Source organism: Crassostrea angulata, chromosome 9 (assembly GCF_025612915.1).
Source record: "Crassostrea angulata isolate pt1a10 chromosome 9, ASM2561291v2, whole genome shotgun sequence".
NCBI lineage: Eukaryota > Metazoa > Mollusca > Bivalvia > Ostreida > Ostreidae > Magallana > Magallana angulata.
In genome coordinates, this window is record NC_069119.1 from 31,762,533 (window position 1) to 31,881,778 (window position 119,246).

Sequence of the window (119,246 nt, forward strand, 5' to 3'; positions counted from 1 at the left end):
TACAGATGAACAAGATGGGCAGTTCCGGAATAACTCTAGAAAAGTTAATTCAAAGACAATGAATTTCCTTTCATTCCTACACTTGGACTGAAATAGTTTATTTATTAATCTGTTATTTTATAAATATTAAAAAATAATATTAGAATATATATTTCATTTTAAGTTCATATAATTAATATACCCATCATCTATGGAAAGGTTATCTGACTGTGAGTCGTCCGAAAAGTTTGGCTCGTAATATGCGTCTTTGCTTGGCTCATCCATATGATGGAGATCAGCTTGGTCAATATCAATATTTTAATATACATTTACTTTATTCTTCAATTTCGGGTATTTTGGCCGCCTCGAGAAATCAAACTCTTCCAAATCCCTGTTGCATTGAGTACCAATATTGGATGTCTTTGGTCTCTGTGAGATGTCAACTTGAACAGCTGATGGAAAATACTATATATATATATATATATATATATATATATATATATATATATATATATATATATATATATATATATATATGAAACAGCCCAATAATGTCAGGTTTTTTGTTTTGTTTTGAACAATTAAAAATGTATTGCTTGGAATTTTAAATTAACAACTTTGTTCTAACCACATAAAGGTAGTTCACCAAATAAAATACATTTTTAACATTAAAGCCAATTTTATTTGAAGTTTTTCTATAAATATACTTACTAAGATTATTCCATTTAGGTTTCCACATTTTCATTACAAAACACAGACATCATATGAAATAACACTAATCTTTTTTAAATAATGATTTGTTGGAAGAATTCTGTGAAGAATTCTATATTGTAACCATTGAATTGAAGTTTCAGTAGATGTCTTAAAACAAACTTTAAAAAATCTTTAACACAATTATTTATATATGTATCCAAGTGAAGTGGTAGTTCAGTGTTCCATTTTTGATTTGCCTTGGGAACAATATCTTTACTATTAATGAGTTGATACAAAACTTTGGAACGTTTTTCATTCAACAATATATATATTCAGAATAAAAAGGAATAATGGTGTACAATGTTTTATCACATCAGATCTATAAACTGACATAGTTATAAGGGTTGTTTTTAATTTTTCTTCGCAGATTATAAAGCGTGGTTGCCTCAAAACAGGTTATAACGGATAATTTGGACAAAAATTAAAAACCTTCCTTAAAATAAATATATAATGATAATATTCCAACACTATAACTTTAACAAGTGAAAAGCTGTCAATGTGACAGCAAACCGGGTTTTCTTTTATGTAAACTGTATCCATAATCCATGTCAACCCTTATTCAGTGAAATGGAGTACCCTACATGTATATGCAACATTTTGCCAAAAAATGACTAAGTTCAAAAGCTAGTATTTTTTTCTTCAATTATCGGAAATCAAAATCCTAGCAATATGCACACCTCTGATATATGTACAATTGATCTGCAAAAGAACAACTTCCTATCTTGAGAATTGTAGGGGGAGTTATCCGTACAATGAGGGTACCCTATATGCAATATTTTGCCAAAAAATGACTAAGTTCAAAAGCTGGTATTTTTTTCATAAATTAACGGAAATCAAAATCCTAGCAATATGCACACCTCTGATATATGTACAATTGATCTGCAAAAGAACAACTTCCTATCTTGAAAACTGTAGGAGGAGTTATCCGCACAATGAGGGTACCCTTTTGGCAGCCGCCCGCCCGCAATTTTCACCATTTTAATAACCGGATTTTTCCGTTGGAAAACCCGGTTAAAAAGTAAACATTGATATCAGAGTGTTTTAAAATACAATGTTTATTTGTATTTCTATATATACAATTAGTAACTATTATTTAGCTTATTGTATTTAATATAGGCACTGTATACCAGGAAATTAACTCGCGGAGTTAATTTTTGCTATAATCGCTGAAAAAAAATAAAGAATTAAAGATGGACTAAATCATTTATCTTATGAAAACACACAACACAAAATGTTTCCGTTTTAATGGCATACATGTACCAGTAATGCTGAGTCCGCTTAATATAATAGTCATTTTGTCAGGAAAAAATAATGGTATTAAGCGGTCTATCATTATAACCAACCATGGCAATTGCTAAAATTAAGTATTACCAGCAGTATAAAAAGCATAATTCACCAAAAGACTTCCAAATAGCTGACATGCTTTCATATTGGGGTTTTTCCTCTACTTCCGATTTTGACTAAATCTAACAAGGCATACATGAGACAAATCGTTTTGTTTTTTTTCAAAAAAGTTCTTTAAATAGAATAATCAAACTACCCACAGGAATTGTGAAAATCCGTGAACATTATTAAGCACATTCTTCCTATTGCATAAACTAAATTTAAAAATGAACTGCAGTAACCAAACATGGCACTTAACAGGTACCCAAGCCACATGCGGTGATGCGTGACTAATTCTGTCGGCCAGGGTAATCTTTCCATTATAGAAGTGGGGTGCACTTAAAGAAACTGTTACATTAACCGAACAATAATTATGAAAAAGTATTACACAAGCCGATGTTTTTATCGAAAAACTTTACATTAGATAAATTGTTTTTCAATAGAAAATAAGTAGTATAAGGTCCCTAGATAGGGGGCTCAACTGAGTGCACTTGACAGGCGGCTACATAGGGGGGTCAGAGGTCAATATTGAGGTCAAAAAGACTAGCTCGGCATTATGACGTCATAGAAGGCCGTGTTGACAGTTTGATCATTTTCTCGGAACAAGAACAGAAAGTGAAAATAGGAGGTGGGTGACATTTTTTTTTAGTCTTTAGGATTATACCAGTCTGTAATATGTAATGGTTGATAGTCTCTTTACAGCTTTCCTGTGTCTGACTGTGGACTGATAGGCCATACCAGTCTGTAGTATGTACTGTACAGGTTCCCCGTGTCTGACTGTACTGTTGATTGAGAGATCAAAGAGGGAATATATGCGGTGTTGTATTCATTTTATCTCACTATTCTTATGTAGATATACACTGTACTATTAGGGTACCTGAGTCAGTCAGGAGACCCATTGCTATCAAGTCTTTTGTTTGTCGTTGTGAGTCATTCATAGACATTATAAAATCTCTTATCGCTTTACATGTTTTCCTGTGTCTGACTGTACTGTTGATTGAGAGATCGAAGAGGGAATATAGGCGGAATAGTATTCATTTTATCTCACTATTCTTATGTAGCTATACACTGTACTATTAGGGTACCTGAGTCTGTCAGGAGACCCATTACTATCAAGTCTTTGTTTGTCGTTGTGTGTCATTCATACCAGTCTGTAAAATGTAATAGTTGATAGTCTCTTTACAGGTTCCCTGTGTCTGACTGTGGACTGATAGGCCATACCAGTCTGTAGTATGTACTGTACAGGTTCCCTGTGTCTGACTGTACTGTTGATTGAGAGATCAAAGAGGGAATCCTATATGCGGTATAGTATTCATTTTATCTCACTATTCTTATGTAGATATACTCTGTACTATTAGGGCACCTGAGTCTGTCAGGAGGCCCATTGCTATCAAGTCTTTTGTTTGTCGTTGTGTGTCATTCATAGACACTATACATCTCTTTAAATGGGTATGAGGGCAGTAGTCATTGTGTGAGTTCTGGGGTAACAACTGTTGCCCGAGAGCATAGGGCGAGGTCAACATCAATTTCTTACCAAGGAACTGACAATATGACTATTGCCCACCTTCCTATTTGATGATTGACTTATTAAAATTTGACATTTTCATAATTTTATTGGAACAAGAACACAAATAGGAAATGAACAAATTGAACAATTTTTTTTTTGGAGAAAAAAGTCTTTAAAGAAACATATTTACACATCCGCAGTCCTATTTCTGAATTTCACAATTTTTCTGGGCTTCGTCGGTGAAAAAGATGGAGAAATAATCTTTTTCGTTGAATTTGGCGGCCATGAACCATTTCTCTGTGGCTTCTTCTTTCGGTCCTCCGTTAAGGTAGATATTGGGGCCGAGGAGATCTCTCAGTTCATCGAAGTTGAGGGCTTTTTTAAGCTGGATTTCCCCGCTGATATTGTTTGTTTTTCCGTTTTTGACAAAGCAGAATTTCTTGCAGTGTTCTGTGAATAGTTCTTTTAAGCTTCTGAATCTGGCATCCGTGGCTTCGTTGGGTTCAATGTAGATACTCCAGGATTCTCTTGTTTTATCGGATTCCATCCAGGCTGCACAAGGATTTTTTTCGCTGAAATCCTTTAACACTTCCCCCAGGATTTCTCCGAAGATGTTGGTATTTTCTTTTCCGTCTTCTTTGAGATTTTTGAGTTCGTTTTCCATCAGACTCATTTTTTCTTTGGCTTCTTTTAGATCGTCTTCCAGTGCCCGTTTTTCTAAGTTTTGTTGTTCATTTTCTTTTTCTATCAGTTGATTTTCCAGTTCCTCCTTTCTGTCTTCGATTGTTTCCAATTCTGTTTCCATTTGCTCCATTTTGTCTTTGACTTCTTGTAGTTCCTCCTGTAATAGCCATTTCTCGCAGCTCAGTTTCTTATAATCTTCGCCTGAAACATAGAGGTTTTCATGTTCCGGCATTGTTGCTTCTTGGTATGCTTTTCTCGCTCGCTCTGCTTCGTCGTTTATTTCGTTCATCTGGACTGTGATTTCGTCTTTTTCTTTCTTCAGGGCCGCTATTTCTTTTTCGGCTTTTTGTAGTTCCTCTTTGGCCTCCTGTAGCTCGCAGCTCACTCTCCTGTAATCTTCGCCTGAAACGTAGAGTTTTTCATATTCCGGCATTTGTGAATCCAGTATTTCTTTTTCCAGCAGGGCTACTTGTCTAGCCAATTCGTTTGTTATGGTTATGGCTTGGTTCTCTTTTTCTTTCATGCCTGCTATTACTGTTTCGGCTTTTTGTAGTTCCTCTTGGGCCTCCTCTAGTTGTTTCTCCGCCAAAATAACGTCTAATTTCAGTCTGTTGAACTCGTTTTCTGGGTAATAGTAATCCTTGAGCAGGTCTTGTATTTTTAGATAGAGGGATTTTATGCCCGTTCCGGGTCCAAAGGTTCCTGTAACTAAGTGAGGGTTCTTAGCTAGTCTTCTTTTTTCCTGGAGGACGACCATTTTGTAGAATTCTTTGTCTTCTTCCTTTTCTCTTTTTAGCATGTCTAATACCGTTTCTTGATTCTCTGGAGGGGGGTAAAAGAGAAATCCTAAAGCAGGTTTCTTTTCCTCCTCCTCCTCCTCCTCCTCCTCCTTCATTTCTGCTGTCTCTGAAAATCCGAACTTCTTTGAGGGTTCGATCTCTGTCATTTCGTCCTCTGGTTCTTCTTTGATTTTCACCAGGAGTTGATTTTCCGTGGCCATCTTTCGACAAGGTATAATCTGTTGTAGAGTTTCTGAAATATGCTCATTCACTCTGTGTGATGATCTGAAGAAAAGTGCTCTATTATATAGCCTCTGGGGGGCATTGCGCAATACCCGCACCTGCTAGAAGGGTCCCCTTTTAAAGCACGTGACTCATGATGAGTCATTGTAAACACCTGCGACATACCCGCAGCTGTGAAAACGGCCTTTTAAAGCACGTGACTCATGATGAGTCATTGTAAACACCTGCGACATACCCGCAGCTGTGAAAACGGCCTTTTAAAGCACGTGACTCATGATGAGTCATTGTAAAACACCTGTTATGGGGGGGGGGGGTAATATATAACTGTACTCTATTTGATCATATTCTTTCATTTGATCGCTCGCTTTCAAGGCAAGATGAATTTAGAAGAACGTATTTGGACGAATAAATCAAGGTTGTTACAATATAAAAGAAAGCGATTGATTGAACGAAATTTAAAACTTTTAAAGAAAAAACCTGTCAATAAAACGGTTAAGAAAAAAGTCGTTTCTGACTTTTACAATGTTAGATTAGACAGGGGGCGACAATCTCGCAAATTTAAAGTGAAACAAAATGTATATACGGTCAGTTTTCGTCCTTTTCCAAAGAAATCAGAGAGCGGTTTCGTGAAACGTTTATTAAGTGACATGTTGAAACAAGTGAAAAAACGCATGCAGTGTAATCCTAACGATTATTTACGATTGAACTTACGTCACCCCTCTTTAGATTCTGAGATTTGGTACGAATTTACTCAATGTAAGAATCTGAACGAAGCTACCATTTTAGATAAAGTTCAGGCAGTGCAACAATCGAAAAAAGAATTTACTATCACGGACGGATCTGCGGAATTTGAATTGTTTCATGTCAAATATCCTCAGGGGAGCGGGGGTCAATCTGTAAAACACTTACATTCCAACAAAGAAAAGTTTAAGAAAGGAAAAAGATCTGTATTGAAAATTGAAAATCTAGGTGATCATCTCTGTCTCCCTCGAGCTATTGTCGTAGCTCGATTACACAGTCAGCGCCCCACGGATCCCTTGGAATTACCCGGTTGGAAGAAACAGTGGGATCGTATCAAAAGGAAGGACATTCTTTCCCCGCAGCAGAAAAAACAAGCTTTAGAGTTGATGAAACAGGCTCAATGTGATCCTCATTTACCCTGTGGCCCCGAGGAATGGAACAAGTTACAAGAGGTATTGGCTCCTAAATTTCGATTGAAAATATTTCAATTTAAAACGGGGTCTACCCGTCTGAAATTAGAACCGATTTACAAAGGAAAGGGAAATGGAATCTGTTTGAATGTTTTGTTCGATGACCAACATTACGACACTATTTTATCTATGCCTGGAGTGACCGAAAACAAATATTATTGCGATTATTGTGATGTAGGTTATAATCACATCGAAGATCATAGAGTCAAATGTCCTCACCTTTGTTCTTTTTGTTTAGGGGACACGCCTTGCCCCCCAGATGGTAGTAGCATTTATTGTTCTGATTGTAAAGGTTATTTTAAAAGCAAGATTTGTCACGACAGACATTTACAACCCTGCAGTGGAAAGAAAACGGTTTGTAATTTAATGGATCGATGTTCTCACTGTCAAAAATGGATGAGTAAGAAATTACTGCCTATTCACAAATGTGGGGATCGAAAATGGTGTAAGATTTGTAGAAAAGTAGTCGAGAAAGATCACCAATGTTTTGTGCAATTGAAACCTACTCTTAAAGAGAGAAAAAAACTTCAATTGTACATTTATTTTGATTTTGAATGTACTCAAGAAAATGGCATTCATGTTACTAATTTATGTGTGGCTCATCGTGTTTGTCAGCATTGTGATCATTTGACGGTAGATCAGACCTGTTCTCATTGTGAACATTTAGGCCCCCGACGCCATTTGTTCCGCGGTCCCGAAACATTAAAACAATTTATGGAATGGCTTTTTCAAGCCCAACCTCATACCACTCAAAAAAGTCAATCTCAGCTTTTGCATCAAGAGGCTATTGTCATAGCTCACAATTTCAAAGGCTACGACGGGCAATTTATTTTGAATTATTTGGTACATACCGCTTGCATTACTCCCACAGTGATCATGAACGGAACTAAGATTTTATCCATGCAAGCCCTTGGTTTGAAATTTATAGATTCTTATAATTATTTACCTTTTGCTTTATCAAAAATGCCTTCGTCTTTTGGATTTCAAGAAATGAAAAAAGGATATTTTCCCCATTTTTTTAATACCGAACAAAATCAGAATTATGTGGGTCCCTATCCCCCCGCGACTTACTACAATCCTGACGACATGACCAGTTCGGGGCGAAAAGCCTTTTATGAATGGTATCAGCAACAGAAAGGAAAAATATTTGATTTTCAAAAGGAATTCATAGATTACTGTATATCTGATGTAGATATTTTACAACGTTGTTGTGCTCAATTCAGAAAGACTATACAGAATTTGGTACAAGTCAATCCATTTCAAGAAGCCATTACTTTTGCCAGTACCGCTAATTTAGCCTACCGGAGAGGATTCATGCCCCAAGACAGTGTTGCCATCATTCCTAATTTGGGATACGACCCAGCTCGACAATTTTCAATGAAAGCTTGTCGTTGGCTAGCTTGGATGAGTCGCGACGGTCCAGTTATTCGGCATGCTAAAAATGGTGGAGAAATAAACTTAGGCCCTTATACCGTAGACGGATACGACCCAGAATCCAATACCGTGTACGAATTCTATGGCTGTTATTGGCACGGATGCCCTAAATGTCATCCTGAATTAGAAAATGAAAATCATCCTCATCGAATAGATTGTACCTACGGTACTTTGTACGAAGAGACCTTAATTAGAGAACATCATTTGAGAGAACAGGGATACCAGGTAGTTTCTATTTGGGAACACGATTTTGATATGGAAATGAAAAAGAATTCCGATCTGCGAGGGTTTGTGGACTATTTAAATTTTCAAGATCCTTTGAATCCTCGGGAAGCTTTGTATGGGGGGCGCACTAATGCCACTCGATTGTTTTGTACCGAGGGAGACATGAGATATGTAGATGTTTGTTCTTTATACCCTTTTGTTTTAAAATATAAACCTTTTCCCATGGGTCATCCAGAAATCATCGCGGAGAACTTTGAGGAGATTTCTAATTATTTTGGTTTGATTCAATGTCAGGTCTTACCCCCGCGGGGTCTCTATCACCCCGTTTTACCCTATCGCAATGGAGGAAAATTACTGTTTCCTTTATGTCGCACTTGTGCCCAAGAACTTTGTCAAGATCCTCATTATCGCTGTCAGCATTCAGAGGCTGAACGCTGTATAACGGGAACCTGGGTGACTGTCGAACTTCAAAAAGCTATAGAATGTGGATACGAGTTAAAGAAAATTTACGAAGTGTGGCATTTTCCTCAAAAGAGTCAAGATTTATTTCGTAGTTACATCGATACCTTTTTGAAAATCAAACAGGAAGCCTCTGGATATCCCCCCGATTGTGAGACCGAGGAACAACAGAGTGCTTACATCCACGATATTTTTGAGAGAGAGAGATTGATGCTGAATCCTTTAGAAATTGAGAAAAATCCCGTGAAACGAACTATTGCCAAGTTATTTTTGAATTGTTTGTGGGGAAAATTTGCTCAGCGACTTCAATTACCTAAAATTGAATATTTGAGCGAAGAAGAACAATTGACGAAAATGTTACAGGACAGTACCCTGGAAGTCAAAGGAATTGAATTATTAAACAACGTGAATAAACCCGAATGCGACCTGATCTTGATTAATTACTTGGAAAAACAGGATTTCATCGAAGACTGCCCCTTTGGAAACGTTGTATTAGCTGCGTTTACTACCGCTCATGCTCGTTTACATTTATACGACACCTTAGAAAAATTAGGAGATCGTGCTCTTTATTTTGATACCGACAGTATTATTTATCAACACGTGGAAGGGGAATATAATCCTACTATTGTCAATAGTTTAGGAGGATGGACCGACGAACTAGAGGGGAGCCACATTACCAAATTCATGTCGGGAGGGCCTAAGAATTATGCGTTTGAAACCGATACTGGAAAGTCCGTGCAAAAAGTCAAAGGCATCACTTTAAATCATCGAGCCTCTCAAATCGTGACGATGAAAGCTTTGGAGAAAATGATTTTTAAAGAATTGGATGAAGTCACCGTGACTTATCCTCATAAAATTCAGAGAACCAAGAGACATGAATTATTGACTAAACGTTTTACTAAGAAATATCAAATTGTATATGATAAACGGCAGATCATTAATGATTTTAAAACACTTCCTTTTGGTTATTAACTTTGTTGTTGCTTCAATAACATCATATAAAAACATTTTTTTTTTTGGTTTTACTTTATAAGGACCAGAGTCCTATTGTTGTGTGTGAAATAAAAAAAAACTATCAATTATGAAATGCAAACAAAATTTATTGAACAAGAACTCTTTTTTTTAATAATACAAGTGAAAGACTATATTGGGTAATGATCATTCAAACATATTTACAATTCAACAGTTCAAAAGTAGTCAAATTATAAAGTTTCAGTCTACGGGGTAGTTCACATCTTCTTAATTTTCTCCATGACTTGACACACTTGGAGTAATTTCAATAGCTCAGCGTTGTCCTCTTCGATCATTTTCAATTTTAGGTAGGACTCCCACAGTAATTCTCGTTTCGCTAGCTTCAGTTTTTTCCTACTCTGTTCTTCTTCTTCTTTTTCCTCATCTCTTTTTCTTTTGTTCTCTCTCAGTCTTTTAATTGCTTTACTGTAAGTTTCGCAGGTCAGCCATAGCCCAGTTAATTGCTCTTTTGTTTTCTCGTACTCTTGGCAAATGGTGTAAACTCCACTTACTTTATCTGCTCTTGCTCCCTGGATTTCCTTTTTTTCTTCCTTGTTCATTTTCTTTTTCATTTCCTGTATTTCATACGCTTCGTGGGCGTCATAATCCCAGTCCGGATCCATGTTAGAAGTAGTATATTGAGAAAATTCTGCCAATTCTTGTGCGGCCTCTTCCATTTGTGTTTTTATTCTCCCTTCCTCCATTTTCTCACTCACCACGAAATATTCCCCGTAAGCCCCTTCTTCTTCTTCTTCTTCTTCTTCTTCTTCTTCTTCTTCTTCTTCTTCTTCTTCTTTCTCTCCTTCTTCTTCCTCAGAATTATTTTCTTCCTCAGCATAAATGTCAGATGCTATTTCTTCTTCTTCTATTGCCTCTCTTCTCTTTTCTTCTCCCTCCCCCTCCTCTTCTCTTTTCTCTCTCTCTTCATCTTCTTCTTCCATCGGCTCAAACAAGGGGGGATATTCCATCGTTCCCTGCCACCCGTAAGGTTGATCCGGAACATCATTGTTTTTCTGTTGGATCTTTGATATTACGCTCCCGTCGGCTAAGGGTAATTCGGATATAGCATCTTTCTTTTCCATCTTGTTATGATTTAGTTTACTGTAGCTTTTACCCATGAAAAGTGACGGTGAAATGTCCAGATACCTCCTTTTTATATATATAATCCATAGCGCAATCGTAAAGCGATAGTAAGACTCATTGTGGGGTTTTTCCCCTTGACTGGAGTACGTGACAAGTTTCACACAGCTGTTTCTGCCAGCTGTGTATGCCAGCTGTTCAAGCACGCGCTGCTTCAACTCTTTGACCTTTCATTATGACGTCATCCTCTCGCACCAATACTGATCGAAACTCTTACAACATTGACCTTTGCCAGTTTTAGGTTTTCTATAATTTTCTTTGAACCATTGTCTCACATAACGATCTGTTTGTTTTTTTGTCCAGTGTTTAGGAAATAATTGTTTTAATACTTTAGGCCCTCTTCTATGTCGATGATGTAAAAAATATACACAATATTGTCCGCACACATTACTATCCAATTCTTGATAATGATTTTCATTATATTTCATAGTCTTTGCATTTTTATGAATAAACTCGTTGATTTCAGAGTACAAGGGGGGAAATCCATAAGAATCGAAATATTCGGCTGTATCTCCGTCTAAATATAAACAGACCCAATGAGTTCCTGGTTTATCGTGAGGATCTGTGTTAATCACCATGGCTTTTTCTTTAAAATTTAAATGATCAGGAATTAAATCTCGAGGATATACACCACTAAAAGAAGTTCCTAAATCTCTCGATAAGACTTTTTTCAATTGATAGGTATCCATTTTTTTTTTTTAAATTAAAAGTCGATGCTGACTTCTCTTTGTTTGTTGATTTCTAGCAAGTTATCAAATTCAGCATACACTAAACAATTCAGAGTTTCTGTCGTATTTACTGCAAATTGAATTTCGATTCTCAAATTTCCAGTTTCAATCAGATGAAATTTGTCTAGCTGTGCTTCCTGATCTTTGGTGAAATCTATACACCATAGGGTGTAACCGTCTTTATACTCGTCGAAAGTGATGTCGGGAGCCCAATCCGCACCGAATTTTCCCAGTCCTTGATATAGACTCAAGTAAGATCTGAGATACAAGTCGTTAGTAAAATCCGGTTCAAAGGGTCGGGTACTGATAGTTTCTCCGTTGATGCTGACTTCTAACTTTTTGACTTTAGCATTTTTAAAATGGAATGGATTTTTATCAGCAGTTCCATTGAAAGCATCATTACCTACTAATCCCAAAACTATTCGTTTTGGCATTTGACCTTGATACAGATGATCGCTGATTTTAGATTGAGTTCCAGTAGGAATGGTGAAAGTCTTGACATCTACTCGTCTAAGAGGATATTTGGCTGTCTGTAGGTTCAATCTCTCGTTGATGGCATTTAACACAGTAAGAGTAGGTCTGACTTTTCTGACCCACAGTAACACGCTCAAAAGTTTTATTTTTCCTGTGCTATTTGCAGCGGTCATCATGTAGAAATCAGATTTCGTTCGATTAAATCTCAAACGAATATCTACTCCATTAGGAATGAATCTGTCCTGTTGAAACAGATCCAGATAGAGTCGATCTATTAAAGTAATTTTTTCACCGTTTGACACGGCACTATGGCGATTTCTCAAACCCGTATTTTTGCCACCGTCAGGTAAATTCATAACCAGATCCGATTCCCTGACTGTCACTGATTTTACACCATTTGCCTCAGCGACATCAAACTTAGACTTGACTTGTGTCGGATCCCCGTTTTTACAATCATCCATGTGTCCTGCCGTGTCTTTTTCCCATAGACTACAGGCTTTCATTTGAGCTCCCAAAGTTTCGGGTCTATAGGAAAGTAATTTTTCTAAATAAGCTTTGTAAGGGTAGGTGTCTGTTCCTGGGCTAATGATTTTACCATTCAGAGTGACATCGATTTCTGTGAACAAGGAATGTAAGATGTTATTCACCGGAGTAGAATCCGTGTTGGCTCCCGTTAAATTACCGCCATCGGCTTTCGTGAATTTACAAATCACTTGTATATAAGTTTGTGAGAGATCTATGTATTCGTCTCCCTGTCCTTGAATATCGAATTCGATGGGGGCTGTATCGGATTCAAGGGTACTGGAAATGGGATAATATTCCATCCATTTCGATTCTGCTATAGCTATATTAGTGGGGGGTACTTGAAATAATTCCAAGTTTTCCATCCCACACATACAAGATTCTCTGTGCATCATTTTTTTTTTCAAAAGGTGTGTGACTTTTGAATTATTAAGTGAAACTGCCTGGGGTGAGGGGACTGACTCCCTTTTTATAGGGGACTGGTCAGTCAAAGATGTCTACGATTCTTGCTTTTTTACCTTTTCCTATTTTTACTTTTCTTCTTCTTTTTCTTTTTTGAGGACCTCCTTTAGCTAAAAGGACTCTGGTTTCTTCTGCAGGTAGATATTTCTGTTCCATAGTTTTTCCCGTTTTCTGTAAACCTTCCAACCCTCGATCAAGAACGGCTTTTTTTAAAGATTTATTTCCTCCAAGGGCATCTAAACCGGCTTGGGCAGCACTCTGTATGGCTTGTCTGGTTCCTTCTTTGACTAAGTCTTGAGCCCCTTTTTTTAACCCTGTTTTTACCCCTTCTTTAACTCCTGATCTAATGAGACCCCTTGTACCTTGTTTCAGTAACTGCGGTAATTGTTTAATTCCTCCTTTCATTCCTCCTTTAATCAGGTCTTTCACGGCTTTACTTCCTTTAATTCCTCCTTTAAGCAGGTCTGTCACCACTCCTCTACCTCTTTGTTTTTTTCTTTTTTTTCTCCTTCCTTTTCCTGTCTGACCTCCCAAGAATTTGTCGACATTGGTGTCAATAAGGTTGGCTACTTTATTTTTGACCAAAGGCAATACCTTTTTTCTAAGTAAATCACCAACGAATGGGGCTCTTATACCTGGGACATTTCTCATTAATTGTCTATCTACTAAAGGAATGGCAAACCTTTTCAGTTTATTTTTAGTTCGTGTTCTCACACCTTCCATAAAGGGTACTTTATTTTTAAATCTGTCAATGATAGCATTTTTTGTGACTTCATAACCTCCTTTAAGGACATCACCAATGATTCCTTTTCCTGTTTGTTTTTTTCTAACTAGACCTCCTAAGACTTCTCCGATAACTGGTCCTAAAGCACCGGTCACTAAGGGTCCTCCTATTTTGAGGAGACTACCAACAAGACCAAATCCTTTTTGACGTATTAATCCCCGATGATAATCCCCAAATCCCCTTTGACGTAATAATCCTTGGTGATAAGCCATCATGAAACTGAGAAAAACTTTGAATGAGTTCTGCTTTTATATCATTTTTTTTTTACATCAAGGTCTGTTTCTATATCTTCTCTTCCTTCTAGCTCTTATTCTACCTCTCCCCCCTTGAACCAGTCCAGAGGCTAGGGGTCCTATTACTGCAGGGGCAAGAGCACTTATTAAGGGTAACAGAGGTAAAATTCCCCCTTTCTGTCCCCTTCTTCGTCGTCGACGTCTGTGAGTGTAAGCCATGTTAATCAATAATGATGAAATAGTTTAGTTTCTAGGGTATTTATAGACTTTTTTTTTTCAATATTTTTTTAGACATTCCATGCACCAGGAAAACAAGAAAATGACCCCTAAGACAGCAGCACACACTATGAGGAAAGTTTCCATTTATTTCAATAGACTTTTCTGAAATGAAGTTTTAAGAGGCTTTTTCCACTTATAAAGGGGAACAAGGTCCCTAATGAAGTTCTGACTTGAATCTCAATGGTATCGAAATGTTTTTTACTCAATTTCAAATATTCGGCTCTCACGGGTTCCCATTTTGCCTGCGTTTGATCCTGAGTGCCAGAAGTCACGGGGACGACTCTTAACAATTTTAAGGCATTCGATCCTACCATCTGAGGTTCTATGATGTCACAGTACACGTACATCTGTTTCAAATTCTCGAACAAATCAATGTTATTAGGAGCCAAATATTTCACATTAATCCACTTAGTCATATCCTCCTCCTCCTGTGGTAAAAGAAAAGCTTTTGTCCCAAACCCCATTTTTAAGGCTAGGGGTACGGGAAAACGAATGCAAAAAGGGTGGTTTTGACGCATTGTATTTCCGTTGTATTGATATTCGATTCGATCGAATTTATCATGGTACACTAATTGCATGTTATTCTTCTCATTGGAATTAGTACTCAAGACTGTCCACAGATCATACAGGGTTCTTCGGAGACCCTCGTTGATTTCAGAGATTAGGGCCTTGGGATGAATGTAAGGACCCGGTTGAAATTGAATTCGAATAATATCCATTTCTAAAGTAGGCGGGACTTGTATTTTAGATTTCTCTTCTGGTTGTCTATAGTTATAACCAAAGTAAGAATATTTCCAGTCTACCAAAGTTTCACAATCAGAGAGAAATGTGCTTCCTACTTTTCTCATTTGAAAACGATTGGTATTAAAAAGGTTAGGATTTCCTAATTGATTGGTATATGGTTTAGTGATTAAAAGATCAAAATAAGCTTCGTTTTCTGAAATGTTCTCAATAGAAGTCCCATACATCATTTCAGTAAGAGCCACTTCCCATTCTCCATCGGTTAAGTCAATAGTTTGGGGTAACAAGGTTTTAAACTGAGAGATCAAATTATTGGGAAAGGTTTGCATTGAACCATCACTAGGTAAGGTCAAGTAAAACCCCTCGCTCTGTGCCATGGTTAAATACGAAATGACTCTGATTGAAATAAAAATCAAGTTTTATATATATATATAGAGTGAACAATTTTTTTTAATTTTAAGAAACAAGCAAACACAAAAACATACAATTTTTTTTAAAGTCAATTGAAAAAAAATTTTCACATCTGGCCGACTTCTTCCACTTTCTTTTTCTCTCTTTCTTTTTCCTCTCCTTCTTTCTCTTCTTTTCTTTCTTTCACATCGATCACTCCCTGATCCATGGGGGCGTGTTCAATTTCTTTGACGGGTACGACTATGGATTTCGCATCAAAAGGAGGAAGATTCTGCATCGGAAAGGGTTTTCTCATGTACAGGTATTCAACGGGATCACAACAATCTACGTAACTATATCCCGCTTTTCTAAATTTCTTTAATTCGGCTAGAGTTTTACCCAGTCTTCTTCCCCACTTTGATTCGTACATGGTCCAGAGAGGTTCCTCCCGATAAAAAGCAGCTTTGATTTTATACTTGTACTGGTGATACTTGGTTTTTCCGAAGACCAGAAAATGTTCAGGTAGAACGATTCTCTTGTACAGGTAAGCCAGGTGATCTCCATCAAGTGCATCAGTCTTCTTGAAAAAATCTTTGTAACATTCTGTCTTGGAAGTCACCCATTCCCCCTTCAGTGAAGGCCGTGCGTCTGTTCTTTGGTGGTAGGCACGTTCAATTTTCCAGCGATATTCATATCTTGGGCTCATTGTTGAATTGAATGTCAAACAACGCCTGAAACGTCTCTTTTTATGTGTTTTGGCTCAAGGTCAAAAAATTGTGCAATACTATATTTACGAAAACATCTGGCAAAACATCTGTTATAACGTCATACTCACAGTCTAGACTCTGATGAGTCATCGCTATGAGTCATAGCTTTTACCAGTCATTCGCTAGAAAAACAAAAATATTAGCCAGCCCCCTTATTTTTTATGACCTTAGGATAATTCGGGGTGGGCATGATGTAACCTACTAAAGAACTGAGAGTCACCATCCAAAAATCTCGATTCTCATCGTGTAATCCTAACATTACAATAGAAGCAATTATTAAAGTAATGCAAATCAGTAATTGAGCAAAAAAAATAATTTCGGCTCTGGGGAATTTTCCACCACATACATTCCAATGATCTATTTTGTAGGAGGAAGAATGAGATCCGCTTGGGGAATCCATGAATCAAAACTGGAAGGATATCCCTTCCAGCGCACTTTGACTTCAGAAATGACTTTTTTCCCGACACGCCGCTTTTTATATCCTAAAATTTCCTCCACTTCATAGACATCGTCTTTTTTAATCACTTTCTGTAATTCAGACTCATAAAAAGTTCCTTCTAATTCTTCCCCGTTATAATCTTCTACCTTATATCGATAAGGTACAGATCCCTGTATTATACGAGATACGGTAAATATCTCTCTAGTCCAATTCGGTAAATATCCTTTTTCAAAAGTGCGTTTCGCTTTACTGATTCTCACTCGATCTCCTTTTTTAAACTTTGATCTTTTAAGACTTATTTTCTTTTCATACAGAGTTTTCCACACTTCTAACACATTGGAGGAATTCACGTCAGCAGGAGCTCTCCTGATACTTCGATGGTAGCTGTGATTATAAGCATACACCAAATCAGGTAAAATATCTACATAGCGCCGAGTTTTATGACGAGTGAAATACCGCCACATCCTTCCTTTGAGGGTACGTTGAAATCGTTCTACGATACTCGCTTTGGTTTCTGCATTACGAGTAGTAAAAAAATGAATAGATTTAAAAGCACTTTTAAATTCCTTGTTCGTAAATTCCCGCCCTTGATCCGATTGAATCCGAAGGGGTTGTCTCCCGTCTTGTTTAATAATTTCCTTTAAACCTCTAATCATTTCTTTTCCCGATTTCTGTTTTAAGGGTACTACCCAAGCATATTTAGATAGGACGTCGATAGCACACAGTAAAAAAGTATAGCCATTATTGTCTTTTTTCAATTGAGACACATCAGCTAAATCTAATTGCCATTGTTCGTCGATACCGGTCACTCTCGTTTGCTCTCTTATGAATTTTCTTTTTATGGGTTTATGCAGAGTATAAGCTTCTTGTTCTTTGAGCCATTTTCTAATTTGAGAAACAGAAATTGAATATCCTTTGGCCCGTAATTGACGATATAAAGACTGTACTCCTCCATATCCTGTTTTAGGATTGTAATAAATGTCTGCTAAAATCTCTGGTAACACCTTTTTCTTCATCTCTTTAATATAGACCAATCTAGAATAGCGTTTTTAGTCCTTTTGGTTGTCTTTGGAGTTAAAGCAAAAGAAGAACCTTGAGGTGTGCTAAAACTTGAAGCCTCCTGAAACCCGGTATCGTCGTAGTCATCATCATATTCAGTCAACATAGGTCTAGGAGTACTGATTTTTCCTGGCTTTTCCATAGCTTTTATAATGTTTGGATTCTGTATATAATCTTTAGGAACTTTGGTTTCTTTTAAAGCTTGTGCAAATTCGTCTGTCCCTTTAGGAGAAGCAAACCCTTTACGGGATTTAGTTTTCATGGTATTCGTGACTAGATCCACAATGTTGGATTCAGGAATCATTTTACCTCGATAACTGATTTCTCCCTCGTCATTCCATTTTAAGACATTAGTTTTTTTAAGATGTTCTAGGAGAAGCCCTGCTTTCTTTTGCATTTTATTACTAACACTTTTAATGACTTGCTCTTCTAATTCTGAAGAACTGGGTTCAGCCTCAGCCTCAGCAGCAGCACCAGCAGCAGCACTAGCACCAGCACCAGCAGCACCAGCATCTCCTTCCTCTTGGACGGTAACAGGCTTGGGTATGGTCTTTTCCTTTCCTTCGCTACGAGCTTGACGTAAATAATTTCGATACCTGAATAATTGATGGCCATACAGAGCTGCTTTTTCTTCAGGGGTCAAATCCGCTCTCGTTTCAATCTGATCTAATTGATGTCCTAATCCAATGGCCGCTTGAAATTCGGGAGATTTAGGTAATTTACCTTTTAATTCCAATAACATGGTCTCGGGAACTAATACCATTTTACGACTCATTTTGACAAGATTTTTCTTAAAACTAAAGTAAGAAGAGAGCCTCCTTTTTGTTTCAACAATAAATGTCTTCTTTTTTTATTACTCTGGGGTTTAACCAGTTTTCTCAAGATGTGTTTCTTAGTAGAGAGTTCTTGCTTCTGAGAAGGGGAGAGAGGAATGTTACCTTTTAATAAGTTATAAACAATCTCACAAATCTTATGAATGCAATCATTACTGCAATGTTTTAAAACTTGATTTTTTAATTCACCTGAACTTTCAGGAGACATTAACACTTGAAACACAGGCATATGAGGTTTCAATCTACATTCACAAGAATTATTTTTACTCGCTTTTTTGACTGCTTTCTTGGTCTTCTTCTTATTATCTGAAGCCATGATCAAAAACTGAGAGAAAAATCTCTTTTAATTGTCTTTTATAGCATAATCATAACATCCCTATGGGGGCATAGAGACCATCACTATCATTTCTTTTACTTTTTTTTAATTTTAGAGAGGGTCTACGCTTAGAAGTGGGGGATGCTCGTAAAGGGGAAAAAGGAAGAATATCCTCAAACAGAGAGGGAGCTTGAGTGGCTTTGATTGGGGTAGAAGTCATGACATTATCTGAAGTTCTGGCGACTCCTATGGGTCCTTGCATGGCCCTATCCATTTTCTGAACAGCTTTATCATCGATGTAGGGAATAGTTTCATCTAAATCTGTTTGATTTTTATGATAGGAACTCACTTGATCTTGAATCCAATCCGGTAACTGTTTTTTCATTGCTAGGGTTCTAGGTGCTCGATCTTGATGATATCGATCTGTTTGATCTTGAGGATATAAATCTACTTGCTCTTTTCTAAAAGGAGGGGGCTTTACAAAATCTTTTTTCTTTAATTTCTTTTTCTCTCTAGTCATCCACCCTGGATTAAGATTGACTCCCACAACACTCTTTAATTTACGTTTTTTAGGTTTAGCAATTCCCTCTTTATTCAAATTCCATTTTAATAAATTACGAATGATGACCCCTCCTAAGAATCCCGCTCCTCCTCGTTTTAATATAGCTTTCAATCTATGATCTTCATTCGCTTTTTTGTCAGCAATGGTTTTCAAATCCTCCCGATGTTTCTCGATAAAACGTTGAGTCTGTTTATCAACAGGAATAGACCCTCTCAGTAAATTCTTAGCCCCAATCAAAAACCATTTCAATAAAGTCTTACGACTCAATTCGATGATTTCTTGTCTTTTTTGAGGATCTCTTTCTCCTTGTAAAAGTTTCAGGAGTCTCAAAATTTTATTTTGTCTTGCCATGATGTCCTATATCGTAATGATGGTCATCCTCTTATGCTTCCATTATTTATATTCCTCTGGGCATGTAAACGACTAAATCCTCAAACATTCGACTTCTCAATCTCAATTCGTCGGGAGTTTGTGGACTTAAATCCACCAACAAATACCCGTGAGGGATGCGAGTAGCATCTAAATAAGCAGACATTAAATTCGGCATATCTATTTGGCGACTCAATACCGTGATTTGAGATTTATCTCTAGGATTTTTAAACAACACCATGTAATGAGTATTCAAACTAATCGTGCGGTGTTGAACGGCTCGATCAAACACATTTTGAGTAATGTAAATCACACTAGTATTGCGATGGTGAGCTTTGCGAGTAAACCAGTCTACAATAGATTCGATGGCTTTCCCTCCCATCATATCATCAAAAATCAAAAGGTGACGGACACTAAAATCAGCTACTAACTCCTCGTCGTCTTCTGGAATATTACGAATAAACTTAACTTGATCTTGTAAAGATTCGTAAGCGGGTTGCCATTCTCGATAACACCAAACAATTTTTTCGGGGGGAGGGGAAATCCAATGTTTATTTAATATTAACTTTTTAACAAATTCTGTTTTCCCCGATTTTGAAGGACCCGCTACGACCATAGTAAATTCGTGTTTTAATTGAAAAGGAGAGAGTGACTCGTAAGAATACATGTTCGTGTATGAGGGAAGTGAGACTGGTGTTCATATTTTTATTTCTATTTGCAATGTAATAGAAAGCAACTTTTCGTAAAATATGGATGGCCCTTAAAAGGGCCGTTGGTTTTTTTCTTTTCTCTTCTCTTCTCTCAATATTCTCCTCTAAACCGGCAAGTGGGGCATGAATTTATGGACTGATATACCCCCACGACGCATGTACAACATACTTTCATGCCTTTGCAATTCCGGCATTTGATCTGCAGATGTCTCCCATCCTGGTAACAAATGATGCATTCTCCATGCTTTTCTTCGCTCTTCATTGCCCAGCTAGGTACTATTGTCAAATGCGTTCTTAAATCAAGGGGATGTCTACTGTGCTGATACAGCTCCTGCATCAGGTCAGGAGAAGGGGTCCTCCTTGAAGCAGGTGGTTCAGCAGCTGGCACAGGAAAAGGTCTCGGGAGAGTAGTGAGGAAATCTTCAAACAAATTTCTCGCTCTTCCTCTTGGAGAAGTACGTGCTGGTGACTGCTGCTGCTGAGTAGGAGACACATCATAAGGTAATACCCTAGGGCTACTTCTTATTCTAAGATTTCTATGATGGGGGCTGGATCTGGGAGGTGATGGAGCACGTCTCCTCTGTCTTTCACTCGATGGGCTCCTCTGGCTCTCAGGCGATGGTCTCCTCTGAGGCGATGGTCTCCTCTGGCTCTCAGGCTGATTTGTTCGGGGCCAAACATCGGCGCTCATCCCTAACGATGGATCATCATATGGATCATTATTGGTACACTCGGGCAATTGGTAATCATGATCCTGCAGAGCAATGTAAACCGGAGATTGGCATTTTACTCTGGAGGGAGACACGGGTGGTGGGGATGGCTCTTGTCTCTTTGTTGGCGTGTCTACCGGGGAGGTCGACGGCGAAGGGTCAGGGCTGGCAGGGGAGTCCAGTACAATAGCATTATCCCTGTCAGCTCCAGTTAATGCTGCTACGGCTCTCATCCCAAAGTTTGGTGGCGGTGGTCTGGGCGGTGGCACTCTTCTTTGGCTCTCTTCCCTATACGGAGCACGATTCATCAAACGTTGAACCTCTAAGTCCATATCCTCCACACGAATATTCTGTGCCGGGAATAACTCATAGCCCTCGATGTTCTCGGTCGGATTGCCTTCAGACTCAGCTATCTGGATAGGACGAAAACAAATCCTTTCATAAGTCTGTCGACCGGCATGCCATTGATATTCCCACATCTCAAGTACGTGTCTGGTGTACGGCCGTGGGTGAATTACAGGAACGGGGAAAAAACTCATCTTTTGGCGATTGTGATAAATCTAGCAGATGAATGAGGTGCGGGGACTGAGAACCTCGGTATTTACGACGAGAAGGAGGAGCTAAGGAAAAAGGGGAGGGGTTTAACCAAAATCCCCGCGAAATTAGCAAAAAAGAGTGACAGTTACCGAGCTAGCCAGAGTTCAATGTACCCAGACTCGACACCCCAAGGTCTTTCAGCGCGTGCTATGACGTCATATTTTATTTGCCGATCTCTGAACTCTTATGTCCTCAATATTGACTTGTCTCTGTCTTTCATTTATGATATAACAAAAACATCAGATATTCAGACAATGAAACAAAATTTTATTCTGGTTTGCTTTGACGATTTGCCGACATTATAAGCGTGAGAGAGAGAGAGAGAGAGAGAGAGAGAGAGAGAGAGAGAGAGAGATTTTTTTTGACAACAGTAAATATTATTTTAAGACAAATAATTATACAACTTTAAACGTCTTTTTAAAATAGGTTCAATGAGGCACCCAGTCTCTTGAATCCGTCGCTCAAATCGGCTCCGATCTACCGCAGCAGTCATCCATTCACTTGTCCGATCTTCGTTAGGCACTTCAAAAAATTCCAATTTCGGGTTAAATCTTACACGCTGGTCCCTTGGCTTAAGGTGACTCCCGGTTTCTCCAGATCTTTTTTCAGTTTCATGAACGCAAATTCCAACGAGGCAATCTTCATGTTGTCTATCTGTTTGATTATGTGTAAACACTCTCTCCCTTTTTGGCTGAACATTCTCCTCAAACAATTCCAATTTTGAAATTCTTTCAATGAAACTCCGGTCATTTTCTCCAGTAAATGAAGTTTGGCTCCCTCTCCAACCCAATAAATCGTAAGTAGTCTTCCGGGAGTGGGTCTTTCGGCTATATGCACCAGTATTTTCTGAAGAACTTCCAGACTCTCGATTCTTGAAGTCACGTCTGTAATCTCTAATAATTTCTTTTGTTTCTCCTCGTCTATCGTTGTGTTCCATCTGGTCACGAACAAATACCCTTCAAATGAGTAGGAAGACAAATCACCCATCATTGTTTTAATTTCAAAATGAACAAAACACTCTATTATATACCCCTCTGATTACATCACTTTTTTATGATTTTTAGAAATGACAGTCAGACAGACAGTCAGCGATGTTTACAATGACTCATAGGGTTTCAGCACCTGACACCTGCAGGTATTACGCAATGACCCTAGCTACATTTTGTCATCACTCTCAGAGAGTATATAATAGAGCGTTTTTCTTTAACAAAATTCATAAATCAAAATATTATGGACTACGATTCATCTCTCTTGACAGAAACACAGGATCCCATGGCCTTAGAAATGGCAGCATACAGAGACGATTCTCCGCCCATGAGCAAGGAAGACTTCGGGATTATTACTACCACTCAAGAAGGAATCCTGAATACCCTGCAAATCATGAGCAATGAAATTGCTAACCATACAGATATCATTCTGAAGAAAATTAAAGACCTGCAACCTCCGCAACCTGACAAAGATAAAGAGGAATATAAAAAGAAAAAAGAAACTACTGCCAAGGACGAAGAAAAAAAACCAAAATATGTCTGCTATACCTGCGGAGAACCGGGACACTGTTCTCCTAACTGCCCTCAAAAAGCCCCAAAACAGGAAAACAAAAAACCGGCCATCAAAAGTAATGAATGCTTCAATTGCGGGGAAGAAGGACACTGGGCCAATAAGTGTCCCAACAAACTAAAAAGAGGTTATTGCTACACATGTCACGAAGAAGGACATTTTACCAAAGACTGTCCTCATTACGACTCTGGCTCGGAAGAAAAACAAAAAGCCCAAAGAATTAAAAATAGTGCCTGCTATACCTGCGGAGATACTGGCCATTGGACTAAAGACTGTCCAAAATTGGGAGAACTGATCCAATATTCAGATATAGAAGAGGATGAACCTCCAAAAAAGGTAATAAAAATCACTAAAGAAAGAAAAAGAGGGGCAAGGAAACCGAAAAAAGAAGATTGGGACAAAGAATTGAAAAAACAGCAGAAAATACCGGGCAGAATGAAAAGAATTAATAACGAAAACGTCTTTGTTGAGGAACCTGATCTGGATTAAAAACCCCAGGACTCATTGAAAAAAAAGGAACTATTTTCACTGTAAATACGTTCGGACTTTAACTGGTTTTTCATTCATTAATTTCTTATTTTTGTTCGTTCCATTTTTTGTTTATTCAATAAAATTATAAAAAATGTCCTTTGCCTTTTTTTCTCTTTTCGTTCATCATGCGGGGCTTGATCCTAATGTCCTCAATATTGACCTCTTATGTCTAGCCGACTATGACGTCATAATGCTTGGCTAGTCTTTTTGACCTCAATATTGACCTCTGACCCCCCTATGTAGCCGCCTGTCAAGTGCACTCAGTTGAGCCCCCTATCTAGGGACCTTATACTACTAATATATTTTGCAAATTAAACCCATATATTTTTTCCCTTGTGAGTTAATATGCATGTACCATATAGAGATAATCATGATCGGTATTTTGTAAAAGTCAATCGGGTATGAATTTTATTTTTGTTTTTCGCGAATTCCCTCAACCGGGGTTTGCTGCAAAAAAGACAAAATCGGGATCTTCTCCGACCGCGATTTTAATCTGCTATACAGTAATACATTAACCAATATCATTTCATGATTTGGATGGATATATGTATATCTGTATGTTTCAAGTAAATGAGTTGAATTTGGCAATTTAAAAAAAAGTAATACAGCTATAGTACGTATTGGACACCAAGCCTTAGCCTGTCTTAAAAGTGAGTCAAACATATATATATATATATATATATATATATATATATATATATATATATATATATATATATATATATGTGTAGCAATTATATTCAAGGGTATCAATTTTCGTGGATAAAGTGAAAATCACAGTTTCAAGGATACGTAAATTCATGGTCAATGAACTTATCAATACAAAATTTTAATAGAAATTGCACTTCAATGTACATTAAATTTTAACAACAAAATCTACGAAATTGATATTCAACGAATATTGATGAAACAGTATTGATTTGTACATACAAATGAAATGTGTTCTTTGTCGAAATCGGGAAAAACGGAAAAGTCCGTAGACAATTGGGTGATTAATTATGGTCTAACAATTAGTATGAAAAAAGTCAGTCAGCATGCGACCCAGTGGAACATTGTCTTTGCAGACAAGGTTTTTCCCGATTACGACAAAGAGCACACGGCGGGTGTGACCGGTCAGCAGAGGATGCTCACTCCTCCATGGCACCTGATCCTACGTCTATCTTGGAGGTCCGTGTTGCTCTGATTTGAATTTGTATTTCGTTTTATGGATTTTTGAGATTGTTGACGGTTTGTTATTGTAATTTTTTTTACTAAAAAGAGAATAGGGGTAAGGCGGATAGAACGCCGACTGTATATTAGGATGTACATTGTATAAGAAACTGGAAAATAATTTCCAAATGAACGATTTTTCGATAGAATCGTCAAACTTGCCGATTGAAGTTATACAAAAGTCACCACGTATTGTGTTAAACTGGTGGCATTTACGTCATCTTATTCCTCCATCTTGTTTGATTTTTCCGGAGGAATTAATAATTTAATTTTCTTTTCTTATATTTTTAAGCAAAAATTTATATAAGGTTAGATTCTTAGCAGCTCTGAGCTAAAGATTATTTTCGTCAAATCATAACTTGATGACAACTTGTCATGTTGAACTAATAATTCAATGTATAACATTGTATTAATTATTTTCGAATAAGATAATCTTCTTGTCAATTTCTTGAGTAAGATCAAACATTTTCGAACACCCCCACAAATTACATAAAAATGCGTGCGCGCACACACACACACACCAGTACAATGTATATTTGGACCCAATTCGAGAATTATTTTCATTGATAAGAAAGTTAACAAACCTGGTAAAGTCTTAATCAGGTCAGCCAATGGTGGGAAGATAGGACCTGTCCCTTATGTAACGTGTGTAAATGTGCATGTCATGCTAATCAAACATCAGTGTTTAAAGATACTGGGAAGTGTAAAAAAATAAGTCATTTATATATTTTTCTTGTTGGCCACTTATGCATAGTTGCCAGTGTTTATTCAACAATCAACATGTGATATTAAGCTTATGATTGACAAATGACTATACTTTTAATTAATAAATTGACAACAAATTAATTGCTGGTTCAAACATTAACTTTAATTAAGCTAAAGTACATTAGAATTGTACTTAAATTAAGCTAAAGTACAATACTAATGTTAACCTTTCAATTTATGGCTGGAGTTATGTACATAAAAATGTGAGTCAAACCATTTTTTTCTTAGTATGTGTAATTCAGTTTCATAGAGAAATATATCAAAGGGTAGATTTACTGTTTTGTTTCCTAGCCAGAAATTTTGAAGCATGATGCAGGGAACACATACTGATTTTTATTCTATTGCAAAATTTAAACAGGGAGAAAACTTTAATATTCTCCTCTTTTTTTACTTTAAAAGGTTGATTAACTCCCCTTTTTTAATGTGACAATAAAATAAATTAACATGGCAGCATTTTACACAATGCCTGAAGAGATATTTTCATTTTTTACAGTCATTTCAAGCACTGGCTTATAGGAATGAAAGTTTATCCATTCAAAGCAAAAATGTCTATGTTGAAATACGATAATGCTGACCTTATTATTCATTTATCGTATAGAAAATTTTCATTGTAATTATCAAACATTTTCTTCCATTGTTGTTTTACATAACCCAACAGTGTTAATTTCATTAAGACACACTTGTATTGGTCCTTTCTTCTCTCAAAGCCATTCATGCAGATCAAGAATTACACACTTTAAAAGCTCATACTGGTCTTAAGAATTTCACGGAACAACAGTGGTAGCTCGTCTAAGAGCGAGACAGCCTGAGACAACATCACTAGTCATGACTCGGATGCGAGAGAATTCTTCTGCTGTAGCATATCTCAGTTTAGTCTCGGGGTCAGTATAATAGGCCTGAAAGCCAAAAAATAACATTTTTATAAAGACCCTTCAAAATTTAGCAAAATAAACTTTCAATACCTGTCTGGAGAAATTAATTTTCTTTCCTGTTGTTAAATTATAATACATTTGTATTATATAGCATAATATCTTTCATTATTCACTCAATTAAATTAGTCATATTAGCAATGAAACATATATCATTAATAGTTAATTAACAAACTGTATGAGAAAAACAGCTAAAAACATTTAAAAATCAATATACATATAAGACAGCACTTACTGGTAGACCTGAAATATCAGAATATTTTTTTGCCGGCTTAAATGAAGGGGGCGCATCTATAGAACCATCTGCCAAAAAAAAAATCAACATACTTGTAGTTTTTTACTTCAATTACACTGTTGATTTTCTATTGAATTTTGCAGATCAATTAATAAAAAGATTTGTTTTTATCATTTGCAATTATCTTAGCAACTTACATGTGACATCATCAGGTTTCCATGGCAATAGTTTTTCAGCTGCTACAATCTGTTTAAGGTTTTTCCAAACTCTCGTCTTTTTGCTTCCAGCATTACCTTTAGTTGAGTGCTTATTAAAGGAAATTTGTTTATTCTGTTAACCATACTGTATCATAAGGTACAAGTTTAATATGTACATTTATCTACACAATTTTTGGTGACCAATATAATATATATGATATTGTAATATATCTTTTTACTTCAACAAAACTAGAAAAAATCAATTTGAAGGTGCGCAGTTTCTAAAGCACTTGCTAACTCCAAATTATTTACAAACAACAACCAATAAGAGAAAAAGCAAGCCATATAAAGGGAGCAAAATGCTTCAAATTTCACCAATAAATTCAATTTTATTAACAATAATTTAAGCTTAGTTCATAATTAAATTATTTGACACAAGACTAAATACTTACAACAAAAGTGGGATTTTTGAATATGGGTATTTTATCCTGGGTCTCTGTTGACAGTTTGTCTTGACTGTCTGTGGTGACCACGACTTCCTCTGTTTCAATCACTGGTTCTACTTTCACTTCCGTTTTCACCTGGATTGGAGCTTCTGGGGGCTTCTGCTGTAAGAGATACATGTACAAGTTACACACAATATTGATAGTTTTTCATCTTTAAAAGTGCACATCTCTTGTTATCACAAGTGAGTTGAAGTGACATGATTAAAGTTTATGATATAATTTTAAGAGACTGTTCCAAAATTTGGTGAAGATACATGTATATACATAGGTAGTAAGCAAAATTTAGCATTTTATACTCTGTTCAATGATACACTGTATCCTAAATTCATATTTTGCTTAATTACTTGATACTCACAAATGTCTCATAGTTTAAATGATGCTCATTCAAAAGAATGGAGAAAAGATGTCAACATTTTCCATATTAAATAAATATCTGTAAGAAAACCTTTTCGTTCCTGGAGGGGGGGGGGGGGGGTGTGAGTAAAAATTGATTTTCAATGAAGATACCTTAAACATTTTTCCTTTCATTTATTTCAGTTGCACTTCTTTTGCAGATAACAGTCATAAGTATTCTTATTAAAAATCATCCAAATATGTTGCATAAATATTTTGACACAGACTTAAGCAAACTGACTGGTTTATTTTCAGCTATCAGGCTATAGACAGCTTAACAAACAATTAAATGAATATAAAACAAATTTAGTGCATCTTTCAAAATGTATCCTGGGATATTTAAGTATCATCTTAAAAACCCCAGGACCGTTATCGTACAGGAATAAAAACCGTGGGCCAATACTTGGGAGGCATTATTCTCTTTTGAGAAGTGAACAGCATAGCCTACATCCACTTCTCTTCGCAAGCCCTCATATTTTGATTCTGGAAAATGTGTAAATGTCGGAAAGGTTCCAAAGTGGATGTAGGCTATGCCTGTCCACTTCTCAAGATAGAATTGGGAGGCATGAAAACAGGAGGCGACATCGACATATAAATTGGCAAGAACAAAAACCTTTCACAGCCCTACCTTTGGTGAGGGCTCACTAGTGACCGAAGCTCTTTTCCTTTTCGTTGGCGTGGTCTCTGGACTGATTGTCCTCGGAGGTTTAATGATTCTCTTACTTCGATTAGCACTCATTTTCTCTCAGTTTATGTCACAGGATATTAACATTGCTATGTAAATGTTAAAATTTTTACGATGAACGAATTGATTCCGGAAAAGCGGTATCCCATTCTTTCGCATCCATTGCAATTTGCACACCCACCAATGAGAGAAGGGAAAGACACAATGTCATAACGGGATAATTTCTGACAAAATTACTGAACGGAAAAAAGAAATATAAGAATGAGGAGATAGATCCTCCATATACATGTAATATCATATGTGATCGGGATTCTCAGTTTCCGCAATTGTTAATATTTTATCAAAGTAGTCAACACATATGATTTATAAAATCATAACTTGTCCAATTGGTTTACAGTGACTTATTTGAGTGCAATAGAATACAACATGCTTATAGTGAAATAAGTCATTAGAACTTATTATATGTTGGACAAACATGGACAAAAATCTACATCAGCTATGGGATGGTTAAGCATGTAGCAACCAGTTTGTCATGTGTTAGAGTCCAAACCTTCTAAAATTACGATGTTAATGTAAGACTCGATACCAACACTTAATTAACTACTACATGTACATAACAAGTAAAACAAATAGCCATTAAGTGCTGGTATCTTTAATAACATCATATGAACATATACTTTGATTTGAACATATTTTATTGAATATTATATATAACATACATATACAAATGGTTAAGGACACAAGTTCTAACTTACAATGTCTTCACCATACTTTGTACAGAAATGAGCAGATTTTTCGCGGTTTTTTTCCCCACCATATTCTTCAAAAGCTTTACTACTCTGGGACTAACCAGAGTAATTGACATTTAAACAACAACAACCTGTTACCGAATCGGCGTATTCAATAGAGTTGGTACATGTTAGATCACAAGAGATTTCGAATTGATATTCCTTTTATTTAAAAAAAAAAGAAACTAAGTAGAATAAATCCAATGAGATTCAGGACATATATCCGTCTGGCAAACTACCCAACCAAAGATGAAGTGTGTGGGTGAGCACGAGGTTTTAAAGACTTTGCGCAGTGAAAATATGCGAACTGACTTAAAGTTTGTGTTTTAAGTACAGGTTCACGTAAGAATCAGGCAAACAGTGATAAGTCATATATTTCATATTGAGATGATAATTTACTTTGAGAACAGTATATATAAGTGTTCTCAAAAAATGATAAAATTTTTAGTGAATCGTGCATAATTGTGAAGCTGTGTTACTAAAAATAGATCCACTCTGTCACAGTTTTTAAACACAATGAAAACACTATGGTATATGAAGATCTGACAGGATTTTCAGAAATTCAGTGTCAATTCATTTATTAAAAAATGTAGGTTTGAAGAGAAGACAATGCCCTCTTCTTTTTTCTAATGTTAAAGATGTAGTATCCCATTGGTTTCCATGGCAACCACGACAATAATGAGCCATACAGTCTTTAAAATTAGATAAAAAACGATCACTTTTATGTCTCTTTTTTAAAAAAACAGCAAACATATATGACGGTGTATTATAAATAAATGAATAAAGGATATTCTGAAATATTTTTTTACATAATAAAAAGTTTTGAAAAATTAACAGACGGTTTACATAATATAAGCAATCATGTGGGATTTCTAACAAAATTTTAAAAATCTTTATCATTTTTACATGTATCTAAGAGTAATATTATAATTATATTGCATATTCATAGTTTCATTTTAAAACAAGGTTTAGACTTTGATTTCATTGATGTGTAAATGTTATTGTTTTAACCCATTACCTGTGAAAATGTGTTCTTACATCATTATTGATCGGGATCGGAATACCAAATATTGTGTTTCAAGTTTATACCGAATTTTCTCAGACTTCTAAACGATACGTTCATAAAGTTATCAAAAGTTTAGTTTTCAACAATATTTAATGATATCTCACAAGTCTTAAAACAATATATAAGTATGTCTATAAAAAAAATAATGGAAGTAGCCAAAGTTAGCAAGTCTTACGATAACTAACAGGGAAAAGGAACAATATTAACTGTTCGACCTGCTGTATATCACGTATATCATGGTTACAGTGAGTAATATGTACAACCATTAAAAAACTTATATACAATATTGCTTGTTTCGGTGGTCAATAACACCTGAATCTACATGTACTTTTGAGGAATTCATATTATTTATACGTAATTTGAAATGAGGTTGTTGGGGATGTTGACTTTTAAAAAAATAACAATTTTTTTTTAACAAAGATGTCTGCAGATTTGTTAAATACCATGTACACCATATTAAGCAATTAAAATGAATTTATCTTTTTATGTGGACCCTTAGCCCAGCCTTTCCAATCAAAAATAAATATATTTTATACTATTACAAAGTACAGTAAAACAGGCTCATATCTGATATATAAATTTAAAATATGTTTGTAGACTATATGGAGGGGGGGGGGGGGGGGTCCTCAGTAAGCATCAATTTATTGTAAGTGTAATTATTGTAACCCTGTATTAGTTTATATAATGTGCATTGGATACAGTTTAATCATTAAGGGCATGCTTTATATTCCAGAATTTAACAAAACATATAAGCATTTTTCACTCCCTTTATTTATATAGATATACATTTTTAGATATTTATTCAAATATACTACAAGGTAGTATACTTAATAAAAACAAGCATATGTAGAAAACACGTGTGACACCATAACAAGTACTTTATTAAACTGACTTCCAGTCATACATATAATAACTAAAGCAAGTTGTACATGAATAACTCGATATACTGTGGTTTCATCAATATTCGTTGAATACCAATTTTCAAGGATTTCGTTTTTAAGTTGATCCACGAAATTAAATGTTCATTGAAATGCAATTTCTATTAACATTTTGTATTGATGGGGTCATTGGCCACGAATTTACAAATCCTTAAAGGGTACCTGCAGCCCAGCCGATGTGAGACATATGTTAAAGAGTTTATTTACCAAAATCTAATGCAAAAAACCGCATCGAAATCGGTGCAAAAATAACGGAGTTACGCCTCTTCAAAGTGGCTATTTTTACCTGCTTTGGGAAATCTAATCAAGAGAAAACAGAATTAGGCGATAACGAGGCTTCAGCGGAAGTGACGTCACGAGGTCAACAGGAGGGAAATTTCCTTTCAAAGCTATACAAATTAAATTCGATTTTTCAGCCAAAATGATTGATATAGGTCTGATGTTTTGACTTATCTTGTTATTTTAAGTATTGTAGATCTAGAAATTTGTATCCGTTATTATTTTATTACAATCGGATTTCTTTTAAAAGGATTTTAAAATTTGTTATTCTCGTCGCCTTTTTACCGATGAATACGATATCTTAAAACGCTTACATAGGCAAATTCATGTTCATTATTCATTTTTTGATTACATAATATCCTTTCACACACGAGTGATCCGAGACAATGACACAGGTAAACAGGTAAACTAACGAAGCCACTGCTCCAGACACACGTGTATCTGGGGTATGTATACACAAGGTACACGAGTCTGGTGAAAGAAGAGAGGGTTTCACACCTCTAGGCGGGTAAATTGATTTGTGTATAATTAGCTACTCAATTGTTAAAAGATAAAACAGAGAAATAAATTAGACCGTGTAAAATCAAGCATTCGTCAGCTAAAACATGTGTATAGTCCGTCAATCAGTGATCAAAGAATCATGCATGATACTATTGAATAGTAAATCTAATGTTCGAAGTAAATGCCTTTATTGTTACTTATCTAATCACTTCATAATGACTAAATTTATAATTCAGCAATTGAAACCTTTTTTATGTGATCAAGTAATTATTTCGGAAGTAATTACGTTGTTCTTTATAATTTCTTATTTAATAAAGTGCAACGTTCTTTCGAGCGCTATGGTCAGCAATTAAACGCTTTGTAACTCCTTATAGCTTAAATTGTAATACTGACAACGAATCATTATGAAATCTGAATAAACTGTAACATTTTGACAAAGGATGTAAATAAATGTAAAATTAAATTCCATTATCGTATTTTTAAAAGAATACGAGACAGACTTAATCATGCAGCCATCTTGGACTTTCGCCTTGATCCGTTTATAATCCCGTGTATGTTTGTTAAAGAATGCATACTGTTATGATTGTAATTGGTCCGATATCAATATTATTGAATAATCGAGCGACATCATTTGTAATTTTATGCCTTAGGAATAGACCCCGAGTTACCTTTTACGAAATATCATTATGTATTATCAATATTATTAATCAGTTAATAATGTCACTGAGAAATCATTCGAAAGAATGACAATATTAACAGAATATGTTTCTTATAACAATAATGCTTTGATTAATAGTCATTTTGCTACATATGGTGTGCATTTATATGTAAAATGTGCTACACATTTGACGAAATTCATGAAGCAAACAATTGTCCGAAATCGGCATTTTTGTTCGATAAAATACGGGTTAAACTCAAACAACAGTATAATAATTCTTCCAGGGTTGATAAGGAAATAAAACAACAGAAAAAAATGTTCATATATCGATAAAACAATGCCAGAAAACGAACAGTTTTCATACGATATTCCTGTTTCTCATACAGCGGCGTTGACCCCGTGACGTCACAGTTCATCTCGCGCCAAATCGGCTTGATTCAAAACTCGTTCAGGTGTGAAATCGGGTTTTCCCCAAATATCTCGAAAACTACTTATGCGATCGCTGTAAAATTTTCAGGATGATGTTTTTACACATAGATCTCGATTATATCAAAAATTGACCGGCACTGCAGGTACCCTTTAAAACTATGATTTTCACTTTATCCACTAAAATTGATACCCTTGAATATGAATGAAACCACAGTACATGACACCATACATGTCAAAATGTATCACACATACTATAGATGGCTATATCAAACATCAACCAATAGATTACATATTGATTTTTTTCCCTCAATTTGGACCCTGGAAAGGCTTAAAGTTTAGAATTTTTTAAAAAGAAAATCCTAAGTGAACAATTGCACACAAACAAGACATGTTTGTGAAACAGTTATGCCCCCTCCTTTGGAAACATCTGAGAAGAAAATGCAAATAATTGGAATTTTTTTTAATTCCAAGGTCACAAATTGCTCAATCATACCCAAAAAATAACTTTGCCTAGATCTTATTCAGTTAAATCTGTATACCATATTTCATTTCAAAATGTGGAACCCCTGCGAAGAAAATGAATGGTAACTGTTGGTGGACTAGCCGTCCGACCAACAGACAGACAGAGAGAGAGACGCACAGCAGCAAAGTGATATGCCATACCTTCTTCGAAGGGGGGATAAAAATAGTGCATACATTTATATGAATGTGCAGCAGTTGGGTAAATGCTGTGTATACAAATTTATGCTATTAGAATATTCCTATATACATGTACATGTATATGTAGTCCAAAAATGTAGCTACCATCATGGTAATTACATAAATACAAAATATGAATTTCCTGAAAATGCATTAATTATAGTGCATATCATGCAGTACATTTCATCAGATGGTTATATCATTTTTACCCGAAGTGATTTTGCCCCGGTGTTGGCCCTTTAACGCTGCACCGTGCACCTACTCTGACAAATTTCCCCCCATGCATCAAAAATTTTCTGGGGAAAACACTGTTAATGTAGTCCAAATAATGTAGCTACCATCATGGTAATTACATAAATACAAATATTAGTAATTAAAGATGAAATCATGATATATCATGATAAGTACATAGTATTTCACTAGTTATTATATAAATATCATAGCATTCTGAGATTCTTTTTTTATATTAGAAATTCAATTAACTTAATCATTAGTTATTGTTCTGTCTTCCTTGGTTATTAACCATGCAGCTAAATTTGTCTTTCTTAATGCTAATTACACATAATTTTTCTTGAAGTAATGAGATATAAAATTTCTTTATTCTTTCTATACATGTATAATGGACAATCAGTGAGAAAGGGACATACATATATGCACTTATCTTCTACATAAATTAGTTATACATGTACATCTTATTACTGTTATATATAATAACATAGTTTTTTGACATTGAAAAAATTTGAGTGTGAAGTTCAATGTTAGTTATTTCCTCATATACATGTAGTTTGTCAGCTCTTTATCTGTTGGAGTTGATTTAGGTCCTAACATAATCAATTGTTTTAATTTCTCTGATTGCCCTGGTGCAATCAGATTAAGCACTGGGTCAACACATTCTTCGACTTTTCGCTTGTTGAAACATTCTGTAAGATATATTCTGCCTCATCAGTTCAGTTTAATGTTATGACAGGGTCTATGATTGTCAAAGTTCTGAGTCCTGAAATAGTAGATTTAAAAACTAGAAATTTTGTTACTTTTCATATGTAATGTAAAACAACATATAAATATTAATACACCAGTCATGTCAATAAAGCCTAGATAAAACATTGATTCCTATTCCAGTCTGAAAAGAAAGAATCAGTAGATAGGGAAAGTTGATGGTTGGGTGGATTGGTCTATGTTAATAAAATTGAAGGTAGGGCCAATTGTGGAACCCTATTAGACACTATTAATCAATGTAATCTTAGATGAATTAATCAAAGAAGATTTGAACTTCTGCAATGGGATCTAAACCCATGACCATTTAGGATACACTGAATGGTTTGGAATAGGGAAAACAACAGGGGATACTTGCCAAACCATTACATAAATTAAATAGATCTTCAAATACCAGCAACAAATATTATTGTTAAGGGTGGGGTGTAAATTGACCAATGAATTATAAAAATATGGGGTAAGAGATAACCCCCGGGCATTTGCATACCAAAGTAATCGCCACGTCTTATCATGAGCTGTATCAAAGAATTTACATGTACCCGTACATTTAGGGGTAGGGATCTCTACTGGAACAAGGCGAATTACCAGTATATATTGATGGGGTGGAAATGACCTAATCATTTATTTAACCTTTGCAATTATTTTATAAAATTATATTATCGGTCAAATATTGTTAAACAGAAATTTCTAAAAGAGTGAAAGTGTTTTGACTATAATATACTTTTATCCACATCAATACCGACAGGTGTTCCATACCCCCAAGTTTAGTGAGGGAAAAAAAAACCACCTTATTGTTACCCCACAATGAAAACAGCTGTGAAAAAAAACTACAATGTGGAACTTTTCATTCAAGATTGACTGGTTTTTTGTTTCAATAGTTGATTGAGGCTTGAACATATATTAGTTTCTAATATACATGTAGGGATACATCATTTTTCAATGTATCTGAAAACAAAGGGCAGTGTAAGGCTACTGCAGTACATTTATTCAAATCAAGATATGAATATAAGTTATAACAACGCACGTTTTATAGTTAGACTTGTAAATGAACAGATGAAAGCATACATTCGTAAAGTATGCAGTTATATTTGAGTGTCCGGATAATTGCCAAAATCAATCGCTTTGATGTTCTAAAAATAGATTCGGGGAAAACCATTATTATCACCGATACATGTAGTGAAAAATGCCAATAAAACGAAAACTTCACTGCAGTTGTTAGTTAACTTATATCACTGTTTGAAAAAGCTTATTTCATTCAACATGTATAGCGTGGATATGCAATAATATACCTGTATATAATGTGATTCTTTGGGGTATGACTTCCTTCGCTGTCCGCGGCTGGGTTGACAGGTGTATGTCGGCCATCACTAAGTTTTAAACCTTGCAGATGTATTGTTATGTCTCTGCAACAATTACAAAGGGTCACTGGAGTTGTTTATTCTGGATCGGCTTTATACAGACTTGTGAAACTGTTTGCGTAGTGTCCCGAAACCGTGTAGTCTTCTCGAACTTCCATTTTCGCGCACTAGCGTACGTAGCAACGGGGCGCCATCTAGCGACGATATTGTGAATCAACCAAGAAAGACAACCAGATTTCACTCGAATTTGCTAATTTTAACGGCAATTTAAACTCGAAACTCAAACTTTTCAATACTTTTTAAAATTGGAAATCATTAAGCTGAGTGAGTTTAGTAACTATTTATAATCAAATTTTCTCGTAAGGTTTGCTGTTTTTAGTAATTTGATAAAAATATATGCTATTTTACTAAGACTTGCACGGCGTCAAAATTGAGCGCCCTGTCAATATATCGGGCCCGTATTCAAAAACGAAACGGACTATTTCAGAATAATTTGGCATATACATTCTAAACATCCCAGTTTCTTGCTGGGTAAAATTTTGTTTTATTTTGCGTCTTATCACTTATCACAAAATTTCTATATTGCCTGATTCTTACGTGAACCTGTACTTAAAATTCCACTGGATACCAGTTCATTGTGCCTTAATATCACGATTAAAATCAAACTTTTCCCCTTTTCTCGATCCAAAAAGGAAACTGCATATATTAATATTTTTGTGATTTCCCTTAAGGGGGATGTGCGACCATCTGTTACATTTGAGGATAAGAATGTAAACATTTCTTGAACCGGCTTGTTTCTGCCCGAAACTGACCAAACTGTTGCTGAAAGATATAAAAGCACTGAATATAAGATTCTACATGTTGTTTTGTATGCAAATTATGCATACAAGAACAAGACAATGCCTTTTTAATCACTTAAAACAGCTGTCGAACTCCGCAGCTACAGACTTATTTTGAAGATTTAAAAATCTGAAATAATATGAAGAGGGTTCATTGGTGTTCTCTCTACAACCATTTGTTGAAAAAAGGTTGGATTTTGCACACAAATGTAATTTATAAAAGCTTTGCCTCAAAATAGGGCACCCTATTTTTATCAGTCGGCATCATATCTATTTTAGAACAATAAAAGTCCATGCTATACTTAGAACTCCCGTGTCTATGGAGGCACATTGACGTTATATTTTCATCAATAAGAATAAATGTCATTTCAAAACAATCTGGACTGAATGTGACAGACATCTCTATACCAGTTCCAATTTTATTGTTTTAGTTATATGAGTAAAAATCAAGTTAAATTCAAGTTAAAGTTAAATTTTAGAAGTAGGATAGGGGTAAAAAAAATTAATTGCCTTCAAGAAAAAATATACATATATTTCTCAACGAAAATATAACTCTAATGTACCTCCACAGGCACAGACAAAAATTTATGGTTTTTGAGACTCATCTTAAGAAAAAGATACCCTCATTTGAAACAAAGTTACAACTTAAATAAGCAAGCTTTGACATTTTTCTCAACAAATAGTTGTAGAGTGGACACTGATGACTTCCTTTCGTATTTTTCCATATTTTTAAATCTTAAATTTTAGTCTGTAGCTGAACAATTCAAATTAAAGTTAATTGAAAATACATTGTTCTGTCCTTGTCTGCGTTATTTGCATACAAAACAACATGCTGAACGTCATATGTATTGCCTTTGCAATTTTTGGCAACAGTTTTAGCAAGTTTTGGACGGAAACAAACCAGTTAAAGAAATATTTACATTTTCTTCTTAAATGAAAAAGATGGCCGCAAATCCCCCTAAAGGGAGCTCGTTTGATATCTATAGTTAGTGTTAGTGTGAATAGAGAAAATCACACAAGCACATTTTCTAACAGAATAGTACCAAATTCAAAATAAATGTCAAAATTACCATACAAAAATATATAACTAAGTGAACACAGATCATTTGTGGTTGTACCATTTTTTATTATCGTTAATGGATTATAATATACACAGCATCAGTTATGTACACAGAAGGAATGTAGTCATAATGATTCATACTTTCACATGGTTGGTATTAAAATGATTTGAAACATGATATGTCACAAACACAAAATATCCACGCACACACAACTCTTCAAAATGGAGACAGAACTAGTTCACAACATATCAGTAACACTAATTGTAACATGAAAGTTATTTGAGAAAGTTTGTGGCACGAAAACTTCAATCCCAAAATATATATACATAAACGTTTTAAATGACCTGCATGAGTATTTTTTCCATTTTTTTTTTTTTTGCTTAAAAGGCAGAACAGTTTTTTTTTATCATAGTGGATTCCTATATAATGCACGTGTGTATACTAATTAATTAATAAATATCGGCGTGTATATATATAATACAATAGAATAGGTAGATTAAGTTAAATGCTTTTAATAAAACTTCAGGTAGAATAAGGAATAGCTCAAAAAACTGTATAATCATTTAAAAAATGGGATCAAATGCATTTAATTTACACTTTAATAACAGGTGACTAGAAAAGGAAACAAAACGTTCCTCAATTCTATATAAACAAGAAGCTGATTTGCGTTTAAGTTACAAGGAGATAGCAAACTCTTTCTTACTAATGATTTACAGGTAAGAAAAATTTGTCACAAGGTTACTCTACTGAAAAAATTTAGAAAGATTTCTACAAACTCTATAAGTTGGTTTAACACGGATGAACAAATCTAGACTAAATAGTGAAAGCAAAGTTTGAATTAAATTAAAACAGTTGAATTGGTAAATCACTAGCTAGATAGTATTCAACTTTCTTTCAAATTAAAGGTGCTTAAATATATCTTTAATTATCTTACCCTGATGTAAAAAAAAAATGCAGTGAAATAAAATGGCCGCCTTTCTTTATAAATTCGTTTTGCAACCCTAACATTTATTTCAAAACGTAAGCCGCACACAAATTGTAACATTTACACAAAGTAACACCAAATGAATAAAAAATTGTAAGTACAACTTACTACTTTTGTCGTTTCATACACGTAACATTCAGAAATTGTGTATATACAATCACATCAAAATCACATGTGCATACCTAATCACCAAAATTCTAGCTATTAGTCTGACAATTATAACTAAAACTACCAGCATCAGAAAAATATCATTAACACCCGTTCTCTTGGTAACTTGGAAATTAATGATGAGAATGAAATAAAGACTTTGAAAAGCTTTTCTGATATTAACAATATTTAGCTCTTTGACCAATATCACAAAATAATTTGCACCAAATCATGTAACTTTTAAAACGTGTGAATATTTTTCTCTGGCATTTAAGGTTGCTCCTGAACTTTTCTACGCAGGATGTTTTGTATAAACCTATTGGCCGTGTTCTTCCATGCTTCCTTCGCCTCTGGCATGCGGCAGATTTCTGGGAGGGTATCACAAATGTATCCCTTGGGGCAGCAGTACGTTCCACTCTTACAACACACAGCCTATACGTTACAAGAAAAAGGACTGTAAATCTTTATACATGTAGTAGTAAAGCAAATTGTTTTTACAAGACCAGGCTCCACCGTCACCAAAATTTTCAAATTCCTCAACTCATTCCTCAACTCAAATCCTTTAAAGAAAAGTGCATAAATTTGAGGTCAAACCTCAGATTTGAGGCTGAGTATTGACTTGAGGAAAGTTGGTGACGGCGGGGCCAGATTTACTTTCTGTAGCTTGTGGTAAAATGCATTATGACAAAAAATCATATGTATTTTTAATTGAACAATATTTCATATTTTTCTACTAAAAACAGATATCTTTCCTTTCAAAGAAGCATAAGAAAAACAATGAGAAGTATTTAATATCAATATTTCTCCAATCAACTCAAAATATACTCACATTGTTATATGCACAGCATCCAAATTTGCCTTCCTTGTTTTTACAGCATGTATTTTTATCTGGACAAGATGTCTTCTGGTCTGGACACACTATAGTATTATCCTTTTTTATCAACTCTACAAGACCAGGTCTCTTTAGAGCTGGCAGCTTCTCAAACCAGTCCAAAACTAGTCCAGTTCCTCTAGTGCATTTCCCCTGGGAGACCTCACATTTGGTGTTTTCTGGGCAGCAGTGTTTTCCATCATTACAGCAAACAGCCTGAAAATTAAATTACATATAACATGCAATAAAATTTCAATTTTCAGTGACAAAAAACTGCACTACTCCAGGTCTTAAAAGCTTCCCTGAGAGTCTCAAATTTTACTTTAAAATTTCACAAAAGGAACAATTTTCCAGCTAATTAACATTTGCTTACAGATAAAAATTTTAACATTTTTAGCCAGTGATGGTACACAACAGCAATGTTTAAGCATTTAAAAATCCTAGTTAATACCTTAGGAATGGGACAGCATCCCCACTGTCCACTGGCCAGTTTACAACAGGTCTGTCCGTCTTTACATTCATGTTGACCATCGGGACACATCACACTCCCAGCCCTGACCACAGCAGGCTGTTTGTCCATCCAGTCCATCACATAAGTGTTGCCTCTCTTACACTTCCCAGAGGACACATCACATGTTGTTCCTTCTGGACAGCAGTGTTTCATGTCACTGCAGCAAACAGCCTGGAAAGATAGCAGCAAATTGTATTAGCCTCAGATTATTATATACATCTGGCATAATGAATAAACCGGTATCTTCATTAACTCAAAACAAATACATATCAACATTTACACTCAAAATTCAAGAACATATTGTAATCATTAATGTGAATTATTAATTATTCTGCGATTAAAAACTATTTCTGATTCATATCTTTAGAAACATAATTATATATAGTGTTATCATTCGTTTTTAATTGTGTACTGTTTTCAACATGGTTTTAATTAGAAGTTAAAGATCTTTGTCACAATAATCCTTAAGACTTTAACACTACTCTATGTAACAACCTAACATTTGTATATAATATATCCCATTATTAAACTATTGTGACAACAATGGTCAAGCTATTCAGTGAGAATAAAAAACATTACGCCTAGATATAAATTCACAATGTTTGTGAGAAAATTTTAAATCTCACCTTTGGCAGTGGGCAACATCCATAATTTCCAGCGGCCGTTTTACAGCAAGTCTGTCCAGTCTTACATTCCGACTGTCCATCTGGACATTCTACATTCTCGGTAGGAAGTTTTAACAAGAGTTCCAGATGGGACTTCTCTTGACCTTTGCCCTGAATCTGGATCATATCCATGGAGATGACCCCTAGGTTGGCTGCGGGTTTCCCTATGCATTTCTTTTCCTGAATGTCGCATTTGGTTCCTTGGGGGCAACAGTGGACATGGTCAGAGCAGCAGACGGCCTGTGGGAAGCAAGAACAACGCTTAATTGAAGAACTCACAGGTTGAAACATTGCTTTAAGGAAGTTACCAGTAGATGGAGAACGAAGTACCCATTAGATCAATCTTGAAATGCTAGATGATATTTCTGGCCAAAACTTTTCCTTTGTAAAGAATAAATCTACCTAAATGTTTCTGCTTAAATATTTCCCCCAAGTGCTTTGTCTTAAAAAATTAACGTATACTAGAAATAACAATGGTTATCCATAAACTTTTTAATGGATATTTAATTTATACTGGTAATTCTGGTTGTAAATACTATGGATTACGATAAAATTGCCATTAATTTTCGATAGATTTTGTAACATATAGAGTTTTTAAAAATACATTCATTTTATAGACCTGTCAATGGCTCTACCAATATATCTATAAATGTTGTAAAATCTGAATTATCTTATGGATATGATGAAATATATGTATTATTATTTAACAAAAAAGGTAAAAATCAAACACAATGCATACATCTTGAATAGGGCAACAGCCGTATTTTCCACTGGCTAACAGACAACATGTTTGCCCATCTTCGCACTCTGAGGCACCGTCGGGGCACATGACGGAGGAAGCCTCCCCCTGACCTCTTGACCTCACAGCCAGTGGCATTTTCTCAAACCAGTCCACGATGAGACCGTCCCCTCTCGTACACTTCCCAGATGAGACGTCACACTTGGTGTTTTCTGGACAACAGTGTTTCATGTCACTACAGCAAACTGCCTGATAGAAACATAGATCAAATTCATTGCTTTGGCACATGATACGCCTTCCTGGAAATTAACACACTTGGCAAAACCATGTTTGCACATATTCAATCACTAGCTTAAAATAGTTTAACTGTGGACAATGGATAGCCATAGAGTTATTATATTATTATAATCAACCCTATATTTGTGCTTTTAGGGTTTTGACATCCCCCAATATAATAAGGCAAAGATTAGATGGAGTGTGGGGAAGAAAATATACATTTCATTTAGACATGTAAATGACAATATTTTTAAAACTTATCTGCATCTATCAACGATAGAAAGACATTTTAAATAATCATTAAGCATATGCGTGTAATATTATTTCCTTAAGAGCATTCAAAATTACTTTTGGTATAGGGCAGCATCCATAGTTTCCAGAGGCCAATTTACAACATGTCTGACTGGTCTTGCATTCTGACTGGCCATCAGGACAAACCACATTTTTGGATCTCAAAGCTGGCAGCTTTGCAAACCAATCCATTGATAATTCGTCTCCTCGCTTGCATTTTCCTGAGGACACATCACACTGAGTGTTTTCTGGACAACAGTGCTTTCCATCACTGCAGCAGACAGCCTGAATATAACAAATTTTAAACACAGTTTAGGAAATGCTGTATACAGCGTTATTTTTGTCCCATGTCATTATCGTCCTTTTTCACTTACAGTTTCACCCAAGCTAGATTTCGCCCAGACAAAGTTGTGAATAAAAACAGATAATTTAAGACATAGGAATTCGCCCAGTCTTTAAATCGCCCACTGACAATGAGGGCGAAAGGGGCAAAAATAAAAAGGGGGGGGGGATGAATTTTTCCCTGTATACAGTAATCTAAGGTATTTTCCTAAGGAATGGTGGTGGGTACATTAATTAAATATTAACAATCTATCAGGGTGTCCCTTATTAAAACAAAACTTTAATTGGAGCAAGATTTTCTGAAAATCTGATTGGGCGAAGAAAAAAAAAGGCAGTTTAAAACAACCTTAATGTATACAAAATTGGTTTTTTTGAAGAGACTACAATATCAATATTTTTTCTTGATTTACTGGTAATACCTTTGGAATAGGACAGCAGCCATATTGACCAGTAGCCAGCTTACAGCAAGTCTGTCCATCCTTGCACTGGGATTGTCCGTCAGGACAGACAACATTTCGGGTTCTCAGAGCTGGCAACTTCTCAAACCAGTCCATGCTCAGACTGTCCGCTCTAATACATTTCCCCTGGGAGACCTCACATTTAGTGCTTTCTGGGCAACAATGTTTACCATCACTACAGCAAACAGCCTTGAAGAGAGATCCAAAACAAGGTTTACTTTATGAAATTTCAAACTACCGTACTTTAAATTTTTTAATATTGATAGAATACTTGATACTGTTGCCCATCAAAAATGTCTTACTGTAGCATTGTATACATTAAAATCAGAAAAACTCTTGACCCGCCCCTTTAAAAATATCTGTTTGAATTACCATACAAAGAAGAAAGAAAAAAAATTAAGTGTTACAAAGTTGAAGGAAGTATTTAGTAATAGGATTGATAACAAAACTTGAAGAGCTACCCCTATTATGTATAGTTCCACAAAGATAATTAAAGATCAAATATTGGTGCATTGCAATAAGTAATGTAAAAGCTTATACCTTAGGAATGGGACAGCATCCCCACTGTCCACTGGCCAGTTTACAACAGGTCTGGCCGTCTTTACATTCATGTTGACCATCGGGACACATCACACTCCCAGCCCTCACCACAGCAGGCTGTTTGTCCATCCAGTCCATCACATAAGTGCTGCCTCTCTTACACTTCCCAGAGGACACATCACATGTTGTTCCTTCTGGACAGCAGTGTTTCATGTCACTGCAGCAAACAGCCTGGACAATAGAAATAGGTTTTTCATATAAGAACAACAGATATACTTGTACCCTTTTTTCTCGATACAACACATCAATTTTTATAACTTTGACTAAATTCAGACAGCAATTGTACCTTTGGTATAGGACAGCATCCATAATTCCCAGAGGCCAATTTACAACATGTCTGTCCGCTCTTGCATTCTGACTGACCATCAGGACAAACCACATTTTCAGATCTCACCAATGCTGGCTCTTTCTCAAACCAGTCCAACATTTCTCCAGTTCCCCTCATACATTTCCCCTGGGAGACCTCACATTTGGTGTTTTCTGGGCAGCAGTGTTTTCCATCACTGCAACACACAGCCTGTAAAAGACATAATGAAATCAACCTGGTAATAACGTCTTAAAATTGCAGTGGTTCCATGAATAATGCAATTTTAATTTAGATAATATATGACTTAAGAACAAAATAAATATCAATAGCAATCCAAGTCCCAAGTGTGCTTTTATTTCTTTTTCTTCTTTTGTTAGTTATTATTTCTTCTCTCCTTTTTTTATTTTGGGGGGGGGGGGTTGGGTGGGAGAGGGGATATTCAACCGGTATCCTACAAATTGATATTCAATTTCACATATCCTTCGCAACATAGACAAGCAAATGTTTACAAATGAAGAGGTCCAATACATTTCCTGCATTAGAGGCAATTAAAAAAAAATCAAAAATCAGCTCTGATATAAAAAAAATAATAAATCAGATTTCTTATTTATTCAGATTTCTTTTTTATTGAATATCCACTTTCATTAACAATGCAAGCCTGAGAGAGACCAGTATTTACTACAGCATGGAACCAACTGCTACACTCTGTCCTATCTTGAACAGTTTTAAAACACTTTCATACCCTAGCTTTGAAATATTCAAGATAAGGTTCCATATCAAAAGCTATTAGTAGTTCTGTACTTCAGAACATAGCTGTGTCAACCATGCAAAACTGAATAGATGAAAATACAAAATTGATACATAGATTTGTGACCTGTTAAAGTAATTTTGACTTTTTCCTAACTCTTTTACACTCTGAAAGTTATTGCTTAGAAACAGCACCCAAGTATGCTGCTTATACGTACAGGAATATCCTATGGTGCATTATACACCCAAATTGAGTAAAAAGTTGACCAGTACAACAACACAATCATAGCCATCATAGGGCACCCAACTCAAACAACATTTACATCTCCCACTTTCCAAACTCTATACTTTTAAATTAGCATACTATCTATTCAAGTGGCTATTTAGAAACAAAATTGATAATAAATTCAAGTTTTGTAACAAATAGACTACTTCCTTTGCAGAGCGGAGTTGCAAAGGTTTATGTTTTAGGGTTCTATGATCATTTTTTTTTTTTTAGGGATCTTGAAATTCCTCTATTTAAAACATAAAACACACTCCAATCACCTTAGGAATGGGACAGCACCCCCACTGTCCACTGGCCAGTTTACAACAGGTCTGGCCGTCCTTACATTCATGTTGACCATCGGGACACATCACACTTCCAGCCCTGACCACAGCAGGCTGTTTGTCCATCCAGTCCATCACATAAGTGTTGCCTCTCTTACACTTCCCAGAGGACACATCACATGTTGTTCCTTCTGGACAGCAGTGTTTCATGTCACTGCAGCAAACAGCCTGGACAATAGAAATAGGTTTTTCATGTAAGAACAACAGATATACCTGTACCCTTTTTTCTCGAGACAACAAATCAATTTTTATGACTCTTGCCTAAATTCAGACAGCAATTGTACCTTTGGTATAGGACAGCATCCATAATTCCCAGAAGCCAATTTACAACATGTCTGTCCAGATTTGCATTCTGACTGACCATCAGGACAAACCACATTTTCAGATCTCACCAATGCTGGCTCTTTCTCAAACCAGTCCAACATTTCTCCAGTTCCCCTCATACATTTCCCCTGGGAGACTTCACATTTGGTGTTTTCTGGGCAGCAGTGTTTTCCATCATTGCAACAAACGGCCTGTAAAGGACAAAATTAAAAACACTCTAATATGCACATTTGAAAAGGGCAACACTCCCATACATATTGTTGATCTTTATTAGACTTTTTAATGGTGTAAAGACCAATTAAATGCATGTAAGAAGAGTGATCTAATTTTTCCTTTGTTTCATTACATTTCTTTTTATTATTGAGTTACTACAGGGACGGGGTTGCCATCTATCACAATAAGAAACTTTCACTTTGTTTATCAATCGACAGTCACATGAGCCATGCAAGTATTTTATATACAGTATATTTTCTTTAAAATGAACAGGTCCTGGGCATTAACTTCCTAAACTCAATAAAAACTTCATAAATCTGGTCTGGCATTAAAAACAATCCAAATTAGATTCCATATTGGAAATTATGTTTATGAAGGAATTTCATAGTTTCATTTCTTGTGATACCAAGTAGAACCCATTATTTACTTTAGCATACCGTATAACCAAGAGCAAAACTCTGAGCCGCCCAAAACTGTTCCAAAAACAAAGAATGGTTCTAGCTTTTGAATATTCAAGATTTGTTGTGGTTCTGAAGCTAGCTTTGTCAAAGAATCAAAGCTACATCAACCATGCAATACTGCATATGTTAGGATCAATAATTACAGACATATTTGACCTGTTCTTTAATTGTGTTCTAAACTCCAAAACATATAACTGCTTTGATTCAGCATCAAATTGTCTTACTGACAGGTACATGTTCAAAAATATTCCATATGCATTATCCAACCAAAGCAAAATAAACAGGAACAGTAAAAATGTATGGCTTTAACACCGATTCAGCACTCAATTGTCTCAAAATAACTTTAAAATGGCCATCACAAGATACCTTATTAAAAAAAATTCCCCCCCCCCTGTTGAAAATTGATGACTTAAACTGCATCAAGTCTAGTCACGAACATGCTTATTACAAATTGGGCTTCCTAAAAAGACTATAAGTATTGTCTCCTTGGCAAAATGCTGTTGTGTATGTTATAAAAAAGCTCCTAAAAGCTTGTTTTGGTGAGCTTTATACTTTTATTCATGCTTTTTTAATATTGAAACATCTCTGAATCACCTTAGGAATGGGACAGCATCCCCACTGTCCACTGGCCAGTTTACAACAGGTCTGTCCGTCCTTACATTCATGTTGACCATCGGGACACATCACACTCCCAGTCCTGACCACAGCAGGCTGTTTGTCCATCCAGTCCATCACATAAGTGTTGCCTCTCTTACACTTCCCAGAGGACACATCACATGTTGTTCCTTCTGGACAGCAGTGTTTCATGTCACTGCAGCAAACAGCCTGGACAATAGAAATAGGTTTTTCATATAAGAACAACAGATATACTTGTACCCTTTTTTCTCGATACAACACATCAATTTTTATAACTTTGACTAAATTCAGACAGCAATTGTACCTTTGGTATAGGACAGCATCCATAATTCCCAGAGGCCAATTTACAACATGTCTGTCCAGATTTGCATTCTGACTGACCATCAGGACAAACCACATTTTTCGATCTCAGCACTGCTGGCTCTTTCTTTAACCAGTCCAACATTTCTCCAGTTCCCCTCATACATTTCCCCTGGGAGACCTCACATTTGGTGTTTTCTGGGCAGCAGTGTTTTCCATCACTACAGCAAACAGCCTGTAAGACAGGAGACAACACAAATGTGGTGGTAATGTTTTGAAATTGCAATGGATCCATTCATAATGCCATTTTTCTGAAAAATTAAATGACCCAAAAGCCAAGTAAATTGTAATAGCAATCCAAGTCCCAAGCGTGATTTTAATTCTTTTTTCAGTAGAGGTTTATTTCCTGTAAGGGTGGCTGTTGAGGGGGTGAGGGTGCTTTCATACATATTGAGACCAGACTGTCTATCTGGAGTTATCCTTATTTTACATATTCACTATTGCAAATCTATTGTAACATGAACCATGCAAATGTTTACAAATAAACAGGTCCAAGATATTTTTCTGCTTAAAAAATCCAAAATCTGCCCCATTATAATTAAAATCAAAATCAGGTATTGAATTTCAATTCTTTCATTAACAATGCAAGACTCAGAGAGAGAGAGAGAGAACTGCCAGTATTTACTTCAGCAAATGAAACAAAATGCAAAACTCTGTCCTATCTTAAATGTTTCAAAACAATTCCATGCCCTAGCTTCGAAATATTCAAAATAAGGCTCCATATCCAAAGCTACAAATAGCTCTCTACTTCAGAACACCCTCTCTAAGTTCTGCCTTAGAAAGAGTATCCAAGTATGATGCAATATCCAACGAAATTGGGTCAAAAGTTGACCAGTTTCAACTTAATGATGGCCATCATAAGACTTTAAAAACACTTACATCCTCCACAATTTCGAATCTATAGTTTTAAATTAGTTACTATTTATTCAAGTGCATCATTTAAAAAAAAAAAGATGATAAATTCAAGTTCTGTGAGATAAGGACCAGTTCTTTTGCAGGATGCAGTTGCAAAGGTTTTAGCTGATCATTTTTTTGCTTTGGAGTCTTAAAAGTTTTTTTTCTCCCACTTTTTAAAAAATAAAACACACTCTAATCACCTTAGGAATGGGACAGCATCCCCACTGTCCACTGGCCAGTTTACAACAGGTCTGTCCGTCCTTACATTCATGTTGACCATCGGGACACATCACACTCCCAGCCCTGACCACAGCAGGCTGTTTGTCCATCCAGTCCATCACATAAGTGCTACCTCTATTACATTTCCCAGAGGACACATCACATGTTGTTCCTTCTGGACAACAGTGTTTTCCATCACTACAGCAAACAGCCTGTAAGAGAGGAAACAACAACAATGTGGTGGTAATATTTTGAAATTGCAACAGATCCATACATAATGCAATTTTTCTTAAAAATTATATGACCCAAAAGCCAAGTAAATTGTAATAGCAATCCAAGTCCCAAGCGTGATTTTAATTTTTTTTTTTTCAGTAGAGATTTATTTTCTGTAAGGGTGGTTGTTGAGGGGGTGGGGGTGCATTCATACATATTGAGTCCAGACTGTCTATCTGGAGTTATCCTTATGTTACATATTCACTATTGCAAATCTATTGTAACATGAACCATGCAAATGTTTACAAATAAACAGGTCCAAGATTCTGCTTTAAAAATCCAAAATCTGCCCCATTATAATTAAAATCAAAATAAAGTTTTGTATTTGAAGTTCATTCTTCACTGAATTTCAATTCTTTCATTAACAATGCAAGACTGAGGCTCCCATTTTAATTTGAGCTTTTCTGGCCTAATAGTTTTTGAGAAGAAGATTTTTATTTAAAGATTTTCTCTATATATTTTTATGTAAAACTTGATCCCCCTCTTGTGGCCCTCCCTACCACCGGGGACCATGATTTGAACAAACTTGAATCTACACTACCTGAGGATGCTGCATTTTAATTTGAGCTTTCCTGGCCTAATAGTTTTTGAGAAGAAGATTTTTGAAAAATACCAACAAAGGACTGCGAATGATAGCATTGTCTAGCCACCTAACTAAAAGTCATTTTTTGAAAGTTGTCTAATCAAAGTTATCTTTTTATTATAATGTAAACATTTATATATTTTTTTATAAAATATAAATGATTTGGTCAAACAAAGAGAGATAACTTTGTATTTTGGGTTAAAATAGCTCATTTCATAACAGAAAATAACGGAAAACGGAAATGTTTTTTAAAACATCTTTCCCCCCCGTGAAACAAAAATTTCCTTTTGAGGGGATTTTATTATTGTTATTTAGCATATTTTTACCAAAGGGTTTGTTGTTTCACGGGGGGGGGGGGGGGGGGGGGTTGAACATATGTCTACAGACCGAAATACATTCCAAAAAAAGAATTTTGCTTTGTAAATTTTAGAAAAATAATTATCAGAAATGAATTAAAATGAAATTTTACTTTAATATATATCGTAAATATGTTATTATTAAGTATTTATGCACATATTGGCCGCTAAAAAATATTTTCCTCACTCATAGAGACCAATTTCAATTAAAAATTTTTAAGACCCCCGCGTTAACAAAACTTTTGTTTAAAGATAATCAATTTGATTACAAATTTTATTTTGATATAAATTGATTAGGATTTGATTATACGTTTTAGTAGAAAACTTAGTTTTTGAATATTTGACAGAAATTCCGAAATTTTTGGATGTAAAATGTAGGCGGGAAACGGGCGTTAGCGTTCGCAGTTCTTTTCAATAATTCTCAATTACCTCCCCTTTAAAGAGGGCGTGGCCCTTCATTTGAGCAAATTTGAATCCCCTTCACCTAGTGGTGCTTTGTGCCAAATTTGATTGAAATCTGCCCAGTGGTTCTTGAGAAGAAGATGAAAATGTGAAAAGTTTACAACAACGACGACGACGACAACGACGACTACGACGACAATGACAGACAACGGACAAATTGTGATCAGAAAAGCTCACTTGAGCCTTTGGCTCAGGTGAGCTAAAAAAAGATGATAAATTCAAGTTTTGTGACAAAAGGACCAGTTCCTTTGCAGGATGCAGTTGCAAATGTTTTAGTTGGAGATCTTTGAAAAATTTTTTGTTTTGGAGTCTTAAAAGTTTTTTTTTTCTCTCACTTTTTAAAAAATAAAACACACTCCAATCACCTTAGGAATGGGACAGCATCCCCACTGTCCACTGGCCAGTTTACAACAGGTCTGTCCGTCCTTACATTCATGTTGACCATCGGGACACATCACACTCCCAGCCCTGACCACAGCAGGCTGTTTGTCCATCCAGTCCATCACATAAGTGCTGCCTCTCTTACACTTCCCAGAGGACACATCACATGTTGTTCCTTCTGGACAGCAGTGTTTCATGTCACTGCAGCAAACAGCCTGGAAAATTTGAAAAGCTGAGTTACCATGACCAGACAGATTTTTTTTAAATTTATAATTTTATAATTTTACTATTTTTAATTACATATTATCAAAAGTTTAACTTCCCTGATTGTAGAAAAACTGTTTTAATTAAACATTAAGGTGAACATTTGCCAGCTCAAGAATCATTAACCTGATATGTTTCAACTATATAACTTATGGTTAAAAATTCAGCATCTGAATCTTTGCTTGAACAAAAAAGACTCTAGATGGAGACTCCATAAAACTTTGGCCTTTAGGTGCTTAAAGTGAATAATTAAGCAAAACCTCTTTAAAAATTTAAAAGTATGAAACACATTATTCCATGCAGAGAATGTTCCGGTATAACAAAGGCTCCCCAAATTTTGTCATAGATAGCTAAAACTGGAAAACAAGGTCCTGTACCTTTGGGATGGGACAGCATCCATAATTCCCAGAAGCCAATTTACAACATGTCTGTCCGCTCTTGCATTGTGACTGACCGTCAGGACAAACCACATTTTCAGATCTCAGCACTGCTGGCTCTTTCTCAAACCAGTCCAACATTTCTCCAGTTCCCCTCATACATTTCCCCTGGGAGACCTCACATTTGGTGCTTTCTGGGCAACAGTGCTTACCATCACTACAGCACACAGCCTGAACATGACGTGAAAAATTATGCCATTAATATCAACCATGAGAAAAGCAATTATAGAATTTTAAGTAATTTTTTTTAATTTTCTTCATTTTTAATACTGTTAAATCTTTTTTAGCCAGGCTCTGCTGAAAGCAGAGTTCTTGCTGTAGGCAGGCAAAATGCCAATATTACTATAAATAGCACAACTTCAAAAGTAAACAAAAAACCAAACAGCGTCAAAGTAAAAGCTTCCGCTATACCAAATAGTAACACAGAGCCAAGTTTTGTCAAAAGAGTTGGCATTTTGTTTCTTTTTTTTTATTTTGAGAGAATTGTCTATCTTTTTTAGCTTTCTTATCAATAACATGTTTTAAAAACTAGACTATGCATTTTGGACACATACAATGCGCATGAATTTCCATGCATGAACTACTTTGCTGCGCGTTGAAGAAATGGGGATTGAATATACATGTATAATGCTTCTTGCAAAATTCAAGGCAGCAACTGTTAAATTTTTTCTACTAGACAGACATATTTTTGTTTATAGCCGCTTACAAAATTTGGTCGCTCTTTGAAGCTTTGCTGACATTAAAAGCACGAGAGAGAGAGAAAGAGAGAGAGAGAAAGAGAGAGAGAGAAAGAGAGAGAGAGAAAGAGATTGCATGATTTTCAGTCTTTACTACACACTATGCATTCAGTACTTTGATCTTTTATGGGGGTTTATGTTTGTGGGTGGTCAAACTTTTTCTGGTTTGTGGAGACATAATTTTGTTGGAAGTGTAATCAGGATAATTTTAATAAATATTAAACAAATGAATGTGTATATGTTCATGGGAATGTAAATTTGTGGGCAAGGGATACCCAAGGGCCATCACAAGATATTTTATTCACCCCCCCCCCCCCCCCCCCCCCCCCGTGTTGAAAATTGATGGCTTGAACTGCATCAAATCTAGTCAAGAACACACTTATTACAAATTGGGCTTCCTAAAAAGACTATAAATACTGTCTCCTTTGCAGAGTGCTGTTGTGGATGTTATAGTAAAAGCTCCTAAAAGCTTGTTTTAGTGAGATTTAGACTTTCATTCATGCTTTTTTAAATATTGAAACACCTCTCAATCACCTTAGGAATGGGACAGCATCCCCACTGTCCACTGGCCAGTTTACAACAGGTCTGTCCGTCCTTACATTCATGTTGACCATCAGGACACATCACACTCCCAGCCCTGACCACAGCAGGCTGTTTGTCCATCCAGTCCATCACATAAGTGTTGCCTCTCTTACACTTCCCAGAGGACACATCACATGTTGTTCCTTCTGGACAGCAGTGTTTCATGTCACTGCAGCAAACAGCCTGGACAATAGAAAAAGGTTTTTCATATAAGAACAACAGATATACCTGTACCCTTTTTCTTGAGACAACACATCAATTTTTATAACTCCTGCCTAAATTCAGACAGCAATTGTACCTTTGGTATAGGACAGCATCCATAATTCCCAGAAGCCAATTTACAACATGTCTGTCCAGATTTGCATTGTGACTGACCGTCAGGACAAACCACATTTTCAGATCTCACCAATGCTGGCTCTTTCTCAAACCAGTCCAACATTTCTCCAGTTCCCCTCATACATTTCCCCTGGGAAACCTCACATTTGGTGCTCTCTGGGCAACAGTGTTTTCCATCACTACAGCAAACAGCCTGTAAGAGAGGAAACAACAAAAATGTGGTGGTAATGTTTTGAAATTGCAATGGATCCATACATAATGCAATTTTTCTTAAAAATTATATGACCCAAAAGCCAAGTAAAATGTAACAGCAATCCAAGTCCCAGGCATGACTTTAATTTTTTTTTCAATAGAGATTTATTTTCTGTAAGGGTGGTTGTTGAGGGGGTGCGGGTGCTTTTGTACATATTGAGTCCAGACTGTCTATCTGGAGTTATCCTTATGTTACATATTCACTATTGCAAATCTATTGTAACATGAACCATGTAAATGTTTACAAATAAACAGGTACCAGATATTTTTCTGCTTAAAAAATCTAAAATCTGCCCCATTATAATTAAATCAAAATCAGGTTTTGTATTTGAAGTTCATTCTTCATTGAATTTCAATTCTTTCATTAACAATGCAAGAGAGAGAGAGAGAGAGAGAGAGAGAGAGAGAGAGAGAGAACTGCCAGTATTTTACTTCAGCAAATGGAACAAACTACAAAACTCTGTCCTGTCTTGAACTGTTTCAAAACAATTTCATGCCCTAGCTTCGAAATATTCAAGATAAGGCTCCATATCCAAAGCTACAAATAGCTCTCTACTTCAAAACATAGCTGTGTCAACCATGCATTAATGAATAGGTAAGAATAAATAATCATTTAGATATGTGACCTGTTTAAATAATTACAACCTTTTCCTATCTCTCTTACCCTTTCTAAGTTATGCCTTAGAAAGAGTATCCAAGTATGCTGCTTACATGTACAAGAATATCCTATGATGCAATATCCAACAAAATTGGGTAAAAAGTTGACCAGATTCAACTTAATAATGGCCATCATAAGACTTTAAAAACACTTACATCCGCCAAAATTTCGAATCTATAGTTTTAAATTAGATACTATTTATTCAAGTCCATCATTTTAAAAACAAGAGGCCCATGGGCCACATCGCTCACCTGAGGAACAATAGGTATGATAAAATCAGCTTAATGGAGTCATAATACAAACTATCTGGACAATGTACAATAATACATGTAGATCCTGTATAAATAAAATCCATTTTCCCCTGGATATTCTTATGTTTATAATCATTAGTCCCTTTTCTAACAAGATGATTTTATAGTCTTATCATATGTTGAGTATTGCAGTTCTCAAAATGATCCTTAACAATAGTTTATATATTAGATATAAACGTACATCAAACTATGAACCTTCTCGGGAGGCCAAAGAATTGTCCTGGGGCCAAAGTCTTAACAATTATAAAGAAACATCTGGCTGATTAGTTTCTGAGAAGATTTTTAAAGATTTACCCTATATATTCCTTTGTTAAATTTTGACCCCCCCCCATTGTGGCCCCACCCTACCCCTGGGGATCATGATTTTCACAACCATGAATCTACACTACCTGAGGATGCTTTCACACACGTTTCAGCTTTCCTGGCTGATTAGTTTCTGAGAAGAAGATTTTTAAAGATTTACTCTGTTTATTCCTATCTAAAACATCGACCTCCCATTGTGGCCCAAACCTACCCCCAGGGTTATGATTTTCACAAATTTGAATCTACACTACCTGAGGATGCTTCCACACAAGTTTCAGCTTTCCTGGCTAATTAGTTTCTGAGAAGAAGATTTTTAAAGATTTACTCTATTTAATCATATGTTAAACTTCGACCCCCCATTGTGGCCCCATTCTACCCCCAGGGGTTATTATTTTCACAACTTTGAATCAACACTACCTGAGGATGCTTCCAAAGAAGTTTCAGCATTGCCGGCTGATTAGTTTCTGAGAAGAAGATTTTTAAAGATTTACTCTATATATTCCTATGTTTAACTTCGATCCCCCATTGTGGCCCCACCCTTCCCCCGGGGGTCATGATTTTCACAACTATGAATTTACACTACCTGAGGATGCATCCACAAAAGTGTCAGCTTTCCTGGCTGATTAGTTTCTAAGAAGAAGATTTTTAAAGATTTACTCTATATATTCCTATTTTAAACTTCGATCCCCCATTGTGGCCCCACCCTACCCCCGGGGGCCATGATTTTCACAACTATGAATCTACACTACCTGAGGATGCTTTCACACAAGTTTCAGCTTTCCTGGCTGATTAGTTTCTGAGAAGAAGATTTTTAAAGATTTACTCTATATATTCCTATGTTAAACTTCGATCCCCCATTGTGGCCTCACCGTACCCCGGGGGTCATGATTTTCACAACTTTGAATCTACACTACCTGAGAACTGCCACACAAGTGTCAGCTTTCCTGGCCGATTAGTTTCTGAGAAGAAGATTTTTAAAGATTTATTCTATATATTCCTATGTAAAACTTCGATCCTTCATTGTGGCCCAACCCTACCTCCGGGGATCATGATTTTCACAAATTTGTATCTACATTACCTGATGATGCTTTCACACAAGTTTCAGCTTTCCTGGCTGATTAGTTTCTGAGGAGAAGATTTTTAAAGATTTACTCTATATATTCATTTGTTAAACTTCGACCCCCCATTGGGGCCCCACCCTTAGGTGAGCTAAAAAGGTTAAGTTTACAATACAATAAGTTGTTAAAGTTGGTTTCTGGAAGAACAGACTTTGAAAATTTTCTTAATATATATTGACAAATATTTTACTTTTTTAAGCTTTAGTTTTTAAGATCTGTGTACAAACATAGAATTGTGAGCAAATCGCTGTATCTTGCTTATAATTCGAAGCTTAACACTCAAATATGGTTAGTAAATAGAAATTGTAAACAATTAAACACAAGAAACATGCACTACATGTATAACAAATAAAGAACACAATTTATTTTTTCGAAATGAATCATATATATATACATGTATATACCTACATATTTCCGTCAGCGATATCAAACTCTATTTAAACTGAATAAACTCGAAAAAATGCCGAGCATCTCAACAAAACCTATTGCATTAATCTACATGTACCATTACGCAAAAGATAATGCCGAATTACCGATAGAATGAATTGTATTTCAGTACCCGTCCCCTACATCCGATTTTGCTTAATTTGCGCAGGTAAACAGTTAACTGTTTGATTTACCGAAGTCTCTGTTTGATTTGATACGTAAAAATAACGAAATACAGACGATAGTTTCCAGGTTACAAAGCATAATGAGAACGAAACGAAAATCAGAACAAGCTAACACCAACGTCATGTGTGAAAACTGTCAACGCATTGAAATATTTAGCCTCAATTTACTTCACAAAATCGGCACCAATATATTTTGTATGTTTCAAAATTTCCCTTCATACGGGAACTGTTGCACAACAAGCAAATTCATCATAGTCAGATCGACCCTTTTTCGTATAATGTCATGGCTGCTTTAAACAAAGAACCTCGTTTTGGTTTAGAAGTATGGAATCATTTTACCGGATGCCGAACCCGAAGCTATTAAACTGATTGAAACACGCATTTCCTTTATTATTATTTTCGTAATAACTCAGATTTGAAACAAAATTTCCACTTAATTTTTGCAATTTATATTTTCCTTCCCATAAGGATAATTTATGCTAAACTATGTTGAATTTGCCTCGGTAGTTCTTGAGAAGAAGATTTTTAAAAATGCACCCCCCTTTTTCTACAGTTTCAAGGTTTTCTCCGCTTTGAAAACAGATCAAACTTTTATTTCTGCAATTTATATTCGCCCTCCCATAAGGATGATTTGTGCCAAATTTGGTTGAAATTGGATAAGCGGTTTTAGAGAAGAAGTTCAAAATGTAAAAAGTTTACAGACGGACAGACGGACAGACGGACAGACGGACGGACAGACGGACGACGGACAAAATGTGATCAGAATAGCTCACTTGAGCTTTCAGCTCAGGTGAGCTAAAAAAGATGATAAATTCAAGTTCTGTGACAAAAGGACCAGTTCCTTTGCAGGATGCAGTTGCAAATGTTTTAGTTGGAGATCTTTGAAAATTTTTTTGTTTTGGAGTCGTAAAAGTTTTTTTTCCACTTTTTAAAAAATAAAACACACTCCAATCACCTTAGGAATGGGACAGCATCCCCACTGTCCACTGGCCAGTTTACAACAGGTCTGTCTGTCCTTACATTCATGTTGACCATCGGGACACATCACACTCCCAGCCCTGACCACAGCAGGCTGTTTGTCCATCCAGTCCATCACATAAGTGTTGCCTCTGTTACACTTCCCAGAGGACACATCACATGTTGTTCCTTCTGGACAGCAGTGTTTCATGTCACTGCAGCAAACAGCCTGGAAATTTTGTAAAGCTGAGTTACCATGACCAGACAGATTTTTTTTAATTTATTATTTTACTATTTTTAATGATCTATCATCAAAAGTTTAACTTCCCTGATTGTAGAAAAACTGTTTTAATTGAACATTAAGGTGAACACTTGCCAGCTCCAGAATCATTAACTTGATATGTGTCAACTATATAACTTATGGTTAAAAATTCAGCATCTGAATCTTTGCTTGTACAAAAAACCCTAGATGGAGACTCCATAAAACTTTGGCCTATTAGTACTTAAACTGAGTAATTAAGCAAACCCTCTTTAAAAATTTAACAATATGAAGCACATTATTCCATGCAGAAAATGTATAATAAAAGCTCCCCAAATTTTGTCATAAAGAGCTAAAACTGAAAAACAAGGCCCTGTACCTTTGGGATGGGACAGCATCCATAATTCCCAGAGGCCAATTTACAACATGTCTGTCCAGATTTGCATTCTGACTGACCGTCAGGACAAACCACATTTTCAGATCTCAGCAAAGCTGGCTCTTTCTCAAACCAGTCCAACATTTCTCCAGTTCCCCTCATACATTTCCCCTGGGAGACCTCACATTTGGTGCTTTCTGGGCAACAGTGCTTACCATCACTACAGCACACAGCCTGAACATGACGTGAAAAAATATGCCATTAATATCAACCATGAGAAAAGCAATTATAGAATTTTAAGTGATTTTTTTTTTAATTTACTTCATTTTTTATACTGTGAAATCATTTTTAGCAGGGCTCTGCTGAAAGCAGAGTCCTGGCTGTAGGCAGGCAAATTGGCAATATTACTATAAATAGCACAACTTCAAAAGTAAACAAAAAACCAAACAGCGTCAAAGTAAAAGCTTCCGCTATACCAAATAGTTACACAAAGTGCCAAGTTTTGTCAAAAGTGTTGGCATTTTGTTTCTTTTTTTTAATTTCGAGAGAATTGTCTATCTTTTTTAGCTTTCTTATCAATAACATGTTTTAAAAACTAGACTTTGCATTTTGGACACATACAATGCGCATGAATTTCCATGCATGAACTACTTTGCTGTGCGTTGAAGAAATGGGGATTGAATATATAACGCTTCTTGCAAAATTCAAGGCAGCAACTGTTGAATTTTTTTCTTCTAGACAGACATATTTTTGTTGATAGCCGCTTACAAAATATGGTCGTTCTTTGACACTTTGCCGAAATTAAAAGCATGAGAGAGAGAGAGAGAGATTGATTTTCAGTCTTTACTACACAATGTGCATTCAGTACTTTGATTATTTATGGGGGTTTATGTTTGTGGGTGGTCAAACTTTTTCTGGTTTGTGGAGACGTAATTTTGTTGGAAGTGTAATCAGGATAATTCTAATAAATATTAAATAAATGAATGTGGATATGCTCATGGGAATGTAAATTTGTGGGCAATGGATACCCAAGAAAGCCACAAACATTGGTCCACCACAAATATGTCCAGCACAAATCACCTGATCCAACAACCTTATCCTCCTTCAGGATTAAAAAAAATGGATGGCTTTAACTCTGATTCAGCAATCAATTGTCTCAAAATAACTTTAAAAAGGCCATCACAAGATACTCTATTCACAACACACCCCCCCCCCCACCCCCCGTGTTGAAAATTGATGGCTTGAACTGCATCAAATCCAGTAAAGAACATGCTATTACAAATTGGGCTTCCTGAAAAATCTGTAAGTACTGTCTCCTTTGCAGAGTGCTGTTGTGTATGTTTTAGTAAAAGCTCCTAAAAGCTTGTTTTAGTGAGCTTTAGACTTTCATTCATGCTTTTTTAAATATTGAAACACACTCTAATCACCTTAGGAATGGGACAGCATCCCCACTGTCCACTGGCCAGTTTACAACAGGTCTGTCTGTCCTTACATTCATGTTGACCATCGGGACACATCACACTCCCAGCCCTGACCACAGCAGGCTGTTTGTCCATCCAGTCCATCACATAAGTGTTGCCTCTGTTACACTTCCCAGAGGACACATCACATGTTGTTCCTTCTGGACAGCAGTGTTTCATGTCACTGCAGCAAACAGCCTGGAAATTTTGTAAAGCTGAGTTATCATGACCAGACTAATGTTTACTTAAGAAATAAAGTACGATTTATCGTGAATGTTGCAGAATAACCTCCGAGGTTAAGAAATGATGTTTTGAAATATAAAAGCCGAGGTGTTAGCCGAGGCTTTTATATTTCAAACAACATTTCGAGACCAAGGAAGAGTATTGTAATTGAACATTCATATGAATATTTGCCTGCTCCAAAATCATATATAATTATATCTTTTCTTCTACAAATAACCCTAGGTAGAGAATCCTTAAACCTTTGGTCCATAAGTTTTTGGAGTGAATGGTAAGTAAGCGTTCTTTAAAAAATTAACATGAAACACATTCTTCCATACAGAAAATGTAAAATAAAAGCTCACAAGATTTTATCATAGATAGCTAAAATTGAGAAAAAAAGGTCCTGTACCTTTTGGATGGGACAGCATCCATAATTCCCAGAGGCCAATTTACAACATGTCTGTCCGCTCTTGCATTCTGACTGACCGTCAGGACAAACCACATTTTCAGATCTCAGCAATGCTGGCTCTTTCTCAAACCAGTCCAACATTTCTCCAGTTCCCCTCATACATTTCCCCTGGGAGACCTCACATTTGGTGCTTTCTGGACAACAGTGTTTTCCATCACTACAGCACACAGCCTGAAAATGACATGAAGAAATTTGCAATTACTTTTTTAGTCATTTTTTTAAATTAACTTAATTTTTAATACATTAATGAATCATTGTACACCATAGGTGAAAGTTTAGCATGGGAAGACTTTAATTAGCAGTTGCCATTTATAAACTTTGATCGTCTCTGCAGTGACATTTTTTAAGTAAGTTCACATTGAACAAATGTTTTTTAAAAAAAATCATATAGTTATTAAATGACTGCAAAAATGTAGTTGCTGGCAAGGTATAAAGGAACTGTGGGATCTTGTAAATTTTGCAGTTTTCTTTTTCAATTAAAATGTGGATTTTTAGTATTGTTTTCACAAAATAATTCTACAGATTAAGTCATACAAAAAATTCTATATGCCTTTAATCTTTAACCTTCATGCATCCTATCAGCAGTTCTAAGCAATATGAATATCTAGCAAAAACTGTTGTGTAATTGTTAAAGGAGCCATTGAAAGGGTTTCCGATATCACCTTAGGAATGGGACAGCATCCCCACTGTCCACTGGCCAGTTTACAACAGGTCTGTCCATCCTTACATTCGTGTTGACCATCGGGGCACATTACATTACCAGAAATTAGGGACGCTTTCTGTAAGAAAATAAAGAAATCATTTGCATTGTCAATAGAAATTTTCTAAAATCTGGCTTGAAATGCCAATCCTATAAACATAATTACATGCAGTGTATATCCTGGGGTTTTTTCCACTTGTCACAAAATTTGCGAAAATGGGAAAAATGCATACCATTTTAGTTTGTGTCAGTCATTTATTGCAATTTCAAAACTTCCTTATAGAAAATGATACGGCATATAATTTCTCCATATTCAATAGTTTGCGATTTAACAAAGATCGCAAAAAAAAAAAATAGATCATTGCAAAAATGACTGTATATACGGTACATGTATTACCATTCAATAGGATAGATGTACTTGCAAGCAATCATGAGCAAATAATACTTCAGTTCGTACCTTTTAACAATCATGTCACTGGAAATGCATGCATATAAAGTTTTCATTTCATGCATTGAATTTAATCTTTAAACATGTAGTCAATACATTTTGCAGTATGTGATCCAACATATAGTTCATGTTAAGAAATCTTTATTGTTTTAAATTTTACCATCCAAAATTTATTTTAAAATCGTATTTCAATTATGCATAGATTGAAAAATTCATTTAATGTAAAAGGTTATTAAAATTTGGTTACTTAACATAATGAAGAGATACTATTCAATTTTGAGACAGTTATGGTTAAATTGTTAATTTCTAATTACTGCATTTGCAATACAAAGTTTAAGTTTTATTAATAAATTTGCTAAAAAAAATACATGTATCATCATTTGATTTTTTTGTAGAGAGAGAGATTTAAGAGAGGTTTTGGCAATTAATATCAATCCAGTAAAAGACAGAGTAACATAGAGAGGGAAAAGATGAAAGAGAAAAGTACTGTATTTTCATTAATTTTCGTGGGTTATAATCAATTTTCGTGGATTTTCTGAAAACCAGTTTCAAGGATACGTAATTTCGTGGACAATAATCCTATCAATACAAAATGTTAGTTGATATTGAACTTCAATGAACATTTAATTTCGTGGATCAACTTAACAACGAAATCCATGAAAATTGGCATTCAACAAAAACTGATGAAACCACAGTATATTAAGTGTTGATTATAAAATGAATTCTGATGTCAAAATGGTCATATCAGCACACAAAAGGGTTAACACAGTCATCTTGACAGAGAGAAAACACCACTACATACACATCTGTTATCCTAGATCAGCAAACACCATGAAAAACCAAGCAACAAAGAAATGAACCATGTACTATTAATAATCATTTTTTACAACTTCTGCGAATTTTGTCCACATCATGGGCAGACAAATTGTTTTTACCATTTAATCATGCATAACAGTGCACCAAGCACATGCATTAATTAATTAAATCAGCATATGGTGGGTTGTGTTATTATTTCATTAATATTGAATTTTTTTTTTTTTATTATTGAATTTTAGCTGTGCAATTAGCATTATCTTATGGCCACCTTCTTATAATCTTTGCTTGGAATCCACGATTGAATTAAGGCCCCTTTCTGGCATTGTGACGTGGTTACATTACACTCGTATCCCATGGGGCAACAGTGAATTTTGTCACTACAGCATACAGCCTAATTGAAAAGGCAAGAGAAAAAAAAAAGAACAAATATAAACTAGATCTTTATAACATTAATTTGATCAAGTTTAAAACAATTTTTTGATTTAATTGGTTGGTTAATTGAAAGAGCTAAATTTAATAATGCTATAAGCATTGAAAATCACTTATATCACTTACAAATTATGCACCATTGATGTCAGATTACGGCAATACAAAATTTAAAGCACTTTTTTTATATTTACAAGGAATGTTTGTAAAACACTTGTGCCCCCCTCCCTTGGAAAAGAAAATGAACGAAAACTGCAAATAATTAAAAAAAATTTAAGTCCAAGACACATAACTCTGTCAAAATATGCTCGATCGTACCCGAAATTAAACTTGACCAAGATAATATTCTGATAAACCTGTATACTAAATTTCATTTCAATATGTGCATCCTCTGCGAAGAAAATGAATGGAAACTGCAAATAATTGAAATTTTTCTACATCCAAGGCACATAACTCTGTCAAAAAAAAGCTCGATTGACCCAAAATCGAACTTGACCTAGATATTATTATGATAAACCTGTATACCAAATTTCATTGTATACCAAATTTCATTTCATGGGCATCCTCTACGAAGAAAATGAATGGAAACTGTTGGTGGACTGACCGTCAGACCGACAGACAGCAGCAAAGCAATATGCTTCTTCGAAAGGGGGCATAATAATAATTATCCGACTCCTAATTCACACACAAACATATTTTATTCCATTAAGTATGTACCAGTATATGGATATGCAGGAATGTTTATAGATTTTAATTGTTTAATTGAAAGACCCCGGATTCATCTAGCTATGAACAGGATGCAGAAAAAAAAAACAACACTTCAAGATACTTAAAATACCGGCGTAAAAATCACATTACTTGAAAATAGGTACCAGGTACTAGATAAAATTACCAGCACATGTACTGTCTAAATCGTATAATTACCAATATCTATTTCAAAATGCAAAAATGAAAAAACAAAAAAACAAATTCATGAAGACTAACATACAATTAGATCAGAATTTCCCTCCTATCAAAAAGCATTCTTTCTCAAAGGAAAATCTGCATGATCTTTTTATAGTTAAAACCTTGAAATTTAAAATGACCCAATTGATAAAACCTGCAGATAATACTTGGCCTTCTGGCTTAAATAACCACATTGTCATCTGATATTGATTTATTTATCATCTGCATCGACAGGTTAGCCTAAAACTTTATCTTAAAACTTCAACCTTGCACATTTCAATAGATATGGCCGTGATTACGGACAGTCCGGTCCATCAATGAAGACAGACTATTAATAGTGATAATTCAATGAGACAGATACATTTACTACTTTAATGTGTCCAATTTTATCCACCCACTGGCAAGTATTAAAACAGCCAACCAGTTAGCAGTACATGTAATTTGTTCATCAATGTGTCTTAATTTTTTGTTCACCATCTGTTTAAATTTCAACAACATTTTTAAGACAACAAAAAGGAATACTGCATTGTCTTTGACTAATTCTTATTTTTTAACCAAGTAACATTTCTTGCTAGAGCATCAAATATTGTTATAATTATATGTGATAAATGACATTGTAATTCAATTATCAGCAAATAAAATTAGTATTATGATAGAAAGTTGGATAGGATTTTACATTTTTTGTTTGATAAATTTTAGAATACGGCGCACTGAACAACTTGTAGGTTTGAAATAAATTGACTTGCTTATGAAAAGGCACGAAACAATTAACACGATTGGATAATGGAAAAACTGTTCAAATTGAACGATAAACCTGATAAGATTAATGCACAATAGGATAAGAATAACGCATGATAGAACAGCTAGTATACACGCAGGATAGGATAGGATTGGATTGTAAAAAATAGCATTGCGCCTACAGGACCAGATAATGGTTTATGGTATAAAATATCTTTTTAAAAACATTAAGAAAGATCTGATGGATAATTTCTCAACCATACAGCCTGATCCTAAGTGTCAATACTGCACAATTATGTTCCTATCTCCTTGTGAATAATAAGGGAATTTTTTTTTTGGCCAACAATGTTTAGGTTCTATTTAGTAAATCCTTACGCTGCTGAGAGGACAGCAAAGATATTCTTCAGTTTTCCCTGCACAACAGGTGCTGCCATCAGGACATACAGTTTTGTTGTCTGGACAGGAAACTCCAGAGACCGGACTTTCCCGTGGTCGGAAATACAGAGTATCACAGTGTACAATGGCCACCAACAGGGGGAGAAGGGTCAGCCCTCTCATCTGGAGAGAAAAAATTAATCAATCAAAGTCAATCACGCCTCATTAATCCTTCAATACATTTAATATATAACACTGTGAGATCAATTAAAGAATTTTTAGAACCATTTTAACAGGAGCTTGGACTTTGGGTAGTTGTGTCAAACAGCAATGTGACGTAGGCCTGTCTATTTCACTGCTGGCCACTCAGTTATGGCTCACAAAGACTATATGCAATCTGTGTATATATCACTTGAAACCAGCGTCATTTTCAACTTGCTTTGACACAAGAAAAAGATACTTACATCTTAGGTCTTGTTAAAATGGTTCTAAGAATTTAAAGTACACTTCTAAGTCATCTCTCTTGTTAGAGAGTTTCTCCACCTTGCATAGTTTGATCATTCAACAATGATCAAAGGATTATAATTGATTGAAAAAAAAAATCTTCTAACCACAATTGTACATTTGTTCCTGGCTCAAAAACGAAGAACAATGAATCTAATGAATCTTCTCTTTCCCATTAAATAAAGAATTGATTGATACATTTTTGTACAACACTGTTTAATGAGAAAACATGCATGTTTCACTAAGAGTTTATAACCATGTCATCATGCCACTGAATTGAAACTTCTTTTTTTTTTTTTGATTTAATTTTTTTTTTTTGTGGAACTAAGTATAAAATCCTTAGCTAACTTAAAGGTCATATGAAACGATATCCTGACCATATTGAGTTATATACGGGAATGAGTTCATAAGTGCCTATTTAGTAAGACTGACATTGTTTTTGGATATTTTATGCAAAATGTGAGCACCACAGTCGATCAAAATTACTTAATCAGGAAAAGGAACATTGACTTACGCGGCTTACCTCCCTTGATTATGACGTCAGTAAGACCCAATCGCCTTATAAAGCTATGTTGTGAAAACAAATATCCATGTCATTTTGCAGCATTTTAAAAGAAAAAAAAATACTATTTTATATAAAAACTTGTATAATTATACAATAATCAACCACGTCAGTATTTTTTCTCTCAAGAAATGAAATCGTGTGCGTTTTTATTTACATGTAATAGCGTGTACATAATGATATTCAGTTTCGAGACTGCAGGGACAATAAATGATTATCTTCATAGATCCACATGCAAGTATAATATAATTTTAATATAAGCATATTTATATGTTTTATTTTGATCTTTTTAATGAAATTGACAAATTCAAAAATAAGTCTGATCGTTTTTTCCCCATTTGCACGTTCATGCAATTCATTAAGATTTTTTTTCTAAACAACTTGTAGGCCTCATTGTGCCTCATTCGCTTCACGATTATATTGTTTGTTTCACTTTCAAATTCACAAATATGTTACCATTTAATTATTTTTAGTCTAAGAGAAATTTCTTCAAATGTTTTGTTTTTGAAACGTGTACTTGAATGTGCGGTGTTTTGATTTTAAAACGTGTATGTGCGGTGTTTACTCACAGATCCCTTTTATCTCACTTTCTTCCACAATGTTTTCTTTCGGTTTTTTTTTATCATTTTTGACGCTTGTTCTTAATAAAATCTGTTGATTATCTTCACATTCGTTCACAACTATTTTTATCAAACAACCGATTTATTTTACCGATACATTTCTAAATCCTTAAATGCCTTATTTCCGCGATCTAATTTAATAAAACGTTAATACACATGTACACAAAGTATTTTCTAAAGATATTGCTACATATATATATCAATAAGTCAGAAATTTATATTATTTCGAAATAAAATTTAAGAATAATTTTGCGGCATATTATAGCAGCTCTTAAATACAAACTATGTACGCAATGCTTCAAACATTTTCATTGGCCTGCCGTATATACTTTTTTATGTGACAAAATAAATCAAACAATTTAAATGCTTTAATTCCCTTTAAATGTAGCTCAATAATTATACGTACCGAAGAAGAAAATGATGTTTCTATTTCAAAAGGATAAGGATAATTCATTAATCATCTGTTAATGATGGAGCATTTCTTTCGTTAAATTTCCACTCCAGTACGGGATCTTCATCATGATTTTACTTTTGTGAGAAGCTGATATTAGATTTATTCATTAACGACCAATTAAAACTAAGTCATCTGTAGGCTACTACGAAATCAAATGATCTCATTTGAAAAGAAAGACACGTTCATATATGCAAAAATTACTAAAATTTAATCGATAAACTACTGTAAAATTACACTAGTTTTAATGCATTGTTTACATCGGTGGGTCTTTGTGACGTCATAAATCCACAAAATCAAGAACGATAAGCGGGCAAGAATTTTTTCAGGTGCTCAGTTTTCACGGTTATTTCTCAGTAATTCAAAGGCAAAAAAATCTTACATCATGTATTTTAACATTTGTTTACACCAAGCTTTATATTCATGAAAGAAAATCATAGTGTTAAAAATCGTTTCATATGACCTTTAATTTCCATTTCCTGATTTTAATGTACCTGCTGGAAAAACCCAAACATCCTATTTTTGCTCTATATCCTGAACAACTGTTTTATATTAAGAACTTGAATTACACGCTTGACTGAATACATGAATTTACAAATTCATGCAAACATCACATGATTAATCCATCATTTCTCACCCACTTATATGAAATATAAAATCAGACATTTACATCTTCTGATACATCTAAATTGACCTTTGAACTGATTGTACCAGTACTAGTTTTAACAAAAACATCACAACAGGTAAACTAGGTCATCTTAGAGAAAATTGTTAGTTTCCTTGCTCTATCTACCAACTGATCAAAAAGTACATTGATCGAACCATGACATCATTATTGATCTTTTTTTATAAATCTGCATGAACAAACATTTTCTTTGAATTCTCAAATTTATACAGTTGTTTGCAGATACTTTTTTTAAAATTCATTTTATTTACAGTTGTTTGCTGAATTGTATTTTTTTTAGTTCATTTTATTTTTGTATATATATACCTATCAACATACTAGTAATCAAGTTTGAGTTGCGAGGGAACATAGAGAGTACATCATATAGGTTGCCCAATACTGAGTCAAGATGACTTTAAGAACGTGTAGAATACCGGTATAATATATCTGTAATATATATCTCCACAGCCATGTGACATTTCATGATAACACCTTGCTATCACATGACAGAGGTCACGGTTGTCACATGAGATATATATATCATCCACCCTAAAATACTACAGGGTTGCTCTATGGTTTATCTAGTGTCGGCTTCATCCATTGTAAAGTTATCACACGCTCACTGCCCCAGTAACTTTAACAGTTGAGCAGGTCAGAAAAGTTAAGGAGACAGAAGATAAAACACTGTGTGATATTTTGTACAAGTTGTGTCCTGATTTTAGTATATAGTGAATTCTTCATCAAGTTCATATCTTTGTTTCAAATTAATGCTGAATTGTGAACATACTAAACTGTTTCCTTAAAGTTCTTTGGTCTTTGTTTATTAAAGCAATACAATTTTTCTTTAATTATCATGACTATATGTACCGGGGTATTCATGTTTTGGAAGCCGGATGAAAAAAAAAAAAGGGGTTTTCACTCAACTGTAGAAAGAATGCAAAATACCTGAAGGCCTAAAAACCTGTATATTTTTTTTTTTTTAACTTTTTCTGGAATTTCAAATTTTGACATGAATGGTTTACCTTTAAATTTTCCCTCTATAATGCTTCCTGGTTTTTACCACCCTAACAGTTTTCCTTTTCTATCATTGAACACAAAATCATGCAGTTTCACTACGTTTGCCTCAATCTTTAGTTTATTGCTTATGTAATCACTGTATTTTGGAATAAATTGGTAACATCATTTCATACAAGTGCACTTTTTTTTTATCATGTTGATGACGGCTTGTAATTCTAGTTAGTTTTTATGCAGTAATTTAGGTTGAAATGACAGTTACGATCTTTTGTTTTTCATTGCCCACAAGAAAGGAAATATACAGTCATCAAAATCACGTGTAATTCGATAAACATGTGACAAAAAGAATTCCCCACTATTTGTCATAAAAATGGTACGCATTATTTTTATCTAACAAGCTGCCCTACATGTTATGTAATATGCTTAATTATATATTATACTGAGTGTATAACCAATTTTCATATCTGAATCAACTTAAAAACCCTAGCAGTGCTGCATGTACTGCATCAAGCAAATTATGAAACTTTTAAATTCTGCAGGGTTAATTTTCCTCCTCTGCTTGATCTTAAATTTGCCCAATTCAATGTCCTATAGCTATCAACAACTTCATAATCTGGGCTTCCAGTACTTCACAGAGTGCTCTATATGTACATATGTATAACAAAATTTTCATCCCAATTTGCCTTAAATGAAAGTGAGCAAGTTCATATTTCAATCCTCGATCAACAAAGAATGAAATTGGATCTAAGTTCATTACTCATACCAGGAAATCAGAAAGTGTAGGGTGTTAACATTTTAGATGTATGAATTTAGGAACACTTTTCCTTTTTTTTTGTTAAAAAAAAAATTCTTTAGGGCCTGGGAATGACATGGTATGACTACGCTGTTAGATGACAATATTAGGAAAGAAACTACTTATATAACTGCACTTAATTTTATTGTTTATTTCAATAAACAATACATCACAACATGGAAGTGTCCCATACCACCTTAATTTGGTATTTGCAACAATCTTTATATGATTATAACTTTACAGCCTATCAAATAGTGCATTACAATTACCTATATATACATGTAGATGATTTACTAATTTAGTTTTTCTTTTATTTAATTAATGCAGCACTCTTACTAATTAACATATCTGTGGAAAGATATATCCATCATTGTGGAACAAATATTTTAGTATCAAATAAAGGTGTGTGTCTTATATCGTTTAATAAGTTTAGTTACCCGCCTATCATCTCTGGATTAAATTACACTGAAATAAATTAAATATATAGTGGATACAGCTCTTAACTGGTCCACATCTCATTTTTGATATTTTGAAGTTTTGTTGATTAAATAAGTCTGTTTACAGACATGTGCAATAGTGACCTACATGTTCAAGGTTTGTTGCATTTATATCACGGTATTTTCGTTCATTATCATTATTGCTTATAATGCAATATCACCTTAATTAACAGTGACAGTTGATGTACTATATCCTTAATTTAAGCAATAATTTATCTTATTACACGGAACAGAAAGTCGTGTAAACACGGTTCACAGCCCCATGCACCAACTAACATGGCTGTAACTGTGTACTATAGGCCTATACCCTGTTGTTTAGCATTGGTTAGATGACAGATCGCAGCAATAAAGAAAGTAAAAATGAAAGTAGAATACAAAGAACTGCAAGACTTCACAGAATTTTCAACACGCTTGTCAAATGAGAAATTAATGAAATTAGCTATCCTTATGCAATTAAAATATTGTCGGAGCCTTTTGCTCAGTAAAACTATAGTTACTTACCGTACTGCCGATCGTGCAATATTGCAATAGGAAATGTGTCACATGAGAAAAGTGAGATCATGTGACAACGCAAGCAACCCTGAGAGGCGTTCATAACAACGAATTTCATTGGTTATTAAAATACCGGTGTCGGCTACCAAATGTTTTAATACTTTTTGCCCCCCCCCCCCCCCCCCCCACCCTTCCCTTTCCAGAAATGTGTTATAAATAGATCTAAGAGAAAAATCTGTAAATAAATGTTAAATTCATGAATGAAGATATACACGTGTAAGCGACAAAATAATGTATCTGAGTTTCTGCAAGAATAAAAAAGAAATTATAAGATATTCATTATGCGCCAGGTACAGTATCGCTTGGTTATTTATTAAAATCAAATTAAAAAAATATTTTCTCTCCAGACTCCAATTTTTCATTTTTTTTAAAGTTTATTAAATATCATCTTCTCACTCCCTCTGTTTCCCCTTTTCTGTTATTTTGAATAATTTTTTTCTTCAGTTTCAAAAATATTTGTTCAAATTATATATCATCAAAATTTTCACGCAACTTTCAAAACAAAAATATTTTCCGGTCGATCCCATGTCTTTTTAAACAAAAACAGTCAATCCGGAAAGAGCAAACATTTTCTTCAAATAATTTAATCTTCTTCTTTTTTTGGCTGTAAAATTCTATATTCTTTTATCTGTGCAACCCGGTAAAATTTGTATGATTATGTTTTCCTCCTAAATAAACATTTACAAATCAACATTTTATTATTGATATATTCTGGGTTTTTTTTAAATTTATTCCTTGTTAACTCAGTAAAATTTTCTTGGTTATCTAAGTAAAACACAAATCAAACGGGAGAAAAGTTTCTCAAATATCTACGTATACTGATTTTAATCTATCATATTCTTGCACGAGGTACATTTGATAAGACCACCCAACAAAAGATAAATAATACGCAATTTTCAAATAAATATTGCTTTTCTTTTTGTAAACCAAAGTCCTTTATATACGCATATGGAATTAATTATTTGCTCAATAAGTACCGATCGTTAATGAACAATTCATGCAGTTTTATTCATGTAGGGGTATTTTTATTTTATTTTTTATTTTTTTTTTTTGCATTGTTTAGTTAGAATTCTCATCATTCCGTTGTACACTAACTATAGTACATATATATGTGCATGTACATTGTATGCATATGTATATGCCCTGTATATAAACTCCCGTTACTCTGGAGTCTACATTTGTCATTTTTGATTATAAACACTACATAATTATATAGCATAATTTTGATACCTTATGTCTTGCTTAGATGGACGAGTGGTTAGCGTGGTGGCCGCTCACTGCTAGGAGAGTGGGTACCAGAGGTCGTGAGTTTAAGCCCCGGCCGGGAAGGATTTAGAGCTCCAATATATATAGTTAAATTTCCATGTGCTTTATATATAAAGGTGCCTAGTACCAAACGCACGACAGAGTATTTCTTTCTCATGGGAACTAAAATTGGATCGTATTATATATCAAAATAAGAGATTTAAGAGTTATAAAATTGCAAATCTTAGAAGTTTGATTATTTCATGAGAGGGGGTATCCGGACCCCCAAGATCCGCGCATGATAGTCACTCAAATTTCACAATTGCCGCTTATATACACACAATACTCTTCTGACTGTAAAAGCCATATACTATACTTTTGATCAGAGGTATTTTATAGGGAGTTTATAGACTTTCTATAACCTGTGAAAAATCTTGAAGGAACAATTGAGTAAACTGAGAATGTGCAACGTATAGGAAAGGTTAGATATTATGTACACATTGGTGCCGATATCTTATGTATTACTTTTTTTGGCTAATTAATTTTGGATGAAATACTAGTACACGATTTTTTTTAAAATTCCTTGAAATTCATTTAACAGAAGTCTCAGATACTCATATATTTTTTTTCTCAGTTCGTTAATGTACCGCACCCACATTTACATGTAAACAATTCAAAGGCGGGGTTTTCCCGGTATAGGATTAAGTGTTCTGTTATTATTGAGCCAAATTTCTAATTATTTCCTACTATAAGAGTGAACCATATAATAATACACATAAAGTTCACATTGTTATATCTATCAAAGAAGGAAATTATTGACACTTTAAATATCATAGTGTAATTTGAATTTAAATATACGTATAAGCTTAGATATAAAAGAATTTAAACCTGCGCTTATCATGGATAAAGCTATAAACTACAAGTCATTTTGAGGGTGGTCTAAACATTTCGAAGTATATTTTATATAATGCATGGACTGGTATTTTCCCATCTGTTTAACCATTGAACCAAAACACTGATGATGATTATTAATACAATTAAACTCTAAATTAATTATAAGCGTTATAAAATTAACGATATTTTATATATACATGCATATACGTTCAATCTTATTAAAGTTAGATCTTTGATCCGCTCAAATTACATGTAGATCGCTTATACACTAGAGTTGTACCGCTGGCGGCATTAGGTTGCCATCAGTAAATTAACTATGGTAGTCATTGGTCGCCAAGTACTACTATTTGTAGCGATTTTTTAGACAGAACCATGAACGATTTTTTGTAAAATTCAAACAAATGGTAGTCTTTGGTTACACTTGGATCCCAACAGTACAACTCTAGTAAATTGAAAGTATACCAATGGTCAACAATTGCAATCAAATGCAACCATATGTGGCCATTTCAAGATTTTGGTGACCGAACTTGCCGTAGGTATAACAGTCTGGTGAACTCTGAATGCACAGATGGAGCGGATCAATTAAAGATTTTACTTTAATTAGATATAGTTGGAGCCGATCAAAGATCGAATTTTAATTAGAGTAATGTCCTGATAAAGAGTGGAAAAAAAGTTTGTCATACGAATTCGTATTCACGAGTCTTCGACTTTGGTTCTTGTACATTTAAACAATTAGCTTGTACAATTGAATCAATAAAGATGATGTCTTACATATAAATACAATTTCAAAATATTTATCAACTAAAGGATTAAAATGACACACATCTATATATTTGTAATTAAAAAAAAATATATTAGCAGGGTAAAATTCAGTGAGTACTACACAGTGTAAATGACGTTAACGGCTAAATGACGCAGGAATAAATTTATATACACACTGACGCCATCGTTAAAATGCTTCATTCACTTTCATATAATTATAAATTATTGCCCGTCGATAATGAATAGGCAAGTAGACAATGTCTCAGGACTCAGCAGCATTGATTTGAATAGAAGATAAAGCAGAATAATCATTCAGTACTACATCCGGGATATCCTCATCTTGTCGACTTTCCACGCCGGAAAAATTCACCGTCATCAGGGAAGCGATGCCGCTCTCTATCAGCTGAGCGTGAAAGGTCTTGAACTTTGACATGAGGGTATCGAACCGTGACTGCTCCTCTTCCAGCTGTTTATCCACCGCATCCATTTCGGACAGAAGGGCGGATCTCTCGTTTTCGAGGGCGGGCACCTGCAACTGCAGACTGCTCAGTTCTCTGTCGGTCGAGTTGATTTTCTGTCGCAGGTCTTTGACTGAGATTTCATGAAAAAAAAAGATTCCAAAGATTTATAGATAATTTTATGACTTTACTATCTTTTTCTGTTTTATTCTCTAGCTTCCATTTTTGTCTATAAATCCTTTCATTTTCAACTTTCATTTAATTAAAATTCATTTAAAGTTTTTCGAAATCTGATCACCAATTTTATTTGAAAACGATACTTGAATTGAAAATCACAATATATGATTATTTGTATATAGTTGTTCATCTTGACATAAAATAACGATACAACATTCCATTATATGGTTAAAAAAAACTAGTTAGTACTTTATACTGTTTGCTGACTTGTTTTAGATTTTTTATTCAATAGATACATGTGTATAATTTAAGGTTGTATGGGACACCGGTCGATATTAACGTGGATAAAAGTATACATTATGATCAAAATGCTCTCACCGGTTAAGAAATTTCAAATTTTACAATACTTGATCAAAAAATGTGTTGTAAAAATTATTGGAAAGATGAAAATCATAAAAGCCTGGGCAGCGGGATTCGATCTCACGACTTACAGATTCGTGGTTAACGTTCTAGACAACCGATTGGGCTACGTGAATTGTAAGGTGATAATTTCGGGGGGGGGGGGGGGTATAGACAACCAACTGCACTACGTTGATTGTAAGGTAATAATTTCGGGGGGGGGGGTATAGACAACCAATTGCGCTACGTTAATTGTAAGGTAATAATTTCGGAGGGGGGGGGGGGGGTATAGACAACCAATTGCGCTACGTTAATTGTAAGGTAATAATTTCGGGGGGGGGGGGGGGTTATTTTGATCGAAATACGTCACAATATGTAGGTGTCCCATACCACCTTAAAATTAATCCTAGTAGGAAGTTGTTAAACTCTTTCTATACTTTGTTTGCCATATTTCCGTCTAATGGCCCTGGACTCTTTCTCCAGCTTCCTGACTTCCCTGTCGTATTTCTGTTTCATGGTCAGTGTCTCCACTTTAAAGTTCCTGTCCTCGGTCTGGGATGACGAATCGATGAACTGAAGCAGGTCCGGCTCCACTGAACCAGAAGCGCTGCTTGTAGGATTCGAACCATCGTCCTCGTGGCTGGTGACGGGGTGAAAAACTGCAGAGACCGTCGAGTTGACCAACAGATATAAATTAAAAGAGAAAGAAAGAAAAGCCCCCTGGGTTTTAAGTTCAATTATAATTATTTTTAAAAAATGAGATAAAATGGAAAGATGCTTTAAACTATATTTATAAAGATTGCAAAAAATTTAAGTTTTCTCCTAAACTAAATACACATAGACAAAAATTACTTATCGTCACAGTAACAAAAAGAGGGGGGGGGGGGGGTAGGTTCAAAAGAAGAAATAGGATGAAGGGATTGGTTAAGCTATAAAACATTTTATATAAATTAAAGTTTTATCCTTAACTGCAGAGATAGAAGTTACAAGACCAAAATTCCTCTTCACCGCAGGGGAAGAAGATGAGTGAAGAGATGAATCAAATTTAAGAACATTGATTTTTATTTTATATTTTTCACTAAAAGCTTCCTCCCGGTACCTTTTTCTGGGGGTTTTTTTTTTATTCAAAGAGACAAAAAAGGGGGAAAAACCAACTCAATTATTGATAAGTACCTTGCAATAGGTTCAGACAAGAGAACAGAGCCGCAGCAGACACAGTGTGTTCGAATAAAACTTCCTGTTGGGGAGAAAAAGTAATCAGGAAATAAAATCTACATATATTATGATAAACAATTACTGCAAGTGTATAGAAAAATTGCAAGGCATGCAGTTTGTTTGATTTATATTGGCTTTGAATTAAGAGTCAACTGAAAAGGAAATTTTGCATTATTGTCCTTGCATAGTGTTTCCAGAGAGAGAGAGAGAGAGAGAGAGAGAGAGAGAGAGAGAGAGAGAGAGAGAGAGAGAGAGAGAGAGAGAGAGAGAGAGAGAGAGAGAGAGAGAGAGAGAGATGGGTTTTTTTAAATTTTGGATATTTTCACAATTTATTTCATAATGCATACTTGAACTGTTAAATTTATAATATGCCAGAAAAACATAACTTTACTCAGCTCACCGTACATACATGTAAGATCGCTACCTAACTATGAAAAATAACTTGTGTGGCGATCGTAAAATTGTGCGGGAGCGAATCTAGCTCACCGTACATACATGTAAGATCGCTACCTAACTATGAAAAATAACTTGTGTGGCGATCGTAAAATTGTGCGGGAGCGAATCTAAATCAGATTCATTAATTATATCAATAGACTTTTCAGCATGTTAACATGGTTCAGATTAATTGGTAGTAAATATATAATATATTCATTACTTACAAGAAGAACACTGTTAGCCTCCACCGGGGGTCCGAATCCCACGCTCAATACTGTCCCAATACAGAGAACCAGGGGCAAGTACAGACCCACTTCTTCAGCAGTTATCAATGATTCTGAAGCGCTGAAAGACACCCACGTCAAAATACCCATTTGTAAAGTACATGGTTTTTTTCTGGAAATTTTCTTAGAAATTGCTAATTAAATATGCATGTACCTAAACGCCTTTGTACAAACCTGTCACGGTCGTTAAAAAATTTGAACTCAGACATTGTTCCAAAGCTATCTGCTCCCTCGCGTTGACAAGAGAAAATGACGTCATAGAAAAGTGACGTGCATATCGGTGTACATTTACGTTGCACATTGAACGGCAACGAAATGTAGGCCACATTGCAGTCTCGTTCCGAACATGCAGACCCTATGCTTGCATGGGGGTAAAGGAGGGGGTCATAAAACTTGGATTAGCTCACTTTTTATCTCAATCTCACTTTTCCTCCATATAAATCGTTTTCCAAGATGAGCTTATTTTTTTCACTTTTCCTCATATATATAATTATATATCTCTCTAAACATATTTTTAGCATTGTCCAGAGTGAGATAAAACGTTAGCTCGTCCAGACATCAGCTGTCTCCATAAATCCCCGAAAAGCATGCAGAGACTTTGTCAGGAAACGGAGATCTACTAGTATATGAGCGTCTGGTTATAACGAAATTCTGCTAAAATCAAAGAAGTGTGTTTTAAATTACCAATTAAGTCTATGATTATGAGATTTTCATATCTTCACAAAACATCAGGCATAATTTAACCTGCATATCTCCGACCTATCTTTCAGACTGTTTAATTTGTATATAGGTATGAACTTATATATTGTATCTCCTGTTAAATTTATACGGCTGATTTTAATGTCAGCATCGTTTTTGAAACAGGAGGGGTGGGGGCGAGGCAGACTCATTAAAAAAATGCCAGTTCACAAATTATGAAAATCATTTAACAGCATCCAAAGGGGGGGGGGGGGGGGGTGGGGGCAACTCCACGTTAATTCATTTCTTTTTATATGCACACGAAATATGTTTGCTGCAAGAAAAGGTGGGGGTGGTTTCTTCTTGGGATTTACTTCGGAGTCGTCCATCCGAATTTTTTTTCAAACAGAGAGCTATAGACCTGCAGCTAGTAGTAATATATTAGATGAAGTTATGGGTTGGCAATGAAAAGGGGAATAACTCAATGTTTTTCCATCCCATTTCAAAATATCAATTCAGTGGCTCCTGAGAATCTTTGAAAACAAGAAATACCCTAGAAATAAGAAATTATTAAACGCATATTTAAATCAATACAAACAATATTATCAAAACGTAAAAAATTCCAACATAAATTTAAAAGGCAGATCTCTGTAGCAGGCTGTATGTACATTTACAAGACATTAGTGTTGTTGGTACACTGCAACAACAGGGCAAATGTTCCCTACAGTCAAGAAAAATGCATCTTTTGTAGCTAGGGTTGAGATGAGTAGAAATCATCTTGGAAGGCTTCTTAAGACACATTAATATTTTTTGTTAGAATCCATGTAAATATATGATTAAAAGAAAACCCGTCTTACAGTGCCGTTGCTTATCTCCACTTCAGCACTTCATGTAGTTTTGCTTTAAGCAGATGAGAGTCATTAATTTCCCCTGGATGGAATATCAGCATAAGCCGTAACCAAATGCAGCTCTGTAGACCAAGACAATGCAGATAAAGTGCCTTGTCAAAGGGCACAATATATATATATATATAGAGAGAGAGAGAGAGAGAGAGAGAGAGAGAGAGAGAGAGAGAGAGAGAGATGGGCTCAAACCAGCAACCACAACCTTTTGGTCAATGCGCTATGTACTCAACATAAAAACATACAGGTCTCTTTATGCCCTTTATTTGATAAAGATTCTTATTTGTTAATTAATATCAGGAAAATCAGGGTATAGTTGCATTGAGATGTCAAGAAATTATAGATTCCACAGAAACTGTTACCTGGGTGAGCAATGCCACCCGCGGGCCTCTTCTTTTTATTCCATAGTCAGACCGCCAGTGATTGTAAAATATGTTTACCACATTTAATAAAAAACAACTAAATCATCCACAAAATATTTTCAAACTATTTAAGAAAGCAGATTTTTTTTCACTTAAGATTGTAAATGAATTACATTTCTGGTTGGTTTATCTATGTATACCGTATTATGTTTTTGTACACATTTCTTTAAATATATGATATAAATGAAAAAATATACACATCTAAACAAACAGTTATATATATGATTTCATAGTAAATATCAAACAATATACATGTGCATGTATTGCATTCATAAAAATATCCTTAGCATTCATCAACCACATTCCCTAGCTGCCAATTCCATCTTGGTTAACCTTTGACCTTCTATTCTCTCTCTCTATTTTCCGGGAATAGTCATGTTTTAATCCTGTTCTGGGATTTATTTTCCTATTGACGGGGACTACTTTTCTGGTGGACCGAATTTCTCCATTGTCTCTATGACCAGGTTAAGGTGATCAAAGAAAGAGTTCACACCAACTCTCATCATCCGTGCTTCGAGGGCTTCAAAGTGTCTGAAAAATACACATTACATATTAGGCTATTATTTTGGTATTTTTACTGAAGTTCAAAATCATTTTCCATATTAAATCATGTTTTAAGTAAATGAGAGAGAGAGAGAGAGAGAGAGAGAGAGAGAGAGAGAGAGAGAGAGAGAGACAGAGAGAGAGAGACAGAGACAGAGAGAGAGACAGAGAGACAGAGAGACAGAGAGAGAGACAGAGACAGAGAGAGAGACAGAGAGACAGAGACAGAGAGAGAGACAAAGACAGACAGACAGAGGGACAAAGACAGACAGACAGAGACAGACAGACAGACAGACAGACAGACAGACGGAGAGAGAGCGAGAGAGAGAGAGAGAAAGAGAGCTTACATATTAAGAACATTTCCTTTCACAACAAGTTCTTTCTTCATACCACCTCGTTTGGGCTCTGAGTCCTACACTAAGAGTGCCAAAGGCAATCTGTGCCTCCCTCTCTGTTGGGAAGGGTACACTCAAATCTCTAAAAAATAAAATAATTGTATATAACATAGTCACAGTACAAGTGAGTTGAAAATGTTCAGATAATTAACCTTATTCATTCATATGAAACGGTATATTGGATATTGGAACAGTATAGAGTTTTCATTGAGCATGTAGTTATTGTCTATTCAAGAAAGCTACATGTGTACATCAGTACATAATTACACATATTCTATATTTTATCATTGTTTCGTGCGACATGAAAGTAAATATGTTCCACGGTTGATTGGTAATTGGATAATTGCAACTTACACTTTTAGCTTCTTCTCTGTCATGTTGTTCTTAATGAAAATACACAGTTCTGACGTTAAACAAGTCCACAGTCACATTGCGTTGGTTATTAAAGTGAAAGTGAAACCGGAAATCTATGTTACGCATGAGCAAATGATTTCGTTTGAAACTTCCGATAGGTCGTGTCAGTGAAAGAATTCTCATGTGAATCACGAAACAGAATCAGCTGTGTTGTGAAAATCGTGGATTTGACGTTTATTTTGTTCATATGTCGATTTTCTTCACTCTTCATTTAATAATAATGTGAAGATAAGTTTGTTTTTTTTTAATTTTACGTTTTTGTCAACACCGATTCCATAACGAAGGGAATCACCAGTTTATTTATAGAATCCCAACCCGATTTCTAACAATGGGGCTACTCTTCACAAGACTTTGGAGTTTATTCACAAATGAAGGTATGTGATGAATATTGAGACACTGTGTCTTTTCCTGATATCGTTTCTATTGTAAATGAACATGTTGGTTTCTTCAAGAATGTGTGTTGTGAAGAATTCAAGATCATTATTCATTTACAACATACTCTTGTTATACAAACGGAATCTTGTACTAATACACAGTTGTGCCAGAGGCTTTATTATAACTAGAGCACTAGACTATCCTTCATGTTTATCACAGTTTTATGTAATCATAGTATTATGTATTGAGGTTCCTGTAACTTAATGGATTTGAAGTTGTTAAGATTAATCTCTTAGTTACTAATGTAATATACCAAAATTTCAATTGATAAATTTGATAACTACATTTTGTGGTTTGTTGGTATCATGAACTTCATCACTTACATGGCATGTGTTGTTAAAATTGATGTAAAGAATCAACAAGTAATTTCTGCGGTTACTGAATGATACATGTAGTGTTAATTCAGTAAGAGTCATCATATAGTTAATTATCTAAACACCCCCTCCTCCCCCCCCCCCCCCAACCCCCAAGTTCTAAAAAAGTTGATAGTTTCCCCACTGACTCCCCTTTCAACCTGAACAAATAAATTAATCTACTCCTCAAACTAATTCAAAGAAATTGACCTTAGATATACCCTGGTACTCATCGCACATCTGAACTTATGGAGCTTATAGATAAACACTAAAGATTGAAAATTCAACTCCTATATACATGTAGGTCCCTGGTTTTTTTTTTTAAAGAAGTATATAATGTAGGTTCAAAGGCACTGAGACTAAGATATGAAATCCAATATTAGTTTATAATGCCAACTTTAGGAATGTTACATACTATTCAAAGACACTAACCATGCTAACTGTTGAACATATATTTGGGTATAACCATACATGTTAACTCTACCGATTTACGCGGAAGTCTACCGCTTTTTAGCTCTATCTTCCGCCTACCGCTTTTATTAAAAAATCTACCGCTTTTCTTCAAAATACGATCCTTGTCTTGATAGATAGCCATTTTGGAAGCCATTGTAGTAAAAAAATATCGTCGGGTTTGAAATTAGCGAGTGACTTTGAATCGGAGGCACACACATGCTTTTTTAAGCCAGTTGAATGATAGGTTTTCAAGCATGTGTTTTACATTGAACAATGAAAGAAGCTACTTCCCATGATTACATTAGTTACAAGACATGTCGATGGTGTCCTTGCCAAGATAAAAGAAGCTTTGCAGTTCCACACTTGGCTTTAACGATAACTGAATATATCTTTTCACTTGGCCATAACAGTAAACTTGACTTGCAGTTTATTGCAATGCAGCATGATTTGTGATAAGCATGTAAACATCGTTTTGATATTGAAAAAGAATATATGATTTCCTACAAGTTCTTACTTCTCTTATATGTTGAATTTTGGCAAATTAACCTATTTTTTCTGAACCAAGGCAATTGTTAAAGTCTCTGCACTCAAATATTTGTCCTCTAAAAATAAATAGCTTTAATACGGTAATCAATATTATGGTAAATGCATGCAAACATTTTTATTGCATATGTTGATTTTACTAATTACTAAACAGAAACCCTTACTACATTTGTAGTACATCAAAATCTATGCTGTGAAATATACACGATAAAGACCGTGCGCAATGCTACGGCTTTTCAATTAAAAATCTACCTATTTTTCATCACTGGAGGTTAACATGTATGGTATAACTGTTTACAATTTGTAGTCCTTCCAAGGCAGCTGGGTATAGATCTTTTAAGTCATTTTAGTCCCACAGTTAAAATTTCACAATATCCTAAAAAGTATTAATCGTGATTTTTTGCTGCAATAATCAAAGTTTAAACATTGAAACATTTTTGAAGACTAAAGATAGTATTCTCTATGGGTTTAATTTCGTGGAAAAATGATAAATTGCGAACTTAGTGAAATTGAAACCATTCTGACTATTTGCCAATCTACAGTACATGTAACTGCATGTAGATGAGAGTGAAATTTCTTATAAACTGGATATCAATTTATCAACATCATAAATCATGTCAACTTTATTGCGAGAAAAAAATATTTATTGATACCTTGAATTGATATATTGTGAAATAATTATGATCTGATATATTGTTATCAGTTTGATTTGAGGAAGAAACATTTTGTGACCCCGGTATTTTTTCCCTGAAGTGAAGTCCAAGGTACTGAACTATTTGTGGCACATTGTAATGAACAAAATGTGAGATTCTGTGAAACCAGGGTCAGACTATGTCGCTATGATTTACAGACAATACGTTTCTTATTAACAATGTTTGCATGCATGGGGGCATTAATTTAGTCTAGAAAATGCAATGTTGAATCAAGCTTTATAGCTGAATCTGACTTGGCCATCATACAATCATGTAGCCTAGGTTTATAGTTTTAATACATCTTTGCTAGCCGAGGGTTTACAGAGGAGCAGAGTAGATTGTAAAACCTTGGCTAGCAAAAATGGCTTAAATACTGTTTATACCTTAAAGGCTGTTACATTTTATGGGGGGTTGTGTGCTGATTTTGACTAATTTTGGGGGTTAATGCCAATAAATTACCAAAATCAATGTCATCATTTCAAAAATTGTCAAGATTATATACATTCTATAGAAAAAGTCGAATGCTGAAATTTTTACCTATACTAGTTTGAACGATCTGTGTCTTTTACAATTTTTTTTTTTGTTTTTGCATAATTATGTATCTAATATAATGGAGTAGGAAGTTTAAGTGATTGATATACTTAAAGAAACTGGCGACTGGCGAGCTTAGTTTATCGTGATTAATAGATGTGTCGCTGTCATCATGGATGGTAATTAAAGTCAGGAAACCACAGAGATCTCACACACTTCACCTCACGCCACAGTATTTATATATATATACATTGTATACCGGTATATCAAGTTTGATTGTAACTCTACTCATAATGAAATTGAATCAAATAAGTATTTGTATTAAATGTGTATTGATAATACATGTAGGTAGTAATAATCCTGCTCTAGAATTTTTTTTCTTGGCTAAGACTATACTAATGTGCTCCTCCATACTCTAGATAACCATGCAGATAATTAGGTGATCAAAAAAGAATTCAAGTTTGATGATAACCATGATGATAACTAAACTGATCGTAATAAAATTGAATCAGTGAAGTATATCTTTATACTGTACAATTGTGTGGATCCAGAATTTTTTTCCATGGAGGGGGGTCTGACTCTGAGGGATATTTGAGTTTGGACCCCCCTCTCCCTCTAAATCTCTGCGTATTAAAAGCTTAACCTAGTATATATATTGATTTAGCCGTAAGGATAATTGTAATAAAAATATTAAAAAATTCACTGTAAACCTTTTTTGTTTTTAGTATACCGGTTTTACACTCATTTACGATGAATGCCAACCCAGTCTGTGGGCATATGCTAAATTTTGATTTATGTGACACTGATTTAATTTTACACAATATTAAATATGAACGATTATCAGATGTGTGGTAATTGAAACTCAATTGATTTACTTACACATTAATCTTAACACAGTTTGAACTATTCAACACATAAGTGTAAACTTTGTTGTAATTTTGATCACTTGGGTAATTAACTTTCCACAAATTTGAAATGTAAATGATAATCTGAGATCCTTGGTAATTGAAATTTGATACAGAATTGATATCTACACAGTTTTACACACAAATTTGAAATGTAAATGATAATTTGAGATCCTTGGTAATTGAAATTCGATACAGAATTGACATATCTACACAGTTTTACACAGTTTACTGTTGTAATCATATAAAATGTCAAAACAAGACATGATCAAGATATGTTGCATTTTTTATTTCCTCTTTAAATCTGTACGTGAATGACACAGATGTGCCTGCATGCACAATGGCTCATTATTCCAGGATTACTGTGTGATGATGCAGCTAACAGATTCAGATCTCCTACATTGGTGGAATGTCGTATTCCTCTCTCATGATAGCTAGTCCATAGGGTGGTCGTACTGTCTCTGTAATCCTCACTGCAGATCTATTAAATTTGATTGTTATGTTACATAAAGGTTGCCAAGATACTATTAATAAAGGGTTTTTACTAGATATGTATATATTTTACACATTTCAAAACATTGATTTTAGGAGAGGGGGGATGGTCAGTGATTTTGTAAAACGCCATGTACCTAGTCTATCATATATCAACAGTCAAAATATAATACGCATGCATAAATGCAAGTGTTGACAATTCAATGAAATGCTGTGTAGGTCACATCAAGTTATTGCTGTATTTTTGTGAAAGGTATTTGACAGTTTGACATTATGATTGTTTTCCCAATTTGGAATAATTAATTCACTGTTGAGTAAAAAAAAACCCAACCCCAAACCAAAAAACTAATCACAGAACTGGCCATTCCCTTTGATAGAGAAGTAGGCCAGGCCTGCATGCAGGCAATGCCTGTCTCCACTCGTTTAAGAGAATAGCCTGGAATACTGGAATACCAGAAGTTCAAGTATATCTGTACATTGTACTTGTAAATTGTGTAAAGAGGACTATTTTTGTTGTTGTTTCAGAACATAAAGTTATCATAGTGGGACTCGACAATGCAGGGAAGACCACCATTTTATACCAGTTGTAAGTATTTTTAGCACAATGGCTATTAATTCATTATGGGACATGCATTTAATTATAGATTTGTCTGCACGTCTGTATATAAATGAATAGAGCTAGACCTTAATGTTTTAACCATAAATTACCAATGTTCAAAGATCAATTAAATTTATTTTCATATTAATACTCTAATGCAGTTATGTAATTTTATTGAGAGTAATTATTATTGATTGCAACTTTTTGCGCCTTCAAAGGTAAAAACCTAGTTGAAATTTGTCAATTTGTTTAAGATATATATGCTTTTACGCAGACTGAATTTATAGTTAATAGCAGTTTTAATGGGAAAACTTTTAAATTATCATATTGTTTATAGACACAATAATACATTCATCATGCAGATCAGAATTCCATCTATAGAAAGCAAAGATTTAGCTCTAAAACATTTTGTGTGGCTCGATCTCAAACAATTTGTGTGGTTTTTATAATGTCCAGCAGGTCTTTGAACGGGAAATCTTTGCTTTGGCTTCCCCTATTCAGACCCTCAATGAAAAGGACACAGCATGTGCAAGGAGCAGCACAACTGATCAAATAAAACTGAACAATCTGTCCTTTTGTCCCTTCAATACATTGGCCTGAGCACACATTTATTCATCCTCACATGTACAGAATGCCCGGGATATAGAGAAAAAAATGATTGATAAAAAGGAGAAAAATGTGAAAGCGTTAGTCCAGACACGCATTTAATTCCGATAGCCTCATGAATATTCAGGTAACCTAATTATGAGATTAATGACTGTCTAAAGAGTGTAATTTACCTGTGGTTCCGACATTGTGCATGATAATAAGATTTAACCTCACCTGTCAACCTGTGAGACTAGATTATAAAGTCATATGTTGACCAAAGGTGTGATTACACCTGTTCATGTTGTGTTGCAAGATATACCGGTATGAGCTTTGTTTTAATACTACCGTATATATATTAATTACTGTAGAAACACCTAGTATATATTTGATAAGTGAAAATTTCGTTGTTTACAAATTAAACCAAATAAAATTTTGTTTGTTTGGGTTTAATTTTGTCATATCATTATTTTTGAAGTGCATCTTGTATCAATTAGATATTTAGGAGTACTTGTGCTAAAAATTTGTAGTGTATTTAATTTCATTAATCTATACCACCAATGAAAATAAAAAAATATTTCTGCTTCTAGACCCTACTATCAATCGGATATTCATTGTCCATTTTGTTATTTTATCTCATGTTAATTGAAAATGCAATTGAATTTAAAATTATTTATATTTAAAAGCAAAATGAAAAGCTTTTTGCAGCACCCAATAATTGACATATTTTCTGCATGTCTTTGCAATATAAGAATGGTTGGTTATGATCGACCATTGTGAATAAAAAAATCAAATAAACGGTTAATGGCATGATGAACCAATGAGCATGATGAGGGGCAATAAATTAATACTGTATGCAAGGAAATATTTGCCCCCATTTTATTATTGCCCCTTTGGCCCTCATGGTCACTCAGTGGGTGAAAATAAGACTTGGCAAATTCTAATGTCTCTTATTGTTTCTGTAATACAAAACTGTATCTGGGCGAATTCAAGATGGGGAGAACCTGTTTGTAAGTGAAGAAGGGCAAAAATTACTCCGTATATAATAAACATATTTATTTTATTGTAATAAAAGGGAAGAAGGCCCAAAACTACACAGGGCGAAAATAACACTGTATACAGCTAGCTAATATATCCTACCAGTATACTGTGGTTTCATTTATATTCAAGGGTATCAATTTTCGTGGATAAAGTGAAAATCACTGTTTCAAGGATACGTACTAAATTCGTGGTCAATGACCCTAACAATACAAATAATTAGTAGAAATTGCACTTCAATGAACATTTAATTTCATGGATGAACTTAACAACGAAATCCACGAAAATTAGTATTCAACAAATATTGATGAAACCACAGTATCCTGCCAGTATACATGCTTTTCACTTAGTCACACTGTGTATGAAGTTTTCTGACAAGAAATTGGATCAAGGACAGCTGAATTTGATAAACAGCTGGAACTGATGTCAATAATTTAAATTCAAACTTCATTGTAATAAATTGCATGACCTCCCTCCTAGAAATGAAGACATTAATTGATTGGAAATGATATACCTCCTTAGAAGCCTGATACTAGAATGCATAATGCTATTGGAGTAAACCAGGCATTTATCAGACACATAAAATGATAATTCAGTGCATTTGTAATTAAATTGAGAGGTTAGTCATATTCTATTCCTAACATATTGCTCCCAGCAACATTTGTGCTTTGTTACAAAATCATGCTGTGCGCCTTGTGGAATTTTTATTTTAGCATTACAGTTGACTTGTGTAAAGGAAATATCAATAAATAAATAGGCAATTTTCAGTAGTTTGTCAGACTTCTTTTTTATATTTTCATCATGGTAACTGAGTTATCATGAATAAGTAATTTTCCATTATAGAGTTCACATTAACACTCCCCCTCTCTCTCTCTTGTCCTTAGATTCAATCTCCTATCCCCCCCACTCCCCCAAGATCTTCCTTTTCTTAAGAAGTACAATTACTGTATTACTATATGACATTTGGTTGTGTACTCTATTTATTGTTTTAGCAACAACAAAAAAAAAACAGCTTCTGATGAAGCAAATTCATTGTTTAATCATATATATAATAATAATTTTAATAGATAGTTACATATAGAAATTCACTGAACTAAATCAACATTCATTGACATTTTCCACTCTGAACATCTTCCCGGCTAAATTTAGTACATAAAACATGAAATATGTACATGTATGGAGTAGTATAAAAATATGTGCACTAATTAACTCGTGCAAATTTGCTGGAAAAATTTTCCACTAAATATTGTTCATGTTTAATATCGTGAATATACTGTGTACAGGGAAATTTTCACCCCCTTTTATTATCGCCCCTTTTGCCCTCATTATCAACGGTCGAATTTAAGACATGGCGAATTATGATGTCTCAGACTATCTCTTTTAAAACACATCTATGTCTGGGCGAATTCAAGACGGGGCGAAACTAACATGAGGTGAAAATAACCCTTTATGTAGTAGTTTATAGTATAATGTATAATGATCTTGATTTTGCTTTGATATAGTTTAATGAATGAGGTTGTCCACACGTCGCCGACGATCGGCAGTAACGTGGAGGAGGTGATCTGGAAGAACATCCACTTCCTGATGTGGGACATAGGGGGCCAGGAAACACTGCGGTCAGCCTGGAACACATACTACAGTAACGCTCAGGTATAAACAGTACATGAACTACAGTAACGCTCAGGTATAAACAGTACATGTACTACAGTAACGCTCAGGTATAAATAAAACATGTATTATAGTAACGCTCAGGTAAAAACAGACATGTACTACAGTAACGCTCAGGTAACAAACAGTACACATACTACAGTAATGCTCAGGTAAAAACAGACATGTACTTTAATAACACTCAGTTGTGTAAGTGACTGTGTATTGCTCAGGTAAAAACAGAACACATAATATAGTAAAAACAGAACATGTACTACATGGACTTATTTTTGAGAAAAAAAAATTAGAACTGGAAAATATCATATTACTGGTATTTCATTTTAGATGTAGATTCAAAAATGTGAGTCAAAATTTTTAGCTCAAAGGAAAATGTTCTGATTAATGGTGTTTTAATATTTTAATATTTTGTACAATCTCAAAAAAAATTTATACTGTATATATGTGATACAATATGTGCAATGTTTTCACCTTTCCATGGTTTGTAAATTTAATGCTTTTATAATTTGTCTTTTGATCAGTTTGTAATTCTGGTTGTGGACTCAACAGACAGGGAGAGGTTGTCCATCACGAAAGAGGAACTCTGTAAAATGTTGAACCATGAGGTAAAAACTTTATAAGATTCAACCCCTTCCTCCCACCACAACCCCCCCCCCCATAAAGAAAAAAAGCAAATAAGGTCCATCTTATTTTGTGAATTGATGGACACATACTTACTCAATGTGCATGTCTTAAATCATATTAATGTTTATTTAAAGGGAAAGTTATGATAGATTAATGATATCCTTAGTCCTGGAGAAATTTGACCCAGTTATGTACATTTTATAAGTAAATAAAACAAGATAAGATAGTAAGATACAGGTAAAAGTTGATGATAAATGAGCCACAGCTGATTGCTGACAGGATAGAGACATGCATTTGCCATTGCTTGTATAATGACCTAAAAATGTTACACTCCACAGCTATAAGAGGTCTACCTCTTCTTATGTACACAATTCTAGCATTGCATAGTATGTGGCACAAAATTGAACAAATATCTGTTGTTATTAGAACCATTTTAACAAAAGCTTGGATATTGGGTAGTTGTGTCAAACATCAATTTGACCTAGGCATGTCTATTTCATTGCTAGCCACTCAGCCATGGCTCCTTGAAATCAACAAGATTTGTCTGGCTCATGAGCTAAAATTACGCAATTGGTGCATATTTTGCTCAAAACCGTTTCATTGTTAATTATTTGTTTTGTCTTAAGAAAAAAATAGCTACGTCCTACTGAAAGTCCAAGGTCTTGTTAAAATGGTTCTAATACCGAAGGATTTGTTTTCATAACACTGGTTGAAAGAGTAAGTTTATATACCTTATTTGTTAGTTCAACCAGAAGTAGAACTTATTTTATCAGACTGAAGTAGGAGTTACATAAAGTCACCTCTAAATCTTGTCATTATGATAGAACCGCTGGGTATAATATATATACCTATTTATATGCAAGTTAAACAGAGGTAATGATATTTATTTTAAATGAGAAAACCACAAAAGTTTATAAGAAAATCAAAGTTTCATTAGTAAAAATCAGCTTCGTGTCAACTGGTTGAAATTCAAATGCTTGAATTAAGATCTCAAAGCCTTAGCCTCAAAGTATTTTTTTTTCATCATGAAAATGTTATTTATTTAACCTTAAATCTTTATAAATGAAATGAAATCAAAAGATTCTGAAATATTTTGATGGTATTCATGCATTTAATAAAGTTTTTGCAATTTAGGCCTCATGGATATATTAATGGAATAAATATACAAAATGAGATCAAATTAGAAAAAAAAAAACAATTGTAATGTTGCATCAGTGGCTCAAACTCCTCTTCCTTTAGGTGCTAGGTCTCCGTGAATCCTCAAAGCCAAGCAGTTCATTGAGTAGTTTAGCATCATATAACAACTACAAGACATATGAATTTTGTCTATATAAAAGGCAGTTCTATGGTAGTGTACATATAAAAAGATTCTGGATAATTTAGAGTTCTCAAACATTGCTGAGGATTGGAGAATGTTTAGCAGGAAAAAATTTAACTAATTAATTGAAAATTTTGCAAAATTATACTTGTATCTTTATCAATGGGTTTTTCATCGCTCTTAGGACCTCAGAAAAGCAGCCATGTTGATATTTGCCAACAAGCAGGATGTAAAAGGCTCGATGTCTGCAGCCGAGATATCTCAGCATCTCAATCTCACTTCCATCAAGGATCACCCCTGGCATATACAAGGTTGTTGCGCTTTGACAGGAGAGGGGTAAGTCACACAATAAAGAATTGGCTATCTTTAAAAAAATCATTGTATATCCATATTAATTAGAAAAAAGATCTTTATTTTTTGCTAAAAATTTTTTTTATCAAGGTGTAGGTTATTTTAACAGAGCAGGAGGCAATTTGAAGCAAGCAATAATTTTCTGGCGCAGTAAATGTTTTACTTTGTTGTCTTAGATATAAAAATTTCAAATTTATTGGATTTGTCAAAATAAGGTTGAAGCACCAAACATGAACACTGTAAGTGTTTCTTCTAGCGATTTGACTACTTAGTTCAAATCCTTGGATATTTTGATGGTATTTTCTTAGCTCATTTAAGATATTGACTTTTGATAATGAAATCACTCAATAGTATACATATTTCATTTTCACAGTTATGACATTTTTTTCAATTTTGTTACCGTGAGCTAAAGTTGTCAATGCAAATGTTTTAAAGTTGTGTAGAAAATTTCAGCTTGTAATTTCCTTTAAAATAGATTGAAATAGTAATACTACCTGTAATTATGTTTGTTCCTTATGACATCAAAACTTTAACATTCTTATGTTACAATTAGTAATGCAATAGCTTTCCTGCACAACATTTTTTTTGCTATTTGATATTATAAGCAGAGAGTGTAAAAATCCTTTGACCCTACTTGGATATTTGACTGTGTAATATGAGGCAGTTATAGTACATTGACAAGATTTTACGAGTGAATGTTCAAGCATATAACAGAACCCTCCAGTCCATTTTAATGACTCAGAACACAGATAAAAATTACAGAACATATTGATTTTCTTTTCCAGGTTGTATCAAGGCTTAGAGTGGATCACTAGCAAACTGAAGGGTCGGTGACCTTTAGTGTGACATAAGGTCAAATATCAAGGGTCAAGGGTTCATCAGACTTTGGAAGAAGATTTTAAGAGCTTTGGTTCTGTCTTAATTTGTTTTGTTTTTCCTGATTATTCAGCCCCTAGTCCTAAATATTAAACACAAACAGAACCGAAATTCTCAGGAACTGTGGCCACAAAGTTTGACTTGCAAGAACAGATTTTGATACAGTGATTTTTTTTTATTTTTACTGGAGTGAAATATCTTATAATTTTGACATTGGTATGTCAACTTTCATCTGATATTTCTACATGAACATCTTCTATTCATGACATTTTCGTAGGAGATAAAAATTGTTGTAAGTTAATGGCAAAGGAGTGAAGTTTTTAGTGTTCAGAAAAAAGTGCTTTTATTTTCGAATTGAGAGTGATGTGCTTAACTGAGAATATTGTTAGCATGTTGACATTGTCTGCTATGAAAGATACTGTGTCTTGTTTACTGGTATTACGATATTGTTAAACCTTGTTTTATATAAATAATGCCAAATATACCACTACAACTATTCCCAACTCTTGCACTATAGTATGTCTCAGCATTTGTGCTAAAAGTAATAACTGTGTGAGAGGATATTTAATGTAATACAAACAAGCAATACTATAACAGAGTAATTTTGGCCAGTGATAGGGGTAAAAAAATATAACATTTAGAGCATTGACGTAATACATGTATGTGTCACTTATGCATTAATAGTACATCATTTTCAAAGTACTTGGTATTCAAAGCATTACCGAATTACAGGTATTTATTTGGCAATTATAATGTCTAGAATTCAACCTGAAACAGAAAGTAATTTATCTCCTTTAATGAAGTATTTGGTGGCATCTAAAACTTAAGTGTTATATAGCCAAAAGAATTAATGATTATGAACAAGAGAATATCAGAACTATATATAGAATCAGTTGAAAAAGTTAGTTAAATTAAGTAGCAAGAAGATAAAATATTGGGCATGTTCAATAGTTTCACAGTGAGATAGCATTGCCAAAATTCAAGCTTAAGTTGGACATTATTATCAATTTAAATCATTTTAATTTTTAAATTATTGTTTTATTACTAAAGGGTAAATTTTTACTTTCATGCACATGATTTTTTACATACAGTGGTCAGTTAACATGACTTGTGTAAACTACATGAGTACACATGTATTTTAAAAAGAGATATTAATTATATTCTAATTCCATGACTGTATCACACAATTTGTACATGTAACTTCACATGCATGTATATATTTATTGGATTATTTTTGAGTTATATATCCAAATACATGTGGACTGTACAGAAGCATTTTGATAAAAGTGGTGCCATAAACCTGGGGTTTTCCCAGATTTGAACAAAGATGCATGTCATGTAAACATTATTGCATTAGATAAAATTTGGCTAAAAACTTCTGGTATGGTTAATTAATCAAGTACAGATATGTATTTTAAACATTTTGCATTCAATATAGAAAAGTCTGTTATGAGTTTTATTTGTTTGATAAGAGAGAGAGAGAGAGAGAGAGAGAGAGAGAGAGAGAGAGAGAGAGAGAGCTGTCTGTGTCTGATGCACTTCTACACTTTATATGTTTTCACTGTAAGCTAGCTGGTGCAAAACTAGTAAAGCTTACTCAACAACACTCCTTCACTTGTTAAATAATATTTGTCATTATTCATTATTATGAATTTGCTTTTAGATAATATAGCGACTAGTTAGGGCTGTCTGAGAGTATGTGAATGTAATGATTGCATGGGATCCACTTTCTTCAAGACATGAAACACATGAATGACTCTATACCTTCCCCATTCCTTCCCATAAAAAATCATCAACACCAAAAATAAAAAACAAAAAACCCCAGAATTCTTAGCATCTGCAAATTTTTCAATTTTCAAAATTTTGATTTTTGGTTTTTTTTTTCATAAAAAAATGCTGCAGTGATTCATTTGTTGACTATATATTAAAAATTATTTTGATTCCTGTACTGAATCTAAATCAGTCAGAGATCAGATCTGTATTTGATAAAACATTTTAGCCTCGGATGGAATCTGATATACCGTATTTATAAGACTAAGGTCCTACATTGTGATGATGTACATAATATTTATTTGGGGCATTTTCAGTCAAAAGGTTGAAACAGATGCATGGATATTGTATAAATGTTTTGCCTGCAAATTCAATATGTCTTCAAAATTCATGTTTGTATATACATAAGTATAAATTGTCTTTGTCATAGTCAATACAATGAATTATCAGTATGTATTTTTCCTGCGCCAGTACTTTGTACAATCATTTTCTGTGTTTTTTCGTCATTAATTGTTTCACCACTGCGTGTGTCAAAAATTTTGTTTTTAATCTTGTTATTACATTATTTTATTCATTGTGTGTACATGTTGAGTACAGCTCTTTGTTGGTATCAGTGAGTGGCGTGAATTGTTTGAACTTGTCAACTTTTTAAATTAATTTCCTGAAAAGCTGATCAATATATATATAACTCTGGTGTTAACTGCGTTAACTGAAGATTAAAAAGTCTGGAATTACATTGGTTTGTGGAGTGGATGCCTGTGGCCATTTTTATACTATATAAACCTCCTTTAGAAGAAGAGCTCTATATATAGAAATAGGAAAACACTGAAATTTTAAAGTTGATGTTTTTTGGAATTTTTCTTTACTAATTAATAGTTTTAAGCCTAAAAAATCAATTTTAAAAATTCAAGACAGATCTTATGTTTATAATAATTTGTTGACCAGCCATCCGCCTTAATTTCAATATACTCATAATTTTAACTCTTTTTTTAGGAGATTATTAAAATGAGAATATAATTATCGGTGACATTTCTCTTGAATATTTGTCAGGTAATATGTTTTGAATTCTCATTCTGTTTCATTAGTGTTCATCTTGATTGCATATTAGAAATTAAACTATTTTGCTTTTTAACTGTAAATTTATATGATATCCTTTCTGTAATAAGTTTTAAACTCAGTCTCTTAAAAGTTTTCACCTAATTTGCAAGAAAGATATATACTGTTTTTGGAAGAATGAGGACCAAGTTTCCCTTTTATCTCCTTAATTTTAAGTGGGAAATCATCCAAATACAGAAACGTTTAATCAATACACAGAATAACATAATAACTCCCAACCCCATTTTAATACTGTTAGACGACTTTATAGAATTCATGTGCCACAAGAAGAAAGGCATTTTTATTAAGAAAAAAATGTGTATATATATTTTTATATGTTGCACACGTGCATGATTTTATGGAGTAATGTGGACATTTGAGTGTATGCATGTACTTAAAAAGAAAAAAAATTATTGTGAAACATGAAAGAAGTGAAAGGAAAGCAAGTGTGAAAAGACGACAATTGTGAATACATGCAGTTTGTGAATAAAAGTTGTAAAATGTATCATCTCTTGCGTAGTTTTCTATAAACATGTGTTATATATAAAGCAAGGTTTTTGGCGTTTAAAAATGGCATTATTTAAACTTTCGTATGTAGTGGAAAAAACACTCGATCCCCTGTGCGGAAGTATTTTAGCTATAACACTAGAATTCCTTCTCCAAATCGCGAAAATTGTGCGTTTTTAGATGATCACGATCATATTAAATTAATAAGGATGCAACAAGTTGAACTCTTTTATATGAATAATTATTTAGCCATAAACTAATATTTGATGGACTAAGTAAAGTAGTAATTATAAATCCACAATTAAATAACGGTGTTGTAAAATATAATCTATGAATTTGAATATTTTTGATGAAATGTCAAACAATCTACAAATCAACACTAGTATTGGAAATATTGAATAACATTTTAGATACTTTGAACTATATATATTAAATACGCCTTAGTAGGATTATTTGTCTTCTAAGAATGAAGAAATGCGAAACTCTTCTTAAATCAGCGTCCTTCTGACATTTGATTTTAACTATATAAATACATCTTGCATTATATGTTACAATGCGTATTGTTATTCTCAAAATTCAAACAAGTTAAATTAGAAGTGCAGCAGCTTCGTCGGACTTGTATTCCTATGTAAACTGTTTATTCCTTTTTAAGAGAGTACTTTCATTTCCCCATTTTCTTTGTCTGTGATAACAATAAGAATTATAATTTAATTTTTGCGCTTGTTTTGATGTTCTGATGATTTGATACATGTACATAGGGCGAAATCGCAAAATATCATATAACAAGCGCCAAACTTTTGTTGCAATTTCATATAGTTCACAACTGCCAAAAAAATAAATAAATAAATAGCAAGGTTGTAAAATCTGCAAGGGATGAAGCCTGCTTATTACGCGAATTTTGATTCGATACATGGGTATGGCCAATATATAAATATGGCTCGATCTTAATTATATCTATATATAAATAATTCTATAATTTCTTCAAGAAGTAAGATCCAAAATATTTAATTAATGATAAGACTTCTTTATTTTACATTCTCTTCGGCTACAAAAATTAGAAAAACATAATTTGCAGGAATCCGCCATGCACTTCCGTTTTGTGTAGCAACTTCCGGTTGGTATTCGTTTCACCGCGCCATCCACGATTCTTCCGTTTTCCAACCAATGGAATACCTCTTCATGACCTTCTCCACCAGGTGGCGCTGTTTGACGTTATTCAGAATCATGCTTTTCATTTCGTTGCTGATAGATTGGCATTCTTTTATCTGAAATTTACAATTTTGATTTACTGAGTATGGATACAGTGTGTATGTTTTGTATTATAGCTATAATACTTACACCGTTCAACAGTCAACAGTTGTACGATTGTTAATCGTTGTTGGGAGCTTGATTAATGATATCTTGTGGTTGAAGTAAAACAACAAAACTTCATGGTTTGAGTTTTGTAAGATTACATAACATTTGCTTCAAATGAATTGCGTAATGAAAGAATATTAGTGAGTTTTTTTTATTGAAGGGGGGGGGGTGTAAAGTGAGTTTTTTTGCGTCACCTGATCCGGATATCTTCTCCTGATTTCTTCGTGCTCCTGTTGTCGCTTCCGGACCAGTTTTCGGTAGTAATCCGGCCCCTCCAAAACATACTTGGGTACCTGGGATACATCATGTGCAGTTTCCACTTTTTCTGCTGTTTCTTTGATCGGATTGTATTCCTTGAAGACGTGCCCACTGATGTGTAAACACTCAGACAGCGGGAGTCTATGGATCCTCGCAGATTCCTCCTTGTTTTCCTTTAGAATTCGAACAAACCTTAATTGAAGTATCAACAGCGGCAAAATGTCGAATTTTCCTCCCGGAATCGTTGAAACTCGACTCGAAAGTCTCGTTTCGGTTCGAGTTTTGAGTAACTTGAGAACGTAACTTTTTCTACTCAAAGGAAAACGGTCGATTTGTTTTGTGTCGAGTGAGTAAAATTCGCATTCTGTTGAACAGAAAACTCGAAACAGTGAGTTGTGAAGATTGAGCAGGAACTCAATATCGTGAATAATCTCCCCTTCCATCACGTGACACAGCTGCACGCGTCTGCTGGCAACAAATCGTTCGTTTCTGGAAGTAGGAATGCTGGGTAATTTCAGGCTTTTCGCCATATGATGTCTGCAAAATTTGAATTGATTATCGTACAGTAAACTAAATGCAATGTTCTGCATTTAACTCCCAAAGCTTTGTTATGTAAAACTTTTTGTTCTAGCCTTTGTAGGTATAATTGTAAGAAAATAAAAAACATTTCTTCTTCCATAGGTAGGTTAAGTATTAATATTCTAAGCTAAAGGAACACAATAGTGTGATTGGATTAAAAAACAATCAATGGAAAATTAATGTGGATCCCAAGAATAACTAATTGCATGTATTTTGAAATGTTTGCTTCTTTCATATTTTTAGTAGAATTAGTTGTCATACTCGAAGTGAATTGGATGTCTCTTGCTCATTTCTGCAGCATCAAACATGGCGGGATACTGCTTCCGGTGTAGATCCGGAACTGCCGAGATACGGGCCTTACCTCTGTGACAAAAAGCAGGAATCACATTGGGATAGGAAGCATAATTCTTTTAATGAAAATTGCTATTATGTTGTGTTTCAAAATAATAATGTACAAAAGCAAAACTGTCTAGATTACTTGTATAATAGCTAGCCTTTTTTTTCACAGTCATTCATCTGACAAATACCAAAGTATGCGATATACATGTAGTCATGTTGAAATACTTTAAGGATGAAGATATATATGGGACAAACCTGACTAGAAAATGAAGACATGTGACGTCACTTCCTTGGAGAAAGGCGCACTGTCCTGCGGATATAATGCGCTTTTTCAAGCAAGGCACCAGTTGTTCAATTTCAGCTTCCGTCCATTTGGCAAAAAATGGATGCGTTCTGACAAAAATCCTCTTATCATCGAACTGTTTAGATTGGTGCCACTACAATTTCAATGATTCCATGATTATATATTACTCAGAATTCTAAAAATTCTGTACAAAAAAAAATAAATGTAATGATTTCATTTTAGTTGTCAAGTTTTGATATACATGTACATGTATATGGTCAAAACGCAGATGGATTTATGGAACATTGCATTCAAATGAAAGAATTTTTTGGTGATTATTCGTTCTACTTTATTTCCAGTATTTGCACAATTTACATCCAATCGATAAATCGATATTGGTTAGCCAAGAATGTCTTCAGGCTTGTAAGACCGCTAAAATTAAAAACCGTGAAATCATTATTAGAATACTTTTTCATTTTGGGAACAGAAAAAAAGTATAAAAACAGAGGGGTCTGGATGTCAGTGGTCCTTAATTTTCACCACATTTGCAGTCATTTTGATAAATTATAGCCCGATAGCATGCGACGATCCAGAGAATTTTTAATTTTCAAGGGGGGGGGGGTCCGACGGTTTTTTGAATTTGCCGGGGGAGGGGGGTGTCCGAGGCATATTTTGGTAATTTTGTAATGTAATTTAAAGAAATTAGCATTTTGCAGTGAGGGGGGGGGGGGTCTGGACCCCCTGACCCCCCTCTAGATCCGCGCGTGGATAGTGTTTTCTATATTATATTCATCCGACGGTCATGAACATAAGAGGTCTTATATATTTTTATTTGCATGGTCATAGCTAGGAGATAATCATTTGAAGATGTTTTGAAATTGATAAATTTTCCAATTATACATCATCAACAGTTATGCCCAAACACGATGTACATGTAGTATTATAATGATATCGTTGATATCATCGATGTAATGATACTATCATTACTTCGATGATATTAACGATATCGTATCGATATCAATTCACCATCGTGAAACACTATGTTCATTAAGACATATTTTGGTTTACTTTACGTAAATATCGACGATGTCGTTTCACTTCGCCAATGTCAAAAAACTGTACCTATAGAGACAATGCACATGTGTAATTTGCAATCTATACTTTGTGCCGATATCGACGATAGCATATCGATAAAATGTCAACATCTTAAAAACCATAATCACTGAGAAGTTTTTTTCCACAAAATATTGTCTTACATGTATCTTGACATTTTTTTTAATTACCTTAGTGTTGATATCAAGGATATCGAGGATATCTTATCGATATTGGTTTGCCTATATCAAAAATAGGCAAATATAAAGTAAAAAATCGAATCGGTATTGTAAATCTGTGTACGATATCGTCGATATTGAGATCATAAATGTAATGCAGAATATCAGTAACGATATCGATATTGTCATTTTGTGTACAATAACGTCGAAATCGACATCACAGACTAGTTGTACATGTAATGTATAACTTATCTGAATCGATGTCGATATCGTCATGCATTTTGTTTACGATATCGACATCATAGTTGGTGTTGGACATGTCAATTACATGCCATCGAGAGCCCTGAATGTTAGAGGTCCAATAGAAAGGGCCACTTTCAATTGCATGATTACGAGGGACTACTACATGTACTAGTATTTAAGGATGTGTTACCTTGATTGTGTTTTCAAACAACTTCTGGGGAATGACCATCAGATCTACAGCCTCATCGGCGATAATGGTGGCGTTCCTAGCTTCCGCTTTTAAAAGAGCGAGCTCGCCGAATGAATGCCCTGAAGCTGAACAGGTTATATCCAAAATTCATTCAATGATTCATTATTGCAATGGTATATGTATTTCAACAATGGGATTTGTAATTTATTAATTTCTAATTTCGATGTTGTCCATGTTTTTACTAAAGAGAGATCTAGATTGTTTACCTCTTGAATCAAAGTCTAACCTCAATTTACGCATAAATAAGTGTACGAAGATTATCCATTATATTACACATTTTTGTTTTCTATTTACGATTAAGATTATTAATGTTGTAGAGCAGTGAAATTGACAATGCACGTGAGTACATGTTTGTAAGGTCTACATCATCTACAACATTGCATTGTGTATTAACAAAGACCTTTCAAAATGTTTTTTTTTTTAAAAATTAAGCCATTTATTTTTTTAATTAGTAAACTTCTTATGTATTAAAAGCAAAAACCACTCCCACTATATTACCCGGTATTACTTACGTAAAATGTTGACTTTTGAACCATACTTTGCCTCTAACTCTGCCTGTTGGATGCTCTTCTCGGTCACGTGACATTTGCATTGATGACGGGTTCCGGTGTCGTGATGGCTGTCTAATTTCTGATTTTCCGGAAGACAGCAGCAGTGGTTGTGTTTAACTGTATCACCCGGATGTTGGTGCAAGGTTGCATCGCTAGTAATTCTGGGTAATCGCACCACAATGGACTTCCTTTTACGTGATTTCTTGAAAGTATCTCTGACGTAAACACCAACAGAACCTTGGATGACGATGTAGAATCTGTTGACGACGTCAGTGAAATTAAAACAAAGAATTTCAAAACAACTTGTTAGTATTCAGACTTCTTACATGTACTTATGCGCGGAATAAGGGGTTTTATCCCAGAAACCACCCCATGCATTCCTACCCTTTTAGATTCCGCTCATGATACAGTATTGATGGGTCCATGTAAACTTCGAAAAGATTTTTTAAAAAATCAAACAATTTTTTAAAAACTAAAAAAATATTGGCTATAACAAACAAGAAAAGACAAAAAAAAAAGAGAGAGAAAAACCCAAAATATTAGTAGAGGATGATATAAATCTAAACAAAATGAATTGTTGATGAAGTTTTACCGTTTATGTTAGACATAACCATCTTAATCATAGTCTTTTTTATTCTTGTCAAGATTTCTGATGAGTCTAACCCCCTCTCCCTTTCAATTTGCTCCCAACGCCACTGATCGGAGTAGGCAAGATAATGATGTCGGATACTTATTAATAATTTCAGGATAATGTAGATAGTTACTTGTCTCCTGTTTCTCCTTGTTTCATTATGACGTCACCAGCTTCTTTGTGCTCGTGTTCACTGTGTCTTAATATCTCAATACCAACGTCTAGAAATAGAAAAACCCCAGACTGTATAATAATATGTATGTTTTTTGCAAAGCTACAATTTGTGGCTAAAAATCGTTATATTGATATTTTAAATGTTAATGCGCTTCTCACTTGGAATATAAATTTGTTGACCCCCCTAATTGGAGACAGGCCATTTGTTGATAATTAACATGATAGGTTTTTTTTGTATGTTTTTCTCTTAAATTCTTTAGATATTTTTTTTTATCATGAGAAAAATATACAATGCGAAGTTCCTTTGATTGTAATGTCTACTTGTATATAAAAATCATATAACTATTTTATAATACTATTTCAAATACATATTACAGAGTACATGCATACATTTGTTGGATAAAGAAAATGAAAAAAAGATATTCTGGTCAATCTTTGGACAAATATATTTTTATTCAAAGTACATATATTGCAATGAAGAAATTTCATTTCCTTGGACACGTGCAATGCCATTTGTGATTTAATATTTAAACCGTCGTGCGCTATATTTGCAAAGAATAAATACGTGTACGTTTATTCATCATACAAGATACAAATATAAAACGTCTTTGAATTATGCAATACATGTCTATTTAACTCAATCATATATACAGGTAGGTGATGGTGCTACATGTATAGCCTCTGACGCAAACACATTAAAAATTAAGATACCCAACCATTTCGACATATCTCCGTTTGCAATTTGATTTTGAATATACATATTTTTATCAAGACACAATTGGAAAAACCAACCAATGTAATGAGCATATCATTTACTCTATGTATATATATAGATCTAATGCTGCATGTAAAATCACGGGCGTAAAAAATTCCCCATAATAAATTAAACAAATAAATAAATATTTAACCACATCCACAGTTATTTAATTAAGGAATAAGGAATCATTCTTTCAAGTTTGATTATTATGACGTGATCAAATACAGTTGAGGGTGATATTGATATAATTTTCAGCACCAGTGCGACTTAATACTAAAATAATAAAATTATCATCGATAAAATGTATTTGTCCATACATAACAAAATCGATTGATAGACTAGATCTAAGTGGTACATGTATATTATAGACAAAAACACCGGAAAATGTAAATATTAAAAGATACATGCATATCATTATTATAAAAGCTCGTTACCTCTGTCAACATTCTGCAGACAATTGGCCTTCATCATGAGGGTTGGTAAAAAAAGATTGATCTCTCTCTGACTCCGCCTTTCGGGGTTCTTCTGAATCAAATGTAGCAGGGAAGTACTGGTCATATCATCCAGTGCTTTTAATGCCTGGATAGTTTTCCTCACGGTTTTCTTGAACAAATTAGACGCCATCGTTTACTTTGTGTATTCTTTTTATTTTATAAGCTATGACGTAACAATCGGGCATTGTGACGTTGAAAAAAGTTATTCCGGAAAAATTATATCACAGCGAAGTTCATTTTAGTAGTTAGAATCTGGATAAAGCAGACTTCCGGTTGATGTGGTAAGAACGGCAACCAACATTCAATAATCTTGTCAAGGTTTTCTAACGTTCTTTTCATTAGAGTGGACGACTTGATTAAGCAGGTGAGAACTATAGTAAGCTTATAAAAGTACTGATGATGCACATTTGTGGTCATGCTTAGTTCGAACAAGTGTGCATCGAAGAGCATATGGTCTTCTGTTGAATTACCGCGTGCATGGCCGAATCTTCACTGTGCATTTTTAATTTGGAACAAAATAACGAATGACAGTCGTCTTAAAGCCAATCTATTCACAGTTAAGATTTGTATTGTGTCGACGGTATTTCTTAATGAATAGTTAATGATATCGCTATACGTATGCAGTGTATGTTTATGTTATGTGACAAGGGAAGGTCAAGGTTATCTAACTGATGTTCATTTCTCAAGGATAATGTGTTGACATTGCAGGTCTTTTGGACAGCAAGGTGTGAAACAGAGAAATTTGTGAGTATCTCCTCTTTCTTTTTTAAATCAAAAGAGAAGCATAAGGATAGAGGAACCATGCGCGGATCCAGAAAATTTTTCCAGGGGGGGTCCGAAGGATAATTGTGTTTGCCAGGGGGGGTCCGAGGCATATTTTCGCGATAATTTTACTATGTAAATTTAATAAATTTTCATTTTCCAGGGGGGGTCGGGACCCCCCCGACCCCCCCTCTAGATCCGCGCATGGGAACCGTATGCAACATTCATTTACATAGCAAGTTTACAGGCATATGTATTGCATAATATTAATAATGCACTGTGTCTTTGCAAACAGTTTACCACTATCTTAACTCCCTGGTTTTGATATGGAAAATGCCACTTTGTACATTGTCGATATCCACGAAAAGCAAGGACAGATGCTACAGTTTTGAGTTTATTTGTTTTTTACAGTTTAAGAACTGAGCGGAGGATCAACTGCAGAAGAATAGAGAAGCAGAGAAAGAAGATCAAGTGTTATGTGAGATTGTCTTAAAATTGTTACAGATGCTTTATGCTCTGAACATATTGAAAACTGTGCTTAAGGCTTTTATTGATTGTACAGAGTATTCTCTCTTTTTTTTTAAATCAGCCCCCATCACTTTTTTAATTTTTTTTTTTTGATTTATATATACTTTTATATTAAATTGTGCCCAGACTTTAAGTAGTCTGCAGGTTTATTTGTAAAAACATGCAACATATCTTTTTTGCATTTTGAATTGTTGGGGGGGGGGGGGGGGGGTCACACCTTAAGTCATAGAGTTATAGTGTTAGAAGAATAATTACGCTGCCATTTAAGAAGACATTTCTCATTTCATTTGAGCTAATCAACACCACCATTCCCACCCCACTCCACCCCCTTTCGACTGAGGAAAAAATGGAAATAATGGGAAAAAAATGGGGGGGGAAAACCCCTGAAAATATATGTCAATCTTCTTCAACAAGATGTGAATTAAGTTGTGCCAAAAATAAAAGAAAGAAAATGAACACAAAATACCATTTTTTTATTCAATTTTATTAATTTTTTATTCAAACTGTAGATAATTTTGTTAATATTCAAAGTTTATTTTTGAAAATACATTAACATGTAGGTTTAGTTATTTGATCATGTATTTTTTATGTTATGAAAATTTCATTTATACCCTCAAGTCAACAGTTATGCTGTATTATTTGTAGTTGTAAGGGGAACTGGAACCGAGAGATAGAGAGAAGATTTGAAAGGCACAGATGAAGACAGAAGAAAAAAGATAGAAAAAAGTGAGAAGAATTCTGTAATTTTACTGGTTTTCATAAAATTATATAAAAAGAAGAAGATTCTGACATTTTGTACAAAAGGTTTGTTGATTTGAAATATTGAAAAAGTTACCTTTGGAATTACATTAGTGTATCATTTATGCTAAAAGACAATGTTTTAGAAATTGTCATTTCAAATATTGTCACATAGTATTTGCATCATATTTGGAGGGGGGAAATCCCAAAGTTTAATTTCATAATATTTTGGCAGTCTAAAATTTATTCTATTTAAACAAAGAAAATGATAATTTATGATTAAGAAAAAATATTCTATTCTCTGATTAGGTAAATGAAAGTTAAGTTTGATAAATATCCAAGTAGGAGAATTAAATGAAGTTGAAACAGACACAACATTTCAAATTTAAGTATAGAGGATAATTATGAGCACCGAATTTTCTAAGAGTTATCTATCTTTTGATTGAAGTATTTTCACTATAGACATTATTTGATTCACAAACTGAATTTTAAAAAGCGTAAATGATACACATGCATTTTATTATTAGTTTCAATTTGAAAAAAAAATTATTGAAAATAATGATGATAATAAAAGTTTCATATCACATTATTTGTAGTGGTATATGTATGATAAAGGGGCAGACAAGTGCTCATATTTTAAACATAACGAAGACATGGTTGTTTGTACTCTGCAGTTTATTGCGCAGCATTTGATAAGCTATAAGGTTGAATCAGTTATTGAGAAAAATGGATGCTACCCCCATCACTAGGTCACAAAAAATTAACTCGGTTCTTATTAGGTAGTCCAAAGGACTTGTAGAGACACAACATAAGTAATCCTCATCAAAATTTGGATCCTATGTTGTATGACGACCTATCTGTTTTTACAAAGACTGATAATTTTACAATAGTTTTGTGCAGTGTTAAATGTTACAGACTTACAGTACTTGCAGCCGACTATACCTTTATTGATTTAAAAAAATTCTTAAAATTTTATGTGTGAATCAATTAAATTTGATAACTTTTGAGGAAAATAAAGATCTTGTTGATGAGACATTATGAAGAAGATAGATTAACAGTGTAAAGTTTGAATGGAAAAGCACTATTAGGCATTGCAACGATTGTTTTACAATGCCAAACATTACTTTTTCGTTGCTTTACGATATGGGTCCTTTGTACAGTGAACAAACGCAGAAAAAAAAGCTTAAATAATTTTGAGTGGATGTAATGATTTTGTGATTAATGGAATCTATTTATTTTTTACTCAGTAATTATAGTTCTTGGCAATAATAACCCATTTTAAATTTTTATGGTTAATAATTTGAAACATGTAAATGTAATAGGAATGGCTTTCCTCAATCTTACATTTTTGGATCATAATTGTCAACAGTCGAAGTAACTTACTTTCACTTTTAATGGCATATTCATATTTAATCTTCCATAGCTATCCTAAAATATAAAACAAATGGCATAAGAAAAATCTTTGATTTTGCTTAAAGAAACTGGTGAAGGGAGTTTTATTTCAAATGTAAAAAGGAAAAACAACCCCAAAACATTGGAGCCTGCAAGAAAACCATTTATCCAAAATACAATAAAATCAAATTTATTGGTATCCTTTATTGACAATGGATAAAAACCAGACATGCACGATGATGAAAATGGAACAGAAACTCATCCTAAAGGTAACACCACATTCTCATAACACAATCTTTATGTTTATGAAGATGGTGTATCATGGTTAGTCTCTGTCAGTCTCTGTAAATAACCAAAACTTGACAAGATATTTAGCCAAGTGAAAGTCAGTTAAAGTGTCAATGTCACTAAAAGGTTTAAAGTCAAGGTCACTGAAAGACTATTGTAACTGAAATGTCAATAGTTGTGATAGGGTCAATGTCACTGGAAGGTCAAAGTCAAGTTTAGTGAAAGAGATAATATAACTGAAAGGACAGGGTCAATATCACTGAAAGGTCAAAAGTCAAGGTCAGTGAAAGGGTCAATGTCACTGACAATCCAAAAGTCAAGGTCAATGATTGACTTATTGTAACTGAATTGTCAAAAGTAGTGATAGGGTCAGTCACTTAAAGGTCAAAGTCCAGGCTAGTGAAAGAGCTTATGTAACTGAAAGGTCAGGGTCAGAGCAAGGGTCAATGTCACTGAAAGGTCATAATTCAAGTTCAGTGAAAGGGTCAATGTCAGTGATAGGTCAAAAGTCAAGGTTAGTGAAAAGATCAATGTCACTGAAAGGTCAAAAGTGAAGGCTAGTGAGAGGGTTAATGTTATTGAAAGGTTGATGTTAGTAAAAGGGTTAATGTCACTGATAGGTCAAGGTCATTCAATGGGTCAATGTCAGTGAAAAAGATCAGTGAAAGGGTCATCGCCAGTGTTTGAAAATCGAAAGTCAATTCTTTCTTTTTTTTTTTACTGGACATGTATCAAACGATGATTATTTCAGGCCCACTAGGTTAAAGTCAATAAGAGAGAATTAAACAGCAAATACTGCATTAGCATGCGCGGATCTAGAAGGGAGTGGGTGTCCCAACCATCATGAACGTTCAAAACTATTTAATTCACATTGCAAAATTACTGAAAATAAGCCAGCAAAATTATTTCTCGGACCCCGTTGCCTAGGAACTTTTTTTTATCCGTGCATGCCTTATGATCTTAATTCTCAGTTGGAAGAGATTTATTTTGGCGGTGCGTGCAACCATATTGGGCATACGCATAAGTATAAGTAGATTAAGTGTTTAAGAATTTTATGAAAAATTGTCAAATAAATCTAAAAAAAACCCTCAAATATATTGATTTTGGATAAAGTCCTAGCATGCACATTAAACAAAACATATGATTGTTGATATAGCGACGTGTTGAACAGGTCTGGCAGTCTACTATTGTCCAAGAAAAACCAAAAACAAAAGTTTTATACAGAACTTCTACTTTCTTATTTCCTCCAAATTTTGTATAAAGGAAACAGCGGCGACGTGGGACACTTTCGTTTTCTAAAACATGTAATAGCTCCGTAAGTAATCGTAATGCTACTCCAGAAATAAATAAGTATTATATATTTGGTTTAAGTGTTCTTCCTACTTTTAGGAACATTTCTGCTATTTGACATATTCAATATTCCACTTTAAACACATAGGCGTCGGAACCGGGGGGGGGGGGGGGGGGGGGGGGCTATGGGAGTATCAGGTATTAAGCATCAGGTAGGGACCAGCCCCCACTTTTTCTCGCAAAAAAACATATTTGTTCCTAAATTTACAGTGTCAGAAAGCTGCCCCCATTTGTTTTAGGGAATTACCCCCTTTATTTTGCTTGTTAAGAATTCTAAAGATAAGTCTAGCCCACCACTTTCATTTTTTTTTTCAGACGCCACTGCAACATCTAAACCACGCATTCTCAAATTCATTTATTCCCTGTGTTAAAGATTTTTAATTCTTATAAGCTGGAAAGAATAACACGGTGCAGGAACGTATTTTCGTTTTCTAATGTGGGAGAGGGAAGGGGGGCACACTTGCCCCCCCCCCCCCCCATAAACCCCCCACAAAAACCCCCCAAAAATCTTGAAAAGCAATGAAAAAACTAAAGAAAATAAAACGAGAAAACCTCACTCAAATACATCAAAATCCTACTCCGAAAAAAGAGGAGTTTCGATTCGAGGTATCTATCACATGCATCTAAAATCATCGAAGTTTGATTCATAATTAGACTTTCTTTTTCATCTTAAATTATTTCTATACAGTTACAGAAAATTGTAGAAGCCAGTTTGCCTTAAAATATGTCTTTTATTTTCGTAAAGTTGAGTGAAAGGTTTATTGGTCTCATTGAAAAGCTGTGTGTCTGTGGTGAAAATAGAAAACACACAACGAGTTGGATACGAAATATTTTATAGTATAGAGATTTATGGACTGATCGGTTGGGTTGCCCCGATGTTTCTGCACTTCTTGATTGATCCGCTCAAAGAGGATATGTATTAGGGTGTGTCTCGACGCTTTGCATGCTCGCACATAACTAGGGCGCTAAAGTTAATGGAAAATGCTATAAATAAAACCGGGGCGCCCTTGACGTTTGATTTTTTTTTTTAGGGAAGTCTTGCACGCAATGTCATTATGGCGGCTCAACTCGACTTGGGGGTTTAATTTTATATTTAATAACAAAGGAAAAAGAGCACTTCGATGCCTGATTTGGATAAAAGCAAATTTTTTAACTAATCACGCCATCTTTTTCAATTCATCATAGGGTTGTTTGTTTACATAACGCAGACTCCGCGTGATGCCTTTTTGAGAATCAATGCAGCTTGCTTTACTGGTCAAGGTCACCTTTAATTAATCAAAAACTGATTCAGAAATATTCCTCTCCTGCCTGTCATAAGACTAAAATGATGTTTGAAAAGTCTAAAAGAAATATTCTTATGATAGTTCAGAAAATCGGTATATTGTTCCACATTTAACTTTTTCAATGGCGCTCACAATAGATTTGTGTTATTGAAAACTTGAAAAAAATTGTAATATCATACATCGAGTTATTTTAGCGATGATTCAGTTTTGCGGGTTTTTTTTTTCGCGAGTACTGTCACATTGCAAAACTTGATATACGCAGAAATAACTGCAGGTTTATAGCTCCAGGGACGACCACGTCGTCCATCCAAATATTTACAGACCGGGAGCTAAAGACCTGTAGCTAACGCAGAAATAATGTTCGATGTTGTTGAATTAAAAAAGTTTTAAAACCGGATAAAAATGATATGCGTACATAGAAAAGGTTACAGAGTGTCTCCGTTCTGCAATCACGCGAAAAAAAACACGACACAGATACGATATGTACAGTGTATTTTTCATATCCCGTCATGCATCTAAATATCTTATATTCAGTATGTCCAATGCTTAAAATTCAATAGACATGTCGAATTTGGTTGAATAACATTTCTAGAAAAAGTCAATCATAATTGCATTGACATTTAATGTTTAAACTGAGCCCAAACATTTAAAGCATAAACAAAATTGTAAACAATTTGGTATACTTGATTTATAGGAACATCATGTTTTTTATATGGCAAACTAGTTTAATATATTCTGCTAAATATCGCAAAAAAAAATAGCAAAAAACTAAGCATAAACAAAACAAATGTTATTGCCCTAATGTGGGGCATGTAATTATTGAATAGAGAAAGAGGGGAAAAAAGTTCTATAGGAAATGGAAGAATGAATTATTATTACCGCAATATGGATTAAACTAAGCGAACCCTTATCAAGGTTTTAAACATAAGGCGAACTAATAACAAGTGAGCGATATTTTTGTAGATTCTTGTTTGATGAACATCTGAGGCAAAATTAATGATGCTGCGCAGTCTTTATCATTAGGGCCCTCAACCCCGGTATCGTCTTCGGTTACAAGTATGAACGGTTAGGAGCTGTCTGCTGTTTCCAGAAATAGCTCCTCCGAATGGCTTGTCTTCCATCTTGATGACATCTTTGGTCATTAGCAAGCTTTACGTACGAGACAGTTGAAAGAAAGAAAAAGAAGTTCAGAAAGATCAATCATCGCTGCCTGACCAAATTAATGATTGCATTTGTTGTTAGTTTGATTTTTCAGGGGAAAAAAATAAGATTCAAAAAGCTTTCTATGCCGCAGTTATAGACACAAAACACAATTTTGCGCATGAAAGTGTGATACATAAACCTAAATAGTACGACAATTAAGAATTGCGATTTTAAAAAATCTGATCATGCAATCAAAAACATAATGATACAACTTTATTTAGTTTGCAGGAAAAATTAAATGTTTGATCTTGCTGCGTTTTGGCGGTGGCTATGGTAACGGTAGATAATGGTAGGAAACCAAGCAACGAACAGAAAAAGGACAATCTGTAGATACTACCGGGTTATCATTCGTCATCATTTAAAATTTCATTAATTTCTGTCTGCAGTTGCCCAAATTATCAAAAACTAGAGATGAAATCAGAAACGACTCTAGGTTTTTCTCTATGTATGTAAACAAAAATGTATTTCACGCTCACAACAGAAACCAAAACAGTTCATTCAACTAGGCATTGTTTAAAAAAGAGTTATTGCGCAATTTTTGATAGGGTAATGCGTCATGCTTTTTGTTGTGTTGAACATGAAGGATCGAATAGTTGCTAATTAACATTGTGACAAAATTTTATCAAAGAGAAAAAAAATAAATAAATGGGGATTCTTGATTTACGAGGAAATGAAAAAGAAACCTTGCAAATTAATTTACAATTCTGCAATGTGTTTTCTTGATACTTTGAAATTTTGGATCAAGTTTTATGCAAGACCACATTGATTAGATCAACGGTCAATGGTTAGTATAGGCAACACGTTGATTAACAAAAATATGAATGAACGTGAACTTGCACGTGAATTTTTTTTTTCGAAAGCGAAGATCAAACAGTAGCACATTTTGTCCGTCATTCTGTCTTGTTTTGTTGCCTTCAAGTGTAATGTTAGCAGTATCTTATTTAATTACGTAAAAGTATATTAATTATTATTCTTTTTTTTATCACGTTAGAGGTAAGAATCGCATATCAATGTTAAAAAGAGTTCGTTGATCAGTAGAGGTTCAAATTTTCTTCCATGTGATTTAATACATGTAATCGTAGAGGCCATGGCCTCTCAAAAACTTAATTGTGTTTTTTGTTTTGTTTTTGTTTGTTTGTTTAATTGTTTGTTTCTTTTTGATAAGCTGCAATTGTATTTAAAAATAAAAGGGATTAATCTTTGAACTTTTGAAAAGATGGTGGAGAAAATTCAAAACCCCGGGAAGGTAATCATTAAAATTAGGAAAGGGCGATCTTGAAGCTTGACAAGACTTCCATGTTAAACAAGGAAAATGAAATTAATAACACAGAAAACAAAGTTTAACAATGTTTTGATAATAAACGAATAAGGCTGAATATGATACACACGATAGGCCTGGTAGGCGTCAAGCAAGTCACGTGTTGCTAGAAGAGTTTCCACGTCATGATTGACAGTTTTTCCATCGTCTGCAATTCCGTCAACATTGATGTTTTTTCTAGCGTTTTCTGGACATTTATGATAAGCAGTGTTTGAAATGGAGATATTAAAGTTTGTGGGTTTTTTTTTCGTTTTAAAAACTTATTTTAGAGGATCAGTATGTCGTACTTTTAGAGGATCAGTATGTCGTACTGTAAACCAATTTTTACTTGCGTGTGAGAAAACTTTGACAGATGTATCTAATGTATCTTTTATTTGTTTGCGAAAATTAATCTCCCCGAATAAAAGCGGATTACAGTAATTTGTAATGAAATAACAAACATAGGTTATCAAATCACGTTGCAACAAAGCAATCCGACGCATTAAAATAGCAGTTTAAAAAAATATTTAAAAAATTCTGAATTGTTAACTTTTTTAAACTCTAAAGCCAGAAGACTTTTAAGTTTAACCTACGAAGTGGCAGAAGCGTGCATACATCTATAAATCAAATTGAACGCGCCATGCAATAACGTTATGGATAAATTTATCACTTAGGAGAAACGAACTTTTTTTTATATTTAGGTATACTATAAAAAGAAATATAATTTTACAGAACTGACTTCCGTTGATTGTTGTACTTATGTGGGTTGTTTCTATGTATTGTAGGATGAAGTGACAGGTTTGAACCAGTACCATGTCCAGAAAGAACTCCTCCATCGTCAGTTACCCGGATTCTGACGACGACAACGACCCACTACACTACATAAAGAAGTCCCGATCGAGACACGACAATGCCCAATACACACAGGGCTACAAAAACAGGACCGGCAAAAACCCCGGATACACACGAGAGTCTAGAATGGATGGTAGAAGTAGAGATCCTCGTTTACAGCCGAGAGAGAATAACTCCCGGGATCCAAGATTGCAGCCTAGAAACAGTGATCCCAGGGACCATAGAATGACGTTCAGAAATGCTGAAAGTGGTGATCCGAGACTTCAAGGAAAACCTGAGAAAGATGACCACTACGAACCAGTGTATAATCGCAAAGGCCGAGATTTCGAACGAGAACATGAGCACGTGGCTCATAGTAACTCGTACGAGAGTGCCGGCGCGAGGTGGAAGCAGTATAAAACCGAAAAGGCGGCCGAAATCAGTAAAGCCGATAGATTCAAGAGCGCGGAATCTGGATGGAAGAAGCTCAAGTCTGAAAACAAATGGGACACTTCTAACTGGACGAACCAAAGTGAATCTTCAGACGATGATGACGGAGACATTTACAACAGAAAAGCGCCAAAATCCAAAATTGATTTATTTTCGAATACACCGGATGGGGAAGGTGATAACACTGATGACAAACCGCCGACTGAGAAAGACTTTTGGTGGAAATATAAAGACGATGATCCAATTCCAAATAACGCAACACCTGAAAATGTAACTGTTCCTGCTGATGATCTTTTTGATGAAATTCTGAGTGGAAACCTAGCTGATAACAGTAAGGACCCCGAAAAGACAGATGATATTACTGATGATTTTCTATATGAAGACGTATTGCAGCAGTCCAGAAAGGTGTTAGAAGAAGGGAAAGCATTTTTAGGCGAGTCTGTCCCGCACAGTCACGATCGGAACACATTAAGTGGTATAAGTGATAGCCGATACGAAAACTCCGCACCAGTTCATGATTCTTTAAGATCGAATAATGGATTGCCCGCGCAGATTCGAACTGATGCCAGTTATCAATTCCTTAGTCATACAGAATCCCAAGAAACAAAACAAAATCGCATCGATGACAGTTATCAATACCTTAGTCGTCAAGAATCCCAAGAAACCAAACAGAATCGTAACGATGGCAATTACCCATACGTTAGTCGTAGAGAATCCCAAGAAACAAAACAGAATCGCAACGATGACAATTACCCATACCTTAACCGTCAGGAATCCCAGGAAACCAAACAGTTGTACCAAACCGAGCCTGACGGGTTGGAAGATAACGGCGAAACTTGGGCAAGGTCCATTACTGTGGAGAAGAAAGAGGACTCCAATTGGTCGGATGAAAGTCTCTCACCAATTCGTCGTGATGAACCCAGTCCTGACAGAGACGTACAAGTGAATCTAGTCCGCAAAAGAAGTCCTGGTAGAACAAGAGAAAGATCGCCTTCACGTTCGCGTTCACGTTCGCCGTCTGAAAAGAAACGAAAAGATAAGGAGTCTTATTCTAGTCTTTCGCCTGCTCGCCAAAAGCCGCCGAGTGAACCGCAGCCAGTGCAGCCAGTCGTAACCAATCCTTACGATAATCCTAAACTAAATGTTGATAATATCGATCGTTATTTCGATGATTTAATGGAGTGGAACTACAGCCATCGCTGCCTCATCTGTGACAAAACCTTTGAAAATTTGACCAAATGGACGGAGCACATCTTGGACACGAAGCATGGACGAGAGTTCCACCTTGATCCTTATAGATGTCCACCTTGTCACGACATGTTCCGAAACAAACAGGAGTGGAAAATGCACATGATATATGCCCATTCTCATGGGTTCATGGGTAGTATAAACGTTCCAAAGCCCTGTACAGTGTTGCCACCATCGCCTGCCTTTCCTGTTCAGCATGGATGGAGATGTAAGAGTTGTTATATCATATCACAGACGGACGAAGACGCTTTCCGTCATATAAAATATGTTCATCTTATTCACACTGCCCAGTATCCTTGCCCTTTGTGTGGTGAACCTTTTTGGCATCAAAGAGACTTGGATCGCCATGCGGATGACGTTCACGCTCCTCCTAAGTATCAATGTGATATTTGTCAGCGAGCATTCGAATCTGGAGAGAAGCTGCAAACTCATCGCTTGATTAAACACTCAAAGAAAATCACTTGCTACAAATGCGACAAACAAGTCGATGAACTGATTTTTAAAGAACACTGCGAAATGCATAAACTAGAAATGTTGAAATGTGATTTATGTAGAGACGTTTTCAAAGATAAGTATCACTTGGAGAAACACATGAGGTATGACCATAAGAAGTATCGTCACCACCATCGCTCGTCTTCAAGATCCCCAGACCGTCGCTCCTCCCGGAGAAGATCACGGAGAAGTTCTTCACGGTCCAGAAGAAGTTCTTCGAGATCCAGAAGAAGTTCTCCAAGACCTCGCAAAGTCTCGTCAAGAGACGACCATGATCGAAGAGACGAGAAACCGCGTAGGGAAGACCCTTCTGCTGAAGAAAAGTCGACTGAGCAAAGCATGAATATAGATCACAGAGCTAGGTCCCAAGAGGATTCCAGTATTCCATCGAGTAACTGCGCTACCCCAACTCGTGATGAAGACGAGGACATATATCCTCCAGGAGACGAGAGCTACAGACAAGTAATCGTTAAAAACAATAGCGATATTATAGAAGCATCTCTTGTGAACGACAAAAACAGTCGCCAAGATCGCGAATATTTGTCGCCGCGTGGAAGACGAGATTCGCGAGAGAGCAGGCATCGTTCAAGGTCAAAGGAAAGACGACGCTCTAGATCCAGGTCATATGATCGGCGATCTCGATCACCACGCCGTGAGAGAAGCAGATCACGTGACAGATACTCGTCTCGACGTCACGGAAGTCATAGAAGAAGTCGAAGCCGTTCCCGATCTCGATCCTATTCAAGAGACAGGAGGATTAGTAGAAAAAGGTCAACGTCTGCTAGAGACGACCGCGTTCTTGATCAAGCAGACGACAAAGGAAAAAGGGAAAGAAAATTTGTTGAAGAGCCTAGTAATCTTAACAATATTTCGTCGAATACAGAAGAAAGCTATGCAGATGACTCCAAGGAAAATGCAGACGATGAGGAGACGGAGTGGGAGAGGAGAATCAGTATGAAGATGATCGTCAAAGATGAAGTCTGGGACAAAGAAGACGACGTAAAACCTGATGAAGTCTTACAACCGGAAGCTCCAAAAGATCTCCCGATATTCGACATTCCGAAAGAGGACGATGACAGAGGAAAGCCCGAAGGCAAGGGCAATGTCGTTGAAAATGCAACTTGGGTCGTGGAGGAGAAACCTTCGGACGAAAACAAGGACTCGAAAGAGGAGAGCGATAATGAGGAGGAGAAGAAACAGTTTGTGTGTAAAGAGTGTGGAAAGGCACTGGGATCGCTGATGCAATTGCGAGACCATTTCACGGTGAAGCACAAGAAAGGGTACAACCTGCGAAATAAGAGACCAGCGACAGACATTAAGAGGTCCCAGCCTGTTGCAGAAAAGGAACCGAAACTTTCCGAGGAGCAGAAAGAAATCGCTAAACTTATTGAAGGAATAGAATAAACTCCCTGTTTTATGCCCTTTCATGTTTCATGTGTGATTCTGAAATGTTGATTTTTCTGCGTTCGCAGTCCGCACATATAGACTGTATAATTGTCGTGCAAGTTATGTTTTTTTAAATGGTTTGGCAAATTTTATTGCCTTTCAAGGTTTACGAATAGTTTCAATCTCCTTCCGTTTTGATTAAATGTATTTATAAATCAGTCACCACTGCATGCACTGAAAGAAAGTTTTCGCAATCGATTATTGAGGTTTGATGTCATTAAAATTTACTTATTCGATAAAATTGTGAAGTACTATTAATAAGACTATATGATTCAATGAAGACCAGCAAACAGCTGGGTTTGTTATATTGTTGTTTGATTGTATTCAGGTCTTTTTTGGGTGCTATAAGCAATCCTGTGAATGTCTACATGTATGTATATGTATACGTTAAAACTGCACCGTTTGATGTTGATAAGAAAAATGAAAAAAAACTTTCAGGATTATCCGACATATTCATTAAATTTATACGTTTAATTTTGTCTACAAACTTTTTGGCCTAACCTGTAAACAACCAGCACTCAGTTCGGAAATAAAGTTGTTTGTCAATATGTTGGTGTCTGTTCCTTTGTGTAAAGGTTAGAAACAGACATACCATGTAAGAATTCCTTTTTAACAAAGTTGCATCGTTTTCTATCATTTGGTCAGTGAGTTGATAGCAGCTTTACACTGCAGCAACGGTTGCAGTTGACCTTTCTAACGCGAGAATCTAAGATCTGAAAAATCCATTTGTCAAAACTATGGATCTAAGGTAGATAGTGCCCAACAGCAATTTAACGTCGGCCTGAAGAGCCAAAAATCAGGGGAAAATACTTAAATAATTTTTGAATATTTTCGGACAAGGGGGGGGGGGGGCTGATGGTGAATATTTTAATTACATGTATAAAGATCTTAAGCATTCTTTTAATATGTACTTTCTTCTCTTCTTTCAATTTTTGTCCTATAGCAATTGATTTTTTGCTATCAAAAAAGTTGCTTAATCTTAACTTAAGATTTGTTAAAGTTTTTAAAGCTGTACGTATGTTATTATTGCATACATTTCATTTGATGCCTAAGTCTAACAACGGTCTTGATACTAACTCTTACCCCTATTTCGAGTCTAAATAATTAATTAATATTGAGTCATTTTTTATTGAGAAAAAGCTTCAAGAAGTTTTGATAACCGAAGCATTGATTTGTCCATGGACAGATCTAAAAATATGATTTGATTTGGAATTTAAAATAAATTGATTTGTCAAAAAAAAAAGAGCAAATACATGTATACCAAATTCGCTTCTAAAGTAATTACAGACCCTGAAACGTGCTACTACACCAGTTGCACGGTTCGGTTCGTTACGCTTTATGAACGGTACGGTTCGCTTTGTGAACGGTACGGTTCGTTTTGTGAACGGTACGGTTCGCTTTGTGAACGGTACGGTACGCTTTGTGAACGGAACGGTTCGCTTCTTGCACGGTACGCTTTGCTAAAAATAGCTGCACGCTTTGTGAACGGTTTGCGCGCTTTATTAATGAGGTAGGCGTGGCCTGAACGCTTTGATTTTTCTCCATATAATTTTGTTTAGTTTTTGCCCGATCTACTTCAGCAAGGTGGTAATTATGACAAGAATTTTTCTTTTTTTATATGATATATTACAAAAGAATTTCAATCGATCTATTTAAAATCAGAACGTCCATCCGTTCCCCCGTTTTTGATACGTTGTGTGAACCGTGTACTCAGTGACAACTGGGAAGCGGGGGTAATTTTAATTTTGATCAGTCTGTTATTATTAGTATTTAATTTAGATTAATGTAATCATTCAGATAGATTAAAAGAACTGTTTGACTTTAATCCGATATATTTTTGTTAATTCAGCGAGCTGTCGATAATTTTACAAAGCATCTTGAGTTTTTATTTCTATACATGTACATGTACTTGAGTTGAAGTCATTAAATACTTCTAATCCATTTAAAATTGCTATAACAAATTGCCCCGACTTTATTCCGATATTTTTTTTTAGTTTAGTTTCCTTTATCGTTGTCTTGATTCTCGGCTAGTTTTTATTATTCATAATTCGTATGATCATTCTTTATTGCGTACTACTGTAGTACTATTGCCGATCGCCGATTGCCTTAGTGAATAGACGATGTAAAATTAATGGATAGATAAGAAATCTTGAAATCAACTGTTATATAGTTTTTTGAAACGAATTTTTATTCATTTAAATATTAATTCTATGATTTTCTGCACTTGTTTGAATACATAGATCATACCTACATCTAACCCGTCATCGCCTCTCTTGTCTGAACTAAGATCGCGTGTATAGTCAAAATATGACTATTAGTTTTTGTTTTTCCGTTAAACTATACAGTCATGTTCACTTTTATTTATATAATGGCGATATTTATCATTCTGTTGAACAAGTGTCCGCTCTTCACTGTATGCATGCGATTTAGCTGACGTTTTACAAATGCTGACTAACCTGTTTATATTTTATTTACCTTTTTACACACATACTTGTTGTAAACAGGACACGAAAAAATACCCGGTAATCAACAAATGAATTCAATGTTAAAAGTTATAAATATATAAGAATTTATCTAGTAACAAAAATAATACGACAGCGAGGGAAAACGACTCTGATCGCCAGTACATGAATTATAATCATGAAATCGGAGAGAAATTATTGTTGAATAATTTAAGATAGGAACACTCTTTTCAATAGGGATATAAGAAAACATAAAACAAAAACGTTTCAGTCGATAATTTTCTTCTAGTCATATAGGAGGAGCCAAGTAGCACACAGCGCGTGGCGTGATCTGTACTGTTACTGATTGACAGGCGAAGCACGTGGTGTCCTGAGATAAAATCCCGCTCAAATGACCAACTATAGAAACCTAAAGCGAAATTTTAAATAATAAAGTTCAGTGATAAAATTTTAATTTAAGTATTATAATCTCTCTCTCTCTCTCTCTCTCTCTCTCTCTCTCTCTCTGAGGGTGTATGTAATTGTGTGCAAGCCATTTGGAATTATTAGATTTTTATTTGTATGAATTGAATTCATTTATTTTAGACTCATGGTTTTCAAAACGATTTCAACACAATGACTAAAAGTTTGTACAGCGGATGATGTACATATAGATTGATCTCGACGGTTATAATTTCGACGCTATGTCACATCACACATATAAGAGTGAAAATAAATTTTAAAAGAGCTGTGTTTGTGCTAACATGTACTTGTTATCTCATTCAACTATTTATGATTTAATTAATCATTTTTTTGGGGTACATAAATGTACCCGGTAAATGATATTTTTATCGCAAGTTAATATGTGAAAATCCCGCATGTATAGAGTCGCTGAATTGTTCCACGGATCCACGCGCCGATAGTCTTTCGTGTAGTTGTTTGTGTCCATTTCTACAGACGGTTCTTTTGTTTTTTAGAGATTAAGAAAAGCCATGAAACTAACAAAGTAGAAGTAAGATATACTCAGACTATACACACGACAGATTGTGATGAGTAACCTCACAGGTGCCCGTGGAAAGGTGTGAATACCAGCATCTCGTGTACACCTATTTAAGCGTCCAAATATACAGAGTTAGTTGTAAAGTACAATAACTGCTAAAAACCAAAGAAAGACAATAACACCTGTTGTGTATAGAACCAAAGATCAGCTTCTGTACACGTGTTTCGCTGGAGTGATTTTTGTTCAAGTGAAATCACGACGCCATTACCAGCTATGCGGGAAATAAAGTTGAAAGTTATTTTATGGAATGCGTGTACTTTTTTTCCGTTCAATGCTTGCATTTAATGCATTTAGATTTTGTACATGTATTTATTTACAATTCATCATACATGTATCAGTGATTTTTTGTTTATTTATTGGTACATAAATAGCTCAAAAACAAATCATTCGAGTCACCGGTAATATGTGGTTGTCATTTACATTTTCTGGGTCTGCGTAACTTCAGTCAACATTTTTTTTTTAATTTAAAAAGGATATAAAATTATATATAGATATATTTCAACATTGTTTAGCCATAGTGTATATATATATATATTTCTTAACAAACGCTACTTTCTAACGTTTCGGGTAACGAGATCTCTCTCTCTCTCACTCTCTCTCTCTCTCTCTCTCTCTCCCGAGAATCACT

General features: G+C 34.8%; 10 protein-coding genes, 1 long non-coding RNA gene and 1 pseudogene across 17 annotated transcripts; 4 read left to right on the top strand and 8 right to left on the bottom strand.

The window, feature by feature from the left end:
- Nucleotides 1-3,429: 3,429 nt before the first annotated feature.
- Nucleotides 3,430-6,409, bottom strand: LOC128163958 (trichohyalin-like). Its single transcript, XM_052827656.1, has one exon. The coding sequence runs from the start codon at nt 5,304-5,306 to the stop codon at nt 3,825-3,827; it is 1,482 nt and encodes a 493-aa protein (XP_052683616.1). The 5' UTR covers nt 5,307-6,409; the 3' UTR covers nt 3,430-3,824.
- Nucleotides 5,976-9,629, top strand: LOC128162281 (uncharacterized). Its single transcript, XM_052825441.1, has 3 exons — nt 5,976-6,521; nt 6,778-6,893; nt 7,763-9,629. Exons 1-3 carry the CDS (start codon nt 5,976-5,978, stop codon nt 9,627-9,629), a joined length of 2,529 nt encoding a protein of 842 aa, XP_052681401.1.
- Nucleotides 9,630-11,511: 1,882 nt separating this feature from the next.
- Nucleotides 11,512-12,927, bottom strand: LOC128162282 (uncharacterized protein F54H12.2-like). The gene has a single exon (XM_052825442.1). The coding sequence runs from the start codon at nt 12,925-12,927 to the stop codon at nt 11,512-11,514; it is 1,416 nt and encodes a 471-aa protein (XP_052681402.1).
- A 4,025-nt stretch (nt 12,928-16,952) lies between these two features.
- Nucleotides 16,953-23,967, top strand: LOC128163959 (zinc finger CCHC domain-containing protein 9-like). Its single transcript, XM_052827657.1, has 2 exons — nt 16,953-17,039; nt 23,042-23,967. Exon 2 carries the CDS (start codon nt 23,056-23,058, stop codon nt 23,827-23,829), a length of 774 nt encoding a protein of 257 aa, XP_052683617.1. The 5' UTR covers nt 16,953-17,039; nt 23,042-23,055; the 3' UTR covers nt 23,830-23,967.
- Nucleotides 23,968-26,123: 2,156 nt separating this feature from the next.
- Nucleotides 26,124-28,894, bottom strand: LOC128163285 (INO80 complex subunit C-like). Of its 2 annotated transcripts, none has more exons than XM_052826834.1 (5): nt 28,734-28,894; nt 27,659-27,814; nt 27,207-27,315; nt 27,010-27,077; nt 26,124-26,741 (listed from the first exon to the last, which is right to left on the bottom strand). In XM_052826834.1, the coding sequence occupies exons 1-5, from the start codon at nt 28,842-28,844 to the stop codon at nt 26,610-26,612; spliced, it is 576 nt and encodes a 191-aa protein (XP_052682794.1). In that variant the 5' UTR covers nt 28,845-28,894; the 3' UTR covers nt 26,124-26,609. The 2 variants fall into 2 exon arrangements, with proteins under 2 accessions (XP_052682794.1, XP_052682795.1); XM_052826835.1 differs by having other exon boundaries at nt 27,659-27,811; nt 28,734-28,892.
- Nucleotides 28,895-34,725: 5,831 nt separating this feature from the next.
- On the bottom strand, nt 34,726-37,007 carry LOC128164218 (uncharacterized). The gene is made up of 2 exons (XR_008240922.1): nt 36,431-37,007; nt 34,726-35,142 (listed from the first exon to the last, which is right to left on the bottom strand). It is a non-coding gene; the product is annotated as an uncharacterized LOC128164218 (long non-coding RNA).
- A 1,435-nt stretch (nt 37,008-38,442) lies between these two features.
- LOC128162689 (neurogenic locus notch homolog protein 2-like) lies at nt 38,443-70,604 on the bottom strand. 4 transcript variants are annotated; one of them, XM_052825950.1, is made up of 26 exons: nt 70,519-70,604; nt 64,913-65,095; nt 62,697-62,819; nt 61,127-61,243; nt 60,405-60,635; nt 59,741-59,971; nt 58,317-58,547; nt 57,677-57,907; nt 53,431-53,661; nt 53,085-53,315; nt 51,754-51,984; nt 51,097-51,327; nt 49,039-49,269; nt 47,886-48,116; nt 47,540-47,770; nt 46,232-46,462; nt 45,885-46,115; nt 44,571-44,801; nt 44,225-44,455; nt 43,646-43,873; nt 42,942-43,169; nt 42,318-42,566; nt 41,540-41,818; nt 40,854-41,084; nt 40,361-40,618; nt 38,443-39,963 (listed from the first exon to the last, which is right to left on the bottom strand). In XM_052825950.1, the coding sequence occupies exons 2-26, from the start codon at nt 65,093-65,095 to the stop codon at nt 39,802-39,804; spliced, it is 5,523 nt and encodes a 1,840-aa protein (XP_052681910.1). In that variant the 5' UTR covers nt 70,519-70,604; the 3' UTR covers nt 38,443-39,801. The 4 variants fall into 4 exon arrangements, with proteins under 4 accessions (XP_052681910.1, XP_052681912.1, XP_052681911.1 ...); XM_052825952.1 differs by lacking the exons at nt 45,885-46,115; nt 46,232-46,462; XM_052825951.1 differs by lacking the exons at nt 62,697-62,819; nt 70,519-70,604.
- Nucleotides 70,605-73,243: 2,639 nt separating this feature from the next.
- On the bottom strand, nt 73,244-76,687 carry LOC128164179 (uncharacterized). The gene is made up of 5 exons (XM_052827933.1): nt 76,613-76,687; nt 76,379-76,499; nt 75,678-75,741; nt 74,942-75,163; nt 73,244-74,061 (listed from the first exon to the last, which is right to left on the bottom strand). Exons 1-5 carry the CDS (start codon nt 76,645-76,647, stop codon nt 73,733-73,735), a joined length of 771 nt encoding a protein of 256 aa, XP_052683893.1. The 5' UTR covers nt 76,648-76,687; the 3' UTR covers nt 73,244-73,732.
- A 1,922-nt stretch (nt 76,688-78,609) lies between these two features.
- LOC128163294 (uncharacterized) lies at nt 78,610-79,839 on the bottom strand (annotated as a pseudogene).
- A 51-nt stretch (nt 79,840-79,890) lies between these two features.
- On the top strand, nt 79,891-93,600 carry LOC128163292 (ADP-ribosylation factor-like protein 5B). Its single transcript, XM_052826846.1, has 6 exons — nt 79,891-80,166; nt 84,722-84,782; nt 87,920-88,067; nt 88,604-88,687; nt 90,209-90,360; nt 91,161-93,600. The coding sequence occupies exons 1-6, from the start codon at nt 80,121-80,123 to the stop codon at nt 91,207-91,209; spliced, it is 540 nt and encodes a 179-aa protein (XP_052682806.1). The 5' UTR covers nt 79,891-80,120; the 3' UTR covers nt 91,210-93,600.
- Nucleotides 93,601-95,699: 2,099 nt separating this feature from the next.
- LOC128162283 (uncharacterized) lies at nt 95,700-101,939 on the bottom strand. Its single transcript, XM_052825443.1, has 8 exons — nt 101,750-101,939; nt 100,518-100,605; nt 99,715-100,010; nt 99,143-99,267; nt 97,411-97,592; nt 97,078-97,179; nt 96,174-96,774; nt 95,700-95,888 (listed from the first exon to the last, which is right to left on the bottom strand). The coding sequence occupies exons 1-8, from the start codon at nt 101,937-101,939 to the stop codon at nt 95,751-95,753; spliced, it is 1,722 nt and encodes a 573-aa protein (XP_052681403.1). The 3' UTR covers nt 95,700-95,750.
- A 130-nt stretch (nt 101,940-102,069) lies between these two features.
- On the top strand, nt 102,070-115,665 carry LOC128163288 (uncharacterized). 3 transcript variants are annotated; one of them, XM_052826838.1, is made up of 5 exons: nt 102,070-102,173; nt 102,518-102,553; nt 102,983-103,049; nt 103,745-103,825; nt 111,436-115,665. In XM_052826838.1, the coding sequence occupies exon 5, from the start codon at nt 111,464-111,466 to the stop codon at nt 115,073-115,075; it is 3,612 nt and encodes a 1,203-aa protein (XP_052682798.1). In that variant the 5' UTR covers nt 102,070-102,173; nt 102,518-102,553; nt 102,983-103,049; nt 103,745-103,825; nt 111,436-111,463; the 3' UTR covers nt 115,076-115,665. The 3 variants fall into 3 exon arrangements, with proteins under 3 accessions (XP_052682798.1, XP_052682799.1, XP_052682800.1); XM_052826839.1 differs by having other exon boundaries at nt 102,076-102,173; nt 102,518-102,534; XM_052826840.1 differs by lacking the exons at nt 102,070-102,173; nt 102,518-102,553; nt 102,983-103,049 and having other exon boundaries at nt 103,056-103,825.
- Nucleotides 115,666-119,246: the final 3,581 nt, after the last annotated feature.

Coding starts and splice junctions, on each gene's coding strand:
- LOC128163285 (XM_052826834.1), bottom strand. CDS start 28,844: ATGAGTGCTAATCGAAGTAAGAGAATCATTAAACCTCCGAGGACAATC. Junction 27,316..27,658: donor TCAAAAATCCCACTTTTGTT/GTAAGTATTTAG, acceptor TCCTTTAATAAG/CACTCAACTAAAGGTAATGC. Junction 26,742..27,009: donor CTGATATTTCAGGTCTACCA/GTAAGTGCTGTC, acceptor TTTGGCTTTCAG/GCCTATTATACTGACCCCGA.
- LOC128162281 (XM_052825441.1), top strand. CDS start 5,976: ATGTTGAAACAAGTGAAAAAACGCATGCAGTGTAATCCTAACGATTAT. Junction 6,522..6,777: donor AATGGAACAAGTTACAAGAG/GTATTGGCTCCT, acceptor CTTTTTGTTTAG/GGGACACGCCTTGCCCCCCA. Junction 6,894..7,762: donor CCTGCAGTGGAAAGAAAACG/GTTTGTAATTTA, acceptor TGCTCAATTCAG/AAAGACTATACAGAATTTGG.
- LOC128164179 (XM_052827933.1), bottom strand. CDS start 76,647: ATGTCTGAGTTCAAATTTTTTAACGACCGTGACAG. Junction 75,164..75,677: donor TTGTCTGAACCTATTGCAAG/GTACTTATCAAT, acceptor CGGTCTCTGCAG/TTTTTCACCCCGTCACCAGC. Junction 74,062..74,941: donor ACGGAAATATGGCAAACAAA/GTATAGAAAGAG, acceptor ATGAAATCTCAG/TCAAAGACCTGCGACAGAAA.
- LOC128162282 (XM_052825442.1), bottom strand. CDS start 12,927: ATGATGCACAGAGAATCTTGTATGTGTGGGATGGAAAACTTGGAATTA.
- LOC128163959 (XM_052827657.1), top strand. CDS start 23,056: ATGGCCTTAGAAATGGCAGCATACAGAGACGATTCTCCGCCCATGAGC.
- LOC128163958 (XM_052827656.1), bottom strand. CDS start 5,306: ATGGCCACGGAAAATCAACTCCTGGTGAAAATCAAAGAAGAACCAGAG.
- LOC128163292 (XM_052826846.1), top strand. CDS start 80,121: ATGGGGCTACTCTTCACAAGACTTTGGAGTTTATTCACAAATGAAG. Junction 84,783..87,919: donor ACCACCATTTTATACCAGTT/GTAAGTATTTTT, acceptor GCTTTGATATAG/TTTAATGAATGAGGTTGTCC. Junction 90,361..91,160: donor TGCGCTTTGACAGGAGAGGG/GTAAGTCACACA, acceptor TTTCTTTTCCAG/GTTGTATCAAGGCTTAGAGT.
- LOC128162283 (XM_052825443.1), bottom strand. CDS start 101,939: ATGGCGTCTAATTTGTTCAAGAAAACCGTGAGGAAAACTATCCAGGCA. Junction 100,011..100,517: donor CAAGGAGAAACAGGAGACAA/GTAACTATCTAC, acceptor CGTCGTCAACAG/ATTCTACATCGTCATCCAAG. Junction 95,889..96,173: donor GGAGAAGATATCCGGATCAG/GTGACGCAAAAA, acceptor TGTAAATTTCAG/ATAAAAGAATGCCAATCTAT.
- LOC128163288 (XM_052826838.1), top strand. CDS start 111,464: ATGTCCAGAAAGAACTCCTCCATCGTCAGTTACCCGGATTCTGACGAC.
- LOC128162689 (XM_052825950.1), bottom strand. CDS start 65,095: ATGAGAGGGCTGACCCTTCTCCCCCTGTTGGTGGCCATTGTACACTGT. Junction 61,244..62,696: donor CAAGCAAAGATTATAAGAAG/GTGGCCATAAGA, acceptor ATTTTCTTACAG/AAAGCGTCCCTAATTTCTGG. Junction 60,636..61,126: donor GATGCTGTCCCATTCCTAAG/GTGATATCGGAA, acceptor TGTCATTTTCAG/GCTGTGTGCTGTAGTGATGG.